Here is a 144,179-nt window from a genome sequence, read left to right as displayed (position 1 = left end):
ACCACTACCACTATTAAACCCACCACCTCATCTGGCACAACCACTACTACGACCAGCACGGTCGCAACTACCACCAAAACAGCCTGGAAGAAGGCAAGCTCACCTTCTAATCACAAGCCTGTTAAAACTAAATCAGATCCTGCAGCCACTAAGCCTCCAAAACCTCAGCCACCTCCTGGACGCCCCACATACACCCCTCAACCTAAAAAGACCTCCTCCACGTTGCCTCCATCAGGGAGAACAGTGGCATCACCGTCCATCAGGAAAACCACTACAACTTCTAGCCCAACTTCAGGCAAAACAGCTCCAGCACCTCTCTCTGGGAAGATCCCCACTCCCTCCCCTAATTCTCCCAAAACAGCCTCTGCTGCTCCTCGTAGGAGAATCTCCTCCTCTGTGCTGAACTCCCTAAAAACCGCCCCTCCACCAGCACCCAACAAATCCTCCACCCCAGAGCCTCATCTAATCAAAACAAACCCTCCCACCACAACAAGAACCTCCACTACACTCGGTGCATCCACTACAACAACACCACTCATCAGAACCGATCCCGTAACCCCGCCCGTGACAGTCCTCCCGCCCGTCAGAGTGACACTGCCCTCATCAGAGACAGAGAACAGCTCCATGTCTGTCACAGACGCTCCCCCACCAGACGTCACCGCCATGCCTCAGGTGTTACTGACCCCCCTGACGTCCCCCAGTCCGGCCCCAGCTCCAGCCTCGCAAGACAACAGTTCAGATTCAGACTTGGATATAGATATTACCATACTAGCCACATTGGTTTCTGGAACATTTGCACCAATGCCTGGTGCAACCGATGGACCAAAACTATGGGAGGCAGCAGGGCTTCTGGGTAGGTTGTCCGCTCTACTTTGCGTTATTGGTCAATGAGTCAAACTTATAATTATGCTCTTAGAAGTGCCGTGTTGAATAATGAAACAGTGCAGTCATCATTCTCTTTTCTTTTGCGGCCTGAGCACCTCTGGAATGCCCTGCCTGAAGATTTATGGCTAAGTCAGTGTCATCTTTTAAATCGCTTCTGAAAAGTTCTTTAGATGTAATAGGCTTTCTATGTTTAAAATAATTGATATAAGTATTTTTGTAAATCTCTATGGGGAAAAATGAATGACGTGGCATCAGAAAACCACGCCCACTGCTATGCTCTATACGGACGCATCGTAAGGTTTGTTTATGGTTATGTCTCTGAGTCATAGTGACGTGGCTGTGGTCTGCCGACCAACCAGACAAAAAATAATAATTATACATATCTCATTGCCATCGACAATGAAAGGAGAAATTAGGTCAAATGTCCGCCAAATATGACGTAAAATGTTCGCAACACAAACATTAAATGTCATTGACAATGAAGGGAAAATTCACGTCATCTTATCCCCACACGTCTCATATTTGCTATCGACAATGACAGGAGAAATTAGGTCAAATATGACATACATTTGTGGCAACAGGCAGTCTGGTTGGCCAGTATGAGATGATGTATGATGATGTACGATGATAAGAACGCCCCTCACTTCACACAGGTGTGATTTTTTACATGTGATTTTGAATTGACTTTTGTTGTTTATGCCTATGGATGGTTGGCATTGTAAAGGCCTTTATAAATAAAGTATATTATTATTATTTTTATCATTAGTAGCACATTAGTAGCATGCATGCCTAATGCAGAATTTAAATGTTGTCATGTTCTGTATTTCTCCACTAGATGTCTCTACCTCCATTCAGATCCAGAGAAAAGGTGAATAGATATTCTTTACTTGTATTGACTCACTGCTTTCACATGTTTATTACATTTTAAATGACTGTTCCATTATAATCAGTTGCAATTGAGTTTGAAATGTAAATCTTATTTTCTCTCCTATATCGATTTATCATATAGATATTGACCTTGTGAAAGGTGAGTGTTATTAATATTTCACAAACTGTAGTTGCAATGCTGATATAAATCTGGACTAATCTTCCCTAGCATGGTACTGAATGTACTGTAGTACACTGAGTTTTATTTCCTCCCAACATTTGAATTTCTTCCTTCTATTTATCAGACTTTGACGCAACTTATGATTATGACTACGATCTCAACTATCATTCCTGTAAGTTTAAAATCCTCCTCTGCAAGAGTAAATTCAGTTAAATTTCAAAAGATTCTGATATGATTCAATGTATTATTTTTTATTTTCAGGGGATGATACCGCTGATGCAGAATCATTTGGTAGGTAATGGGTGGTGTTTACAGCAATGGTATTTATCACTTTAAGATATCACTAATTATCTTAATAATATGCAGCTTGCTTGCAAACCTTATTTAGACCTGTCATTGATTCCAGTGCTTGGGCTGGAGGAGGACTGTCCTTTAGTTGAATGTCTTGTCCTTTTAGACCCCCCGGCGAGACTGAGCTCTGTCAGAGTCTTCTCTTCTTCAGGTAGGCGTACAATCTTCTATTAACCACACATGCATGGTCATTCGTAAACCCACTGAGCAATAGTCGTCTATTAGACCAGGGGTTCTCAACCCGTGGGTCGCGACTCCTCTGGGGGTTGCCAAATTATTTTGGGGGGTCCCCAAATTATTGAAAAAAAAGAAAAAAAAAATATATATATATTTTTTTGCAACTGAATGGCTGGGAAATGGAAATGAAGAGTTTACATATAGTACACATATACACCTTCCCTAATGATTATCTGGTTTCAGTATTTATTGTCTCCACCAGGCCGAAGGCATGGGGAGAGAGTATGTTTTGCACTCCGTCCGTCCGTCCGTGTGTCCGTCCGTGTGTCCGTCCGTCCGTGTGTCCGTCCGTGAACAGCTAATCTCTGGCACCGTTGGCTTGATCGCAGCCATACTCTGCACACACACTCCCTGAATGCCAGAGCTGAACCTCTGCCCCAAAGTTTTAACATTGGCCTGTTATAGCGCCACCAGGAGGCCGCTTTGTGCAAAACAAATGTTTTGACAGTACACCTACAGATTTTGTCCAAACATTACGCAAATTGGTACACAGTCTCTCTAGAGCAATTCAACGAAACGGGTCTTTCAGATTTTTCAGACTTCATCCTGATTGGCTAAGATTGGCTTCCAAAGTTCGCAGGAGTGCTCCGTTTCAAACAAAATGCTGCAAATCATGAACACATGGTGTGATTTCCGTGAAATTTTGCACGCACATTCCCAGTAGGTCGAGGAAGAAATGCCACTTGAATATTTTCAACTCAGCCTCATGGTGGCGCTATAACTGGCCGATTTGTGTTTTTACCTATAACTGCACCGATCTGTGTAAAACCATGTATGCACACTCCCTAGAGGCCAAGGAAAAACCTTTGCCTGGAATTTTTCACATCTGCTCTTTATAGCGCCACCAGGAGGCCGACATAATGTAAAACACATTTTCTAATATTACTCCTTCAGATTTTATCCAAATTTCACGCAAATCGGTACACATGCTCTCCATAGTCATGTGATCATGTGATTTGTTTGATTTCTCATAATTATCCATCCTGATTGGCTACGATTGGCTTCTAAAGTTTTCAGGAGTAGCCCGTTTTGTACCCGTTTTGTACAAATCGCCACAACTCCTCAACGCAGCGTCCGATTGCGGTGAAACTGGGCATGCCTATTCCCACTAATGAGACGTAGCTTGCGAAGTTAGTTCATTCAGACAACCTCAAGGGGGTTCATGCCATGCTCAAGGCGCATACTATACTCAAGGGGTTAACATGCTGCATTACTATGTGGGTGTACAGTGTGTGCAGTCCCTCACGTCATTCGCCGATGCGGCAGTCAGCTGACCAATTGGGCGGGCTACTTAAGCTCACCAGTCTGCATGCTCTTCCTGCCTTCCTCTGCATATGGTCCCCGGTTGTATGCGATGTTTTTTGTTCCTCGTGGTTGTTGCTGCTGCTATTGCTGTCCGTGTGTGCAGCTACTTCTGCTTAAATCATGCTTCTCAGCTACTGTCCTTGCTGTGATAAGGGCCTGCAGGTTGTATGCAAATATTGAGTTTGATATGATTCTGCTAATGCTGCTGAGTTCTACTATGTGGCTTCAACAAGCTTCATAATAGCCCGTTTGGTAATTAAGCCGGATGCGCAGTCAGTGCTGCAGCTTCTATTGTAACATGGTATGTGTTCTATAGCCAAGTTCTCATTTTGCTAATGTTTTGCCAAGTCAGCCCAGGTGCAGTGTTTCTCCCATTCAGTGATGGGTCCTCAACTCATGTGCAGTGGTTGCCACGTCCGCTTTTATAAGCAATGTTGGGCTTGTTTTCTGTAGTCAATTGTTCGGTTCTGGTGTTCTGTCATGGATCCAAATGACCGTGTCCAATGAACTGTATTGTTTCAAAGTCGTCGTAGTCAGTAGGGTATATATTGTAAGTTAAGTTGTCACGTGGCGAGTCCTAGTCGGGTACAGGATGGTTCTACACCTGGTTGCTTTCTTTCTCAAGATCTGGCAACTCAGCTGCCTGTTTGTCTCCTAGCAGTTTCATTCATTTTGGAGCAAGACTTCAGTCACACTCTGCTTACCAAAGTATTCCTTAAAACACTTTCTATATGTGCTTTGGAAGTGTTGTCTGTGAGGTAACTACCTTAATTGCAATCTTGATATAGGTTGGTGCTTTTGTAGCCATGTGGTGTTGAGGTTTCCTCATTGCCATGAGGGTTTGTTCATGCTAAACTAATGCTAAAGCTAGCACCCTTTTGCCTGTGATTTATTATGCTTCAGTGTTATGCCTGGTTAACACTAATACATTTATGCAGCTCTAGAAGAGCTTTCTGACTGTCAAGTCATATGTGGCATAGTTATTAATCTTAAAGTCATTCCATGTTTCCAATTCATAAGGACAGTATCATACGTTATGGTTAATTCATCTCAATCCATTTCAGTTATGTGCAGCGTCATTCTAAAGTAGGTTAAAATTGCAAATGCATTTGCAGTAATCTCATGTCAAGTGACATAGCCTACTGTCTACTGCTGTAGATCTGTAGATTTGTTTCTAGCTGTTTATTTTCGGACGTATTTCTCAATGGGCATCATTTAATTAGTGCTTTCTTTTCGTTGTATCATGTCTCAGCTTCACTATCCGGGTTGAGCTGTCTTGGAGAAGAGTTAAAAGCCTTAACAAACTGCTGCCTCCGTCCGCCTCTTCAAGCATATCCAGCTGTCGGTCTAGTCACTCCAGTGTATACCCCCCTCACTCTCTTTGAGGTCAGAAGTTCAGATCAATATATATATATATATATATAGCGTCTTGTCACCGTGTGTCCCATTGCCCATTTGTCACCTTTAATGTTTCAGATTCATATTGTATGTTCTGTTGATCAGTCCTTGAGTAGGACTAGGTAATGGCAGTTGCTTTGTGGGACTGAAGATGTTTCAAAAGGTGGTAGGCTAGCAGCTTGCGTATTGCTTCATTTCTGCACAACTAACATCCACTGCCAGGAGCTCTAAAGTGAAACTCCTAAGCATTAATTCATCACTTATCCGTGAGGGGACCTGGGATGAAGGAAGGCAGCCATAGACGTATGTCTATGTTCGCAGCAAGCTTGGCTTCCGTGTCGCAGTGCTTGTGCGACCTATAGCGTGTGAAAACATGTACGTCACCAAGAGGGGGTGGCGTCTGAAAAGCTTGGGACGGCCCTCTCGTGGGCATTAAATTCTAGCCCACATCACTCAGAATAGAGTGACGGTGGTATGTATTTGTAAATATTAAGCTCGTTCTTGGCGACAACATAGTGAACCAACACCACGTCGGGCCCAAATACATTACAAGGACAAGTTAAATGTTGTGAACAAACACGGCTGTGCTTAGATACTTTGTTGAACATTATGTCTCTGCGCCCATGCGCCGATCCAAGCCATTCTACGTCTTTTGTAAACTCGTCAATCTGGGTTCCTTGATGCTGTCTCCATGCTGGAAAGCTGAACATCTAATTCCGTTTCTGGCTCATTTCCTCGACGTGACCTGCTGTGGCACTTATTTACTGAGCAAGTCTGCACCATTGTGAGGTCAGTTTTGTTTTTGTTTTTCTCAATGCAAACAAGCCAGCAAGTATGGCGGCCGCTACCATGTGACACATGTGTTGATGCCCCCTCCAGGAGATTTTGGTACACCCTATTGGTTGTGTTTTCCCCGGTGCAGCCGGGAAATGTAGTCTGCCAGTTTGTATTCAGACCAGTAATCGATTTGATGTCGCTCAGTACCACTATAGTATTGAGTAACAGCATCAGGCAAATATCACAGTGATGACGTTTAATGTCTATTTAATTCCGCAGTGGATATATCATAAGTTTGGGTTAGTTGCAACTTGCATAGGAGGCCTTTGCTTGTTTCTCCAGTTTCAATTGAAACGGGCCTCCACCCTCAGGGGGCCTCCGAGCGCTGGCTGACTGTCGGGTGTCCCCCGCCACCCTTGGCCTCTCGCTCACTCGCTCACTCATATCTTGTTGTTAATCTACTTAACGTTGCAGTTAGTAGGGATGGGGCCGATTTTCTTCGTGGCCGTTTGGTAGCTACTTGGTAGCTACTATCAGGTGAAATATGTTGTAAGCCTTCATTTTCTGGTACCAGCTCAGGGGCCTCGCTGCTAGTCGAGTCCGCCCAGGGTCTGGGAGGTTGTGGCTCGATCACCGGCTGGGTCATACCAAAGACTCCGGGAAAATGGGAACCCAGTGCTTCCTCCGATCCTCGGCACTCTGCATCAATGGTCGGACTGGAGTAAGTCCCTGCGTCATTCCAGTGTCACGTCCAGGGGCTGTACGTGTACATCAATCCGCCTCACACTTCTGAATCAAGAGTTGGGCTCCTGCCCCGGGCCTCATGACTCTGCAAGGCTTGTTTTTCTGCTCCTCTTAGTTATTGCTTCAAATGGCATTGGATGGCAATCTAAATGAATGCAGTATAAGTTCATAGGTAATGGCATCGATGTCGTCAATTATCTGTCATCGCTTCCTCATAGAAGCTGTTTAGTGTCATGTTAAATAAATTAATACATGTATTAACATTATTAATTATTATAATAAAAATCACACCCGTGTGAACTGAGTGGTGCAAGGTCTTATATAGTCTGATCAGCTATGTCAGTGACGTCACACACTAACCATAGTAACCATGCTCACCTTTGCACGGACACGTAGGTATACAGGTACACAAATACAGACAAAGCTGGTTGTTGGAGTGGTTTGCACCACTCAAAAAATAAGTGGCTATACAGGACAGGCATATATCTTGCTTTCTCTCAAAGCAGATCATGTTTTATCTATTATCTGTGGCTCATTTGTTCATCAGGTTCATGACCCTCAGATATTCTCTTGGTCCTAAGCTTTCTTTCAGCACAAGTCTCAGACGTCCTAAGGTCGCTCAGTCAGGAGATTCACCAATGCTTCTTCAGCTGGCGTTGGTCGGTTGGGGTTTCTTCGAAAGTGATGGTTCTAGTATCTTGCGAAGAAGTAAGTCCATCACCATCACCCTGACCCTGCAGCGCTGTTGATTCTGCAGCATGATTATAGATTGCTCGTATGGAACATAGTAGTGTATCTCATCCCAGTTCTGGACGAGGGTGGTCTTGAACAGTTCTCGGGTCTGCATGACATGAAGCTATTTTAACTTCTTTAAGCTCATATTCAATTGCTCAAAGGCCTCATGAAGAGCATATGCCGCTCATGTAAGTTAATTCATTAGGGGCATCTATCACGTGGGTGTCTAAATAGACTAGGATTAAGATCTAAGGCTTTTCTCTTTAAATATCGGTTTCTCTCTCTTTTAACGGCTTATCGGGCTCGTGTGGTGTGGGAAGTCTCTTCTGCTGATCTTGACCCTCAGCATGATCTCTGTTTCCGATCCGTGCTTAGGATCCCCTATTCACACTTTTAATCATTCAGCCAGGATGAAGTATAAGTAACTCTGTCTCTGCTTGTGTCTTTTAGTTCTGCATTGGGCAACCTGCTTTGGCTGCGTTCTGGACTCCGTAAGGTGGCGCGAGCCCTGCCTAAGCCAGGGCTATCGGTCTTCTCAGCTCATGCCCTCGCTACTCCTGATTCTACTGCCACGCTGATGCGCCAGTTGCCAACCAAACTCAGGCCATGGTCCTCAGCTGCCCATGAATCATTATGTGCATCTAATCAGAAGAGCTTCAGTTGTTTATGCAGGATGTAATGAATGCAAGTGCTGTATCCGATCAGGAATGGTAATCTTATTACCTTGCATATACGGTGGTCGCTGGGTGGAATGCTTACAGGTCGTTATCTCAAGCTTAAATGGCTATAGTAGCATACCGGTTCTCATCTCAAGCTTATGTTCATAGCGGCTCTGAAACAGCGGGCCGGTGGCGTTCCTCTTGCTGACAGAGGGCCGGTGGCGTTCCTCTTGCTGACAGAGGGCTGGTGGCGTTCCTCTTGCTGAGGACGTCGGCGTAACGGTGAATGGTTGCACTACACGCGTGTAGTGCAACAGCAGCAGCAGCAGCAGCAGCAGCAGCGTAGAATATTCCTCTATAGTGGCAATAGCTCAAGCTTAAATGGCTATAGCAGCATACCGCTTCTCTTCTCAAGCTTGAGAAACAGCGGGCCGGTGGCGTTCCTCTTGCTGACAGAGGGCCGGTGGCGTTCCTCTTGCTGAGGACGTCGGCATAACGGTGAATGGTTGCACTACACGCGCGCAGCAGCGTAGAATATTCCTCTATTGGCAATAGAGGAATGGCCTATCGGCGAGCGCAGCCAAGCAGGCCTTTTTCAGCTAAGCTTAAGGTTAGTATGCCCCAGCCGATCCCAGATGGTTGTCTCTCATGCTGGGAGAAGAAAAAAGAAAAAAGAAAAGAAAAAAGGGGATCGGCCGGGGCCCCACACATTATATTTTCTCAAGAGGTAAGCCTCACGGCTCGGCGTGCAGTCATGGCTACACATAGCTCACATAAAAGTTAAAATATCCGTGCAAAATCCAGAAATGCATAGCTTGCATTTCGTCACTATTCTCAGTGGGACATCTGCACGGATGTGTACCGGTTGAGTATTCCCGTAGGGCGTTCCGGTTCTGCTTTGTTGGGGGGGTTGGCATATCCGGCAGGTTCCAGAAATGCATATTTGCATTTCGTCACTGTGTATCCATAGTGGGTCACCTGCCCGGATCAACGGTGAGAGTTCACCGAAAGTATGTGTGTTGGGGGGGTTATTGTATATCTATCTCCCTGCTCTTTATATTCTGTGTTATTGCTTAACCATGCCGAGCAGGGAGAAATCCAGCAGAGCCGAACGCCAAATCTAATATCATATGCACACTTGTTACTCATTCTGCAATAAATATTGGTTTAACTATTCGTGAGTTGTCTGACTGAAATGAGACGTAGCTTGCGAAGTTAGTTCATTCAGACAACCTCAAGGGGGTTCATGCCATGCTCAAGGCGCATACTATACTCAAGGGGTTAACATGCTGCATTACTATGTGGGTGTACAGTGTGTGCAGTCCCTCACGTCATTCGCCGATGCGGCAGTCAGCTGACCAATTGGGCGGGCTACTTAAGCTCACCAGTCTGCATGCTCTTCCTGCCTTCCTCTGCATATGGTCCCCGGTTGTATGCGATGTTTTTTCCCACCTCCTCCCCAGCACCACCACGGCTCTGCTATTTATGTTCCCCATGGGGGGTTATTGTATATCTATCTCCCTGCTCTTTATATTCTGTGTTATTGCTTAACCATGCCGAGCAGGGAGAAATCCAGCAGAGCCGAACGCCAAATCTAATATCATATGCACACTTGTTACTCATTCTGCAATAAATATTGGTTTAACTATTCGTGAGTTGTCTGACTGAACTAGGCTGAGGAAGAAATGCCACTTGACAGTTTTCAAATCAGCCTCATGGTGGCGCTACAACAGGCCAAGTCGCGTCACACACACACACACACACACACACACACACACACACACACACACACACACGTTTATATTACTCCTAAACATTTTGCCAAACATCACACACACTCCTATCCTCCTGGTGGAGACCTGTGCCCAGAAGGGCACTTTTTCTAGTTTATGGTGTATTGTCTCTATTATTAAGGTTATTGTAGCAGTCAATTTATATTGGGGGCCGGGAGGGGGCGGAGCGGGGGTCCTGCACTGCCAAAGCATCTCTGGGGGTCCCCGGCCAAAAACGTTGAGAACCCCTGTATTAGACGTCCGTCTAAAAATGGGTTATAATTGGTCTAAAAATTAAAGTTGTTTAGCGGTCTAAGCTTAGCCTTGACGCTGAGTAGCAGTTTTTTAAACATCTACTGTATATATAGACCGTCTATAGATGTTGAAACGACGTTGTTTCAACGTCTAATCTAAGCCTAGACCACTAAAAAAACGTATATACGTCTATTAGACTATTAAAAAATGCTCAGTGGGAGATGATGATGATGTTACTTTCATGTTTAATGTTGTCTTTTGTAGTTGACGGAGATCCTCATTTTGTGGTTCAGCTGCCAAAGCTCCATCAGAACCTGTGTTTCACGATAGACGGCAGGGCCAATGATGTTCTGAGACTGTTAGAGGACCCAGAGAGAGGTGAGCCATATTCCACAGAGCCATGTTCCACAGAGCAGCATCCTCTCCTGCTAGACATTGAAGCCTATGAAGTTATGCTTCGGCACACAACAGTGTTGCTCACTGATCACACTTTCACTTAAAAGTCAGTTATTTTTGGCAAAGCGACACCATCATGTGAAGAACTATAAATTATGCATAAACATACACATTAAAAACCCCTAATTTATCCATTTGTAACTCAAATGTAACCAAGTGGACCCTAACACTGAGGATTTTTCTATAATTATAGATCCCAACTCAGTTTCCAGTAAAATGGACATTGGAAAGCTGTAAACAGTATTAAATCCACTTTCACATGCTGATATCTGTCTTGTCACATACATCGTTTTTAAAAACACATTTCTCTTTCTGTTGGCAATTAAGGAATCACTGTGGACGGTCACCTCATGGGCGCCCCCTCCAAGCACGGTGTAGAAGAACGCTCTCGAACCTACTTCGACAAAATCACCATCTCCTCCTCCATGGGCACGTCCGGGCATATTGTGATCACCCTCACGTTGGACGCTGTAGTAGTGGAGGGGGAGGGGCGGGACACCTTGCCCATCAATCAGCAAGGCTCCATGACACGCCAGGGTGTGAGGGTCGCCGTGGACAACCACCGGAGCTGTCGGATAGAGCTGGCTAAGGATGTGCGTTTTCTGGTTCTGTTCCACCAGTACAAGCACCCCAGTTATCTGCAAATGGCCCACCTGGGATTCTACATCACAGATGGACAGGGGCTCTCAGCCTCGACTCGAGGCCTTCTTGGTATGTGTTGTGTTGTGTTGTGTTGTGTTTGTATTTTTCTGCCCTCTTTTCTCTGTCAGCTCTTATTAAACCTGCAATCTGGAACTTACTGTATAGTTCAAAGCTGAACTATACAGCTTTGACTATACAGCTTTTCCCCCCATGCGGGAGCATAAACGCGGGAGCATAAACGTATGGATTTCAGCTCCAAATTGATTATCATCCGACCCCTTGTACTTTCCTTGTGTACAGGACAGTTCCAGCATGCCGACATGAGTGTCACTCCTGCGAGGGATCCTCTGGGGGCAGGTGTCCACCGACACAGCAAAGAGGGGATTCTGGCCAGGGGGACGCTAAAGTTGGGGTCAACCTACATGCCTGTCACCTTGCAAGACAAGACTCTCAAGGACACAGTGAGGAAACGCCACCTTGGAAGGTGTTGGGTGGTGCCCAAGGCCGAAGTGGAGAGACTGCTGGGTTATCCATACCAGAGCTATGTGGTGGATCACTTATAAATAACTCAAATTACAATGAATAAATTAACTCCTGGGACAGCCAAAGTCATAATAATCATCGTGGAATGATTATTTGATGAAGGATGAACAAACACTGGGACTCCTGACATGATGTCAGTGAGTCTTACTGAGTCATCCTCAACTCCTCTGAGAGCAAAGAGAGGGGGTGGGGTGGGGTGGAGGGGGGGTGGGGGGGTGTAGCTGGGAGGGGTCTGCTACAGTGCATACGACAGCTGCAAAGAAAAGAAATACCAACAAACGCAGTATTGAAGATATAGTCAGGGATGAAAATGATGTCATTGTACTCTCTGCTTCATATAATTTGAACTGGATCCATGTTCTGTGGTTGGTATGGAAGACAGTGTCAGACTGATCCTTTGCCTGTTCACATGGCAACTACAAAGACAGTTTCATTTGTGCTTCCAATAGTTTATAGCTAGTGCATAGCCAGCCTAAATGTCGCTAGCTATGTATAGGCTTATTTTCACAGGTTCAAATTATCTGTATGAATTTACATATTATTGGTATATTTCATTTTGGAATGATTACACAATACACACACAGACAAATTCTTATTGTATTTCTGGATATTATATTGGATATTTATATTACATATATATTTAAGCGTAGAATTTTATCATTTTAAATCAAGTTTTATTTTTAAGATCAAATGTATATAGAATATGAATGTATGTATTGTATTATGTATAGACAATCCAAAAGACTGTGCAGTTATTATACATTTTCATAAAACAAATAACTAGAGGAATCAGCTGTTTGGGATGTTCCAGGTTTGCCATGTGCTTTTTATTTTTCTATCATTTCATTCATGGTTTAATTCATTTTATTTGTTACACAAGACATTAGGCATTGTTCATATACTAGTGATCAAACAAAGACTGTAAGTTGTCTACTACTCAGCCTGAACTATTTTTGTCAATTTCAAGGGATATTGTCAATAGTCGTTGTCAAAGGCCAAACTGGATATAAATTAAAACAGTACAACCACACACAGTAGGCTTTTGTTTTAGATAAATAAAAAAAAAAGAGAAGAGACAGTATCTGATGGTGAGAAAAGGAGGGAAATTTCAAATATAACCACAGACAAAGAGTAAACAGTGTTCCAGTTATTTTCAAATAACATGGTTCCAGGATAAAGGGCATACTTTCAACTATGCACACAGTGTGAACTTGTTGTGAATAGACAGTTATATGTAGGTAAGTATGTTGATTATTTAGACTGGTAAAGAATTTTGAATTCAGCTTCATGACGGAGGCTGATGCTATTATCCTTCTGTCTAAATCAGTGTAAGAATTCTATGATCATATAAAACCATAAAGCAACACTGGAATGACCACTAAATATGGTAAATGTAACACATGACACAGCAAATAACAACAAACAAAAAAACAAATAGTGTCGGTGTGCATCACTTTTGAGTTCCATTTTATCAGTTATAACATAAACTAATAGCATAGCATATTCAGCATTTGACGTAAACCTTTCACCGGTACATCAGTGAAATTCAAATAAATAGAACAGCACAATAAGACACGTAAACACCCCAAACACGTATTAACTTAGTTCAGAGTTGTTAAGGGATTGGTAATGACAGGTAAACGCAACATGGAATTGCTCCAACCTTGCACTGTAAAATCCTCAAATTAACACTGAGGATTTTACTGTGCTTAGTGCTCTAAAGGTTTGAAGCAAAAAGTACATTTTCAAAAACGCAACAAGCCAAGCCACAGATCAATCTGGCTGTAAGTGTATAATAGTGCAGAGATACAGAGGGTTACCTTGACTCAGACATGTAATGAATGATAGGCCCAAAGTCGATGGAAGAGAATTTCCTTTCTATTGCTTTCAGTCAGCTCTGCTAAAGAACATAATGGTATACTTATGTATAATGGTCAGCACATTTGTTCCTGTGATTAGCCAGCAATAATTGTATTGGCACAGGACTGATCTGCAGCTAACGGTTTGTTAAAATAACTTTTGAGAAATCCCATACATATCAGATAAAACCCCAAATTAAGGCTAAAACCAAATAAAAGTATATTGGTTCATTCTTGTGGGGTGGCACTTTTAAAATGTAGCCTTAGGACTTCTGACATACTAAAAGTGTTTTGGGTTATTATGAGTGTCCAGCGTTTTCCCACAATGTATCTGTGATATTTGTTTAGGATTTATTCACAGGGCTTAGTTCTTCAAGGTATGACTATCTGCATGACGTTATACAAGGTTTGTTACACAAGGGTTGAAACAACCAAGACGCAATCTGGTGCTTTCACTATGAGCCAAAAATTCAGTCATTATCCTCTCTGTTTCCTTTCCTGATATAAAATCAAACAACATACATTCTTTAGCTCCTTGGCATCCTCCCTAACATCTCAACAAGCAAAATCTGTAATCATCTTTTTTGTTTGCCCATCCATCACACATTCCTAAATCTTCCAAAGAATACTCCCTTCACAAAGAACACAGTCACACAGACCAGCGACACTCAAGGCAGCCCCTCTCCATGCTTCTTTTGCCTGACATTCCCTTACTAATATTCAAGCAGAGTACCCAGACCACAGTTTCCACCTCAGATCTGTAAACTTCATAACTTCAGCAAGTGAAACATGCACCACATATATAGAAATAAAACTCTTCAATAATTTAAAATGTTAGAAAGTAAAAATATTCAAATGAGAAAGGTCAACATCACGCAACAGAGGAAAACAACAAAACCGTCTGGGGGGTGGGGTGGGGGGGGGGGTGGGGGGGTGACAGTTTTACAGTATTAGCCACCGGTTAGCAGGGAACGACAACAGCATTGCAAAGTGAGCACTATCAGATATCAGTTGACAGTTGACAGAACAGCCCATTTATATATAACTTCTCATCACATTTTTTTTTTTTTTGCCAAGAACTTTTTGCCAAAAAAGGAGCAGAGTCTATTGAAATAACACAGGTAAAAGATCAAGTAAGAGAAAGGTGAAAGCAGGGTTGAAAGGAATTATGCGTGGAATGGCCCAGCCTTCTTTCGCAGTGTCGTTATATCCTATGTACAATACTAATGTGTAAAAAGATGCATGCATGTCAAGTAGAGGTGATTTCTCCAGAAGATGGAGTTCCACACAATAAGCTATTAAAATTCTCTCATGTCAGAGTTCCTAATTCAGCCTTTTCCATGTCCTCGCTCATGTTCTGTCCTGCACACCCTCTGATATGAGGAGAAAGACATTATAGAAAGGATGAAAGGCTTTTTGTTTTACATTGCAACAACAATTAGTAGGTTCACCTCTATTAATGATAATAGCTAAGACATGATTATAGATCCTACAATGGAATGAAAGACCGTATCAACCCTGCTTTTCAGTGACGAGATAGGGAGCGTGAGTACTGGAACACTGTGTGTGTGTGTGTGTGTGCGTGCGTGTGTGCGTGTGTGCGTGCGTGCGTGCGTGCGTGTGTGTGCGTGTGTGTGTTGCAGTGTGTGTAAGGAGAGAGAGGGACATGAAGAAAAGGAGGCAGATGATTTAAGGCAGACAGAGCCAAATCCACACCCTTGACTTTCTCACACTGTCTCTGTTCTCTCACCCGCATTTATAATTACATATTCTTTAAATTTAGTACAATTTTTAAATCCACCTTTCGGTCGACACTGCCCCTCTTAACAGGCTCTGCTCCTTCTTTAACCTTTCCTACTCCCTCATCTCCCGGCCCCTTCCCTCTCATTGAGGCCCCTCAATTGACTCACTGCTCATCCTCCCCAAACACATCATTCTGTTTGCGTTTCATGTTCTCAAAGTCAAAGTCGCTCCCGGTCATGCGTTTGTAGATGTCCTTGATGTCATTGCAGGTGGTCTCAAAGTGAGTGGTGGCATCATAGGCCCGCGAGGCAAAAATCTGGACAAGACGGAAATGCAGGCATAGCATAGATTAATATTCTCGTCTTTGCATTCCCTTAAAAGGGTGATCAATGTTTTGATTTCTCCCTGTCAAACCCCACTTGTTTTAACAAGTGGGGTTTGACAAGTCTATGTAATGGGCAGTGGAAGCGGAGGTCAGGTGGAGGGACTATGGCGACCCAATATCCAACTTTAACTCATACTAAAGTAAGAGACGTCCCACAACTTATGATTTTCAACCACTGGGAAAGAGAACTGAGATTTAGCACCTGAAACATTGGCAGTTCAATATACCACCTATTTCTGCAGATAAAAAGTGCAAAGTATTATCTCAGACCACACCTACAGTACATATCAGTTAAAAAGCACATTTCTGCATTTCTCACCGCTTTACAACACGAGCTCTGAATGTAGCCTGCAAAGGCTATTAGATCAGTTTCACTCACCTGGCTCTCAGTGCCATCATCTGTGGGCTCATAAAGGTCACTAATGGCCACCATCCTGCCAAAAAAAGAAAACTGATTAATCAAAGTGACAGATTACCAGAATTCTCTGACTAAATCACATCATTTAAATGTCACCAGATTTTAACCACCTTTAACCCATTTTGGGCGGGAACCCCTTTTGGTGTTAGCATTATGTTATGCTTTAGCTATTGAAAAATAGCAGATCTACAAGCTCATAGCGCGCCACCGAGTGGCGCGCTACGAGCGTGTAGGTCTGCTATTTTTGAAAAATCGAAGAACGACTGACATAGAAACATAGCTTTTTCAGAAAACTGTCAGGATGTGGAAGACATTTTTAGAATCTGATCTCAGGTCAAAATGGGTTAATGATTTACGGTCAGTTTGTCTACTTAGATCTAGATTGAGCAAAGGGTGAACAGAGGTAGTGATAACAGAGACAGAACAGACTTCTGGTCGATGGGTTCCAGCAGCTCCAGCGCCGGCTCGACCTCAGTCTCTGGCTCACTGGTCTCCACTGTGGTGCTGACGATGGCGATGTATTTTCCTTGGGCCGCCACGTTGTGAGCATAGGAGATCATACACACATAGATGTCTGCAGTGTACCATGGACAACAGGGGAAGTGGGAAGAGAAAGTCATTTCAGAGGAATATTGCAAAGCTAACTACAGTACAATGACATATAAAACTTTGTAGTCCCATTTGCTCCTATTCCTTTTTTTCTTTTCTTTTTAATTAAACAAATTGTTCTTTCTTTCACTATTCTGTTTGTTGATTTGACAAACCCTAGCCCATGCTGCAGCCATATACAAATCTTCTCCAATCTGGGATTTTCTAAACAGATATTTGATGTGCAGAATAGATTGGTGCTCACCTGATTTGCGGTTGACCTGAACCTGAGGGATGATAATCTGGCAGGAGTTGGCGTCATTAGTGTTTTTGATGGGGTGGCTGAGGATACAGATCACACGGATCACCTGACCTGACTTGCGCACACGATCCTGAATGTAGCTGGGGTCACAGATGAGCTGCTTACAACGAGCCACCTGCACAGCGATGGGGGCAGAGAGCAATGTTAATCGCACCTGCAAAAATGTGTTGACCTTATTCCTTCTCAGTGCATAATATGTGGCTGTCTAGTCAGTTTGTGTGTTGATCGATGCAAACACTTTATACGTTTTTTCTGTCCCATCCTGAACATGACCCTTTGCAGTCTGATCCTCCAATTTCTGGTTGGTTGTCAAGTATTCCCCAAGGCCATAGGCCGTAACCACCTCAGTGGCATTGAGTTTAGAGTGCCCGCCTGATATTGGGAGGTCAGGGTTTGATCCCCTGGCTTGTCATACCAAAGACAATAAAGAATGGGACCCAATGCCTCCCTGCTTGTCCCTGCAACATACTAGCATCATGTCCAGGGGTTGTATCTGTACATCAAGCTGCCTCACGCTACAGAAACAGGAGATAGGCTACTGTCCTATGAGCTTGACAAGGTTTACTTACTTACTTACTTATTGTCCCTAGTGCTAAAATCACCATAAGGCCACGTACGTGTATGCCTACCAATAAAGACATAGAGATGAGGTTGAAAACTGTGGAGTATTATTTTAATTTGGGCAGCAGTGGCTCAGTGGCTCAGTGACCCATAGCCTAAACCTAAGTTGTTTGTTTTTTCATTTTCACACTTTCAACCTTGCTACTATTGCTGCTATGACACCTGAATTTCCATCCCGTATCAATAAAGGTTTATATTATTTTATCCTGTATTAACTACTCCCAACAAGCAGGTAAGTGCCTTGCTTGTTTGCCTCCACCATCGGTGAAAGTGTGTGAATGTGATGCCATGAAAGGTGCATTACCGTTAATCAAAAGCAAAGGACAAATTTCACATATGTGCAAATGTACTGTGAAAAAGTACCCCCTTTCCTTTTTTCAATAGCAATTGGATAATGAAAAAATGCTCACTACAAAATGAAACATATATTGAAGGAAAATAAAACTTTGTAATATACCTCGCCCTCGGATTTCACCCCCACCACATGGCCGTCTTCCATCACAATCTCTTCGACTGGCTTGTTCAGCATGTAAGTTCCACCGTAGATTGCACTTAACCTATAGGGCAAGTGTGTGGGGAAGAATATATTAAATCATACCATGGCATTTATTGAGATTTACAGAAGACAGGCTGTATGCTCTCTGTACTATAAAGTGCTGTTGTAGGAATCAATTTAAAAGACATGAACAAACCTGGCAAACCCTTGTGGCAGCTCCCCTAGACCATACAGAGGATAGAGGTATGGGCTCTTGCCATATCGTGCCAGGGATTCACTATACAGCTTAATACGATTGATCGTCTCCAAGCAGGGAACGTCAAGGTAGCTGTTGGAAGGTAGAGAACAGCAAGAGACAATGATCAATAAATATTACCGGTATTGAAGATAAAATAAAAAGTTAGCTATCATTATTTTATTGGACACAACAGCTAGAATAAAGTGAATAATTTAACCATGTCAACCATTGTCATCACTTGAGATCAACTCTCAAGTAAAAACAGTAATCTGATTAGTACTCTAAAGGACAATAAGCAATACCAGCAATAATAATAATATGAATAATATGAATAATAATGTAATCACATTAAAAAAATAGGTATTAAGTATAATTTCTTTATTGGTTATTAGGTATTCAAAACATGATTAGATTAGATTAAGAAAACATTAGATTATATTTGTTGCTCTTACTCGTCTGTCCTGTAGAGGGCGAGGGCGTGGCCGGTGAAGTCGATGACATCCTGCCCGAGGTCAAACTTCTTGTATACGTCCCTCATGTCGGTTGTTTTGGGGTCCACACCCTCAAAGGTTTTTGGGTCATTCTCATCAAAGTTGGCAACAAAGACTAAGAACTTCCGGAACCTTCGCTTCTCAAACATCCCCATGAGATCTGAGTTCAAAGAAAGGCAAGGTGGAATTATTTTTTATCTTTCTACAAATAATTTTTCCAATGATGAACTTTAAATACAATATCTGTAGCCTATCTAAGATCACAATTTGTAATGACATGTGTCCTGTTAGCTTACTTGAAGCTAGAGCCTCAGTCTCAGTTGATGGCACCTTGTAGATCTTCCCTCCTTTGTAGACAAAGCTACCCTCTACTACTTTGAAGTCCAGGTACCGCGTCACCTCTGTGTAGAGCAGCATCTTCACAAGCTGGCCTGAGTTTACACACGAATAATAGTTATGTTGGTTTTATTCGAATTTTGCTGCTTTGTCATAGCTTTTTTATCAACATCCATCAACGATATGTTTACATTTGTTTTAACTCAAATATAAAAAACAGAGAATAGTCACTCATATTTACATTTCTATACTTTTTACAACAATATTTTCATAGGGATATAGTGACCAAAGCCTGAGAACTTGATGACACTATTCTGAGGGCACGGTCACACCGCACTTTTATTTGACCTATTCTACTTTTATTCTACCCATTGGCAGACTCTGCCAATGTGGTTTGCTGACATTTGCGGATTCCCATTGAAATGTATTGACAGAATCCACCCTCATGAATAAAGGTGTGGTGTGCGGTGTGACCGTGCCCTAATTATCCTAATACACGTTTTCATGCGAGACTGACCATTGGCCATAAGAAACTTGGGGATGAGGTCAACGTTCCAGTCTCTCCCTCTGCCCATTGACTCAGGAGGGCTATCTGGAAGGTCAAAGCGCTTGTATAGCTATGGAACACAAAATATATTACAGAATCTTGTAAAACAACCTTTGTTCCATAAATGAGAGTTAGCAATAGAAACTCAAAGGAACAGGTATTTGATCAGTAGAATTCAAGACATAATATACATTGACTGTTTTTGTTTTTATAGATACCACAATATTGTAAACAGTGTCCTTACTTCCTCCAGAGGGGTGATGGAAGAGCTCTCTCCACCATAGTATGGGTTCCTGTCCATGTGCAGCACCTTCTTCCCATTGACCGACATGATCCCAGACAGAATACATTCCTTCACAATAAAGTCAATAATTAATGCAAACTCAGACACGGATTGGTAATAATAGATAGAATAGAAAAAGAGAAAGAAATGCACCAGGCACCATTTGGTAAAAACAACAACAAAAAAACAACAACGATATAGACATTTATAGGCAGACAGATAGTAGTGCAGAAGGGAGGACATGGGACAGGGTGTGCGCATGTGCAACTCGAACAGTCAAGCCATGCGATCTTCTATAATAATAATAATAATACTAATAATAATACTAATAATAATACTAATACTAATACTAATACTAATAATAATAATAATAATAATAATAATAATAATAATAATAATATAGCCATCTCTCTATTTTAAAAAGGTTGTGCCAATGAAATAAGCGCAATCAAATAATGCAATAATAAACAGCCTATACATTTATGCATTAACAAGTTATGATATGCATAACGGAAGTAGTACTGTAGTAGGCTATACATGACAAATGTTATTTTTTTTTATTTCATTTTTATAGGAATTACTATAAGGAATTACTATAATAAGGCTATGTCAACTTATTTTCCGGACATAATGCTCTGTAACCGACTTTGACCATTTAATAAAACCATGCATTCTCAGGCCTGCGCAAACGTTAGAATGGAGGCCTGTCTGTGCAGAAGGAACCATCACATTATGGGTTACGCCTAAGATGCTATTCAGCGTGTAGTGGAAGAGCAGTGCACGGTGTGATCGTCAACTTTAAACCATGACATCTTTAAATATATGAATACGAATGATCTATTCGAAATTATAACTGTTTTGACTTTGTATTATTAATATTATGTTTAAATGTCACAAACACACACAGGGATGCAGGAGCCATTCACTTGTGGACTACTATGGTAGCAGCATGCAGGCCCAGGCCACAAGTCATTCATTTGAAAGTAAAACAAAAATATATATATATTATATAGATCTGCAGCTTACAATGAATCTTTCGTACAGTGCAAAATAAATGTAGCATGATTACTTACTGTGAGTCCGGTGCCCAAAACGATCACATCATATTCCTCATCCATGTTGTATCACCGCCTCTCCTGTCTCGCCCTCTTTTGCCTTGCGAAATTGAAGGGTACAAGGGAAGAATACAAGTGAGTCCACAAAGCGAATTGTCTCCTTTTCTTTGCTCGGGTGTATTAAATGTCTCTCTTTAAGTTAAATGGTGTTCATTTATCATTAGGCATTAATGATCAGTGGAATATAGTCCACAGTCCACACACTGTCACCGGCGAGGACGACCAAAGATGGCCTTAAACGTGGAACACTCTGGAATAATATTCTGTCGCGTCGAGAAGTAGTGCGCATCCTCTCACTCTTCCCATGCCGAGCCCTGCCACACAATAGACCGAAACAACTGTGGCAAGTGGCGACACAAGCCTCATGATACTTTATCATGTGATTTTGCACATATTCAATTCCAATCTAAAATGTTTCTGTGATCTTTACAATCTGCAACTATATGACGATCCTTTGTCTAGTCCAAAGTATTCTCTATTTTCTTCTTCCTTCTATCCTTTCCAGTGGAGATACGTAGGTGCAGCATTGGTGGATGCAGGGTATCCCTCCGCCAGCACAGCTGTGTGGATGGATGGATGCTGAATGGGAGCTGTTTCAACTGAACGCAGGCCTGTTCAGCACAGTCTATGGATAAGTTACTATTATTTATTTCACAAGAGGTCATAATTCAAAATAAATAAAATAGATCCGATTTGTTTCGAGTGCAAGTTTGGTTATTTTAATATGTTTATTAGGAATATGAAGAGTTGGTATATATGGCGACATATAGGCTACATGTTCCTAAATAGTGAAAGAAGAAGGCGTTGGACCAACTATCAGCACCATGGACAGCGGCCAGGTTAGCTTGCCCCGTCATTAAACGTCACGTAGCCGTAGGCGACATTTGGCGCATTTGTGACACCTATAGTGAGAACAGAACAGACTGTCGGCCTCCGAGTCAAACGCTTTGATAATCATATTCATAACACTGACTGTACTGTAGTGTTATAATTATAGTATCAAAACACGGCATTCTGCTGAAATGTATTGTTTTGTCGTAGGCATTATTGCTACATGATCCCATGGCTACAGCGAGCCAGTACGCGAGTACAGGTACAGGTCTCAGGCTTGAGTGACAGGGTGAGGGTGTATATTCAAGTTGTACTTTGAACCAACAGGTTACATGGGGTAAGCTTTATTACACACGAAACTTTGAACTAGTTTGGATGAGATTAGGGGGTAAAAAGCGATGTGAATTACAGTAGAGAGCTCCAAACTACTTTAGAAGATGAATGGTAGAAAGAAGCAGCCAGGAAGCGCCTGCAGGGTGCATGAAACACCCATGGACACATGACGATCAGCTGATTGCGTCACATGACTTTAGCTTTGCGGAAAAACCAAAATGGCAGGAACAGAGTATCAGAGGGAAGTGCGAGCAATGGCTTCTGTTGTTGCACTTTTATTTGCATTATTCGCCATCGGAAGCTGTACGAGTCAAGTGCCATTCCTAATGTGGTCCAAGGGCGGGTAAATATTGTACTTTGTTAATTTAAATTGCGAGATAGTTTGACTCCACTCCATAGTTCGAAACATATGTCATAGTTGCCAATGAAAGCCACGCAAGCTAATGCTATCTGATAAGTGAAGCTTAGATGTTGTTGTACTCAGTTGGAGTCATAAATACCATAGGAAGAGTATAGTCATTTATTTGACAGGCAACGCTATTGATCACTTTATTTGTTGTGCATGCACAGTTTACCACCGATGGCCTCGCCACCAGCCGGTCACATCACGACTACTGATCAATTGGTTGTGTACATCAAAACTGCCTTTATCTCAGCCCCATGCACTGTGCTGCTGTTTCTACAGGACAAGGTAAAGACTGGACCAGAATATGTGATATTGCACAAGATATTATGATTTATTTTTTCCAGTTTGAAGGGGTATTTATAACCATACAAATGTACTTAAAATTAGTAATGGTTGGTGAGTCAAGATCATGGTGGCTACTTGCTAGTGTGGTTACTGAGAAGTCACTCGTGACTCTGGTATTCTCACTCTGGTGTGACAGGGAGCTTTAGCTCCACTTCCCATTCTACAGTTCCCTTTCTCATGGGGCCTTGGCTCTTCGCAATTTGCAACACTACACTTTTATAATGGGTTGAATCTAGAGTTGCAACACCCTCCATTGACAGCCCATTCATCCAAATAGAAAAGTCTGATCTGCTTGTATTAAACACGTTAACACTTTTTCAGATTGAAAGTGGATCATTCAAGCATTCGGTCCATGTGTCGAAGTGTCCTTGAGCGAGACATTTAACTACTCCCCGGGCACTGTATTAATTGCATTGCACCAACTACCCCTAATAATTAGGAGGGGAAATATAGTGGACAAATTTCACTTATGTGCAAATGTACTACTGTGACAAAAAATACCCCCTTTCCGTGCCCATGTTTTGTGTGTATGTGTATTTGTTGTGTCGACAATCCAATGTTTTGTTGTCCTTTTTTCATGCAGTTAAGCAAAGATGACTTTACAGTGTTTGGTGGAGTGTTTGGAAACAAGCTGGATAGTGTTTTTCAAAATCTTGAGGTACGGTGTGTTTTCATTATGACTTGTGCCATTGTACTTGCATATATTCAAACTGGTACACATATGCAACACATTTAAGATCATATTGGAGTTCAGCAGTTAATCTAACTAATCGATTTAATAGATAATATAAAATAATAATCTGTTAATAATCATTCCCTATTTTGTGCATGTCTTTTTAGGAAATACATTTCTAATAGTTTCAAACGATGTAACGTGTTGTGAGCTTGTAGATCGGCTATTTTCAATGTTTAAGCATAATCGGTTCATTGATATGAAGGAAAACAAACTCTTCATATCTTATTTTGTGATGATCTTTTCCCCACGTTGTCCAACCATTTTTCTTCTAGGCTGCACTGCATTCCTCCTCTTCATTGGTGCTTCCGTCCGTGGAATGGTCTAGTTCCAGCACTGTGCCTGCTCTGCTGCAGCAGCAGCTTGGTGTCTCACCTCTCCTGGTTGACGCAGACACTCTGTCAGATATTCCTCTCAATGCGTCTGCCTGCACTTTCCTGATCATCAACCTTCCTTATAATACTGAGTGAGACTTCATGCTTTCTGCAGTGCACCAGTTGTTATGGAAATTATTAATATGTTGTTAATACTGTCATGTGGATTATTATCATATGTTCTCATATATTATCTTATTTAACTTGTAAGTGTGTGTGTTGTTTTACAGCTCTAAATTACCCAAAGAGGTCCTTCGCAACAATGGTAAGTTATGTGAATGTAATATTAAAGGACCATACCAGCGTCTATCATCATCTATTCACCACTTCAGTCATATAGGACTGCAAATATCATCTTATGTATATGATACTTTAGCTGCTTGTACCTGTATGAGTGAGTGGCAAATAAAACCTTCTTGATATGTGTTCTTTTAATCAGGCCAATTCTTTTTGAAATGTTGCCACTACAGTGACATACTTGAATGAACATCTAGTTTCTGCTCTTTTTGTTTTTCATTACTTTGTTAATTTCCATTGTTGATTTGAATTGCCTGTTTATGTATTGTATGTGAAGCACTTTGTGAACTTGTTTTTGAAAAGTGCTATACAAATAAAGTTATTATTAAAGTTATTATACACGGCAGGGAACTTATAACTTTGTCTGTCCACAGATGAGATTATTGGGAAAGTTCAGAGCATCATGGAAGCCAAAAATATCCCCTACACTGCTATCTACACAGGACTGCAGCCTTCACGAGTAATATATTCCCCTGTGCAGTTTACAGTATATAAACACACATTATTCAATTTGATGTTGGATGAGAGAGAGAAATCCTTTTGTCTCCCCAGGTCATCGCGCAGACCTCCATGTCTATGCAGCCTGTGGGTCGGTCCTTGCTTCAAGCCGCCGAAACTTCTGTGAAACCCCCCATTATGTTCAATGTGACCGATGTTCCTTGTATTATGCTGTGGGCACGGAATCTCACTGTCAGCTTCACAGGCACATGGATTGACCTTCGTACAGAGACCCCGACTCTAGATGGATCCCTGTGTAACGACACCATCTCATTGTGAGAACACTTAACACTGTTACTTATCCTAGCTGTATCATGTTGGTTGGCCAGAGGACTGAGAAAACTATTTTTATTGCTGTTCAAAAGAATGTGTAAAATTATTTATATTTTCTTTATTTCTCAGGCTAGTCCTCACTTACGCATCATTAGGGATCACTCTAAGGTAAGAAAAAAAGCAATTTGATCTATAGCAATTTAGCATCATTGTGTGTTCTATGATAAAGGCTATATCATTCTCCAAAGATAGCCTCGAGGCTGTCCGAGTTTGCAAGCTGTGGTGGACGGAACAGGTTATCTACGGAGCCCCAGTCCGGGTGCCATTGAGAGAGAGAAAAATGTAATGCTAACTTGTGTGCTGAAGTTGGTTAACTAATAAATCTCAATTTACGCTACTCTCAGCCACAGGTATGGTGACATAATTATGTCCTGAGTGCATCCATGTGGTTAGAAGCAGCTTAGGAAAAGATTAAAGCTTTTTTTGTAGTCTCAGAGATTTTCAATTCAAATGGTAACATTTTACTTGTATCCATCTTTATGATGGCAGCAGTTGTCTTTGATGCTTTGTCTTCAAATGAGCATGTGCATTGTTTTTTGTGGCAGCTTTTGGTCATGGTGCATTCTACAATACTGTTTTTGTCAAACAGTCCAAAACGACAATTAACGGGTCTATATACTATACGGTATGTACAGTATAAACCTAGGTTGATATGTTGTAACTAACATGACACTTGACAAGTTTTTCTTATTTTCTCTACTGTAGGTTTTCCATGACTAAGAAGTTTTATCCAGTGTCTGCACGGAACTGGGCCAGCCTGGACACAGTGCTGCTGCAGAACACTAATGGGCAGAACGCATCCTTTTCTAGCAGACATATGTATACTCCTGCAGAGTACTCCTTCAGCTGTACGTCTGTGAAGAGCTATGGAGATGGTTTGCTGGTGCAAAATGGGACAACTTCTTTGAGGGTCAATTTCACTGAATTCCAGGTACAAATATGCCAAATCTGTTGTATATCTGAATCTGTGACCCATATGTGAGCTCGCTGTGATGTTTGACGGAATGGCTGTCATGTTTGTTTTACAATACAGATTCAGGGCTTTGGGTTGACGGATGGAAATTTCGCCTATGCAAGCGACTGTGCAGGATTCTTCACTCCAGGCATTTGGATGGGGCTGCTGACCTCACTGATCATGTTGTGGATCTTTTTCTACGGCCTGCACATGATTATGCAGCTAAACACCATGGACCGCTTTGATGACCCTAAAGGTCCCTCCATCGCTGTGCCTCAGACAGAGTAATGCATACTGTAGTATGCACATACAAGTCACTCAGTGCCTCTCAGCAGACCATGGACCCAGGAAGTCCCGCCTTGTCCGTCACCTACCTTGGAACTTTCCTCAGGTCACGTTATGTGTCAGATGAAATTGACACATTCACTTGTGAATAGGCCATCCATCTAATGTGTCAAATGTGTTCAGGAAAGATCATTTTTAATTGACTCATTTTGCCATATTTAGTCTTAGCCAGGTATATTCCATTCCATCGTCCCTTACCTTAAGTGCCAAAATAGGGGGGTATCTGTTTGCCTTCATTCACTTTATATGCCACTGTTTTCCAATTGAAGGGGATACATGAAATGTATAAATGCAAGAGGATGACTTTTGTGCCATGAATGTGGCCACTTGCATGTTGTGAGACATGTTTTGTTATAGCTCTGTAATTTAAAGACTACTGATATTGTCAGAATTGCCTGTATATAAGAAGTTATGATTGCTGATTGTATTTTTGAAACATGTTTGTGACAAATTGCAAAAATGTTGCATTTTGAAAATACCTTGCGTAACACAATCCATTTTGTTTTCATCTTTCTCATACAGTTTAAAACATAGGACAGTGCAATTGTAACTTTGATATATATAACTTATTGTGTTTTGCCTGTCCAGTAGTTAGGTTACCAGTAGCACTGGTTGAGTTCAACACATTTCATAAGGGTACTTTAAATGATTCTTCAGTTCAGCCATTACTCTTTTTTCTTTCTTATTACCACCAACGGTTCTGTTTGTGCCAATAAATCTAAATGTGATTAATGACATTTTTACAAGTTTCTCTGGACAAGATTTACCCCTGTGATTAGAACGAACCAGTGGATGAAAAAGTACTCATATTTTTTTTTTAATGATAAAGTGAGAAATAAGTGTTTAGTGCGTAGTTTAGCCACAAGAGGGTGCACCAGAGCAACAAACTACTTGTATAATTCGAGCAGCCACCTACCTGGTTACCATCGTTACCGTAATCTATTCTAAACAAGAAGTCATGGCGGTTCGGGGCGCAGGTATGGTACATGCAAGCAACTAAAGCAAGTGTAACATTCTAGATTTAATCTGTTTCCAAAATGGATGGATAATTCTTTATTACATCACTAGTTTTTGGCAGCCGTCAGGAGAGAAAACTGTTCCCCATGTTTCATGAGCCAAGTCGTCTGGGCATTGAGATGCCGTGCCTTGATGCGACACATCGTGGTCCTGGCTGCTATGACAATCATGAGGTTTGTCACTAAACGTTTTCACATTATCACCACCTCCACGTAGTCAGCACTGCTGCATGCCAGACATTTCAGTAATCAAATGGTCTTTTTCCAAATGCTTCTTTTCCTTATACAGTTCCGTACCATAATGTATGACATACTAAAGAAACCTGAAAGTAAGAAAGGATATGTTTTTTCTGCGAGGACTGCTGCGCGTTTCCCCCCCTGCCACAAGGTAAAAACAAATTCCAACTAGAAAAAGTGCCCTTCTGGGCACAGGTCTCCACCAGGAGGATAGGAGTGTGTGTGTGATGTTTGGCAAAATGTTTAGGAGCAATATAAACGTGTGTGTGTGTGTGTGTGTGTGTGTGTGTGTCGCGGCTTGGCCTGTTGTAGCACCACCATGAGGCTGATTTTAAAACGGTCAAGTGGCATTTCTTCCAAAGCCTAGTGGGAATATGCATTGATTGATTGATTGATTGAAGAATTTATTAACAGTTTGCAGAATTACAGTACATTTCAAGCACAAACTCAATACAAAGGCTGTTAACTGTGAGTGGACGACCCAATTAAGCATTACACTTGTTTCCAATAGGGTCCACCATGTTCAAATCATCAAAACATTTAGAGACGTACAAATAGACACTTCTATAGACAGAACAGGAATTCATCATAAAGGAGGTAAAAAGGGAAAAGAGGGAAAAGAAACATATACAGTGAGGGGAAAAAAAAGGGGTGGGCGGTGGGGGGGATTCACGTTCAGCTCCGTTAATTCGTTTGTTTTCCTTGGAGGAGCTGCGTTGGGTCCCCAAGTCGGCTCTGTGGCCGTACCTTGAGTTGGCTGTGTGGCCGTGACCGTCTCTTGTGTTGTCCTTGCGTTGGGTCCCCAAGTTGGCTCAGTGGCCATACCTTGAGTTGGCTGTGTGGCCGCGACCGTCTCTTGTGTTGTCCTTGCGTTCGTGTTTGAGGGATTCCGATTTTACAGGGGCCAGTTTCGAATTGCAGCCGTCCGTAGGTGCCCTTTGAGAGCGGTTTTGAAAGAGTCAAGGGATTCGCATGTCTTAATGACAGTTGGTAGGGCGTTCCACATTTTGGTGGCATAGGAGCGAAAAGAATTTAGTCCCTTGTTTGTGCCGAATCTGGGTTGTACATGGTTCGTTGCACTCCCTCTGGTGTTGTGGGTGTGGACTTCGTTAACATTAAGGAAGTATCTAGACAGGTACATGGGTATCTTGGTGGAGTATCGAATCTTGTGGACCAGACCCATTGCAAGATGCTGTACTCTGTCGTCGACCCTAAGCCATTCCAGTCTGTCGAAGTGGGCAGGGGTTCGGGGGGCTAGGTCAAGTAGGAGCCTGACCAGTTTGTTTTGGGAAGTCTGGAGCCTGGTTTTAAGGGCCTTTGAGGTGCTGTGGTACCAGGAGGTGCATGCATAGTCAAAGAAACCCTGTACAAGGGCTCCTGTTAAGGTCTTCAAGGTGTTTTTGTTGACCAGTGAGGAGATCCTGTAAATAAATCTTGTTAAGATTAGCCTCCAGGATGGAACCTAGGTAGGTAATTTCATCTTTACGTGTGATAACATTGTCACCCACTCTAACCAAGAAGCCATTTGCCTTGCAGAGATTACTAATAGAGCCAAAGAGAATGGATTCAGTTTTTCCCAGGTGTAAAGATAGTTTGTTATCAGCAAGCCAGGTGCAGATTCTACCAAGTTCAGAGCTGAGGGCATTTTCAACCTGCAGTTTGTCCCTGTCCGAGACCAGCAGTGCTGAGTCATCTGCGAACAGGAACAAGTTGCAGTCACAAGCTGAAGTCATGTCGTTTACATATATTAGGAACAGTAGAGGCCCTAGTATGCTTCCTTGTGGAATGCCACAGCTCACTGGGAGGGGGGGGGGGACAGTGTTCCGTTCACTTCCACCATCTGTTCTCTCCCCTCCAGGTAGGATTGCATCCAGCTCACTGATGTGCTATCGAAACCACAGTTTCACCACAATCGGACGCTGCGTTGAGTAGTTGTGGCGATTTGTACAAAACGGGTACAAAGCGGGCTACTCCTGAAAAGTTTAGAAGCCAATCGTAGCCAATGAGGGTGGATTATGAGAAATCAAACAAACCTGTCTTGATCACATGACTATGGAGAGCATGTGTACCGATTTGCGTGAAATTTGGATAAAATCTGAAGGAGTAATATTAGAAAATGTGTTTTACATATGTCGGCCTCCTGGTGGCGCTATAAAGAGCAGATGTGAAAAATTCCAGGCAAAGGTTTTTCCTTGGCCTCTAGGGAGTTGGCATACAAAGTTATCCACAGATCCGTGCAGTTAGAGGTAAAAACACTTTTCGGCCAGTTATATTGAAAATGTTCATGTGGCATTTCTTCCTCGGCCTAGTGGGAATGTGCGTGCACAATTTCACGGAAATCACACGATGTGTTCATGATTTGCAGCATTGTGTTTGAAACTGAGCACTCTTGCAAACTTTGGAAGCCAATCTTAGCCAATCAGGATGGAGTCTGAGAAATCTGAAAGACCCATTTCGTTGAATGGCTCTAGAGAGACTGTGTACCAATTTGCGTGATGTTTGGACAAAATCTGTAGGTGTACTGTTCAAAAACTTGTTTTGCACAAAGCGGCATCCTGGTGGCGCTATAACAGGCCGTTCTGGAAATTTTGGGGCAGAGGTTCATCGTTGGCATCCAGGGAGTGTGTGTGCAAAAGTTGGCATCGACCGGGTTAACGGTGCCGGAGATTAGCTGTTCACAGACGGACGGACACACGGACGGACACACGGACGGACGGACAGACACACGGACGGACGGACGGAGTGCAAAACATACTCTCTCCCCATGCCTTCGGCCTGGTGGAGACAAAACATACTCTCTCCCCATGCCTTCGGCCTGGTGGAGACAATAAGTGGGCACCTACAAATTATATGAAAAATATGAAATAACATATTTGCCAATGTATGGCAAATATAGCCTATGCTGAATTATGCCATATTCAGGTTCACATGTGCATATGGATTTATATAGCTCATATACAAATATAAGTTCATATATTTTAGGATGGGAGGGTGAGATGTCTGTATTCCTCTAAATCGATGTAAAAAGAAAAAGGCCCCCCAAAAAGTGGCGCAGCCCAAACGCATCATGATGCTAAAGTCTCTCCTGCTTTTCCTGAAAGTTGGCAGCCCTGATGATACATTGGCTATTTTAACCAACTGTGTGTGTCACCCCATTTATAAATGCAAATATAAAGTAAATACGAATAAATAGTGCCCAGAGTTGAGTTCTCACATGTCCACTATACTATAGCCAATTCAGACTATAGACCAGTCAACTGACATGATCAAACACAATTTGCTATGAGGTCACTGAAGGAGTCAAGTAAGATGACTAATGTCAAGTTGTTTTTGACACCATTACCAGACAGCAACTCCCTCACCACAGAAGTACCAGCAGGATCAAACTTTGTCCAAAGTTCTCCCTCCAAGTAAAACACCATTCAACTCAACCACACAAAGGTTCAAATCTAAGGCTGAAGCAGTTTACAGCCCAGGGTGAGTGAGTGAGTGGTAAGAGGATGATGATATTGTTGCTGTCAGGCAGAAACCTCTTATCTCCATATTCTATCTAACTTTTTGTTTTTGAGTGGTGCAAACCACTCCAACAACCAGCTTTGTCTGTACCTGTGTACCTGTACGTGTACCCGTGTACGTGGCCCCACGCACAGGTGAGCATGGTTGCTATGGTTAGTGTGTGACGTCACTGCACCACTCAGTTCACACAGGTGTGATTTTTTATAAATGAATGCCCTACCTCAGGCATGGATTGGCACAGAAAATCGGCCCTGGCATTTGTGATCTACACCGGCTCAAAAACGCTACCATGTATTTTGTATTACTTTTTATTTTGGCCCAGCCCTTCTGGCATTTGCCAGAATGTCCAATCCGGGCCTGCCCTACCTAATTTGATCATACTACACACTACAGTGCCACACAACAGTATTAAAAGTAACTGATTTTGAGCTTGTAGATGCTACTTTTACAAAAAAAAAATCACACCTGTGTGAAGTGAGTGGTGCAACTCCGTGTGGGGGTCCCCGGGGGGGGAGGGGGTCCCCGGAAGTTCCAGACCCACATGAACGCACCCAGGGTTCCGGTAGAGAAATGATAGTTACCATGTCACTGTACTGTACTGGCACACCCAAAATCATCATATATACAGTTAATATGTGCGTGTGTGTGTTAGGTTGCGCACAGGTGGTGAAAAACCATGCTGTTTTTGTGCTCAGACCCACCCAGCCACACACATAGCTCCCGGAGTGGTTGCACCACTCAAAAATATCCTGAAAAGTCAGTTTTTCCCACCCAACAGAGATGATATGAGACAGACGTACAGTATGAAATGCTCAAATGTGCCAAAATTTAAATGTGTTTGAATTTTCACAAATGCAGCCCTGGGGCATACTCTCATGATACAATCAGCAACAGGAAAGTGAGCTGGCCGATGTGTTTCGGATCCCCGGATTGGGCTAGACTGCCCCAGTTGGAGAAGAGAGCAGTGAGGATGCAGGCAAGTTGCAGACCTTAATGGAGAAAGAATAATGCACAGCTGATGCACAATGCACCGGGCTGTCATGACTTGACATTGATCAAATTAAATGTGTGCTTCCATGTTTTCTATGTCTTGTTACGTCTCTTATTAATACTAGATAAAGCAAAAACTTGTTTAAATTGCTTTTTCCCTACAAAGTTATTTGTTAAAAAAAAAAAGTACAAACATCTGGTGCTTCTTACTATAATTTAAGATTTTTTTTATTGTATTATAAAGGCAACAATAGGCTACATGTCACTGTATAGTATAATCTCATGCACTGAAAAATGAAGCAATATCCTTCCCCCCCCCCCCCCCCCCTCTTCCTTTTCTTCAGCTAAATTGTGACAAGGAGTTCCTGAAACACAGGAATCGTATGGCATACCTGAGTTTGTTCTACTCCTAATTCAGCTTTTTGACAAGAGGACAGTGCGTTACAAACGGCTTCAATGAAATAAATGGGACAATGCAAACTCATCAGGGAAAATAAAAAGTTGCACTTTTTTTTCCTCACAAAATGACTGTATTGCTGTGTTGTTTGAATACTAACTAATGAAACAAACTGAATACAAATGTCAAAGAAAATAATCCTCAGTGGAAGCAATTGAAATCAACTGCAGCATTGACCAGTGTCATTTTGCGTCTACATCACACCAAATCTAAAGTCAATATGGTCCACTATCCCCAGAAATCAGATACAAAGAACTGCTTGGTTTCTTAGACCAGGCTTCCGTAAAGGGCAACTTCTCTCTGAGGAGTGAATCGATAACTGGACTGCTGAATCTGCCAATGACTGAGGCAGATATGAGTCTTATTTGTTCCAGTTCAGTATAACTTACTCCCCTCACTTCTTCCTCCTCACTTTCGGTTTCTTGACCGGCCTGAGATATGGGTTGTCTATCACATTCTCCTCACTGGCCTTTGCTGAGGGAACAGCACCCGTTGGGGGAAGCATGGAATTCTCCTTGTCTGCTCCTGGTTCATCCTGAGAAGAGGTTAGAAAGAGTAGAATAAAATCAATTTTATTTGAAAAGACAAACAACTGGATGCATTAGCCTTAGAGATTCATCTAATGAAATAACATGAAATAATCCTATGGGTTTCAAATTTGACTTGGCATTAGAGGAAATGTCTTCTTTTTTTAAGCTCTATTAACACAATCGGTGCCGGGATTCCTACAAAATAGGAGCTCTGGGGTGCCGGAAAGACATGGCCGCTTTTACTCTGAAACAATCCAGAAGAAAACTGGAGAGACATTTTGTTAGCTTACCTTGGTCTCGAGTCTATTATATCGCTAGAAGCTCCAAAGCATTCATATTTTGAACGAGAGGCATGTTGAAGTCAGAAATGAAGCGTGTAGTATATCCATCAGATCAAAACCACGGAGAGCGCCCTGGATTAGGAGAGACGAAGCATTCTTTCTGCCGCGCTAACAGCTAATCGAACGGTAAGCCAATATGAAGGCAGAGCGAAGCTACGGGTGCCTTAGAGTCTCAGTCAAAAAATAATAATAAAGGAAAAAATTCAGAATATTCTTCTCTCGCTTGATATCATTGAGGATGCGCTAGGACGTATACACACGTCCTATGAACACGTCGATTGGGTTCCCTAGGACGTGTGGAGCCGTCCTACGGATGGAAACGGTTAAGGGGGCTAGCAAGCTAAACAAATGGATGATAGAAATGTATGAATAGTATTTCATGAAGACTCACACTGATGTTGTTTCCTGCTGCGTTCTCACTGTCTGTCTGGTCATCCTGCTCAGAGGAGTCCGTCTCCTCCAAGGACTGCAGCTCCAGTTCAGATGGCAGGAGGGCGCTTAAATATGGAATGCTTGTTGGTCGTGCTGCAATCACTGGCAAAACAAGCAAATGCAAATGCTGTAACAAGGTGGTATCCAAATAACTAGTCAATTACCTTTCTTAGTGGGTATATACTGTAATTCCACAAGAGGGAGCTCCACAGACTTTGTATCTCCTATAGACAGCTATGTGTGTGACTGTGTCCCTGGGTCTGTCCCTGTGTTATAGCATTAGTTCACCACCAAGTGTCACTGTTGCACAGCCTAACACACAGACACACAGGCCAGGGAGGGCTTGTACAGTACAGTACAGCACAGTACAGCACCACTCACTTCAGACGATTTTTATACTCTGCAATTATATGGAGTGGGTTACGTGCAAGTGTCACATTTTTTGTATTTTTCCAGTTTTTCATGTGTCTGAGGTGACAGTACTTCATTAGACACCCTGGAGTCAATTACAGTAATCACGCTCTTTTCCATTTTACTTGAAATAGTATAAATGTATCTATTATTGATTTTCTTTTCCCATGTCTCTGCTATCTGTGTTTCATCCTTTGACATAAATGAGCAAATGTACTATAATTGTTATCATATATTATCATTTTCTTTCAATAACAACAACAATCAATGAAATGTTTCAGAATTCATGCAAACTCAATGTCAGCATTAAAAAGTCAGTAAAACTGGACATTGAACACATGTTATTTGTAAAACTTGGAGTCACTCACATGGGAAGGCAGTAATATCATCTTTAAAGAGGCTCTGTGTTTCTCCGGTTTTAGCCATGAAACGTGTGAGTGCCCGTTCTACATCTCTCCTCTGAGATGCTGCCTTCTCTCTCACCACTTGGTAATCTGAAACTGGCTCTCTGAAAGTCTGAAAGAACAGATGATGGTACCATGAAAGTATTGCGAGATTAAAGGCACAATGCAGTGTCCTACAGAAGTACCTCTACATTGTATATGCCATTATCTACATGGGTGCAAACTGCATGCCTTTAATTATGTGTGTGTGTGTGTGTGTGTGTGTGTGTGTGTGTGTGTGTGTGTGTGTGTGTGTGTGTGTGTGTGTGTGTGTGAAATCCCACGTAACCGTTACTATTAATTTAAGGAACCTCTGTCAGTCCATTTGATCTGCATTTTTCTCCTCAGTGGGCTGGAGCAATAGATCTGAACATTGACCATAACCAAGACAGTGAGGAAGCCCGTTTTTCACTTTCCCCAAATTTAATCACATTTTTGTGAATTCAGTGTAGGTAAGGGCCGCTTTTGATATCATGTCCATAGCACTTGTTCGCACAATGACACACTCCCGAGTTGTTACACAAAGCCATGATAAATGAGCAGCTTCCCTCTCCAAAAGTTTAACTAAGCATACGGCTTACGGCATACATAACGCATAACCCAAAGTTTGCAAATACTTTGTGTGTAGCTTACAGGGGTTTTGATGTAGGTGTGGGGGTCAGGGAACTCTGGGAAGTGGCTGGGGATGTAAGGAGGATGTGTGCGTTTCAGTCCAGCCACCAAAGCTTTGGGTGTCACAGGTGGGTTAGTCACTGGAGCTGAAATTCATTACAAAAAATATATAGTTATTAAATGTCAGCCCTTTCATAGTATTTTTTTATCTCACATATGCACTGTGCAAACTTAGCCTAAAAGGCATAATAATAATATACATGTTCCAATGCTCAATGCTAAAAACACCATTAAATCGTTAATCACAATTATTTGTGTGACATTTAATCATCAAGTAAACAGCTAGCCAATGTCTTACTTACGAGCAGTTATGACCATCCTCTGAGATCTCTTTGCATACACAGATAGTGTATGAACATTGAAACCTGCAGCAACAAATACAAGTTAAATGGTGCTGTTGATTTGTTCTTTTAATAGTCTAGTGCTACAGTGTTAATAGAACTTATTGATATAAATCTATTATATTTTTTTTTTTTTAAAGAAAGGAACCGATAGTTACTGTCCGATGTACAGTATTGTGCTCACGCTACTCACCCATTTCAACGAGTGCAGCAACGGTATCCGAGAGTGTAGGAACGCTTCTGGCAGTATGTTCACAGTAAGCTTTAGCACAGCGGCCTATTTCAGTGATATCTGAAAAGGTGACAGTATATTATGATTTTATGATTACTTACATCTCAGCATACCAGGCATCATCAAAGTAGTGGACAAAGTAGTCAACCCCAGCCAATAGACTGAAAGTATAGATACTGCTTGTCAAATATTACTTAACTACAAGTCTACAACTGAAGGTTGCTCATTCAAATTTGTACCGAGCACTATACATTTAAAATATATATATCAATAATTGTGAAAATAGCAGACCTACAAGCTCACAATGTATTGCAATGTGTGCCTGTAGGTCAGCTATTTGCACAATATCTGAAATAGGGTGTAAGTGGTCAATTCATAATGTACCTTTTTACCGTAGTTCCTACCAATGTAGTGAGTCAAAAGTACAATAGAGAAAAGAGAAGTACACTATTCAAAGTAGAACCTATTTCTCAATGGATATGACGGGCATGTCCATTGAGAAATAGAGCCATGTTATGTTCGGTTCCATTTGTCTTTGAAATGTAGTGGAGTAGTATTCAATTACGATAATCAAACATTTAAAAAACATTTATAAACATATAAATGAGGAGGCAGCCTGAAATTGCAACCCCAAAACACAGTGAAATGATTCAGACATACAGCTTTGCATCATCTCTGTGAGGGACTCCACTGCTGCTTTCTCTGCACTTTCAAAACCACATTCTGTCAGCAGAGCGCTAACCACCACCTGCAGAGTCCTTCGGCGGGCCAGTTGATAATTTTCTGCTGGACTGGTAGCTGCTTTACTGCTACTCGAACGCTGGAACACAAAGGCATATTAGGGAACATAATGAACGACACTGCTACATCACAATTAGAAAGCCTGCTGCATACGTGAGTCCGCTTTAATTAAAATAGTGTGACAGAAACTGCATCATGTATTGTTGCCGCAATTTGCAACACTAGATTATTGGTGAGTTTAACGTTGATACAAACAGAGATTGGAAATCTATTTGGATCAATGGCTGTCAATGGAGGTTATTGCAACTCTAGATTCAACCCATTATAAAACTAGGTCGTCTACATTTCATGAGCTTTCTTTGGTCGTTTCACCTGACAAAACAACTCTAGTGTTGCAAATAGCGACTTGCAGCTAGCTGTGGACCAGAGCTACATTTGTATGTGCCTCTACGTAGCCTTTAGCCTAGCCCAAACATTTAGACTCTCGTAGAGGTTTTTTTCGATTCTGACGAGAGTCTAAATGTTTGGGCTACCTTTAGCCCTGCTATAGCTCCGTTTGGAACCTCTATATCTGCTGCTGCGCTTAGCTCCTAAAGCGTAGCAGCAGCGTAGATATTTTATAGAGGTTCCAAACGGAGCTTAGCCCTGAAACATGACTGTCATAATGGCTAGCGTACCCTATGTATAATCATGTCAGTTTAGTGACGTGGAGATATATGAAATGTTTGGATCTCGTATGGTTCATTAATCTAATCCGAGTCCGTGTTGATGGCTTTATAAATAGTTTCTTACCCCTCCTATGAAACCACTGGATACCACCGCGGGATCCGCCATCGGTAAACTGAATGGTGGACTTTCTTTTAAACCAAGAAATATATTACCATGAAACTAATTCTCCTTTTAGTTAGTAAAATCATTTGTGTTGTGTTGTTGCACGCTACAAAACAAATACGCCATCTCCGGTTGTTGGGCGGATGTCAGATTGCAGAATTATTTTTCTACCGCCCTCTAGCGACGGTATTTCGTTACGCAAAACACAGTAGTGTACTGTGTTTTTTTTTGATTGATTGATTGAAATATGTATTAACAGTTTGCAGAATTACAGTACATTTCAAGCACAACTCAATACAAAGACTGTTAACTGTGAGTGGACGACCCAATAAATGGCATTACATTACACATTTAGAGACGTACAAATACACTTCTATATAGCCAAAGAACAGAACAGGAATTCATCATAAAGGAGGTAAAAAGGGAAAAGAAACATACAGTGAGGGGGAAAAGGGGTGGGTGGGTGGGATGGGATTCAGATTTTACGGGGCCAGTTTCGAATTGCAGCCGTCCGTAGGTGCCCTTTGATAGCAGTTTTGAAGGAGTCCTTCAAAACTGTCCTCCTGCCTACCAGTTTTTGATTGATTGATTGATTGATTGAAATATTTATTAACAGTTTGCAGAATTACAGTACATTTCAAGCACAAACTCAATACAAAGACTGTATTGAGTACAAGAACATGTAACCTTTTATAGAACCTTTTCTTAGTTATGTGGGGAACATAGAACCTTTTTTGAGTGGGGAACATAGAACCTCTTTTTGGTTGAGCGGGGAACATAGAACCTTTTTTGGGGGACCGGGTGAGTGGGGAACATAGAACCTGGGGAACATAGGGATGACCCCTCTTCGACTAGTGTGCTCCTGAGCTCATCGGAGCTCTGCGTGCGTGCGTGCGTGCGTGCAGCCGTGCGTGCGTGCGTGCGTGCATGCAGCCGTGCGTGCGGCCGTGCGGGCAAGACAGCCACTCCTGAAGAAAAGCTTACTGGTTGATCATTGGTCTCGTTCTGCATATTGCTGAGGCCATTACGAAATAATGTAAGTAATAAATAATACATTTAGTATCATAAATAATGAACAACTAACAAGTAGCCTACGCCTACAGTACAGTAGGCCTCAACTGTAGTCCTACTGTATGGAAGAGGGATAAAGGTTAGTGGAAGGAATGCACAAGAGCAGTCTCGGGACAGTTAACGGGTGCAGGTAAAACAACAATAACCTGACAAAGATGTTATATAGTGACATCGAAACGTCGTTTTTACAAAAAATAACTACTAGAGATTTTGATCAGTCACCATAATAAACCATTCACCTCCATTTAACTTGCACAACCTTTTCAAATAATAAAATTGCAAACTAAACCTTCCTTGATAAATAAATATAAAAACACAATGGGAAAGTTTGAGCTCTGCAGTATTGTTAGCTCTGCAGTCGTGCCACAGTGTCTACATACTGGTGCACTTCTTTCCTCTCCCTTGCCTTGGGTTGGCACTTAGCACCCACAGTGTCAGTTTGTTCGCTGCTAGTTCTGGGTGCCTGTGACACAGTGCCCTGCTGGCCTCATCATTCTCTCTCTGACCTTGTCCGTGACCCGAGGGATAGACTAATCACATAATTTGCGGTGCTGGACTCTGTCTGCTGAGATGACGCCGGGGCCCGGGCTAAAACAAATAAAGTTACTGACTTATTTTCCTGTAACTATTACTCTGTTTGCTCTTCTGTGCTGGAGGCAGGCCGCTGGGGGCTAATCTGAGAGGCTAATTGACAACCCTTCCATGGCATCATGCAGAGTCGTTCCTTCCCCTCTCCACCCTGCCCCCTTCTGCCCAGCTGCTTCTGCCACTTAAGAAGCTGCAGGCACTATTTAACAACTCACAGACATACTCACATCGATCCTGGTGTTGGCCTCTATAGTCACCTCAGAGCTGCAGTGGTCCCCATAGGACGGAGGCGCAGGCTCATGTGTAAAGGACATGCCCTGGCAACTGACCAACTACCGTCTGACTGCCTTGTCTGGGAAGAAAAAAGGCTATTGGAGAACACCCTAACAGAAAAGACGGATGAGAGGACCAGCAACCTTCGTCTGTATTTAGCCTTGAAAGGAATCCGGCCCAGTCCGACATCATGCACCTTCATATTTGGAAATGACTGACATGGACTTCATATTTGGGCATGGCTGACACAATAGTGACATCATAGTGATGACGCAAACTTTGGGTAAGCTCGGCATAAAGGCTCTGGTTAATAGTTTATTTTGATCAAACGATAGGAAAAGGACGTACTATCTTTGTCTTTTCGGTTTTTATGGCATGATATCAACCCACGGGTCAACAACCGCTGAAGATGTGTTCTAGAGATGACAAATATGACTACCTGTTCAAAGTGGTTCTGATCGGCGACTCGGGTGTGGGGAAAAGCAACCTGTTGTCTCGCTATACCCGCAACGAGTTCAACTCGGAGAGCAAGAGCACCATTGGAGTGGAGTTTGCCACTCGCAGCATCCAGGTTGACAGCAGGACTGTGAAAGCTCAGATATGGGATACTGCCGGACAGGAGCGTTACAGAGCCATCACCTCTGCATATTACCGTGGGGCGGTGGGTGCACTGCTTGTGTATGACATCGCCAAGCACCGGACATATGAGAATGTGGTGCGCTGGCTTAATGAACTGAGAGATCATACTGACAGTAGCATTGTCATCATGCTGGTGGGGAATAAGAGTGACCTGCAACATCTCAGGGTTGTTTCCACTGATGAGGCAGGTGCATTTGCAGAGAAAAATGGTCTGTCATTAGTAGAGACATCAGCCTTGGATTCCACTAATGTGGTAACAGCCTTCCATAGCCTGCTCACTGAGATTCATTGCGTTGTCTCTCAGAAGACAATGTCTGACAGACGGGGCAATGAAGTGTCACCTAACAACAATGTGGTAAAAATCCAGGTGCAGCCCACGGAGAACACGCCAAAGACGCAGTGTTGTAAGTGAGTCTAGTGTCTGATTGTTTACCGGAAATAGCAGTTTGCACGAGGGCTTGCAGATCTACTATTTTTAATGTGCAACACTGGCACACAGTATAAATTAGGCATAACAGTATGAAGGTGTCATGATCTTCCGGTTCCAATTTGCTGCTGAGCCAATCAAATAAAGCTATGGGAAAATGAACAGGAAATGGGTATGCCACCTTATGGAAGCTATTTATACAGAATTAATTAATCATGGGTTCATGGGTTAGACCACAAACAATTTTGTGGTCTAATGTCTCTTTATATGACATCTTGATCACCTTATCAACATGCTCATTCTCAGTTAGATACTTTTTTTAAATGCATATTAAAGGTGCAGGAAGTGTTTTTTTTCTGTTAATTGTTAAATAATAATAATATATTCTGATTTCTACAGAGTGCATTTTCAGATCGGTACACCAATTTTTTCCATTCAGGAGAGAGACTTAAGGATAACAGGATACAATAAACAAGTGAAATTGGGAGTAATGGGTGAAAAAGAGCAGGCAATCAAGTAGCCGCAATTTGCAACTCTAGATTTGTTTACAATGGGATGAATCTAGAGTTGCAATACCCTCCATTGACTCCCCACTCATCCAATTTGGTTTGTGATATGCTTGTCTTAAACAACGTTAAACTCACCAACATTGCAGCTGTAGTCCAAGCTTGAATTATCCTCTTTCAATCTGCCGAGCTTGTTTTTCATAAAAATCCCCCGTAGACATGTTATGAGCTATTTTCTGTCAAGAAATTCTGTTCAGGTGATTCATTTTCTAAGTGCTGGAGTTTGGAAGCACTCGTCAAGTCACTGAACGGCCCAGCGTACCACCGGTTTCGAATTTGCACATAATGCAGGAGGCAGCAGCGCGACCCGTTAACAAAAACGAGTGCTTCCAAACTGCAACACTTAGAAAAAGAATCACCTGCAGAGGATGTCTTGACAGAAAGTAGCTCATAACATGTCTACGGGGGATTTTTATAAAAACAAGCTCGGCAGATTAAAAGAGGATAATTCAAGCTTGGGCTACAGCTGAAATGTTTGTGAGTTTAACGTTGTTTAAGACAAGCAGATCACAAACCAAATTGGATGAGTGGGAAGTCAATGGAGGGTATTGCAACTCTAGATTAATCCCATTGTAAAAAAAAAAAAAATCTTGCAGCTAGCAATCAAGGCTCACAACAAAACATGCTGTTAAAATGATGTCTTTCCCTGGAAAAAAATGCATTGAATTTTACACAAACACATATAAATCTCCGTCCAGAGTATATTTTGTCATGTCACATGTGACGTGTCATGTTCTCCAAAACAGGATGGAGTGCTGGTTCATTTCATGGAGGACCACTCCCACTCCCATCTTGAGCTCCCCCATCCTCGACGCTCTTTCCTCTCAGTGCTCAGCTGTCCAGGCCACTCCCCCTCCCTGACTCACAGGAGGAGTGGGCGTGGAGATAATTTGTTCTCCGAAGAACGCTCGGCATGGAGCCATTGTGGCTTCCCAAGTTCCCGTTCTGATCTTTCATCCCATGCAGTTCAAGAGTGGAGCAGCGCTCACAATATGTCCCGTATTTTTCAGTGAATAAATTGTGCTGCTGGAATCAACAGCATAAATAAAGTGTACACTGCAGCGAGGACTTTGTTCAGGCTACTCAAAATGTTCCCAGTCCTAGCCTGAGAACGGACAGACCATTCAAGCGTCTCATGTACGTTGCAAGTTGCAACCCCAGAGACTATTCTGTTAAGCAGGTGCAATCTTGGTCAGGTCACTGATTTTGCATCTTGTTCTCCCACATACACTAGCTGTCTAGCTCCGTAACCAACTAACCATCATGGGAAAAAGGCAAATCATGCAAAGATCCCAGATTCCCAGGGCAAGACGAGGCAAATTAATGAATGAAATGGGAGCATCTCAAACACAGTCCAGCAAAACAACAAGGAGGTTGTAGAGAGGGAGACGACAGACAGGTCATGTGATCAGACCACTGCGATGACATCACTGCAGAGAATCTAGGACAAAGAGGGTGGCGTGATGGATGGAGAGCTGGCAATGCCCTGGGCAGATACCGTAGCACTAGCAGGCCTCACTCTGGCTGGCAGCTGAGTGTGGTGGAGGCATATTGTTTCTATTTTGCATAAACAAAATACCTGGATTTGCATACACAATCTCGAGTGTTGATGGAGCATTTTCAGTATCAAAGGGCAAGGAAGGAGCATTGCTCTGTAGACCTTGACATGCTCTGAATTTTGAGGCCACATTCTTGGACCTTCATATGAGGTATAGCTTACATGCAAACATGCATGGATAAGGACTGCATATTGTATGAAATGCCACGCCTTACACAATAACATTGTGTACGTCAAAATGGTAGGCCTAGACCAATAAGCAAAGATGTTATGTAGCCTGGGAGGCATACTATGGTCCGACGGAGCATTGGTTCGATATGCGTCCGCACCTCGGCTACATTATAATATGTAGGCTATTATGAAATATTAAGAGCCTAAACAAAAGCAGAGATATAAATTAGGCTATGATTATTAGCCTACAATGATGCGGGGTATGCGATGGGACCATAGTAGAGCTATATTAAGCTAGTAGTATAGGCTTTCCTCACGGGTGAAACCCCCAACCCTGCATGTATAAAACCGGTAGCACCGCCCTCCCATTCAGCAGTTGTTGCATCGACCCCGGTTGGGTAGAACACGCAACGAAATACAGACATAAAAAGGCTCTTTCTTCACTTTTCGGTCTCCCACTTCTACAGACAACATGGTAAGTCGAGTTGTTTTTTCAGCTATATGACTGAAATAACAATAAGATGGATGCTGCACCAGTCAAAGCATTAATTGCTTCCACTTTTCTCGCCGATTCAGTATTTTGACCATCTACGCGTTAATATAGCCTATTCCTTATATACGTATCTCGTTAATTTTCTTGCCAACGGTTTTGCAGCACAAAAAGGAAAAGGAAAAAAAGAGTGATGTTAAAGTACCCACACTGAGATTCACAATGTCGAGATAGAACAATGCGCACTGATGGATATGCTAATGAACGGAGTTCTCCAATCTCCAGCAATTAGAAGGTGCCCTACGTGCTCCGTGCTTTCATGGAGCGAATTTCATTTAGAAAACACCAGGGACCTCTTCCGATATTAATTATGATATTGTCAATCTTCTACCCTGAAATGTTGAATGAAAAAATAAATCGAATACCTTTACACTACACATTTCAGATATGACAGCTGGGTGTGTACTTGCAGGGTGGGGATTCATATAGCGACAACACAGATCCTTCTGTCCATTATTGTTAACTCAGAATAGACTCTCAGTCTCAACATCTAAATACCTTATTTTCTCCACAACTGATCAGATTTGTGTAGGGGTCATCCACACTCCCAATAAAATACAAATGAAAAAATAATCAGGGCTAATCTCTGCTCTTATTTCCAGTTGATTTATATGCATGGGCCTGTGTATATTATATAAGACAGTTATAGTCATTACAGTGCATTTAATATGTATTTATTTATACCATGCAATTATTTAATCTCCGTTCTTATTTTAATTTTTTAGATAAGATTGTTCTAGTCATTAAATTGCATACTGTGTTTAGGCTATTCTATGGGATTCTGTTCCCTCTTGTGTGTGCACTGCACAGGCCTGCCTGCCCTACAGTATATTGGCTATGACCTATATAGCTAACTGCATGCATGCATGCAGATGCACATTGGAATAAGCTGTTGAAACCATGTGTAGGCCTACTCAGACAGGGGAGACGAAAAGTGCCCTCCATTTGCAGAGGTTCCAGTCATGTCATTTTCTCTGTCCCTGCTGATTGCTATGCATTGTGGAGGCACTTATATGTGTAATGACAATCACTCTCAGCTAGAGGGAGCAACTGAATGTGGAAATTGAATTGATCCTTGATTTTCTATTTGAATAGTAGCAGTGATTCAGTGAATGTACACATAGGCCTAATATGAAATTAATCCTCATATTCCTAACCCCCACAGCGTGAGTGCATCTCCATCCACGTGGGCCAGGCAGGTGTCCAGATTGGTAATGCCTGCTGGGAGCTCTACTGTCTGGAGCATGGGATCCAGCCGGACGGACAGATGCCCAGTGACAAGACCATTGGAGGAGGAGATGATTCTTACAACACCTTTTTCAGTGAGACTGGGGCTGGAAAGCATGTTCCCAGGGCTGTCTTTGTAGATCTGGAGCCCACTGTCATTGGTAAGCCTAATTAATTCCGTCAGAATATCAAATTGAGCAAATAATGCAATGTAATACTTGGTCTAAAATTGAGTATCCTATACCTTATTCAATCACTTTTGTGTCTTTAGATGAGGTACGCAGTGGCATCTACCGCCAATTGTTCCATCCTGAGCAGCTGATCACTGGCAAAGAGGATGCTGCCAACAACTATGCCCGTGGACACTACACCATTGGCAAGGAGATCATTGACATGGTGTTGGACAGGGTCCGCAAACTGGTACGCACTACATACTGTACAGTAGGTGTATAGAATGTATATTCTAAATGTTGAATTAATTGATTTTTATTGACCATATCCTTCTCTTTCTCAGTCTGATCAGTGCACTGGTCTTCAGGGGTTCCTGGTCTTCCACAGCTTTGGAGGTGGAACTGGTTCTGGTTTCACCTCCCTGCTGATGGAGCGTCTGTCTGTTGACTACGGCAAGAAGTCCAAGCTGGAGTTCTCCATCTACCCAGCTCCTCAGGTGTCCACTGCTGTGGTGGAACCTTACAACTCTATTCTGACCACCCACACCACCCTAGAGCACTCTGACTGTGCCTTCATGGTGGATAATGAAGCCATCTATGATATCTGCCGTAGGAACCTTGATATTGATCGTCCTTCCTACACCAACCTCAACAGGCTCATTAGTCAGATTGTGTCCTCCATCACAGCCTCCCTTCGTTTTGATGGTGCTCTTAATGTTGATCTGACAGAGTTCCAGACCAACTTGGTGCCATATCCCCGTATCCATTTCCCTCTGGCTACCTATGCCCCTGTCATTTCTACAGAGAAGGCTTATCATGAGCAGCTCTCAGTCTCTGAAATCACCAATGCCTGCTTTGAGCCATGCAATCAGATGGTTAAATGTGACCCTCGCCACGGCAAGTACATGGCCTGCTGCCTTCTTTATCGTGGAGATGTGGTGCCCAAAGATGTCAATGCTGCCATCGCAGCCATCAAGACAAAGCGTACCATCCAGTTTGTGGACTGGTGCCCAACTGGTTTCAAAGTTGGCATCAACTACCAGCCCCCCACTGTAGTACCTGGTGGAGATCTGGCCAAGGTCCAGAGGGCTGTGTGCATGTTGAGCAACACCACTGCTATTGCAGAGGCCTGGGCTCGCCTTGACCACAAGTTCGATCTGATGTATGCCAAGCGTGCTTTTGTTCACTGGTACGTAGGTGAGGGTATGGAGGAGGGAGAGTTCTCCGAGGCCAGAGAGGACATGGCAGCTCTGGAGAAGGATTATGAAGAAGTTGGAGTTGATTCAATTGAGGGTGAGGGAGAGGAGGAGGGAGAGGAGTATTAAAAAGTAATGGAAAAGATTGCAAACACTTCTGCATGTTTACATCTAAAATAAAAAATGATCTTAATTGGCATCTTGTGTGCATTTGTTTTCTTTAATTTCTAAATATAGTGGTTAAATATAAATGTACATTGGTGGTAAGGTGTCTACTTTCCTTATTTTATTATTCTTTAGATCAGTGGTTCTCAACCTTATCAGGCCGTGCCCCCCAAAATAATCATATTTAAGCACTTGGAATTGTAAGAGTTGAGGCATTAAATTTAGTTTGACGGTTCCACATATAAATATTGTGATAATAGCTGATCTACAAGCTCACATCACAACACGAATTTGGCCAATGTTTGACAAGTTTATATTGTAGGCTATAGTTTGTTAATTACTTTTGATGCAATAATGGTCTTTTTCATTTCATGTCTTTCTTTCTTTAATTGTTTTAGGTAGTGGTCCAGACCCACAGGTTGAGAACCACAGCTTTAGATTATCAACCAAACATTCACATAATTAATTGACTTTGATCAAGCCAATGCCTCATTCAGATAATCCCTCTATCATTTTGTTAAATTTAATATTTTACTCCACTAATTTATTAGTGGAGTTAATTACTATTAATTACTATTTTGCAAACATGTTGTATAATCGGCACAAGTCAGCACCACAAAAGTACAACTCAGACAAATGTATTGGAAATAGAGAAAATGTCCCAAATTGAAATACACACCAACTTCACAAAGGCATAAAAATGAACTCTGCAGTGCAGTCCATGTGAGACCATATCAATTATCCCTTGAATAAAGGTTATTGAAAGTTAAAACAAAAAAGGCATACATATTTATGAAGGTTTAGTTAAACAAATGTAAACATGACATGAGCACAGCACTTAAGATGAGACTTATGGTTGTGCTGTGCTCCAGTATGTTGTGTCCTGTTGTGTTACGCACTGGTGGCATCCAATTCCAGGCTGACATCATTGGTCAGGTACTCAGGTCATAGACACTTTGATGCCTTATAGACACCAGAGCTATTGAGAAAGTGACACAGCACCAGCCACTCTAAGAGTTTTACCATGTTGCACTCTGTGTGGATGGGCCTCACACACACATGGTGTCCAGGCAGAATCACACACATGTTTTCCATGAAGCTTCATTCAGTAGTTGAGGCAAGGTGATATCTCCCTACTCTGCCTCTCATTTGTGGGTAAGCCAATCAGAGGCAGAGTGACATGTGACAAGTGACATCTCACAGTGTTTTTTAAAATGTGTTTCTTCCACAGTATAAAACTTTGTAAATGTTTAAAATGTGTCCATTTGAGAATAAAATTACATTTTAGGGTAAGGACTTATAGTCCCCCCCCCCCCCCCCCCCCTGCATTAAGTAACCTCTGGGTGCCATGGCCACCGCTTGATTGGATACATTGACGTAGTCTATACTCGTATTAAACCAATAAATGATATTACAATGACTAAATAAATCCTTTGTCATGTTGTGGGTGTCAGAATAGCCGAAGATTATTTTTCTACCGCCCTCTAGTGACAATGTTTGGGACAGATCTATTTTCTGGAAAGTTGCAGAAAAATCTATTCTCAAATTGTTAAATTAAATATTTAAAGTGCATGTTAGTGGGGAAAAAACATTTTATTCAACGTTCTTACTGGCTGTGTCATGTACTTGAATCCTTCATTGATTAAAATTAATTTAGGAATTTCATTTGGAATTAGTGGAAGTGATCTTGAGGAATAAAGTGCAGCACACAGGTAATAGACAATCATCTAAAGATAATGTCAATTCGTTCATATAAGTAGGGTAAATTTATAAACTACGAAATGGAAGAGGAACAAAAAACGTATTCACAGAGAAGTTGCTGCCCAGCAGCTGGACATCACTGTAGCCTACAGTCATATCAACCAGTCTTGTAAAACATTAGAATTCACAAAGTCTATCATAACATAATCAATACACTTAATGTCACTATTTTTCCACATGTTAATTTAATTCACCACTTTGTCAGAGTTTACAGTGTAACATTGAAACTTCATGTAACTAATGGAGGAGAGTTGTTGTTGTTGTTGTTGTTGTTGTTGTTTTCTTTTAAGAAGCATGCATCCGGTTGGCTGTGCTCCTCTGCCCAGTAGTCAGCAGCTTCTTAGCTTTGATTCCAGTATCAGTTGTTTCTACAATTTCCACAACCTCTGAGTTAACATGCGTAGTCTGTGACTGCAGTCTTTCTTTATTCCTCATCTTCTCCATTATCAACAGCACATCTCCATCCTCATTGGTCTCCTGGTCGGAAAATGTCATGCAAACTGTTTCCACCAGCCCACCAACCACTCCAAACAGGGCCAGAGTGGTGCCAAGCATGTATATCTTCACCATTCCCCGACTGGGCCACTGGTTCAGCATTTCCTTGGCAAATGGGATGATTTCATCAAAGGTATCCATGTTGTCTTAGTCAAGTCTGTTAAGGACAAACAGAAGGTATAAAACAATTTCATGGATAGAACAATCATGTATATATTATAGTCTACTATACAATACAAAGAAAATAAATATAGGCATATGTATAAATATAGGCTACTGTATATTACACATACCGGTCGGTAGTCGTAGGACCCTGGATGCAGATTCTTGAATCAGTCTTGAATCAGTAGGCTATCCAAAGGCAGAGAGAGGAGGACAGATCCTGGATTATAAACACATGAAGATCCATGTTGACGCCCACAGACTAGACAAGAAATGCATATTCATGAGGTATTTGTACATACCGGTAGTTTGTTTTGTGGGGAGAGAGCTTTCCTTAGACATTGTGCAATCTCGCTGATGCAGTCAGTGTTGCTGGTGGGAGTATTGCCACGGGCTTTTGGAGATTGGACTTTGTGGGTAAGAGGTGTAGAGTAGACAGTGTTCCTTCAAGAGTATGTGTGTCACCACATGGGGTCATATTAAGCAATAAAACACATATAGTGTAATGAGGTAACCAAAAGACAGGTAAACGTAATAATGTTGACTTTGCTGCTGCATTATCACATGTGAGAAATGGGAGGTGTCACAGTACACAAAAGAGAAACCAATTGACTTTTTCTGATAGGTTGCATCCAAAATTTAGTCCAACGTTCAGTGACGTGTCTCTGATCCCCCAAAACAAAACAAACAGAATAAAACAATTATCTCAAAGGTGATGGGACTTGATTTAATACATTTTCTTACTTCCCTCCTCAATGAAAGACATTTAAGTAGCCTACCATACTGTTTATTTACTGTACTTTGTCATTATGACTAAAAATTAATTGAAAATTCACTGCAAATCTAAAGAGTGTATGAACTACTGTACACATGCTGTTGAATTTTGAACTACATGAGTGCATTTTGTCAACTTTGATCTCAATGAGGAGAGGTGGATGAGTATCCAATCGTAGTCTTGAAGACTTAAGTCTCAACCCCTTTATTGATTGATGTGCATTGTTCATAGGCTGTCTGCAGTGATCATTCCACACATAACCAACAGATAAGGTTATTTGAATTCATGATGTCTAGAAGTGCTCTGACCTTCAGCTGCCCTCTGCTCTGACAGGCGGATGTGATCTAAATTCTTTCCAAAATAGCGGAATAGGGAATCGTTGCACAAACACAGGCACAACCAGATGGAAAACTCAAAAAGAAAGCTACCTGGCATACTGGAAAGAAACAACCCAAAACCAAAGCAAAATGGAATGCTATCCAGCACTAAAAAGACAATACACATTGGCTGAATACTTGAGCATGGTAAACAACCCAAAACAAAAGCCTTGACTAGGTACAGACTTTCAGTGAACACAGCCTTGCAATAGAGAAAGGCCGCCACAGACAGACCTCGCTCCCAAGGAAAGACAGGCTATGCAACAACCCACAAAATGTGGTTGAAACAGATACATTTTCTAACCACCTGCCCACTATACCAAGATATCAGGCACATTTCCCACAGATTAAACACACCCAAAGTGAGTTGAAAACATTGAAAACATGACCAATGTAAAAAAAAAAAAAAAAAAAACTCCCATACATATTGGGAGAAATACAACAATGTGCGAAGTTTGTGAACATCAGCAAGATTTGTGAACTGCTGTGATAAAAGGTTAGCCAATGGAATGCAACCACCCTAAGGACTACCTGTATCGAGTAGACATCTAGTAAACAGAGCTGCAACTTTTACGCACATTTAAAATTTGAGGCTTTTTTCTTTTGTATACTATTTAACTAGTTTTGAGGAAAATGCTGCTATTTGTCTCAAAATGACATGCAAAAGATTGGTGCTATTTGTTTCAAAAGCTTTATACCCTGTTGCTCTGGTCCATAGCTCTAATAACGCATTAGAGCTACCCTGTATATAACATAACAATGCAATGTGACATAGCTCTGTACTCATTGCTGTACCCCCTCCAACTGTATATACTTTCCCCATTTTCAACTGTTTTATTATAGACTATTTTGACACTTTGGCATGATTAAACATATGTTTAATCATGCCAATAAAGTGTGTGTGTGTGTGTGTGTGTGTGTGTGTGTGTGTGTGTGTGTGTGTGTGTGTGTGTGTGTGTGTGTGTGTGTGTGTGTGTGTGTGAAATTATCTGCACTTTCACCCTGTTGTGTTGCCTACTGCAAATGTCAGTCAAATGAGTTGTGAAATTTGTCTGATCTTTGTCCCAGCTTGCCTTTCACAACATTGTCATTTTGGCAAAAATGACAGTGAGTTCAATTTACCAAACGTGTAGGCCAGGGCAGGCGACCAACTTGGCTGAAGCAGTGCTATTGACTCTTTAAAGCGATTGGCAAATAGTGTAAATTTAAAAACATGCTTTCATAAAATTGACTGTTCTTTGCCAGTGACACTGAACAGAATATAAAAATCACACCCGTGTGAACTGAGTGGTGCAACTCCCCTCTCCCCCCCCCCCCCCCCCCTCTCTCTCTCTCTCTCTCATTAGCAGGCAACAGTGCAGCACTATCTCTCTCTCTGTTTCTGGCACAACAGCGCCACTTTTGCCCCTACTGGTACTCTAAACATATTAACATAGTAACATAGTCACATACTGTAGTCGTCACATAGGTTAGGACGGACATTGCTGTTCCTTGGAGTGGTTGCACCACTCAAAAAATATATTATGATGATACATATTTTTATTCTGTATAAACTCTTGAAAACATTCAAATCCAGCTAGGAAAGAAAGAAAAAAATGTATATTTGCAAAATCAGACTACATTTTCTTACTCATGGACACACATCATCATACCTGGGACAACCAGGAGCTCTTGGTCCCCAGGCAGCCTCACTATACTTAAATTAACACTTTGCATGCTGATGCTATCAGGTGAATGTGAGATCTTCAGTTTCAGCTTCACCCAGCTGGTGGCTGCTCGGTCATGATGATAGGGGAGGGACAAGTTAGAGGTGTGTCTTTCTCAGTGACACTTTGACAAATAGACACAGGCAGGCATGTCAGGCGGGCCAGGAGGGGAACAAGATGACCACCCAAAAAGTAGACATTATGCGTAAAAAGGGAGAATAGCAATACTCGTCTTTCTTTTTTTTTCAATTTACGTTTTATTGAATTTTAATCAAACATACACGAAAACGAAACGACTGACAATTGACAAATACATACAACCGAAAACAAAACAAGACAATATACGTACAATACCCACAAGGGGAGATGTCTGCCTCTCTTCTCTATTGATGATCATTCATAATACATAAGTACCTCAAACAGGTGCATATACAGGTTAAACAGGTTTAACTGAAACTATACAAAATCAGGTCTTATGGTAGAAACATGAGCAATCCATCTAAACCAGTTATCTGTGAAGACTTCAACTTGACCTCTGAAGCTGAATGTAATTCTCTCCATAATAAATATACTATAGATTAAATCAATCCATTCATTCATAGTTGGTATAAGATTTGTAAGCCACTTTTTTTCCAGCTGAATTCTCTCCATGTGGGGGAACTACTCATTTTCCACTGATGTTTACATATTCTTTCCCATTCTTCTGCTGATATAGTAAGGTTGCCCTCTGTTTCCCATCTTGCTTTAATATTCAGAGTATTATCTCCTTTCATGTTTTGAAGCACTACATATAAATTTAAAACTATCTTTTGATAAGTAGAGTCTGCATACGCATTTTGGAAAATCTTAATGATCTCTACTCCCGTTGCATCTTCTCTTCTTAATATCTTTCTATTTATAAAGTCTCTGATTTGTAGGTACCTAAAAAGGTCCTGATTCTGTAAATTAAATTTGTCTTTCAGGTCCTGGAAGCTCATCACATTACCCTGTTTTAAAAGAGTACAATATGCAGAGAGGCCATTCCCAATCCAACCTCTAAACCTCATGTCATGTGTACTAGGTCTGAAGTCTGGATCATATGCAAACCATTTGAGAATTCCAATTTTGTCCTTCAGTTTATATCTCCTAATTATTTCACACCACACCTTCCAATACTCGTCTTTCACTCACACACATGCAGGCACACACAGGAAGTGCTTTGGAACTAGAAATGTACCCCCCCCCCCTCCTTCTTGGGGACCGTTGCCCCATATTGCTGGGTTCTCTGGGACAAATTTTGCTTGAATGGCCAGTATTGTTGTTGTTGGAAGTGTTGTTGTTGGAAGATGAAGTGGGAGAGAGAGGGGGAAAACCCGCAGAAAAACCCTGCCCAAGAGGCAATAACTGGTGATATTGTGCTTATTGAGACCATAGGTCGCATTTACTATGAAAACATACATTTTACGTCAGTCCGTTAGTCCGTAACGTCTGGTCACCCACGCCTCCATGGTCATGCCTCGTGACATCACGTGACATCATGTGACATCATCAGGGATCTCCATATATGGGCATATATGTAGTCGCGACGTAGACGACATCGCCAGGGCGCTTCCCCATATATGGGAATGGATATGGCCATATCATTTCCTGTTGGTTTGTTGGCTCGTTCATCACCTAGACCATAGATCTCCATAGATGGAGCTGACCTGTTCTGACATTCCATATGTTGATCCCTCCACACCCGTCCTTCCTGTTCAGACATTCTATATGTTGATCTGACCTCATCAAACCCTGTACACTCAAGACACGCTCCATATATGGCCAGTACAGAATTCATTCCATATGTTGTTCTGACCCCCATGCCAAAGCGCCAGTACTCGCCCAGAAGTCTGCCGTTCTCGCCCTCAGGGCGTCTTACTGGTATTAACACACAATTTTTACCATCAGGTCAAAATTCGTGTCAGATCCTGTGTCTAGGTGATACACAATCTGAGAGCGGCAAAAAAAAAAAAAAAAAGAGCAGTGCTGCTCTATCAATGGGTAGACACACAGATCTGCGACTTAAAAGGAGTAGGGAATGAGTTATGTAAGACAGTGGTCCTCAAACTTGGCAGATTGTGAGCTTGTATATTGGCTATTTTCAAATAACCGATGTATAGGGTTAAAGTGGTTAAACTGATTTGATACTATATTGACTGCGATATGGCATTGTAGCTCTCTTCATCTTAAACTGAAGACCATACAATGTTATCTCATTATCAAAATCTTCCTTTTTGAATATTTGTATATGATTACTATAGATATAATTAGGCGATGTTCATGCTTTGGGTAGCCTAATCCTGTGTGGTGCTTATACAGTATAACCGACGGGTCATCTAATCAGGCCAGATTAGTTAGGCATAGCAGCTAGATAGTCACAGAATCAGATAAACATCAGAAGAAACATGTCACATTGGAGAGAAAGGGTCATGGTTAATAAAACCAATGGTACCAAAAGTGGGGACTACACACAGGCTTTATTGATGCACATACAGGAAAAACAACTTATGATACTGTAGAGAACACAAATCCACAAAACAGCTCAGGACAAAAAGAAAAAACAGAAAAAAAGGTGAAGGAACATTCCCAGCATTACTATTAAAATAGCTTGTACATTGAGGATATATGCCTGGTATTTATAATGACATTCTCACAGTTGGTAGTTTGTAAGTGCCTTTGGTTGTCAAGGCCTAGATGTATTTGTGGTATTTACCTGTGTGCAATTTACAATTTACAATTTAGGCATTTAGCAGACGCTCTTAATCCAGAGCGATTTACATTAGTCGTGTGTATTTGTGTGTGTATTTGTTTTCATTCAAACTCCTGTGTGCGTTGTTTTCTTTCTCTCTTTTTTTGTAGAAAAGTAGTGAATGTTTTAGAAAAATTAAATATAAAAGAGCCAAGAAAACACAATCAGTACAGACAGAAAAAAAAAAGACAGCAATAGGCAATTTGACCAGAATCTGTTATATAGTATACACGGTAATAACAGAATTTTAGAAGCACACATGCAGTTTTGCCATCATGCATTCAATTTGCAGGTGGACTAAATAAATGAACAATAAATAAAGCTAGCTTTATTGTACCTCTCTATAGCTGTGCATTTACTTAAATATAATAACATTTAACACATGGGCGGCGGTGGCTCAGGGGTAGAGTGGCTGGATGGTAACCGTGAGGTTGCAAGTTCGAACCCGGGCTCCCCCAGAGTTACTGTCGAAGTGTCCTTGAGCAAGACACTGAACCCCAAATTGCTCCCGATGTGCTAGTTGGTGCCTTGCATGGTTTCCGCTGCCATCGGTGTATGAATGAAAGTGTGTGTGAATGGGTGAATGTAATGCACAATCTCTGTAAAGCGCCTTGGATAAAGGTGCTATATAAATGCACCATTTACCATTTTATATTTACCATATAAACAGTATATGTGCAAATTTCAGAAATCTATAATAAAAACTTTAGATTGTATCGAATATCTTCGATAGTTCAAGTGCAGTACAACATCAAGGGAGATTATATTCCCCTCTGAAGGAAACTGAGATTCTTTAATACTATGTGGAACAGTGGAAATCAATCTTTCCCATGAAACCCTTCTGTCTTCAACAGTGTCTTTTGGTGTGCTTTCTCACTTTCCTTATGGTGTGTTGTGTTTGTTTTGATTTTCTATTGGCTTGGTATTAGACTATACAGTAGGTATTTAGGTTGTTAGTTGGGTTTAAATTGTGTATGGTATTTTTATTCTTAATCTAGGCAGTTGTATGTTTTGTTTTTTTCTCTATGTGTTATGTTGTCACACTGTGGTGTATTTGTATGTGGGACTAAGGATAGAAATGAGCTCTAGCTACATCCGGCATATTGTTGCATATATTGATTGAAATGTTCATTAATAATATGCACTGTCCTGGAAATAAATAAAGTATAAAGTAACGTAAAATTCAGGGAGAAGACTCATAGGCACACTCTCAAAAATATACACACAACATCACAGCAGATTTATACACTTTCAGAGTTAAACCAACACTCTGAACTGTGTCTTGTGAATTCAGGAACTTGCTGACCGCTTGGGCCATTCTCAGAGCCTGCTTTCCACTCTCATGGGTCGGCTGATATCAGTCAGCCACATTCTGAGTCCATTCAGCGACACTGACCTGAGGTGGGCAAAGATACACATGAAACATTGTTTTTAACCAATAACAAAAAATAGATTGTCGCTGTCAGGCATAATCTTGTCTATGTCCAGATTTATCTTTTTCCTTTTTTCCTTTTTATAAATTAATGTCAGTGTCGCACAAAAGAAGCACTAACAGCTGATCAACAAGCTCACAACACGTTTTTTGTTTTTTGTTATGTTCACCTATAATGGCATGTCCAAAATAGGCCTATCTCACAGCCCGTTTTTCACGCCCACTTCCGGTAAATAGTGGTGACTTTAACATGAGCATTTACACGTTTTTTTCTCTGGAGAATCTAAGTACATTTTCTAATGTAAAAATGAGACAGACCAATATTATTATGAAGCAAACAATATGGTAAATCAGCTCGAACAGATAGAACAAACCTTACCTTGAGAAAACAAAAGTTGTAGACTTCTTAAATTACCTCTGTTAACATGAAGCGTCTATGGAGTGACGTCACGCTATCACCACTAACCCCGAAAGGGGGCGTATTAAGGGGGGCGGGGAAATTCTGTGAGATAGGCTTATAGGGATGCCAGGTTGAAGTGGTTATGTCTCTCTGTGGTTTTATAACTATTTAAGCAATGAAAAGTATTAACAAGAGCTTGTGACTAAATAATAACTTCAATGGCTGGGTTTCCCAAATGACATTATGCATAGGGAGTATGTGTGTGGACGGTTCTTCTCAACAACACCCCCTTTCACTGTGAACATAGATATTCCGTGCATAGATGTGTCACGCAATGGTAGGCCTGAGGCCTGACCGATCAATAAAAGAATGCTGAATTAACTAGCTTGTATTGGTAACTTTGACTGCACAATAGCCTCCCATTTAACCTCCTATATTTATTAACCCACAAGCTAGTTAATTCAGCATTATTTTATTGATCGGTCAGGCCGGTATTGTGCGTGGCACATCTATGCACGGAACATCTATGTTCACAGTGAAAGGGGGTGTTGTTGAGAAGAACCACATGCATACTGCCTACGCATAATGTCATTTGGGAAACCCAGCCATTGGAACACAGGATATTTTTTCAATTTCCTGAAAAGTTGCGGTTTGGACATACAACAAGGTTTCCGCACGACTGTGACGATGTAGTCATTATGTGCGATCCTTTACTGCATGTGGAAGGAGAAATTCACACTGTACCTAGTAAAACGATTCATTCCATGTGAGCTGTGTCAAGCTTTCACATAACAGCACACACACCAGCTTTGCTCTCCATCTTTTTGCCATAGCTGCAAACAACAGACAGAAAGATTATGTCTTCCATCACTCGTACTGTAGTGGTGAGGACAAACGTTAGAAGAACCTGCAAATTAATACAAACCCATTGAGGTTAGCTGGCTCAGAGTGGTAGTTGTGCTTGGCTTGCTCAGTTATAGTAGGCACATGGTGTACTGGCTCAAACTGACTGTGGGTGTGACTGGGCTTCAGGGGATGGAAGTGGCTCTTCAGGTCAGGAGAGCGAAGGGGCAGGGATACATGATTTGTCTCTGGAACGTTGCCATTGATTTCCTCTGCCTCTGTGTCGAAAATGGGTTTGGAAGGGCCTACTGAATGGGCCAGCTGCAGTTTCTTCATGTGGTTAATGGCCACAGTGGCATGGAAGGCTTGCTGGAAACACACAGAGACAATAAGGTGTTAGAGTGTGACTTAAAAGCCATATAAATGGCCAAGAAATCTGAATTATTGTTTCATTTTCACATTTAGTCTTTGGTGACAGGAGCATTGGAAGCAGTACCACCAGACTACTTCTGAACAGTTTCTATCTAGCAGCAATTAAGACTGCTGAATAAGAGCTAAGCCTGTTGCCACTTCACTAGCCTGAAAGAATGCTCGCTTTTCTTGGAATAGAGGGGTGGATCAAACTAGCGTTGGAAACGGAAGCCGGCTCCAGGACATAAAAAGTGCGGGGACATTATTTTAGACTCACATCTGACACCTTGATCGAGTTGAGAGGTGCGTTCACAGGGCAGATGAAACGCGCACATTTGGAGCAGCTACATGCATCATTCCGTCTTTGCAAGGTCATGTCCCTGGTTTCCATTGATTGTCGTTGGACATTGGACATTCAGACCCAAATGACCCCCCTCCGGCTCCCTATTGGTTCACTAACCTATTGTACCGCCTGTGTTTTAAAGGGTCTCTCTGCACACATACATGACTCTTATTTTACTATGCACTAGTTATTATGCAGATTAGTTACACATCGTGCACTTTATGCATGTCCTTTCCTCGCTCTCCTCTTTACCTCTTATTACCTATCTTTTTCAACTGCAATGATGGGTCTGCAGTGCACAATCAAGAATTTCACTCATATTACCTGTATGTGATGTGACAATAAAGATTGATTGACATGATGAGGGGGTGATTTACGTCTGTCGAATCGAACGCAAACCAATATAATTGTGCATTCTGTACATATATCCTCCTATTTGACATGTCATCAGAGACCTTGATGAAGTAATTATGTCCATTAAATGGTGCTTAATCAGGAAAGATTTGGGCAGTCATCCAATTATTCTGCAGGGGCAGGACCTCAAAAGAGCTCACCAAGTCAGTGGCAATAAAAACAACCAGGGCACAGCATTTAAGACTTACCTTCCACTTTGACTTTGCAAAATTCTTCTGGATCTGAACACTGACAGAATAATAAATATCCTGGCTCCTTGCGGTCTTTCCCATGATCCTGAAAAAGAAAGAGAGAGGCACATGGTATTTAGAATTCCAGGTAGATATACGGTATCACTAATCAGTCCTATGGGTTGTCTTAAGCATTTCTGGCATAACACAGAATAATTAAAAAAATATGAGACTCTCACCAAGGGTGCCTGAGTGCCTGTTCAGTGGTGTAGCGCATGTGGGGATTCTTCTGCATCATGTTCCGTATGAAATCTTTAGCTGCATGCAGGAAAAAAGAAACAGCCATCATGGTCAGGACAGTGCTCTGTAAAGAAGAACCCATTTGTCCAGTAGCATCTCCAGTGTCTGCTGTGTTTACCAGATTCTGAGATGTCATCCCAGAAGGGAGAATCAAACTCATACTGCGCCTTCATGATCCTCGCAAAGAGCTGAGACTCTGATTCCTCGTAGAAGGGAGGATATCCACAGAGCCTGCAAACAACATGGTGCTTGAGTGTCAAGTTTTGGATCAATAGTAGAAATCACCTAAGAGGTATACCGTATAACATACTGTATAACCTGGATTTAAATGGCTTAACCTATACACTGTATGCTAAATGCTCACTAGGTGGTGCTACAACTCAATCAAAACTTTATCATCACATTGAACAACACTTATTAGCCCAGGGGCCAGGGGTGCCCAAAAGGTAGATCGTGATCTACCTTGACGATACCAGTACCAGTGATACCAGTAGATCACAAAGGCACCACAAAGGTAGACCACATGACATGGGCCTAAAAATATATTATTCAAATGTAAAAAACTAAGGCATCTGCCACTTGTATTAAGGTGACTTCATTGATTGACATCAAAAAGGGTCTGCCAGCTCAAACAAACAAAACAATGCAGTACTTTGTTTTCAAGTATTGTATCACAAACATCAGTAGCATTACAAAGTTACCAAAAAACCCTACCAATTAAAAAAAATCCCCCTGTATTTCCCATTCCAAGTGTGTTTGTCCTATTATGTAACGCCATCTTCACTATTACAAAGCCCCCTCAGGTGCATTGTTTAACTATTTGACTATTTTTTTTGGTGGGTAGATCTTGTTGATCTGAAAGTAGCTCTCAAGTCAAAATTATTGTATTAGCCCATAATTTGACAACTTTACATCTGTATATAAAGACAAAGCATGGTTAACAGAAGAATACTCACAGAATATAGGTGATAACTCCAATAGACCAGCAGTCCACTGCCTTGCTGTAGGGTTTCTGTGCCAACACCTCAGGGGCTGGAAGTTAGAAGACACTCTTGTGAGCAGCAACATATTTGAAAATACAATTGAAATCGTTTCAACATCCACACTAGTCCTCTGATGTCAAAGCTACGGTGACATATTGGCAAGGTTATTATAGTTTGGCCTCACAAATGTAATTTCTATGCAGTCCAATGTCAAGGAATGTTGAAAATGTTGAAATGAAGTAAAAAGAAAAAAGAAAAGGAAAAGTTATTATAGTTAATGTAACTTTCCTCTTCTACTCCCAATTGAAACTGTATTGAAAACTAATAAACAAACTAAAATCATAGAGAAAATGTCCTTAGTTTTCGTCTTTGTCCTTTTATTTCATTTGTACGATTCATTTCATACTATTTTGGTCTAAATCTTGATCTAAATTATTATAAAATTATAAATCTAAATTAATGGCATGATGTTTTGTTGAGTTTTTATTACACAATACTTTTCATGACCTTTTTGAATCTTACAATTTAGGCATTTAGCAGACGCTCTAAATCCAGTGCAATTTACTGTAAGCAAGAAAAACACGGGGTAATCTAGTAATTTAGGATCATAGGTAAACCAAGAACCTAATATCATCAGTCTAAAGTAACAGTATAATAAAAAATAAAAAAACTATAATCTGTGCATTGAAACTATACACACTATAGGATGCTAGGTCTACAAATAACCATGTTATGTAGACATCTGTCTACATAACATGCTCACTAAATTTCATTTTAGCCTTTTCATAAGCTTAGGGCATGTGCTACAGGCTTACTGTACCCCTGACAAAAAATAAACTAATTTAAATGAATAAAAACTAACACTATAACTAATAAAAAGTAAACTTAACAAAAACAACTGAACAACTAAACTATAATAACCATGCACAGTGCACACCGGTCGAGTATCACAGAGCCCAATGCATAATAAATGATGTTTTCTGTGCTGTAGTCTGTATTATCTTACTGTCATCATCCCCCCCTGTCCTTGACCCATTTTCAAACACCAATATCCAACCATAGATCATTCATATTGACACTGGTCATATTCTCTTACCAACATATCCTGGAGTGCCGCAGGCTGTTGACATGGCATGATGTTCACCGTTGTGTACCATCTTGGACAGGCCAAAGTCACTGATCATGATCTTGGAGTTCTCGTCCCGGTTGTAGTAAAGGAGGTTCTCTGGCTGCATAGAGACAACGAGATAGTCAAGGTGTTGATTCGGCGACTTTCCGCACAATTCAATTTCAATTTAAAGGAGCTTTATTGGCATGATAAAACATACGTTTACATTGCCAAAGCAAGTGTCAAAATATAATAAAAACTGTTGAAAATGAGGAAAGTATATAGAGTTGAAAGAGGTACAGCATTGTGTAAACAGAGCTATGTCACATTGCGTCGTCAAGTTGCCAATGTGTGACTTCTTGGGTTAAACATGTGTTAAACCAAGTTTCCAAATGGAAGCACTGACATAAGGATTTAACTTTAAATTATATTGACTATGTCCTACCTTGAGGTCACGGTGCACTATTCCCATTTCGTGCAGGTAGTTGACAGCCTGCAGCACCTGTTGAATGACCCTGCTCGCATCCTTCTCTGAGTACATCCCACGTTCCAGAATACGATCAAACAGCTCACCACCCGTAACGCTGCCGGTATCCAACGCCGAACAACAAAAAATATCAAAACATGTCACTGACAAATTAGTAACATTAATAGTACAGGAAATCTATGGAAAATACAGGATCAACCTCAAACTAATTGCAAAAGAAACAAACTCAGCTTATTTTGTATCTTCAATATATCCTGAATAACAGAAGAAAGTTGCCTGGAATTGTCTGAGGGGAAAGTGTTGAAAATGGCCTGTACAGTATGGAAACTATAGACATCCTATATATATTTTTTCATGATGCTGAATCCATTCCAAACATTCGTTTTGCACAAAAAAACTCCTTGGGCTAATAACGGCTATGGCCAAATTTAGCCCAATGAGTGTTTTTATGCAAAACGAATGCTTGGAATGGATTCAGCAGAGGAAATCTTGAAAAAACAAGAATGTGGCCGCACACGCCAATAGCCAGAGTGCCAATATTTTATTAGGACGTAGCAGGTAAGACAAATGAATCCAACGTTTCGGCGGTTAAGCCTTCATCAGGGAATGGATTCAGCATCATGAAAACACCCTAGTTTGACAAGCAAAAGGAAAGAAAATAGAAAATATTTGCCTTATATAGGATGTCTATGGTGGCCATACTGTACAGGCCATTTTCAACACTTCCCTTGGACAATTCCAGGCATCTTTTTTTCTGTTATTCAGGATATATTGAAGATACAAAATCAGCTGAGTTTGTTTATTTTGCAATTAGTTTGAGGTCAAATTACATTATTACTGGACTATAATGCACTTCAACCACATTAACCCTGGCTAGTAGCTACCCTATTTTGGGCATGCAGGCGATTCAATGTTCTATCCCTGAGAGTGTGCTCTATTAGCTCAGTGGTAAAAATGTCCTCACTTGTACAAGAGACCCGGTTTGAATCTTGGGTAAGACATGAAAGTTATAGAGTGCAGCTTTAAGTAGTTAATCTGAGTTTATATATTATATGACATGCATTTATACATTTGGAACCTTCCCTTTGAGGGTTATGAAGGACTGCCATTTTACTTTAAAGGGACATAAAATGTGCAAACTCACAGCTGCATGACAAGGTAGTAATGAGTCCGACTTTCATAAAAATCCTCCAGTCCCACCACATTCTTGTGGTTGATCCTGTTGGAAAGAATAGTATTTTAGCTTTCATCTTTCACATAATGTAGGAAAATGGATTCTATGCAGGGCCAAAAATGACTCCTTGATCATTTTCTGTATACACAAAACAATGCTCTAAAATCTTAAGCCTTCAGAATGTGAAATGAAGCTGAATGATAGGCTCATCACAAATGGAGGATTCATTACTTTCTCAACACAGCAATCTCATTATCCAGATTGAAGTCCGTCTTCTGATTCTTCTTCATACATTTCATGGCAAACATCTTCCCTGTCTTCCTCTCCTTTGCCAGGTAAACATCAGAGAAGGCCCCCCTGTTAATTATAATACAGAATGAGTTATTGGCACCAGAGTGTTTAATGACTGAAATAAAAACATTTACAGGACCTAATAAATGTTTTTATTTGCAAATTAATAAAATAGTATGCAGAAGTTTTTTCTTCTGCATTAGTCAACCCATGGCCAACTCTGATGCACATAGTTGATCTGTAGATGTGCAAAAGTTCTGCTCTTTAATGAAGCGAATCAGAGTTCACAAGTCAAGTTCACTTGCTGCCATCATCAGCTCTGTCTGGGAATAGTTGTTCCACCAGGTGGATTAGGCCCTTAATCCCTTATGCAATGGAAAGCCAAGGGCTCCAGGTATATGAAGCTTAGGTCACGGTGCAGAGCAGGTGAAAGACCAAGCCCCTAATCTTTAGGCCTGGTCACAGACAAGAGTCAAGGACTCAGGAACTGTACTGTACTGTAGTCTGTCATACTGTGGACTGTGATTGTGAACTAGCCAAAAGAATGCAGAGGGAGAAATTAACAAAACAATTTAACATTGGCTGACTGATTCCAGTGCCACTGGAACACGTTTTAAGCTAGAAACAAAGGCAGTGTGAACTTGTTTGATCTGTTTTATTTCCCACTTGTCACAGTTATGCCTTCGTGCTAATGAGTAAAGGACTTAAGTGGATGCCTTTCAGGATGCTGAAAGTAACGTTAAAGCTTGAAGTTGTCACACGTTGCCAAGCATGTCCAAAATGAATTTGACGCGTAGATGAAGAAAAAGAAGGCACCCAAAATCAACATCCTTGCACAATTGATGTCTCCATGGTTACTAAAATGCATTTCCTTCAGAGGCTCTCCTTGACTTTAATTGTGATTCTCAAGAGAAATTCAAATGTTCATTCGAGCAATGACAGGGAACGCTAAGCACGACCCTCTTTGCTTTCAGATTGAGGGAGAGACGAGACCTCATAAATGCAGCATAGGCAATAACAAAGAAAGAGTATAGTGGATGGCATAAACCTACGGTACATCCATAACCACTTTCAATCTGGCGGTCCTATTTTGGTCAAGTCATAATAGGCTAAATTCTTCAAACATAAAATAAATAATATGTCAAGCAGCAATAAGACGGGGTCAAGCAATAAAGAAAAAATCACACCCATGTGAAGTGAGTGGTGCAACTCCGTGTGGGGGTCCCCGGGGGGTCTGCAGAAGATCCAGACCCACAGGAACGTGGCCAGGGTGCCGCCCCAGTTCCGACGAGCCGCCCCACGTCCGAAACGGTCGAGAAATGACAGTTACCATGTGGGGGTCCCCGGGGGGTCCCTGGGGTCCCCTGGGGATCCCCGGAACATCCAGACCACCAGGAATGGGCCCAGGGGGCTGGCCTGGTTCTGGCGAGCCGCCCCGCGTCCGAAACGGTCGAGAAATGACAGTTACTGTGTGGGGGTCCCCGGGGGTCCCTGGGGGGTCCCTGGAACATCCAGACCCCCAGAAATGCGGCCAGGATTCCGGGCTGTTTCCGACGAGCCGCCCCGCGTCCGAAACGGTCAAGAAATGACAGAGTTACCATGTGGGGGTCCACATGGTAACTCTGGCGAGCCGGTACCGGACAACGACAGCACAGAAATGCCAAAACAGTGAAAGATGGCGGAACCCCATCGGGCTTGACCCCTAATATTAATTTGTGTTCTCAAAATATCTGATCTACATGCTCATATTGCATCGCCTTGTTGCAGATTAGCTAATTTCACTATTATGACATATCGTATCACATACATGACTAGAGAATAGAGGGCTTAAATGGTTAACAGAGACGTCTTTAGGTCCTTTTTTAATGGTAACCGCTAAAATCCATTGTTTGACAGCAGCCATTGCTAGGCAACGTCTTGTTCAGTGCTCCCGGACATGTTTTGTGCATGCACACAGCCATTCACTTCCTTGTTTACGGGCCGACAAAACTTGGTATTATATCTGAATTTACGGTGCTGTCCATGGTTTTGATCAGAATGCAGATGTTAATTTCTGACTTAACCAAGCATCTCGTTTGGAATATTAACGCTATACAGAGAGATCACTTATTAGTGCGAGGTAGTAATGGAACATTATACCTCCCGGTTTTGGGGGGAAATGGAAGGCAGGTTTTTCAGAGTAAAATCTGTCTCATTTGCTGGGCACTCTAGCACCTTTATTTTTAAAGATTAAAAAGTGTTAAGAAGAAGAAGAAGAAGATCAGCTACTGCTGATATTTTTGAGGGGCCTCCTATATACAGCTTTTGACCCCACACATCTCAATATTTGCCATTGACAATGAAAGGAGAAATTAGGTCAAATGTCCGCCAAATATGACGTACATTTGTGGCAAGTTGGCAACAGGCATTCTGATTGGCCAGTATGAGATAATGCATGATGATGTACGATAAGAGTGCCCCTCACTTCACACGGGTGTGATTTTTGAGCTGTAATGCTTATCTTTCATCGATGCTTGTTTACGAAAACGCCATAGACAATAAAGAGAAGTTTAATGTTTGTTTTGAGGACTAAAACAAACATTAGCACCCGTTGCTTAAACAAACATTATGTTGTAAGATGATAAGAGCGCCCCTCACTTCACATGGGTGTGATTTTTTGAGAGCGATCAGCTTAAGCTGTCTGTCCCACCGGACACCATCAGAACAAATTAGACCGATCAGGGTATCTTGTGTCTTAAGGCTTCAGTAAAGTACGTCTCCACAGGTCAATCCAATCAAACCAATAATCTGTACTACTCAGCCATGTGTAACAGTACAATCAGGCCATGCCAATAGTTACTAGTGTACCACTGTATCACAGATTCCAAGCACAACGGTGGATGTGACAGTTCTTTGAGAAAGATGAGACTGAATACGTACGATCCCAACTCCTCCATGAAGTCAAATAGTTCCAGGATGTTCACAGTGTCCTTCCACACACAGTCAGCTTCCTTACGACCCATGTCTGCTTCAGCAGGGATTTCTGTCACGAGGAGAAAACAGATGACCCATCACAACATTGTGTGTCACACAACTAAGGTCTAATGGCACGTCAGATAGGAAACTGGCCTTGCTAACATGTATCTAATTCTAATAATAACCGTAAAGATAATCTAAACATGTAGTTGTAGAAGATAAAATGAAAAGAAATTAAAGTTCCTTTGTTTCCCCCTTACTAAGAGGATAATGTTCAGATTAGAAAATTAACAGTTATTAAAACTATAAGTCAAAATGTGCATCTTGAATATAGCAAACATACTGTAGAGCACTGTTCTGATTATTATAACCCTAACCATAAAAAATGTAATCTGTACCAAATGTGAAAACAAGAGCTGTTTCATATACTGTATCTGCAGCAATACATAGCCTACTGTAAAAAAACAAAAAAAACAAAAAAAAACGATTCTGGACAAAAATATTGAAAGTTCCAATCAGCTAAATGGATTTGAGGGATTAGAATTACACTCATTATGTGAACAGGTATAAGCCTATAGCTTCCTAACCAGTTGTGGCCTTATATAAGGGATTTGTTGTTCTGGAGACCTGATCTTGGAACAGGCACCCAAAGAGTAAATAGCCTAACTGATCAGATTAATACTGTCTGTTTAATGAGGTTCATTCCAAAGTTCCAAACATGTATGTGAGCAGATATGAGCAGCAAATATGAGCAGAAACATTCAGCGGAAAGATGCATAGCCAAGAGACACAAGCCAAACAATTCCAGCGATAGTGAGTAAAACCATGAGCAATTCAATTACTTGATGTGTGTAATTAAAAAAAATGCATCCCATCTCCAAATAAGTTTGCAAACACAAGATGTAGGTTATGCTTATACTGATATAATACTGTAGCTACAACCTGCACTCTCTGTACAGGCCAAAGTATGCACCCCATGTGAGGATGGATGTCCAGCATAGGATGACATGTAGCAGGTGTCAACAATGCATAGGCCTACTACAGTAATCATAAACAGACCCTTGAGAATAATTTACTTTGTCTGTGGAATTTGATTAGGCTAATACATTTAAACTAATTTAGAATGTTTATTGTCAAGAGGGGCTGACAGGTGCTGTGCATTTTTTTAGGGGCACTAGCTGGCGTGGCCAATATAAGCATCTTGTGACTGGTTTTGATTTATACAATAACACACTGCATTCATGTCTTGTACAGTATATAGTATATAGTGGCAGTGAATCTGCAATCGTGTGGCAGCCACAGTGGGTGCCCCTCATTTCACACAAGTGTGATTTATCTTTAAGGGGCGCTAGCCCCTTCTATAAACAGCTTTCAGTGTCTCAAGCTTTGCCATTGACAATGAAAGGGGAATTCCAGTCAAATGTCCGCAAAATCTTGTCCCCGCCCATCTCAATATTTGCCATTGACAATGAACGGAGAAATTACATCAGAATTCCGCTAAATATGACGTAAATTAACATCAAAACATTAAATGCCATTGACATTGAAGGGAAAATTTACATCATATGTAAACAAGCAAATCAGCCAACCAATCACAGGCATTCTGATTGGCCAGTATGAGATGATGCAAGATGATGTATGATGATAAGAGCTGATAATTCCGCTAAATATGACGTAAATTAAACATCAAAACATTAAACGCCATTGACATTGAAGGGAAAACTTACGTCATATGTAAACGAGCAAATCGGCTAATCAATCACATTGGTGGGAGCGCTTGGCCAATAAGGGAACACCTTATATACCTTATAGCAATGTCAAATGTCCGCTAACATAAATTGATGTACGATGACAAGAGCGCCCCTCATTTCACATGGGTGTGATTTTCTTACACCAGACACCACAGTATAGCCAGGACTGACAAGTCAGTTATCCATTAGTCTATTAAGTGGTAATAACGGCAGTGAACATGAAAATGTACACTGAGGCAAGCCAATCAATCAATCAATCAATCAATCAATCAATCAATCAATCAATCAATCAATCAACAAACAAATCAAATAGGCCTAAGTAAGTAATAATAAAAACAACTTCAGCATATTTCATACATACAATGTAGCCCAAGGTGCTTCACATTAAAGGACCACTTCACCACTTTTCAACTTATCTTCATATAATTGGTACTCACTAATGTTCATGATAAAATACCACATTTATTTCCTACTCAGTCTGTGTCTCATAGGAGGGCTGTGGGCAGTTCAGAAACCCGTCCACCAGTGACATCATCGTTAGGTAGATGTTTGAAACAATATTTAAAAAAATATATACCGGTATTCAGATTTTTATTATCGTGAGAACGATGGCTTCCATTATTGCATTGCAACTTTTCAGGAATAGAATGTCTGCAGTTTCTATTAGCTTGGATGCCCCGAATGAATGAATAGTTTATTTCGGTCTTAAAAACATGTACATGATTATTACAGCGAAACTTTACAGGAAATGTTTGGACCGAAAAGGTGTGCTGAAGCCGTAGCTTATATTGTGCCTACCCTACCCTTTGACTTACTTATATTACATTAATATAAATAATAACAAAAGGAACAACAAAGAATGGATACAACAGGCAAGCAAAGGAATACATTTGGTAGAATCATATGGAGATGGAAATGATGCATTATAAGATGTTTATTGGCAATGTTTTATAGTATTTTTCAACTATATCATTTTTAAACATTTTCTTAAATTTATAGATTGAATTGCAACTTTTGTGGTCATTATCACAACTATTCCATATTTCTGCTGCCATTACAGATGGACATAGTTTTTTGTATCTTTTTTTAGGGGCACTAGCCCCTCCTATATATACGTAGGCTACAGGTTTAATGTTTGTTTTTAGTTCAATGTTTGTTTTAAAAACGTCATTGACAATGAAGGGACAATTTACGTCATATTGTCCCTCATTACGTCATATTGTCTCTTTCTTCACCTAATCAACATGAGTTAGACTTTAATGTATAAAATTAGCGCCCTCACTTCACTTGATTCTTTTTACCAGTGACATCTGGACGGCTTTCTGAACTGCCCACAGCCCTCCCATGAGACACAGACTGAGTAGATAAAAATTGTGCTATTTTAAAAGTGGTCCTTTAAGATAATAAATAATAGGATGTCAGAAAAAAAAGAATTCTTAAACAGAAACATAACAGTGTAGTAAAAGATAAACGAATACAAATTAATAAAAATCACACCCGTGTGAAGTGAGGGACGCTCTCATCATCGTACTACATCATCATGACGTAACATGTCGATTTGCTCAGACACATATGATGCAAATTCTCCATTCATTGTGAATGGGAATTTAATCTTTGTGTAGGACAAAAATCTACACTAATAGCCTGAATATAGAGGGGCTAGTGCTCCTCAAAAATATAAATATAAATAAAGTCAAGTATCCTTGGAAAAACACTGCGGCAAGAATGCGAATGTTTACAGATAGCCTGCCATGCAGATCATTTTATAAAGCAATCTCAGAATTGAATAATATTAAAATGTAGAAAAACTGTGGGATGCTGAATGGAATTCCGACGATGCACCCACCCGGGCTATCCAAATAATCCGCGTAATTTGGACGCGCTTGTCTGCCTTGTCAACTCAACACACAGCGGTAGGTGATGAAAAAAAGTCTTATGTGTCCGAACAGCAGTTACCTAAGCTACTATATAGTATAGGCTATATACACTAAAAAAGTAAAATGTTTTAATCACAGCCTGTGTAGTTCTGAACGACTCCATAGGCTAGTTATCTTACCTATTGCGCGGTGAGGTCTGTGCTAACTCCTGTCAAACGCTTGGAGGTGTGGACCGTCTGGACTAGGGGCTATGCTGGACAGGCGAGGCTGCACCGTGTGAATGAAATGAGACGCAGGAACATGTATAGAGCGCCGACGGGAGGGGCTGACAACAGTGCTCTGAACAGGTGCTGCGCCTTTCTGGCCACCCAGTGGCCAGGATTGACAAATCACTTTTATCAAGATTAGGCTATGTAACTGCAGTAGCGAACATGAAAATGAACACAGAGAGACGAATCAGAATAGAAATACATAGGCTACATAAACAAGTAACATTTGAAATTGAAAGTCTGATTCACCAGTAAGACGCCTGAGGGCAAGAAGCGACCTCGCCCTTGTGCACACATCCACTTCGTTGACTTGAAGGCAGACGCTTTGGCATGGGGGGTCAGATCAACATGGAATGAATTTTGTACTGGACATAAGGAGCATGTCTTGAGTGCACAGGGTTTGATGAGGTCAGATTAACATAGCCTATGGAATGTCAGAACATATGGAGATCTAAGGGTGGTAGCGGGGACATTCTCTTCGAGTGTACAGGGTTTGATGAGGGCCCAGGTATAGGCCCGGGCCTTAATTTTCGGGCCTGTTGAGAACTCGGGGCGCGGGGCGCGGCTGCACTAATAACTTTGGGGCAGGCCCGTCTAGAGTTTGAATGGACAGGTGGGCCTGTTGAGAACTCTAGTTTTCGCCGGCTGCCGAATGCGATCTAAGGGTTTGAGGTCAGAGTTGCTGGCCAATGTTGATGACATCAGGGATCTCCATATATGGACTTAACTGGTCACATTTGCTATGACATCAGGGTCTCCACATCTCCATCCCTGATGATGTCACATGATGTCACGACTCACGAGACCCATGGTGACCGACCAACACACTGATGGTGCCCGACAGACTGACGGGAAATGCACGATTTATAGTTAACTGCCACTGTTAACTTCGGTCGCAATAAGCGATAAGCTAAGTGCCTATAGAGTCTTTAGACGAACGAGTGCGTGTATGGATAACATAGAACAAGATCATCAGAACGTAACGTTGCATATAGGCTTGGGAGGCTATTCTAGAGACTATAGTAGGCTAAATTATATAGGCTATAGCCTATAGTATAGGCCTATAGTAACTTTATAGCACTTCTCCAAAACAATGTTACAAAATGCTTATCCAACCATAGACTACAGAACCCATATAGGAGCAAAAATAGCCTAATAAATAGGTATACACATTCGCCAACACCATCACCAAGCTGCTTAAGTTCACACAGGCCAGAGGTAGGCTTGCATATGGTTTGCATTAATCAGCACAATCCGCATTATAGGTGCTCATTATTATTTATAATTATTGTCTCCACCAGGCCGAAGGCATGGGGAGAGAGTATGTTTTGCACTCCGTCCGTGTGTGTGTGTGTGTGTGTGTGTGTGTGTGTGTGTGTGTTACCAGCTAATCTCTGGCACCGTGTGTGCGTGCGTGTGTCCGTCTGTCCGTCTGTTACCAGCTAATCTCCGGCACCGTGTGTACGTGCGTGTGTCCGTCTGTTACCAGCTAATCTCCGGCACCGTTAACCCGGTCGATGCCAAATTTTGCACACACACTCCCTGGATGCCAACAATGAACCTCTGCCCCAAATTCGGGGCAAAAAAACGGCCTGTTATAGCACCACTAGGAGGCTGACTTTTGTAAAACACAATTTTTCATATTACTCCTCCAGATTCTGTCCAAATATCCCGCAAATCGTTACACAGTATCTCTATAGTCATGTGTTCAAAACGGATCTGTCCGATATTTCATATTCCATCCTAATTGGCTAACATTGGCTATCAAAGTTTGCAGGATTGGCCCGTTTTGAACAAAAAGCCTCAAATAATGAACGCAGCGTGCAATAAGGGCCTTTCTCGGCCCCACCTCTCTCCCTGTGTTTTAGGATCCAAGATGGCCGCAGCACCAGGCGGGGGTGGCCTTACTGGGCTGCGTTCACAAATTCAAGACACCTGTCTTGCGTTTGTCTTGTGTCTGTGTTTAATGGACACAAGGCAAGTGTCTTGAATGCAGCCTTGTAAGGTCATATGTCGACCCCGCCCGCTCACCTCTGCCCCACCCCCTCCTGGTGCTGCGGCCAGCTTGGATCCTAAAACACAGGGAGAGAGGTGGGGCCGAGAAGCCTCATTATGTGAGATCTTTCACTGACTTTCCTACTAGGCTGAGGAATATATCCCACCCTTTTTCACATTGGTCTGTTATAGCTCCAACAACAGGTGGATTTTTGCAAAACACATTTTTGGAACAAAATGCCTCAAATCATCCAATTGCCATCCAAGGCGTAAGAAGAAATGGCACCCTTTTCACATTGGCCTATTATAGCGCAGCCAGGAGGCCACAACCTGACCTGGCCTGAAGGTGGAGTCCTGTGCCCCATGGGGCACTTTATCTAGTTCAGTCAGATAACTCACGAATAGATTTAACCAATATTTATTATAGAATGAGAATACAAGTGTGCATATATTTTATCTTAGCGTTTGGCTCTGCTAAATTTGTTCTCCCTGCTCGGCACAATTAAACACGACCGTTAAACATTAAGAGCAGGGAGATAGATTATACAATAACAACCACCCATGGGGAACAGAAATAACAGAGCCCACCGGTGGTGCTGGGGTGGCGGTGGGAGCAAACATCACATAACAACCAGGAACCATATGCAGAAGGAAGGCAGGAAGAAGAATGCAGTCTAGGTGAGTTTAAATACCCCGCCTGCCACATGCATCAGCGAATGACATGTGGGTCTTGCACACTGAATACACCGACATAATGCAGCATATTAACCCCTTGAGTATATGTATGCACCCTTGAGCACAGCATGAAACCCCTCGACTAAACTAACTCAGCAAGCTATACGTATCATTTATTATTATTTAATTGCAGTCCTGCAGAAAGTGCAGATTATAGGCTAATAACTCCACAGGCAGTATACTAAAGTGAAATGTTCTACAGATAGTATGCTGCCTACAATCTGCAGTCTACCTGCAAGGATGCAGCGCATGAATATCAATAGCTGGACCAGTTCTTGATGTTGTCATGGATACTGCCGTTTCATAATATTGTCATAAAGGAGTGCGCTGCTAATTAACTATTTATGAACAGAAGCGAACAGCAACATGCAGGCACAATGAAATAAATGATTGCATAAATTAATCACCATGCTTTTAATAGCCAAATTGAGGGTAAATCCAGAATTGACTTACAGGATTTCTACAGGATGTTTTTGTGCTGAATATATTACAGTTTACATCAAAAAGAAAAAGGTGCTCTAAATCAGCATCTGAAACTCCACAGGTTCTCAGCTTGGTTGCAATGCCTTTGCTTAAAACAAAAAAGTCCTGGCCTTTAAAACACTCCAGTGGGTTAAACCCATTATTCTAGAATTATACAAATTGGGTATTTTCAAATTCTCACTATTCTATGTATTACATTTCTCAAATGAGAGAACTATTATACGCACATCACTTATGGTGCTGGGTTCAAAAGTGACATCAGAAAAGAACCCACACAATCATTGAAATTGACAACGAAGAGCCTTGGCTCGAAATGTCAATAAAGTACAACTTTTGGAGCAGACGAGTGCGGGTTCTTCTCTCCTTTTCTATAGTCTTCTTACAATTCTAGAATAATGGGTTTGTAAAGGTTCAAATTGTGAGTTTATTCATGTCTGTTAGGTCTACTAACTTTCCAGGCACTTTAGGGGCCGACGGCCGGCCCCATACATTATAGCTCCTTGTGATGTGATTTACATTTTACTATTTCTTTATTCGTGTTCACATGTGATATTTATCCTGTCTTGGTACCATAAATAGTCTCCATGTTGACATTTTGCAAGATGATAACAGTTGACGCCTGTAAACAGTTGACACCTGTATTCAATTGCATTTGATTGTATCTCATATATAAATACCTCACTTACTGTTGTCTTGTCACAACGCTGAGGAAGGCCGACCAGGCCGAAACGCGTACGTTGTCTGCTTGTCAGAGGTAAATAAATCATGTGAAAAGGACATATTGAGTGCTGGCATTTTCTTCATTTTATCATGTATCATCGAGCCTTGCACCTAGAAGCATTGCTTCTCTAACCTGGATTGTTGCCGGTTGTCTGCTTCGGCAGTACTCTCTTCTCACTTCAATATAAGAGCAAAATTCAAAACGCATACTGTGGAGAGATGTGTAGTGTTTTCTGTTGTGCATTGCAGGTCTGCCCCTGAGCTGTCTGAAAGCCACTGTCTGTGTATTCCAAATGCACTGAAAACACAATCTAAAAAGGATAAGTACGCACCCCAGTGGCAAGTATTGCAAATAGCAGGGTAAACAAGGACATTACATAACAGTTTGAATCAATACAGTACTGTACGTCAAATGATACAAGGTCTCACTGTCCTGAATCAACCAGAAAATACATTTCTAATTTACAGTATGATTAATAATTTCTGTTCACATAACAATAATAATTAAATATCAAACTGCATGATCTTTATTTGATAATTATATTGTGAAATGCTGTCCAAATTTGGACAAAATAGAAGCATTGGAACAATGAATGTACAGTATAAGGCTCATTTTTCTTACTTACAGTATATTTTTCTCACCTTGAACCTTCTACTTTGCCAACACCTGAGTGGTAAATCTGCAAAGGATAGATAATGGCTTCAATGTATACATTTCTGAATGTTTGCCATTCATTCTCCATGACCCCTGTCTATCTGTGTTCCTGTAGTGCAGCCATTCACTGAAGGCCGCAAGTGAAATAACTGAACACTTAATGTTGGAGGACCAAACAGTCAACCCCTGAGATCAACTATCAGACATGCAGTTAATTTACAAAAGCACATGGTGAATGTCTTGAAGAGCTACGGCAATGATATGGTGAGTAATAATCATAACAAATTATCAATAATAGTTGCTGCATTCAACTAATGTTAATTTAAATAACTTCTATTGTATATTTTATTTATTTATTTATAATCCACAACCATGTATTTTCTTTTACTTCTAATTCCTAGAACTTATTCAGTATACAAATATCAAACATCTATACTGTAAGTCTGCCATATGTACATTACATTTGTGTGTGCGAGTTATGGTGACACGAGACAAGTCACCATGAAAGTATTTTCAGAATACAACCTCCTTGCTTGTAACGCAGTAACATCGTCAGTGTTGTCCATTTATCAATTTACAAACTCTGAGAGGGTACAAATGACCTCTCAGAGTGAAATAAACAAAACCTCTGCTTTATGCAGTTCAATCTTGGCTCTATCCCTCATCATGTCATTCAATTCAATTCAAAGTGGTGGAAGTCTTTTGAGTCATCCCATATGGTGGCCAGTTTAAACCGGGTTCTGGGAGAGCAGCGCACAGCTGGGTTCCTCTTCCCTCTGTGGGCCAGGCAGAGCTTAAGAAGGAGAGCTTCCAGACCAAAAGTCTCAAACCTCAAAGTGAGTGTCTGTCTCCCCTTAGGGGATGGAAAATTCTCCCAGTCAGCATGGATGTCATGTCTCATGTGCACTGAGAAACGGCTGAGTGTTGAGTTAACAATTAAATGAACACTCTGGATTTTGCAATGTGCTTTATTCTATGCGCTCAGATACCGCTGAGCCCTCCTTTCACAATGCTGTATATAGCACTGGTTCTCAACAAACGGTACGGGGACCACCAGAGGTCCAAATTGACCTTTACAGGCCTGGGACCCTGAATCTACACCGTCAAATCCACAGTGTTAATTTAACTCAGCGTTATTGACCCGTAACTGTCCATTCGGAGCCCTGGTGGTCCCCGGACCCGACGCTGATAACCAGTGCTGTATAGGGTCTTTGGCTTTTGCAAATATAAAAAAAGAGAAATATTTACAGAACAGAACAGTATCTATGCACGCGCTCATTGACTGCACCTCTTGCATGTGCAACAAAGCCTTATGCCCAGTGAACCTGAGCTCCTGCTGATGTGGAGTGTCTTTTCGCCTCCATGATGGAAAAGATTGCTTGCTCCTCACTTATCTCTTTTAGTCTCTTCTCGTCCAAGAAGGCAACCAGAGCATCCCTCATGTCCACCACCTCGATCTTCTGCTGCAGGAAGTGCTCCTCCTCCGCTCGCTGCTCCGCCGTCTTCTCAGAGTCTGAAAAAACAAAACACACACACACATGCTATGTAAAAATTAGGGCGCGCGCACACACACACACACACACACACACACACACACACACACACACACACACACACACACACACACACACACACACACACACACACACACACACACACACACACACACACACACACACACACACACACACACACACACACACACACACACAACGTTATATACACACCACTCATTTCCATGTATTTCCTGAGCTCCAACTCCAGCATGCTCTGCTTGTCTTCAAGCTCAAGCTGGCGAGACCTGAGAGAAACAGAAACAGTGTGAATCACACCAGCACTAACCCACCTTGAATGTGGAGGTTATTGGCTACCAGCAGGAACAGTAACCACAGTGTTATGGGTGGAGGGTCTGCTGCTCTGGCCCTCCTGTGTCCTTTGTGTCATTTTCTCTCAGAACAGAATCTGTATTTGTTTTTATATCATTGCTGTCAGGCAGAAATCTTGTATCTCCATATATATATATATAAAAAAATTTTTAGAAACTATTACCCTATTTAATACTGCATCTAAACATATAGTATAGATGCATGTGAGACTCCATAGGTACATATAGTCATATTACTTACGCCACCATGAGGTCTGATTCCTCTGACACCAAGCCGTTTTTCTGGTGGACCAGCTCGATCCATTGGTCTATCATTACAGGGGAACCGCCATTGCCTGGGATAGGACAAGAACGGTTGACTTAAGTTGAAAGTATGTGGTCTTGTGTATGTGTTTCCTATGAGATACTGAAACATCATCGGACATTCAACCCAAGTTAAGTTGAATTCTTTGGATGGTGTAATTTTATGTAATGTATTAATCATCATGAAACAAACACCTAGCAGTTCTATGTTCTTACCGGTTTCCTGTCGGAGAGCTCTCTCCAGCCCCACCCCCTTCTCTTCCAACTCCTTGAATGTAACTTCAATCTCCTCCAGTCTCCTCTGGATGGACTGTGGATCACAGAGAGAAGCACTGGTGTTTAAGTCACAAGTTGGGCAATTAAAGCCCGACAACACATAGTTATTGTACTATAGCTATCGATTATGCACCTCCTAAACCCTATTTTATACTGTACTTAGGATATTGATGTAGTCGAGCAAAAACTACAATATTTATTCTGAAATATAATAAAGTAAAAGCATGAAATATCAAGAAGTTGAAATACTCAAGTAAAGTAATAGTACAGTGAACATGTACTGACCTGGGCTTTGCGGAAACGCTGCAGTTCACTCATCTTGGCTCGCCGCTCCAACGTCCTCATCTTCTTCAGCTCCATCTTCTCAGCCTCCACAGGGTCAGAGGGCATCGTCTGAAACTGATGGCCCAAGCATGCGTTTGTGAATGGCTGGTCAAACCTGACAGGAACGGTCTTTATGAAGACCTAATGTATCCTTAATTACCTTGTCATGGAATAAATCAATGTCGTCTCTTCCAAGCATCTCCTCGTCGTCGTCGTCATCGTCGTCGTCTCCATCAACACCATCTTCGGACGTGCTGTGGCCATGCATGAAGGATGTTTCTGTGGTAAAAGAGGAGAATACGGTCAATTAAATGTTTTAAATCCTGAGGGTTTCAGTCTTTGTAGTCATTAGCCTAGTGTTAAAGATTAGTATATATTTTATATTATAGACATCACCGGATTTCTCCTCCCATCCACTTGCATTGAGTTGCTAACCCAGCGCATGAGGCGATTTCACCCCTTCTTCCGGGAATAGAACGGAGTGCATTCTGGGATGGAATTGGGCCATACGTGAACGTGCCTGGCCAAAAACATGAACGAGTACCGTGTGTGTGTGTGAGCGAGTCATGAACGAGCCCCGCTGTTGTGTATTGGCGAGCCAGCGCGTTCACGTATGGCCCAGTGCCACTCGAAGCTGCAATACCACTTTCGGCCACCATGTCCATTGCACTTCAGCGTTTCCTCTCGGTGATGTCTCTATTAATATACACTCCAAGGCTCTTTTAGACGGTGACCATCTCCAGATAAAACGTCAAAGTCCCGTTGCGTTCTCATTTTTTATTTACCCTTTACACGAGAACGCACACTTTATGAAAACGCTATAATAATGTCGCTAGGTGGCGGTAACGGGCTGCCAAATAGACCAGTCACCCACGTTACGTACAAGAAGAAGAGCCAGCTCCCCCTTCACGCAACCCTATCAGGGTTTTGCTTCCAGAACACAACGTGGTTGTGGCCGTCGCTCGCTGCCTGCTTTCTATAACGCATCGAGGTGAAAGACAGGCTGACAGACAGCCCCAGAGCATGCAGGCAGAGTGCGCCACGGGATGGTTATATATATTTTATAATACATTAGGCTACATAAACGCTGCTGCCGCCTATCGCAAGGCATTTTATTTACATCATGGTTTTACATTCACCATCGCTGATGAGCAGCGCTTTGTAGGCGAGGAGGGAGGCTTGTTCAGGAACTCCATTATATCATATATGGCTCTGCATCAATGTAATAAATATGCGCTGTGAGCCAACGTGAGCCATGATGTCATAAGTTTTGCGGATTCACCGCTTTGCCTGTTTACATGGAGAAGGGATAAAACGGCATTCTCAAAGATTTCCGCTCTGGAAGGTGGTTTCACTTTGTTGCGTTTTCACCTCCTGAAAACACCGTTCTCGTCTAAAGGGACACCATCAAACGATACTTTATTACTTCGTTTTCTATGAACACCGTTCTCGTGTAAAGACCACCTAAGTCTAAGACAACAACAGCTGTGGGTGCGGCTTGACCACCCACCTGAAAAACAGGCATACTTGATGAACAGGTGGGTGTGGCCACATAAAATCATCATTTTAACACTTTCTGTACACCATTTTGAAAGAAACCTGTCTCCTAGCACAATCATAGTACCTGATCATGTTTTAGGGGGGGGATCACAGCATTCCATCTTAAAAAAAAATGAGCTAGACTAGGCTAATCTCACCATTCGACTCATCTTCAAAGAAGATTGGGAAAACACAACAAATTACACTAAGACCGAGCTATCCCTTTAAGGTTTCCTTACCGACTCTGCCTGGGTGGCTATTAAGAACACTGAGCCGGTGTTCTCTGCTGAGCCTGGGGGATGAGAGGTTCCAGGGGGAAAACTTTGATCGGACCTTGGTTTGCTGGCCGCCGGGGTCCTCTTTCCTCTTGAAGCCGGCGCGTCGGTTCTTCTGTTTCTTCTGGTTTACTGTGGTGCTGCCACTCCAGTAGCCCTCTTCTTCCTGCCTGTCTGTGCTGGTCGGCTTGGGAGGACTCAACCTGCCTGCCGTAGCTGAGGAAGAGGAGCAAGAGGAGGACCCGCCTGGGGTCTCCGAGTCAGAGTCTAGGCTGAGGCTCTGGAGGTTGACTAACTGGCTCTTCTCTGCGTCGCTTAGCTGGAGCTTCTGCTTCTGCTTTGGCCGTGAGTCAGGCCTGTTGTCCTGCAGAGGGACTGGCGGTGATGAGCCAGTCATCACCGCCCCCTCAGGGGGAGAGGGATTCACTAGGTGGACGGTGCGAGGTTTGGGTACAGGGGTAGAGGGTGTGGGTGTGTTCTGCCTCGAGAGGCGGGGCCTAGGGACTGGGGGAGTCATGGAGGGTGGGTTTTCCTCTGGCTCCTCATTAGCATTTGTTGGTGGTGGCTCAAGGGGCTCGTCTTTACAGTCAAGTCTGTTGTGGTCTTGATTGCCCTCAGGTTGATGTGGCTGAGTGTCTTTACATGGACCACAGTCGAGATAGTATTCATCATCATCACCCTCATCCTCATAATCATCATCATCTGAGGGAGACGGAGTGGGGTCGTTCTCTCCATTTGTCTCCTTGTGCTTTCTTGTGCTATCCTGAACAGAGAGAAAAGTCATGGCATGTCAAGTCATGGAAGCCACAGAATAAAATAAAAAATCACACCCGTGTGAACTGAGTGGTGCAAGGTCTTATATAGCCTGATCAGCTGTGGTCTGACGTAATGTCAGTGACCATGCTCATTCTTTTGGGCCCCATGTACAGGTACACACATACACAGACAAACACGTATACAAACACGTATACAGACAAAGCTGGTTATTGGAGTGGTTTGCACCACTCAAAAAGGTGTGATTTCTTTCCTCACTAAGGGCCTTTCTCGGCCCCACCCCTCTCCCATTGTTACTTGCGCAAGCAGAGCGTGCAAGTATTGTGGTCGTGCTGGTACGAATGTGCGTATGCTCGGAGGTATATATACTGATGTTAATGGAGACGTAATTAAGATATGTATCAATGCCGGGTTATAACTGGCTTTTGATGGTGACGTAATAAAGATAGGTTACAGATACATATATACATAGACATTACCTTTAAATCACTGAAACATATCCCAATTACGTCACCATCGACAGCCAGTTATAACCCGACATTGAAACATATCTAAATTACGTCACCATCAACATCAGTATATACCGCCGAGCATACGCATAAAAAAGCCAGCCGACCACAGTATAGTACTTTCAACTTTACCTAAACATTACCTGTTACCCAACCAATATTGAAACATATCGTAATTATGTCACCATTGACAGCCAGTTATAACCCGACTTTAGTATTTCATTTCAATGTTTTACAGAGAGGCTGAGATTTGAAACTTTTTTTCCTAACAATTGCTACTTTATATCTCTTTGGACGGCATATAGCTCAGTAGATGCAGTCAGGTTAATCATACGTTTTATACTGACCTGACGAAGATCTACTAACATCAAAATGTTGTCGTTTGTTCAATAAAGTAATTATTTACCAAAAGAATGGTGTACAGGCCCTACCTCCTTCCAGAATCAGAAGTTTTAGCTCACCTCCAGCCGTAGTGTTTAAGTGACCATGAGTAAGACACTGATCCCAACCACTGACTTATTATTAGCACCCACTGCTGCTAATAGTTAGGATGGGTAAATGCAAATGTAGTTGGAAAATACCAACAACAACTAAAGCGGACACAATTATTATCATTATATATTCTGTTCTTGCTTCTCACAATTGTGAAGAAAAAACAAATACATTATGAACTTGGAATTGTGAGAAAAAATGTCAGACCCGTTTATCTAACATTGGGCCGCAGAAACACAGAGCAAAGATGGGCCCTGAGTCACCGTCAGCAGAAGGCTGTGAGGTATCAGGTTTGTGTGCACAGTGAATCGCACCTTACTGGAGGATGTTCCTGTCCCATTCCCTGTTCCCTCATCCTCAGAGTGCAGCTCACAGTAGACTCTCCCTGGGGGGGGAAACATCACAGAGGGAACAATGGAATGCAGTTCATCGTCTTAGACAAGCATAATATTGTGATGCTGAAGAGAATAACAGCCCTCCAAGCCTTTTTTTCTCCTTCTTCAATGATTTCTTTTAACTTACTTTTTCTTGGCTGAACTACAAAGCTCTTTAAAAAGGGCCTTGACACAAATTATTCATAATACAAATGAATAAATCAAGATGTGTTCCATTTATCCTAGGAGAAAGCATGTTGTCTTCTTTACATTACATTTGACTACAGGTATGACAAGCTGTTGAACAGAAATGCAGGCAGCTATTTTACTACTGCACCAGAGGCTTTAGATTTGTTTAATCTAATAATACAAATAAACTAGAAAAAGTGCACAGGTCTCCACCAGGTCAGGTTGTGGCCTCCTGGTGGCGCTATAATAAGCCAATGTGAAATGGGTGCCATTTCTACTGAAGCCTTGAGGCATTTTGTTGCGGATAATATCGGTGGTGCTATAACAGGCCAATGTGAAAAGGGTGGGATATATTCCTCAGCCTAGTAGGAACGTCTGTGAAAGATTTCACGTAAATTCCACGCTGCGTTCATGATTTGAGGCGGTTTGTTCAAAACGGGCCAATCCTGCAAACTTTCAGGTTCATTTTCATCGTTGCATCTAGGGAGTGTGTGCGCAAAGTTTGGCATCGACCGGGTTAACGGTGCCGGAGATTAGCTGTACACAGACGGACGGACACACACACACACCCACATACACGGACGGAGTGCAAAACATACTATCTCCCCATGCCTTCGGCCTGGTGGAGACAATAAGCAGTTAAGTAGGTCAGAGTGGCTTATTGTCGGTATCAGATAAATGAGGACTTGACTGTGTATATTTAATATTCATTATAATTTTACATGATTGTCCCTAATGATAATTCAAGTACATCTCAAGGAAAATTCAGATACCTTTACATTATTGCCAAAGAAATATATCAGGCGTTAAAAGTGCTATATGCGGAAGTTGAACCCACCTGTACTCTGGTGAAAGGTGTAACCACCCAGTCGGAGTGTGATACCACAGTGATGGCAGGTGAAGCAACTCCGGTGGAAGAACTTGCCCTCAGCACTGATGCGTTCCAGCACGTATACCCTCTGGCCACAGAAGTAGCACTCTGAACTACTGCCTGCAGGCCTCCCCATGCCACAGTCACCATCAGATTGTAGCTGGGGTTCCTCAGGGGCTACTGGCAGGGCCACGATGGGGGCAACCGGCTATGGGATAGGAACAAACATTACATTTACTTACTTTGACAGTTGACACATGATGCAGATTTGACTGACACACACACACACACACACACACACACACACACACACACACACACACACACACACACACACACACACACACACACACACACACACACACACACACACACACACACACACACACACACACACACACACACACACACACACACACACACACACACACACACCTCTCGTTTGGAATATTAATGCTTCTAGAGAGACTTTAGCGTGACCAGTGCAAGGTAAGAATGGAAGATTATGCCTCCAGGTTTTGGGGGGGAACAGAAGGCAGGACTTCAGATATGGCAGAGTAAAATCTGCCATATCTGCTGGCACTCTAGCACCTATATTTTGAAATATGCTGGTGCATCCGTTGTGTTAAGTGGATTTGATTGAAGTCACACTGAACTCACATTGTCCTCGTCACCCATCCTGGTCTCCTTTTTTTTCGTTTGTTTTTCAGCTTCCAGTTTCGCCTGCACAAACACAAACAATGTATGTTATCCAATTACCGTATGTAAGCGGTCACTCATGGCCATACAACTGCCTCTCTATATCTTTATTGCTTAAAATATGATAATAATATGAAAAATAAGAAAACATTACATGAACTACCACCAGTGCCTCTGAGAAATGAAATGGAACAGAACAGTTTAGAGGCTTGAAAAATTAACTTGGTGACATGAGTAATGCCAACTCCAGCCAAACATTCAGTGTATTTGAAAATGCCTTTATCAAGCAAGCTACTGTGTCAACAATGGAGTCCAGTCAGAGTACCGAATTCTATGGGCTCACCTTGCGTCTCTGCAGAGAGTTGTGCTTCAGCTTGCTGATGAAAAAGACAGCCGACTGCCGGGAAAGAGTTAAGGGCCTGGATGGTGCCAATAGGTCTGTAGGTTCTACACACACACACATGCAGACACATACACACACACTTCAGTTCCCCTCTAATATAGCAAATTTGGATGTTTTAAATACAGATTTTCACAATAAATAAAGTGCATCCCTGCTAATTACTGCATTTACTCTGCCAGCGGAAATCTTAGCGATCCCATTTGTCTCATTATATCTGCCCCGCATCTGAAATTGAACTGAATTAGTCAACTCTTAACTTGTCAATCTTAATAAAAACTCCTATGCTCCAGCTGTCCCACTGTAACCAGTCAGATAAGGTAACTGGAGACTGACAGCTCCCCCCTGTCTGCTGCGCATCTGTCAGCGTATTCCTAGCAGAGCGGCACAGCATCACAGACCAGCAGAGTGTATGTCACACCCACTTCAGCACAGACTGTAGTATAGTACCTCCTAACACTGAACTCGCATCTACGCTGCAAGAATTCCCCTTTCTCCACAGAATGCCACAAGAATGCTCAAATACCTTGTTTAAAATAAATCCTTCTTCTGGTACAGGAATAGTTGATCTCTTTTAAGCGAGGCTAGTCCCACCCAACCCCCGATAAGCCATATGTCCTCACCCGTTGCTTTTTGCTCTGTCTGCCTTGGCTTAGTGCAGGAGATCTGGCTTTGAGCACAGCCCTAGCCACTCAAACCTGAGGAATTCTGGGTAACATGCTCTTAAAGGGACAGAGGCAGTGTGATGGCTTATCAACACCAAACACATTTCAGTGCGAGGAGAAACCAGCCTCACTCTTTTAGAAATAGATGATTAGAGCACGATGCAGTCAGTGTCTCAGCGAGTGACTTATGTAATAGTATTGATAGAGTTGTCTCTAAAGTTTTTACTGTAGGTGATGGCAATTATTTCAAAGACAACGCAACTATTGCGTTTAAAATCAAAGCACAAAACGTGGTAAATCTTAAGCCAAAGGCGAGCTTCACACAGCAGTAACAAGATTGTGGGTCATGTTTGAAGTAGGTTACCTTTGCTACTGCTAGGCACATTGAAGGCATCATGGACCTGTGTGAGGTACAGGAACATGGACAGCTTGTCTATTTGACCGCTGTTGGCCATATCGTTGGCAGACATGATGGGTGAGATCCCAAACTCCCTCTGCAGGATGCTGAATGCCAGTTGGTTGTTGTGGATGGCATTGGACTCATCCAAAGAGGACATGTCACTGTGGAGGCAGAATGAGAGCAGGGATTCATACTGTAGTAACCGAATGTAGGAGGCCTATTGATAGAATACAAATCATTTGCATCGTTCACAGATTGATTTCTTTGTCCATTGGGTAACACTGTGCGTCATATGTTAATTGCTGACTGTCAAGAACTGGGCCAAAACAACACAGTTAAAGAGGATTGGGCCACAGACACCTCATTATCTGTGTTGTTCATGGCACTGGTTCTCAACGTCAGAGTAATTGATGATAGTTAGGAACCAAATGGACCTCACCCTTAGTCCACAGACCCAAAAGGGTCTGTAACTCTGAGAGTGTACAAATGGAACCAAAATGTAATTTGGTCCATTTGGTCCATTTGGTTCCATTTGTACACTCTCCGAGTTAACACTGAGTACATTAGGGTACTAGAGATAAAAATCGTATCAAATGGTGGTCCTTGAAATGAAAGAGCTTGAGAATCACTGGTTTATGGTAGATGAAAGACAACAGAGAGCAAGCCGACAGGCGGACTCACATGAGCTGCGGTCTGAAGCGGTGGATGAGGGCACACAGAGCCAGACCGGACGTCCAGGACTGGGTGAGGTCTTGGACCTTTACCCTCTCGTAGCCTGCAGTGTTGTGCTGACACCACCTTAATAACTCATCAAAACCTCCAGACGAATCTGTGGAGGAAAACGTCAATGAAGATTTTCAGGTTATATTAGTGGATGTGATCGTGTGTGTGTGTGTGTGTGTGTGTGTGTGTGTGTGAGAGATCTCTTGTATGTTGCATATAGTCACTGTTGAGTGGAAACCTTGCATGTCCAAAACTGAACAGAAAAGTAAGCGATGTAGTTATTATTTAGTCACAGGCTCTTACTAATATTTTTCATTGGCTCAATATTTATGAAACTCACATAAGACAAGAGTTAATCACTTTCAAAATATAGCAAAAATAGCAGATCTACATGCTTGTAGATAAGTAAGTAACCTTCCGATTCAAACCTGTGTCTTCCACATGGGAAGCTAAACATCTACTATACTATACTATACTATACTATACTATACTATACTATACTATACTATACTATACTATACTATACTATACTATACTATACTGCTCCTTCTGATTCAAACCTGTGTCTTCCACATGGGAAGTAACCTTCTGATTCAAACCTGTGTCTTCCACATGGGAAGCTAAACATCTACTGCTCACACGGATTCTAGGCTAATATGTGTTAAGAACAACTACAATAGTGACCACCAAACTGATATGAAGGAACAGCTGACCTTGACGCATCCTGTTCTTCTGCATCTTGCTGGCCGTATTAGACTTCTCCGAGTCATATAGGTGCTGCACCTGTATGAGAGATGAAGAGAAAAGTTACATTCAAACTGTAGTCGAGTCGTGCATTATCCTTATATGAACTGGAAAAGAACAGAACAGAAAACAACACAAAGTTGTAATTCAAATACGTCTTTATGCAGTGCACTTTATGTGGTATTTTGTGAAAACTCTCTAAAGCCCAATAATCAATAAGCTCTCCTATATTAAAGCCAGTCCATCTGGCCTGGTCTGCCAATTCAATAGATCTTACATTGCAGTTTCCTGGCAACAAATCCACACTATGTGAAATACTGTACTGCTGGAATGATCCATGGAGCGCTGGAGGAATTGGATATAACTTTTAAATAGAGAAGTTAGATATATATTAATTATATTTAAATTATATAACAAGTAACCTTCTAGCTATTTAAAGCTATTTTTTCTGCTTTCTTTATTTTTAGCGACTTTTGCTATTTTTGACAAGTGGCTAAGTATGTATTCTTTGACAAAATGTTATGCCGATTTCTTTATTATTATTTACAATAGTCCTACTAGACCCGAGGAAATTACATCTGGCCACAAAAGATCACAGGATTTAATGAATGTGAAGGGAGAGGTGACAAACTGACATATTGAGCCTAACACATAGTATGGCAGGCCCCTAGTAGTCAGTGGTTCGTTCAGATGCACGGAAGACAACTACTGTGACCAGATGAATTCCCTGGGGTCTAGTACGACTATAGTAAATAATAATAAAGAAATCGGCATAACATTTTGTCAAAAGAATACATATTTAGCCACTTGCCCCCCCCCTGTCAAAAATAGCTAAAATCGTTAAAAACGAAAGAAAGCAGCAGATAATTTTTTTTGAACACTCATCTTTTACTTTCTCTAATAACAACCCAAAACATGAACCTTGGTTGAAAAAAACAAAGTTGTCCTTTAATCTGCAGGAGTGCAGTGCAGTGGGAGGTCATCAACGATCATTGCCTTAGTAGTAGTGGTAGTAATAATAATAATAATAATAATAATAATAACAACACAAAAGAAAAACAATCCCAACCTGGCTTGTCTTTTTGGATGAGAGGTTGACATGCTGATAGCGGGTTGAGGGGTCAATGCTGTAGTTGGGGTAGTTCTTGCTGGTGTTTTCTGGGGTGGTCTGAGACAGTAGCTGGTATAAACTCTCTCTGTCCATTGCATTCATAAAATGAGACACAGAGATGAAACACAAGTACAGGAACATTAGCAGGGAGATACAACCAGATCCAAATGATTCATGTCTGTGCTTTCAGTGCCAATGTTTACTTATGCACATTTATCCAAACATGTACTCTGTAATGTTCAAATTCAAAGTAAAAAGAACATGATATTTATTTATATGGGGAAGTTAATAAAATGGAGACTCTCATGAAACCTCTACTGGTCGGTTTTGTCAAATTAGGGAAAGTAAAGGTCCAATGATTCAAATGATCTCTTTGTGCTTCCAATATCGACCTGGCTCACCGTTCAGCCAGGACCTTGAGATGTGGAACCCCCATGCCCCAGCTCACCGTTCAGCCAGGACCTTGAGATGTGGAACCCCCATGCCCCAGCTCCTAACCATCCATGCTCACCGTTCAGCCAGGACCTTGAGATGTGGAACCCCCATGCCCCAGCTCACCGTTCAGCCAGGACCTTGAGATGTGGAACCCCCATGCCCCAGCTCCTAACCATCCTCACCGTTCAGCCAGGACCTTGAGATGTGGAACCCCCATGCCCCAGCTCCTAACCATCCATGCTCACCGTTCAGCCAGGACCTTGAGATGTGGAACCCCCATGCCCCAGCTCCTAACCATCCATCCTCACCGTTCAGCCAGGACCTTGAGATGTGGAACCCCCATTCCCCAGCTCCTAACCATCCATGCCACATCCACATGCTCACCGTTCAGCCAGGACCTTGAGATGTGGAACCCCCATGCCCCAGCTCCTAACCATCCATGCTCACCGTTCAGCCAGGACCTTGAGATGTGGAACCCCCATGCCCCAACTCCTAACCATCCATGCTCACCGTTCAGCCAGGACCTTGAGATGTGGAACCCCCATGCCCCAGCTCCTAACCATCCATGCTCACCGTTCAGCCAGGACCTTGAGATGTGGAACCCCCATGCCCCAGCTCCTAACCATCCATGCCACATCGAATGCGGCAAGGAACCCGCGGGCAATGCCGGTCCCAAGAGGCCAGAAAGGCTGCAAACAAAAGGCAAATGCCAGAGCATTAAAACAAGCAGAGTTTGATTAAGAGGGGGGGATTGTCTTAACCACGTAAGCCCTATATACTTTGTTGTGCAACAAATAAGAGAAAATAGCCAATCTACAAGTTCAAAATGCATCGCAATGCAACACGTCCCCTTGTAGATCATCCATTTAATATTTTTGAAACCAAAATATAATGCATATAATAGCAAGCAAGACTATAACATATCTCTGCGTTATTGTAGATTGCCATTTTCAAAAATGTAGAAAATTCTACAACCGTAGAATGCTAAATAGATAGACCTCAACAACTCTCGATAGACATACATGGAGAAGACTGGATCATCACCTAGATCTGCATATAGAGCCGGCCAGCAACTCTACATCTGACCTCAAACCCTTAGATCTCCATATATGGAGCTGATCTGTTCTGACATTCCATATGTTGATCTCCACCCGTCCTTCCTCTTCGATGTCTCCTTTTTGACTGATACATGTCCATTCAACAGGCCTGAAAATTAAGGCCCGGCCCTACCTGGGCCCTCATCAAACCCTGTACACTCAAGACACTGCCCCGCTGCCTTAGATCTCAATATATGGAGCTGACCTGTTCTGACATTCCATATGTTGATCTGACTTCATCAAACCCTGTACACTCAAGACACGCTCCATATATGGCCAGACCTCATCAAACCCTGTACACTCAAGACACTGCACTGCCCCCGCTGCCACCCTTAGATCTCCATATATGGAGCTGACCTGTTCTGACCTCTGACCTCATCAAACCCTGTACACTCAGACACACTCCATATATGGCCAGTACAGAATTTATTCCATATGTTGATCTGACCCCCCATGCCAAAGTGCAGGCCCAGCAGTCTGCCGTCACCCAGGCAGATGTGTGCACGCAACCTCGCCCTTTAGGACGAGGTTGCCCTCAGGGCGTCTGACTGGTATATGATAAAGTGTTTAGGAGAGCAGTGGACCTACAGTGTGTCACCTACCTCCACCAGGCAGTCTCCAACGAGGCCCATCAACAGTTTCTTGCCCTTCCGCTCCCTCACCAGCGAGGCGTGCTCAGCGCGGTACATGGAGGTGAAGTCAAACATCGCCACGTCTGGCTGTCCCTTATGGTTCAGAGCAAATTCCAGCCGGGGCAGTGTCGTGGAGAAGCGGGCGGCGTCTTGGGCGTAACAGTGCAGGGCGTCCTCATCCACGTTGGCAGCAGCCAGAAGCTCTACTGGGTCACTGCAGTCCTGGCGAGACCCAGAAAGAGTAGAAGGAAGGGTGAACTAAGGAAATCTCACCTGCTTGCACAAAAGCAAGTCAGAGTTTGGCAAGCCGTAGAGGACGGAACAGGTTATTACGTGAAGTAAAACCACCGCTCCACTCTCCACGTCTCAGCCAATCATAAGCCATCTCAGCTGAAGTCTTCCCCTGGTGTCCCCGGAAAAACAATATCGCTCACCTGTTTGATGACACCCTTGTTCAGCAGGCTCTTCTTTTTAGCAGTCATGACAAAGTAGTGGGTGTCATCTTTGTAGTAGACAATGTTCTCCAGATCAATACCTGAATTGGGAGAAAGGACAAGAGAGACTGAGAGAGAGCTGGGAGAGATGGTTCAAAGAGATTAAATTGAGGAGTAAACATATTTGTGAATATTAAATGAAAATGCTAAATGCAAAATCTGTTTTTGGAATTTGGAACATAATCAATAAAATAAGTGCTGTAACTTTGTCTATCGTTTGTTTATTTATGGTGGTGGGGCGACCAACTAATTGTGTGCTCAGCAATGGCTCAGGAGCTAGAGCCGCCGCTTGGAAATCAGAAGTTTTCAGGTTCAATTCCAGGCTCCCCATACCCATAACTTCTCCCGATGAATAGCTTGTTGCCTTCCTCTTCCGTCTGTGTGTGAATGTGTGTGAAATCGATTGCACCATTTACAGTATCAAGACACTTTGAATGACAAGTAGTATTTATTGACATGACTTATTTGTTTTCACACATGTAACTGTCCCCAGCTGAGGCGTGTGAACATTCATTTCACACCCTGGAGGTTCAGCTCGATGAGACGCAACAGAGGTAAACTGTAAAATCTTAAGTGTTCATTTACCTCTGAGAGTGTACAAATGGATAAATTAACACTCATTTTACTGTGTATGAGAACTATGTTAATGAACTATGTTAATGAGCGGGTGGGGTAAAATGGACTAAATGGTTTTATTTGTTCCTATTTTGAGCATCTTCTGCCTGAGACAAAACTCAAGCCCTACTATATCCATTTCGCTACACTAGACTGTTGCCCGTTGGTCACCGGCCGACTCGGGAACACTGCAAGTCGAGAACGAGGCAAGTTGGAAATGCATGCCCCACCCGGTTATAGGTGGGGCCGAGATACGTGAACTACAGACACGCATGCACGCACACGTACACGGACACACACAGACATATTTTTGTGCATTTATTGTAGGATATATTGAGGGCAGGCTGAAATTCAATTTCAATGATCAATTAAGGCATTATCTAATCCTGCAGGCATTATCTGATCCAGCTGGGGATTTTACAGTGTGGGGACGATATGTGGACCTCTACCTGTCTCAGTCAGCAAGTTTTGGAAGAACTTCTGGTTGTAGATACGAGCCACACCACTGATCTCAGGTACCCGGGCCTCGGCGGCTGTGTTCTTGTTGATGAAGTTGGCCGTGATCCCGATAGCCAGCTTGCCATTCGTCGCAATGTGCTTGAAGCCTGGAAAAGAAGAGGGAAAACGTTACAAAGAGGGGAGAAGTTACAGAAAATCATTCACATGTCACATTAGGGATAATAATAATAACTTTATTTATATATTATTTATATATTTTTTGTAGAACATGTACACTTGGTTATGTTGTTGGTTCTCTGTAGTTAACAGCAACATTGCAATGCATGCTCATGGGTCTTGGATACAGCGACTACACCGTACCACCGAGTTGTTACATGCATGTTGTTCAACTGAGTCTACAAGGAAAACAGTGTTCAAATTAGACATGAAACGTATTATGTCATGATAGCAAAATAATTGCCATTTATAATCTCCAAAATGTGCTTAAAACTCTTGCAATGGCACTAAAACATACTGGAATCACTTTACCTTACATTTAGTTAAGAAACAAATATTTGTCTGCACCCCATCCTTTTTTTGTCCCCATCCCTTTTATGTCAGATTCAGACTATCGCCAACACTCAGTAGATAATCACAATGAGAGAAACAAAATGCACAAATCAAAATTATATACTTATAAACCTGATATCCAAGCATTCACATGGCTCTATTAGTCATGTATTGTAAATGAATAACTTGTTTGGTTTTCAGATCAGATCACACATACAAATATACGCATACTTGCGCGTGTTTCTCACCGTCTGGGACAAACCTGCCTCCTCCAGCAGAGATGAAGACATCAAACTGGAAGGAGGCTGCGGGATGAGACGGAGGGTGCAGCTTGGCTGTCCAACCTGGCAATGGAACGCACAGATATATAAAACTACTATTCAAAATAATGGTTCACACAATTTTAAAGGTGTAATACTGTAAGTTATATTGATTTGTTAAAATAAGTGTTAAATAGCTCTATATTATTGCGTTGAGTGTTTGTTCTGTAGCAAGGGTCTCCCTGTCTCTCCAGCTTGTTTTGTAAACAGAAAATAGATTTTCAGGGCAGTTTTATCTAATCATCCTGCATATAAGTATACAGGATTACCAATAAGTGAAACTGGAATTGATAAAATAAACAAATTAGACAGAACTGGATCTGGAACACAATATAAGCTGATTGGATAAAAATGGTATTCAGACCTGAAAATATATTTTGTTTACTATCACTGCAATGATTACTATTTGGAATATAAGCTTTTTGGCTCCCTGTCCATCAAATAATTGATATCAAAATACTACTGTTGGTTTATAAACCAATGAATGGTTTACAGCCTAAACACATTTCTGATCTTTTGCTATATCATGAACTATGCAGACCTCTCAGGTCATATGAGGAAGGTCTGCTTTATGTCCCCAGTTCAGAACTAAATGTAGAGTAGTCTATAAGAACCTGATAGAGGGAATCTTGACTTTTAACATGGCAATGTGGTTTGGCAATCTTAATAGAAAAGGAAGAAGCAAGCTGCAGTGAATAGTGAACCTAGCCTCAAAAATCATTGGGAAGAGACAGAAATAATTAACTTGTATCTATCTACAAGGAAGTACTTCGGAAAAAAGCTGTCAAGATACAGTAGCAAATGACCCCACTCTGCAGGGAGTTCGAACTACTTCCCTCTGATAGACGGTACAAAGTACCTAAAGCTAACCGTAACATCTTTAATGTCCTTCATTTCTAATGCCATTAAGGCACAAATGATACCATGTCTCGTTAAATCAGTTTTTAATGTATTTGTCACTGTTCTGCTTTTTGCCATGTAGATAATTGTGTGTAAGTGTTGATGCTGTTATGTTGTTTATGAGACCAAAGACAAATGTCCGCATTGTGGACAATAAATGAAACTAACTAACTAACATTGTTCAGTTTTGACTGTATGCACCACAAACTCCCAGAAAACTGCAGGTCAGCTACAAGTCTTAGATCTTTTAAAACAAAGCAAAAAACATTTGTTTGCCACAGCCTATTATTGAGATATGTTTTAATCATTCTTCAGCACTGTGATTTTACTCCCTTATTCTTCTGTTGATGGGTCAGGGTGTTTTTTTTGTTTTGTTTTTAGGGGCGCTCTATGCCCAGCTATGTGTGTTTGCGTTTAGCGTGGATTTGATTGGCTCAGCACGGAATAGCGATGATGTGATTGGAAAAGTATGTATTTAGGATAAAACGTGAGGACAGAAAAGTGAAGACGGAACAGTGAGGATGCAACTTGTGATTGGCCGGAATGAGAAGATGTATGATGATAAGAGCACCCATCACACATTGTTTTCTTTATACTCAAATTTCCTTTCATAATGTGATTATTTGACTGTTTTAATTGTTCTGGCTTAATGTCTTAATAATGCACTTAATATTTTGTATGAACCACTTTGAATGGCCTGCCATGTTGAAATGTGCTGCTAATACAAATAAACTATATGAGAATATATGGGAAGCACCTTTGTTTTCTGATGGTTCAATCAAGCCCTGGAACTCCAGTCCGGTGTGCACCTCCACTCCGAGGAGAAGGCATATTTTCAGTAGGATCAACTGCAGCTGACGAATGCCTGGAAACAATAGTTGAACAGTATACTGTTTACATGTACAGTATCAGCACTATTCTCCTATTGTATAACATACTAGCCAATGCCACATTTTACTATGAAATCACTATGCAGTGCCACACAGACCGTTCCTAACCTTTTTCTGGATCAGGGCCTGAGTGTTCACAGCCTGAACCTACCCATCTGACCCCTTCAGATGGGTGGGCCGCATGCAGTTTCAGAGCATGTTTATTTTAGCAATCAATCAATCGATTGTGTTCCAGCTTGGATCAATGGAACCAACGTAGTATTATTTAAGTTATTATTTATTGGTATAACAATGAAAACATAAAAAAGGGGAGGGGGATATTGCATTATCCTCATGGCCTAAAACAGGTTGGGACTCTGACCTAGACTATATCAAGGGTGAATACATGATTTCAGTACACATTATGCTGAAAACTAAGGCAAGCTCCGGTATTGCATAACATGTGTTTAAGTGTGAGATGCAAGACGTTGCAGTTGCACACAGGAAGCGGGAGTATTGTGGTCGCACCACCACAACTACCTGATCAAGACTGACATGAACATATACACACTGCACATATACACAAACTGAATATATACCTACACTATATATAGTACACACATCTATCTATATATATATATCACACTAATGACTCACAGATGTGATCCAGAGTTCCAGTACAGAATTTGCCATAGAACTTCTTGGCCCCGAGCCCACGGAGGTCGTATATGGTGTAGGGCCAGAGGTGGAGGACGTTATTCCTGGAGAATGTCTCCCTCTTCTCCAATACCATCACCTGAGCACCCAGCAGGGACAGTTCTATAGCCGTCCTCAATCCACAAGGTCCAGCACCCAACACAAGACACTGGCGGAGAGGACAAATAATGAGGGTAATGACTGAACTAAAAAAACAATACACAATAGTTGTGCACATCCACACACATTTTAAAGCAGGTGCAAAGCACACACACAAAATACAGTAAATAAAACATAAAAGAATATTTGATTTGCTACTTTTGCAATTGCAAAAGCAGAAATTGTGCACAAATCATATGCACAGTACCAGTGTATGTACAGTACATATACTTAAGATGGTGTCTCTCTACGTTTATTTTAGTCTGATGCAGAGCATTTGCTCAAAACGTTACTGGTGTTGTGCCAATAAATTACTTTTGTTGTATTAATGACTGAAATAACAGACACAAACTGACTGTATTATTACATACGCTAGCAGTATCTAATCAGATATTGTTCTTCTATTCTCTAGATATACTTTCACTATATCCACAGGAAATGGATTTGCATCAAAGACTATTTCTTCTTTATCTGTTTCTACCTTGTTTTTGGAACAAGCTTTTCCTTGCTGGTAATCTTGGTGGGACACCCTCTTATCCAACTTGTCCAACAGTGCTTTGGCCTTCCAGTAGTTCAGCCTTTCTTTGAGCTTGGTGTAGAAGTTCCTGTAGTCTTTGGCATCCACATCCAGTTGCTTGCAGAGCTCAGCAAAGTGGCGTTGAACATCCTTACAGGTTGCAGCTTGGACGAAGAGGTCAAAGACAGCATGGGAAGCGTTGGTCGGGTCATGGCTTGCCATGATGCAGAATGAAGACCTGGGCCTGCTCAGCTTGGAGGGTTGACTGCAGAGGAAGGTTACACACTGTCAATTTAACTCTAAATGCATACAAAATGTAGTTACATTTTTACTCTTTCAGAGTTAGAAATTGATAAGTTACCTGAGGGTTTTACTATATATGGTAAAGCTTTAGAAAACATCGATAGAAGATAAAGTAGGTTTAAATGGTTAGATAATCCCAAACGGACTCTTAAATGTATGTCTGACATGGGATTGTCATTATATCTGCGGGGGAGATCCAAAAGTCTGACAACGCATAGATAATAGGGACACGGGAAATTCTCCCCCTCGTAATTATAGCACAGAGCTTTAAAAGTGGAAAGCTTCCTCATTACCTGGTTTCCTTCAAAGCCTTGAGTCATCGCTAACTTCCCCAGTTGTTCCTATGTCCTTCTATATATCTTTACTTTATTACCACTCAACACCACGCCTACGGATTATGTGTCATACTCACGCTGCGCCTCAGGACTTGTCTGGCATTATTTGCAGTAGGTGGTAGAGCATGTAGTGTAATGGAAACTTGAAAGCACACATGAAACACTGGTCTACGGTAGTTAGGAATGGACTAGGTTGAACAGTATTGGGGCCGGGAAATGACACTGCTATATTTTTGCAATATAACACATGCAGATCTGCATCTAAACTTCAGTAGCTTCATTTGGAAAGAATGTATCACTCTACAATGGTTAGGGAGATTTTAGAATGGTAAATAAATAAGGCAGTTGCTCAATACTGGTTTGACTCAACATGACACCTCTGTGAACGCAGAATGTGCGTGCAAGACCAGCTACCATGGTCCATACCAACCATTACGCATATTATCAGATTAACTGTACTGTTTTTCTGCCAGATTAGTCATGATTGAAATGCACAAACCGTGCTAGTTTTTGTTTTCTTTTAACAAACTGTTTTAGTACATTGAGACTGACTGACTCAATTTGCCTTAGCTACATTGCATGCTTTGCAATGTCACTATTGCAAAGGAGGCAGAGGACATGCACATCCAAATCCTGGGAGGCATACTTTGGTTAGACATAGCATTGGTTAGTCATAGCATTGGTCCGACTGGATTAAGGTTGGTGAGGGGTGCGTTAACACGACCGGATTAAGGTTGGTGAGGGGTGCATTAAAATCACCGGATTAAGGTTGGTGAGGGGTGCGTTAAGGGTTGGGAGAGGGTTCAAACAAAAAAATAATAATCTGTGCATCAATAAAATTTCTTTACAGGTAACGTTGTCAATTCTGAAACTATACATTGTGCAGGATGAACCATTTTAAATTATGGTTGTACGGCCACACGACCACACTCAAACTAAAGCAAACAAGCAAAACATAACCAACTAAAGTTCTTTGGCTGCTTGTGAAAGTATGATACATCGAATTATGGTCCATCGGATAAGGGGGACAAATAGTTGCTCGCACATGAGAACGTCCATTTGCAATATTATTTAGCATACAAAGGGTTAGCAATAACACTGAACATTTTCAGTCAATATTTGCAATAGGCGGGGTTTATAAAACAGTCAAAGGCAAAGTCAAAGGCAGAAATCTGTAGTGAAACATAATACTGTACACAATGAGGCAAGACAAGAACTATGAGAGAATTTACTTGAGTAAGGAATCAAAACTTACATGACCTGTCCCAATAGTGGCTAGCTGAATTACAGGGACTAAGTTACAGTTTATATAGTTTCCCAAAAGCTACTGCTTTGGCCAAAAGGAGATAGACATGACATTATGTTGATTGATTAGGTCAGATAAAGAGCTCAAGAAACAGTCCCTACTGTCTTAGAAAGAACAGTACTACTAGCCCCATCCATGATGCTCAAAAAAGAAAGAGGAAGTAGATCTAATCTGGCAAGCATGAAAAAGAACTGATCATAGTTCACACGGTGTTCACAAGTATAGTGTATCTGCTATTTCCAGATCTGCTATGTATTTAATTAATATCATTCAACACAAAAATTAAGAATTGGTGAAACGTTACTTATGCAAAAATGATACCCACCAGTTGTGTATTTTGATCAAACGGCATCAGCAAAAATATATTCCACCCATACAATTACTAGACTAATCGCACTGCAGATTCTGACACATTCTGAAACCACATCAGCAACAACTCACAGGCTCTAGTGTGCGTGAGTCTGTCATAGTGACTGTTCTAAAGTAGCATTTCCTATAACTTATGGCCAAACCTTCCTTCCTGATGCTAAAATTTAACTCACACCAACTCCCTGCTGCTGTGAGTTGTCCTGCATCCTCTGCCCTCAGCAACTGAGACACAGACCCTACAATTAACATAATAAAATGGTGTGTGTGTGTGTGTGTGTGTTTGTGTGTGTGTGTGTGTGTGCGTGCGTGCGTGCATGTCTGGGACCTTTTTAAATTCCGACCTGAAGGAAAGTTCAGCTACAATAGGCTCTTCTAACTAGTTCAAGCACAGTTTGCCATTCTCCTTTTTGGATCATAAGAAAAATAATATCCCCAGGACTGACTTAAATAAGAATCCCAGACATGAACTGACATGAAGGTGACAGAATTTCGGCTCTTTTATCATGTCATATGCGACAGCATTCATACTATTTCCTGCACTGTGCTGCACACATCACTGACATTTAACTGGCCTGAAGGTTAGCATTTCAGGAAACACCCTGAAGGTTACCAGCTTCACGTCTCTATTGTCTTTCACAACTAGAGAATAATCAGTTGAATGAGCTTCAGTCAGCTCAGAAATCACTCACTAATAATTCCAAGCAAGCAACATTAAGAAGGGCAATTCAGGTCACACAAACTAACATATGTGATAAAACGCTAAATGATTGTCAATACTACAGCCCAGCACCATTACCTCCAAAGTACATGCCAGAGTTATCTAAAATGATTAGCCCGGTCATATCAGGCTTGTATAAAGATGAAAGTCCAATACCATGCTGAAAGCGGTGCAACAAGCTGGGAGACTTGAAACTGTTAAATGTTAACGTAATTTAGTTTTCAGAAGACACACAGTTTGAATAAGTGGAAAGCCTGAAATTAGAGGCCGGGTACACGAGGACGTCGCGGGCTGTTCCCCGCCTAAGGGGCCGGGTACACGAGGACGTCGCGGGCTGTTCCCCGCCTAAGTTTGCGAACGATATAACACTTTACTGCGTCTACATTGCGGTTATGTTAATTATGTAAGACGTCCACTCGAGACCGGTAAACTGCTTCGTTTTCAAGATAAAGATGCAGTACACATGGCTGGCCTGTAGATGGCCACAAAAAAAAGAAAAAAGCTTATTCTAAAAGTAGGCTATATGAAAGCGTTGGTATTTCACACAGGTGTTGCCAAATAACTAATTATCTTGATCAGATGCGCATATGCGTCATATCAATTTAATGAGCAGAGCAGTGCTGCTTCTCTCTCTGAGTCTGCACAGTGCACACACTGACTGACCAGCTAAAGTGTATGCCTACTAAACCATAATATATGACAAACCTTGGATTAATTCTTCTGAAAACAGCAGCAAGCACAAAGTAAGTGTGAGAGAGAGAGAGTGTGAGAGAGAGAGAGCGGTCTCAATCTCAGCAACTGTTTGCGTGCGTGCGGGCTGCAGATCGGCTATTTTTGGAGAAGAGATTTATAGACATTATGTGCAAATATAAAATAGCTGTGATACTTATATGTAAGTGGTTATGGTGAAATAAACCATTAACACTGGTTAGTTTGGAGGGGGCGAGGGGACTATGACATCACCGTTTCAGCAAATTAGGCGGCATTCGCTGTACACACGGAGACGTGAAAGTCGCGTCTCCAAACTTTCCCACTCTGGAAGGTAGTTTCACAATTAGCCGTTAAAGTCCCCCAAAACGCCGTCTCCGTGTGACAAAAAGGGCAGATCGGCTAATTACTTGCCCGAGAAACACCGAAATCGTCCTCGTCTGGATTACCCCTAAATTTGCGAACGATATAAAACTTTACTGCGTCTACATTGCGGTTATGTTAATTATGTACGACGTCCACTCGAGACCGGTAAACTGCTTCGTTTTCAATAGAAAGATGCAGTACACATGGCTGGCCTGTAGATGGCCACAAAAAAAGAAAAAGCTTATTCTAAAACTAGGCTATATGAAAGCGTTGGTATTTCACACAGGTGTTGCCAAATAACTAATTATCTTGATCAGATGCGCATATGCGTCATATCAATTGAATGAGCAGAGCAGTGCTGCTTCTCTCTCTGAGTCTGCACACACTGACTGACCAGCTAAAGTGTATGCCTACTAAACCATAATATATGACAAACCTTGGATTAATTATTTTGAAAACAGCAGCAAGCACAAAGTAAGTGTGAGCGAGAGAGAGAGAGAGAGTGTGTGAGAGAGAGAGAGAGAGAGAGAGCGAGCGTGCGCACCCCTTCTATTTTTTAACACGCAGCATCTCTCTCTCTCTCTCTCTCTCTCTCTCTCTGTGACTGTGACTGCGTCTGACACAGACGCGGTCAATAATATATAGCATAAATAATAGGCCAAATATAACACTTTCCCTCTATCTGTGATCAGCTCCTCACACACAACTCCTCTCTCGTGCATGCCTGCTCAATTTCAGCAACTGTTTGCGTGCGTGCGGGCTGCAGATCGGCTATTTTTGGAGAAGAGATTTATAGACATTATGTGCAAATATAAAATAGCTGTGATACTTATATGTAAGTGGTTATGGTGAAATAAACCATTAACACTGGTTAGTTTGGAGGGGGCGAGGGGACTATGACATCACCGTTTCAGCAAATTAGGCGGCATTCGCTGTACACACGGAGACGTGAAAGTCGCGTCTCCAAACTTTCCCACTCTGGAAGGTAGTTTCACAATTAGCCGTTAAAGTCCCCCAAAACGCCGTCTCCGTGTGACAAAAAGGGCAGATCGGCTAATTACTTGCCCGAGAAACACCGAAATCTCTCACATGTCAATACATGCATCATCTGGTAGGAACCAGGAGGAGATAAACACACACAGTAGCTTTCATCAGACTGGCAAAATGTTAACCCATTGATGCCTGAGGCCGAATCTGGGAACGCCTTCTAGGACCTGACCTAAGGTTTCTGAAAACCTTCAAATTTTGATTCATTCTTTTTTTTAAATAGTTATGTTAACTTGCTACATGTATAGCATAGCTGATGAGACACAGAGAGCCGGCATCAAAGGTAGAACTAGAACAACATATAGGTTGCACCAGGCGTCAATAAGAATCAGCAGGATTCCTTAGAACATGTCCAGTCCTGCTCTGAGAGAGAAGAACTCACTTTAACTGCATGATTCTCACTAAATCTATTATTACTATTATACTGCTGTCGAACTGTAGTTTATTGTGCAATACCGTCATCCCTTTGGAGACATTGGTACAAATAGCTATAATGATTCTTATTTTGTGTGTAACCATTGTGTGTTGTGTGCTTTAGAATGAGCAATTCTGTAAATTCTGTGTACATAAACATACCTACCCCCACCATGTGAATAGATTAATTCACTTACCTAGTTGTTGCGTGTCTGAGTTGATAATGATGGTCCTGGTCCTGGAAAAGCTGTGTGTAATATCATTCGGGATACATCATACAGGTACAGGATGACATTGACATGTGGGCTGGTAGATCGAAGGGGGCGTGGGTTAACCAAAAGTTGAGAGAAAAATTAGAGACATTACAGGCAGCGAGTAATGAACATGTCATGTAATTTAACTTTATCACACTCCAGTAGAATTGTATGGGTCCTAATATTCCATAAGCGAAGACATTAGACGCTTACAATGACAGGAAGTGGATAAATGAACAAACAGGAAAAGTTTAATTTTAAGACCCATACAGTTTGACCTACGTGCCAGGGTTTGTACAGCAGTCACAACAGTGTTGTGTAGTCTATTACAAGCGTTACATCAACTGTAACATAAGAGATAAACTGTTAATGTGATTCACCCTGGGTGCACTCTGGCTGACAGGCTGAGCAACAGCCAATATTCGTTAAGAAAGTACAGCACAGCAGTCAGAGACAGAGTAGCAGGGTAGCCTACACGTATTTGCACAATAGACATACAGTAAGCATTCACTGCGATCAGTGCGATGTACAAACAATAACAATCTACATTTGGGTACTTATCTTTTGTAAATATTGTTACATTACCTTTTTTAAAGTGAGGATGAATCTGTGTCGCGTCCATCTCTTCTTTCTTTTGTTTACAGGGCTAAAGGGAATTCCGCCCAGATAACGCTCCCTCTCCCTCTCCCTCACCTGCGTCCATATGGCCAATATGCACAGCTCTTCCCTTCCGGGGGTTTCTGGTAACAGCGCAACAACAATTCACACGTGATGATAGGCAGCAGCCAGCAGGTTGATGAAGGCTAGCCGGCATACACACTACACAGTACACTGCACTTAACGTGATGAGCTAAGACAAGAGTCAGAGAGGGCGAAAGATACAGTACAGTACAGTACACACGGAAATTACTTCACATCCTGGATTCCTGGAATATAGTGTGGTGAACTGTTTATTTAAGATTATTCAAGCCCTGGCAACTTCTGCTCTTTGTAGCAGTAGCCTGCAGGTTTCAAAAGGACTTACAGAAACCTTATTCATTATCAGTAGGCCCATCTTAATTTGATGCAAGATATTTCATATTTATCCTAACATAAGTAAGCAATGTGATAACTTTCCATTTCCAGGAAGGCAGTTATTGTACACTCACACAGTACTAAATGAGCTGGCCAAACATGTATAATTAAAGTATATTCCAATCCTTTTATGCTGCTCTTAGATCAGTTTTATTCACTATATAGGGAGGCTCAAAAAGACAAAAAATGCTGGTAATTCAAAAGGAAAATTAAATGTGTCTTTATTAATTAAGACAAAAAAAACAAAACGTCAGGGTGTAGCAGAATACATTTGGCAATATACATATTTTATTCAAACATTATAATCTTATTTTTGAACAATATACAGTATGGTATAAACTAGATTTAATTGTCCGAAAGTTCCTTTTATTTCTATTGACGGCTGTATGAAATATATATTTAAGTATAGTATATTATACAGTTGCCTATAGTAATATCTGGAATCCCCCCAGCCCCCCCACCCCACCCCACATACATACATAAATGGTCAATGTGAACAAGACTAATACAGGCTGGTTAGAACCTCACATGAATCACATGGTCAGTGTGAACGAGACTGGTTAGAATATTAAACCCTTTTTCTTGCATCTGTTTCATGAAATCAGACCGGTTGGGTAAAAAAAAAAGATAAATGCAAGAAAATCTAAATAGGCTACAGGCTACACAGTCTCATCTGAAGAGGACGATAAGCTGAATCAATAGTGGTTCATGAAAAGGTGGTCATATCAGGATTAAAAAAATACAGCATTTACATCATGCAAGTTGATGATGACGTCGTCATCAACATAAACCATAATTCTTTCAACTGTACACAAGAAGGCAGCTCATTAGCTGTTTATTTATCAGCCTCTGAAAGTGCCCAAAAATCCCAGAAGATTTCCATATATAGGCTATGTAAACATTAGTGGTTTATAGGTTGTGGTGTGTAAAGATCTTTGTAGCAGAGTAATTAGTTCTAGCAAGAGTCTCAGTTCTTTTTGGCAAGCAACACCATGTCGTGCGATGGAGCATAAATTAAGCTTTTGTTAAAAGCTATGCGTTGAGTGGTTAGATGCACCACTCGTGTAAATTTCCCAGGCTACATTTCACTGAAATATGAACAAAAAACAGTTGTCTCAAGAAAATGATGCTCTCTTGTAATTATTATATACACATACAGTATGTTGTAGGCTACTTCAGTTACTCACAAAGGGTTTATCATAAACATTTTATCATAAACATTAAATGGATGGTAAAATGGTCCCAAAACGATAATCCATTGGGGGTGGGGTATTTTGCAAATCAATATATTATAATAGAGAGCATGTACAAAATATTTTCATTGAAGATATATTTACAATTTTGATAAGATGCCAATTTATTTCCTAAAGCCATACATAGACTTGGGGGGGCTTTTCAGTGCCCCATATAGGCTGTATTCAGTACCATCACTATCCATTAATGCCTAGAGTAAGATCATGCTCACTCAAATTTGTACTGAAAAGAGACACATTTTTATCTGAATGCCTGAAAGCAAACCATGATTCTAATCCATAGTACTGGACACAGGAGGATTCTCAAACCAGTGGATTATATATCATCATCAAGTTAGAAATGACAGGGCCCTTACTGTACTGTAAGAAAATGTCAGTCATAAAAATACATTTTGTACACAATAGAAGAGTAAAAAAAACTACATTGCAGATTTGTATTCTTCTCTGTCCTGAGAAGTATTAGTCATCAGTAGCCATTTCTTTTAGAGAAAGGTCCCCCCCACTGCCCCAACAAAAAAAACAACATTACATAAAGAGAAACAGTCCCTCTTTTTTCTCTCTTCATTGTGTTGTACTGTACACTGGTCACAGTGTTAAACCTATAGGCTGGCTAGTGAATGCTATCAGAGGTAAGCCAGAAGGACATACAGGGACATGGACACCTGAATGATTGTGATTCTCAACTTATTTAAGGACCCCCAGTTTGATATGCATTAGGCCACCGACCCCATTTCATATGATTTACATTTGTACCTCTGGGACTCTAATCTACACTGTAAAATGCTCAGCGTTAACTCTGAGCGTGTACAACTACAATCAGAGTTCCCATGTGGTTCCTATAAATCATCATTTTACTGGGGACCCCCTGGAACCCCCTCAAGGACCACGTTGAGAACCACCGTCATACTACACCTCACATCAGTCAGCAAACAGACCTAAATAATGACAATAATAAACCAACATACAAATATTCCAGTTGATCCAGGTTTGATAACATGATTAATCTCAAATAGAACATCCGAGACATCCTAAATAGAAAGGTTCCAAAGAGTCACTCTGTAGAAATAAACATACTGCAAAATCCTGATAATTTAACCTTTCGTACGCTCACAGGTATATTTAAATGAACACTCAGGACTTTACAGTGTAGGAAGACTAATACACAGTATACATTTGTTAAATGTCTGAAAAACAGGATATCCTGAAGTGCCGCTTTCAGTCAGGTGTTGCACAGCAAAACCTGGAGTGTTAATTTAAGTTACGAGTTTAGGATATGAAACTGTAAGCTAAATTTGTAGTTTGTTTTCCTGTACAGGCTAAAACCTACAGAAGGTTAAAGACATTGCACGGTAGTAAGCAATGTAATTGCAGCCAATCAAATGAATAATGGGTGTGTTAGATTTAGGCCAATGTGCAATCAAAGACAGTATTCTATTATATTATTGTGAACTTTGCACATTGCACACCTACATTCAACAACCCCATTACCATGTTATTATTTGCAGCAGCCTTGCTTACATCATGGTGTACTATAAAGTGAGCCTTATGCAGTCTGCCATATTTGCCCTGCTGTAGTTTAGACCAGAAAACAAACCAAATAATCAGCACCTTTAAAACAACACTCCATATTATTACGGTGTGCGTTGGGTTCACTGATCCCTCCCTTGTTCTACGCATCTGTAATGTTTCCATTTGGTTCAGCGTCACAGCCAGTGTTGAACCTGACTAACCACAAAAGTCAATCACATGAACCATCGCAGACTAAGAAGGCATGAGCAAGATGTGTCATGAGGAAACATTGCAAACACGAGGGAATGAGGCATGGTCTGTTGACAAAAACATGAGGAAAAAGTCCTCCTGTACGTCAAAGAATAATCTTGTCTTTTCTTTATTGTTCTCATAGTCCTCAGAACTGACACCATGCAGAGTGTGACAGTGATAATAGAAAGATGCAGGTACTGAAGGTGGTTGATTGCTTTGTTACGTCGCTGGCGGTCCCAGATGCCAGAGAGGTTGATGTCATTAATCGTACCCAACTCTTCTCCCCTTCTTAAGCTTGACTTGTACTTCGTTGAACGATGACATCGCATGCCGACGCTGAAGCTCACAAGGTGTCTTATCATGATGCCTTGTGACCTTGTAGATCAGCTATTTTCTAAATTTAGCTTTATACATACAGTACATGCCTGCACACGCATACCTTCATGACCATGTGCTCTAAAGCATTTTACATGCTCACGAGCACACACACACACACACACACACACACACACACACACACACACACACACACACACACACACACACACACACACACACACACACACACACACACACACACACACACACACACACACACACACACACACACACACACACACACACACACACACACACACACACACACACACATTGCCCATTTACAGGTTCTCTCCTGGCTGGTACTGGGGCTCTGTGGATGTGAAGTAATCTTCCAGGAAGCCCTGCAGGTACTCAAAAGTGGGTCGCTCCTCCGCTTCCTTCCTCCAGCAGGTCAGCATCAACTCATGAAGGGACTCGGGGCACTCTGCAGGGATCGGCATCCTGTAGCCACGCTCGACCTGGTCCAGAACCTCCCGGTTTACCATACCTGCACAAGAAAATAGACCCAATGATGCCATGTTGTATTTTAGGCAGCCATAGCTGAGATGGTAGAGAGGCTGCCTGGGAATCGGAAGGTCACTGGTTCAACCCTTGGCTCGCCCAGTATACAGTATGTGTTTACCCATTTTTAACCTGCAGCTCATAATTGGACCTCACTAATGCTCATGATAAAATGGTGCAATTGTTTTCTACTTGGTCTGTGTCTCATAGAAGAGCTGTGGACACTTCAGAAACCCCTCTACCAGAGTGACATCATCGTTTGACCTTTTGTATTAACGTGAGAACAAATACTTTCATTATAGCATGCTAACTGCAGTGTCCATTAGCTTGGATTTCCCATTGATGATGTCACTGGGTTTCTGAAATGTACACAGCCCTCCTCTGAGACACAGACCGAGTAGACAAAAAATGTACCATATTATAATGAGCATTAGTGAGGACCAAGTCACGCTTCACAACAGATGTCTTCTATAAAATATGGGACCCATATTCGCGTTTTATTGGCACTCAATTAGCTGCCACCTTGACCATAGGGTTCCTTGACAGAAGCGATACCACTAACCTTGATGTATAGGATCATCAATCCTTGTTTATTTACTTTATTTTAATTAACTTTTGACCTTCTGCTGTGGGTATTAAAGGGATATTTCACTCGTCATTTGATCATCTACTCAGGCTTACAGTATGTGAACACCACAGACAGTGATTATTTGTTTTATAACATCTCCGAGCTGAGCTGTCTGTTGGTTTTTAAAACCAATACAAATATTATTGATAATGGGTGAAGTCATCCTATAAGTGTCCCTGAGCAAGACACCCAACCATTAACAGCTCGTTAGGTGAAGTGAATACAGAAAAAACATTTCCCCTCCCCAGGGATCAGAATACAGACAAATTAATTTCCCCTCCGGGGGATCAGAAAACACTCAGTGATTAATATTTCACCCCCAAGTCTATAAACAAAACAGAGTTTAATGAAACTTTACTAGTGCTAGTATTCATACCCGGATATGGAACTCTGCCTTTGGTTGCTAGTTCAGTCAACAGAACACCAAACGACCAGACGTCAGACTTGATGGTGAAGCGTCCGTACAGTGCGGCCTCAGGAGCTGTCCACTTGATGGGAAACTTGGCCCCTACAATGGAAGACACAAGTTGAAACTCCGTCCTTCTGAGACAAACAAATTGTTTCTTTACATCATGCCAACTAACTTCATTGGGGAAAAGGCAGGGGCAGACAGGAAACAACAATCTACCTAGGCATTTCAATTACATATTTGGTGTTTTTATATAAAATAAATATATAGTAAAAAAAACATGCAGCCAAAGCACATCAAACAGATGATATTTCGGTCGATCAAATAAATACAAATTAGTACAATGTAGTCTATGGGGTCAGACCAAGGTTATTCGAGCTAACTAAAACTAAACTAAAACCTAAAACTGGGTGTGAAAACATTGCGTTAGTACTCAGCTTGCTTCACATTTTGGCATATAACTTTTGGACAGTAGATTCAAATGTACACCCCTTGGATTCCTTTGATCATGATGCAACTCCCCATATACTGCAGGCCCTCCCATTTGTGCATTACTCATATTTCATTCAAATTAATTCCAAAGGAACGAGGAGCGTTCTAATCTAGGTGAGAGTGGGATGTCTACATGACTGAGTCAAATGCCTTCACAAAGTGTGTGTGTGTGTGTGTGTGTGTGTGTGTGTGTGTGTGTGTGTGTGTGTGTGTGTGTGTGTGTGTGTGTGTGTGTGTGTGTGTGTGTGTGTGAAAACTCAGCTCCACTGGTTTATTTGAATCAACGTTTCGATCCCTTAGGATCTTCTTCAGGAATAAGAAGATCCTAAGGGATCGAAACGTTGATTCAAATAAACCAGTGGAGCTGAGTTTTCATACCAGTGTTGCGGACTCTATTTTTTCCTCTTGTACTGCCTTTTGTCCAGCACCTGGGCTAGAGTGGAGGTGCATGCTCTATTATCTTTGTGTGTTTGTATAACACAATACCTATTCTGAACTTGTTCATCTTGTTAAACTTGCCCCTGACAAACACACCCATATATATTGTAATCTTGGATTCTTTTCCCAGATTGCATTTTGGTCGAAACATAACCATAATATATTACTGCATAGGCTTATGAAACTATCTCATATTTTGACACTAGCATATTTTTACTCTATGGGAGGAAACTGATGATAAAAGATAAACAAGAGAGAAGTATGTGTGACACTAGCATTGTACAGTATGTGTAAGTTACAAAACCTGTCAATTGTATCATCACAAATGTGGCAACATAATCAAATCCAAAGTAACAACACAAAGGAATTAATCCAATGTAAAGTGCCTAAATCAAGGAACTGACTTGAGCCTAAAGTTGAGGAATAATTCTCAAAGTGCTCATTTTGCATAGTACACTGTAAGTGTACTATGCTGTTTAAGATTGTCTGTAGATTTTGTACATTTACAACCATTTACATATGGTATTGTTGCCAATGTAAGGGAAGGACTCATCTTAGGACGAGTTGTGAAAAGCGATGCATTGAAGCCGATCATACGGTTCAAGTTCAAATAATTTCAAACTGAAACACAACCTCCAGTCTCAGGGTGGACACAAACTGACCACTGTTATCTCGGTCACCAATATTTGTCACCAACATTTCCAGACAGTTCAAGGTGGGAATGTTATGCTGTAATTACGCCTCGCTGTTCTATATAAAAAGCTATGGGCCTGGAAAGGGGAGGCATTGTTGTTCTTCCGTGAACCTGACAAAACATCTCAATGGAATTTCTGCTACTAACGGCGTCTGAGTCATAGACTTAAGTAGGTCATCAATTACAGCGCAACTACAGTAGCAACCAATACAACACTGTAGTCCTTGACATCCTTCAGCTCTCTGCTTTCTTGTGCGATGTTTCCCTGATTTATCTCTGCATTTGCTGGATGCCATGTTGACCTCCTTGGAGTAATGGTAAATCCAAGCTTGGCCTCACACCCAACTATGGTTCTCTGCAGTGTGAAGTCAATGACATTAAGAACAGGAAGGGAGCTAGCTGGTGTATCTATCCCCTTGTAGAAGCCCAGCTGTGATCATAAATCTATTCGTTTCACCATTTGCGGTTATTAACTTAGCATGTGTGTTGTGTGCATAGCAGATGAAATGGTACTCCAGGCTCATCATCTCTTCTGTGATGATGAGCCTGAGAGACAGAATTTGAGCAATAGTCGGCTATTAGACGTCTGTCTAAAACTGGGCTATACTGTAACTGGTCTAAAAGTGAACGTTTTTTAGCGGTCTAGGCTTAGGTTTTTAAAACGTCTATATAATAATAATAATAATAATAATGGATTTTATTTATAATGCACTTTACATTCCTCAGAATCTCAAAGTGCTACAGTAGGCATAATTTATGAAACAATAGGTAAAAGCAGAAAAAAAAGAACATTACATGATTAAAAGCAGGAAACAAAAAACAACAGTTAATGAACATGAGGTCAGGGAATAAAATCAGTGGGTTTGGGGGAAGGCCTTATTAAAAAGGTAGGTATTTAGTCCTCTCTTGAAGCAGTCGATTGACTGTGGCACTCTCAAGTGTGCGGGGAGAGCATTCCACAGTTCAGGGGCAGCTGTGCAGAAGGCCCTGTCACCCATGGTGCGCAGGTTGGCCGTGACGGGGTTGAGGCAGTATGTGTTTGATGAGCGGAGGGTGCGGGTCGAGGGTTTCAGGGAGACTAATTCTTTGAGGTAGAGGGGGGCGTTTCCGTGGACGCATTGGTGGGTGAGCAGGGATATTTTGTATTGTGTTCGGAACGCGACGGGGAGCCAGTGAAGTGAGCGGAGGATGGGTGTGATGTGTTCTCGTTTGCGCACTCTCATCAGGATCCTATAGGAAACGCCGTTGTTTCAACATCTAATCTAAGCCTAATATCCTGAAAAATGCTCAGTGGGGAGCGTTTTGCTCGGCATCCGTTCTAGTTGCTAGGTGAGCATTGATGGCACCTTTCTAGTGGTTCATGTTCATCTTTCTTTGCAACAGTGCGATGATGACCCTGACCTCACACTAATCACAAAATTAAGTATGAAGAAAAAATGAAAGCTAACCAGCGCCCTCCGGTGGTCTTACCTTGCCTAGCAGTGTATTCGTTGTCCTCTATGAGGCGGGCCAGACCAAAGTCAGCCACCTTGCACACCAGATTGTCTCCCACCAGGATATTAGCAGCTCTCAGATCTCTGTGCACATAGTTCATTCTCTCCACATAAGCCATTCCCGAGGCAATCTAAGGGGTGGGACAAGTTGTGTATATGAGAGACAGAAAAACTAATTAAGTATGGTAAGAAACACTTTATATATCATGCAGTGTCGTACAAAATATTTTGTGCTGACCTGTGAGGCCATGTCTACCAGTTGAGGGAGGCGGAGCATTTTCCCCATGTCCCCTTTGAGGGAGTCCAGTAAGCTACCTGTTAGTGTACAGTAGATTTAAAAAACAGTAGATTTAAAAAACATCAGCCAAAATAGAGTCTTTGTGTAATAATACATATTTCATAATTAAATATACATATACATTACAATATACATTGCTTTTCCACCTGCTTGCATTAATGTCTGAAGGTTTGCTATTGTTATGATTTCCGCTCATGGTACACTTATTCTTTGTGGCATGCTGGGGTCATTGCTAGAAATAGCAGATCTACAAGTTCACAACACTGAGCACAACTTTATTATAATGACGTATATACCTTGGCCCATGTACTCCGTCACAATGTAGATGGGCTCCTCCGACACCACGGCATAGAGCTGAACCAGCTTCTCATGTCTCAGCTTCTTCATGACCTGGGCTTCCATGAGGAAGGCCTCAGGAGACATGGTGCCAGGCTTTAGTGTCTTGATAGCCACACGTGTTGTACCATTCCATGTTCCTGTTGAAACAGGCACAAACACTTTTGTTCACTAATCACTACATTTGATCAAGATCAATCTTCTGATTAAAATGATCAATAAGCCTGAAGGGTCATTAGGGTCAAATGCTCAATGTAAAAATCAAGTTCAGATGGGTCAGATTCTCATGAAAAGGACAAGGTCACACTCTAGAGCACGGTCAAAATGACAATCTTGACAATTGCATAGTGTTGGCAGTTAGTTAACACCCCAATCGCCCAGGACGAAGCTTTATCCAAAAGACGAAGTTTATTGATATGAAAACCGATCGCATCACTCCACAGCCTAGGAGTGTCTGTTGCGCAATACTCGATATTGCGTAACAGTGGGACGTCATCGAAAATGTTCCCCCCCTGTTTAGCCGACGAGAACGAAAATCTTAAAACGTAACTCGCGATCTAAATCATCCCGTCCAAATCTAAGAAAAGATCATGTGTTAGACGGCCCACCGCTGTCCAGTCGCTAGTCGCGGTAGATTTGAGTGTTTTGGCTACATTTAGCTGCTACATCCACATCCGGGATAACATCCGGTCCGTCTGTAAAAGTGCTCCGCTGCTATAAATCGCTTGGGCACTATGATTTCATGGATTAAATAACCCCGTAGTGTTAACAATGCTATTTCCAATGGTCTGGTTCCAGAGCTCAAGACTAAGAAAGCAAATTAGATAGTTTTCTACATGGTATCAAGACAGTAATATGTTACAGCACAAGATATGCCTTACCCATCCAGACCTCTCCGAAGCACCCCTGTCCAAGTTTGACGTCGAGGCGGAGAGACTCTCTGGGGATCTCCCAAGCGTCTCTGGCCAGACCCTGGGTCTGTGGTTTCAGGACGGGGCACACCTCCGTCAGACTGTGACACAACCCATCAGCATGCTCTGGGAGATGGCAGAAAGCAAGAATGTAAGGTCCCATTTTATTCTTTGCAGTAGTTCATTACTTGGTACATTAAATACCATCAAAAATACATTTGCTTTCTGAAATATCATCGTCTCTCATGCAATGTTGACCTTTTTTGGTATCATGGCTTCATAGGTTACAAGTTACAACACAATACAATAAGAGAAAAATCAATAAAAACAGTAGAATGGTAAGACAAGGTGGTGAGTAATTAGCTGGGGAAAGCGGTTTAGGAGGATGGGAGGCCTGTGACCTAAAAAGCATATTATGAAAGTGAAATTAAAAACATTTAGAATGACTAGACTGTAGACTTTGTGGTGTGAACTCACTGCGGTAGTGATTGACGAGCTGCTGCAGGTTGCTGAACTGTGTGCGTGAGGTGATGTAGAAGCCCCCGCTGTCCAGCTTCCTGATCTTGTAGTGTTTCACGTTCAACCCTTTGGTGTTGTCGTAGTCCAATACAGACAAACAGTAGGCACCTGGAACAGATTGACCCATTAAAACCTGAGACCAGTTTTCTGAAACAAAAACTATGTTTCTATATCAGTGGTTTTCAAACTATTTCATGTCAAGGACCCCCAAAAGTTATATGTATTTGGCCACCGACCCCCATCGGAACATATGTTGTTCCAGGGACATCCCAGAAGCAAAAATAGCAGATCTACAAGCTTGTAGATTTGCTATTTTTCAACAGCTAAAGTTTAAAAATAATGGTTAAACTGGTTAAATACGGCAGCATTCCCGGTCTTAATGGGTTAAAGTAACCATGACAACCACATTGACAGTCAGCCAATTTATTGAATAAAATATATTTGCTTCTAAAATGTGCGAAAGAAAATCTTCGTTTTCCTTTTCTTTAGATTTCACATTTGCTTTTTGCTGAAAAAATGTCAGACATGTCAAATTTGTGGCAACCCTATGGAACTAAATCAGATGATGTGTTTATGTTTGGCTTTTTCTTTTTTTTGTAACATAGGCCCCTCCCGTTGAAGCCAAATATATCCAATTGGTATGGATTATTACAACTCTGTATGACATCACATGACTCCAGAGCGATTTAGCGATTTATGTGAGTATTGAACTATTGGAATAGCAAAATGCGGAAAAATCTAGTTATGCAGAAATCTGCATGGCCTAAATGTTGAGTTGCATCATGATCCAAGGAATCCAAGGGAAAATAAGTAGACAGGCACACACACTGGGGAGAAAAACTCAGTGACTGAAAGCCACGAGTGAACAATGATCCCACCACCAGATGGCAGCCTCATTGTAGTGAACTGGCATGACAGTCTCCATCCAGTCTCTGAGCAGTCCCAGGGCCATGCCTCTTCCCTCTCTCAGTGTGTGAACAGGGGCGATATGGACCTGTGACTGTACACTGACCTACTTCCATTTGGCTCACCCCCTAACAAAGGCCTCCCCCACTGCTCCTACGCAGCCACCCACTCCCTCTGCAGCAGCAACCCCTTAAATCCTCTCCTCTCCACACATGCCACAGACATGTATTATCACGTGCAAACACACAAATATGAACTACTAGCATGGATCCTGTACTCAACTTATCACATGTGCATGCATTCATGCATGTGCAAATGCATGAAAAAGTGAGTGAAACACATGCGCACACATACACAGTCAGTCAGTCAGTCAGTCAGTCCTTGGGGAGTCGAGTGTGCCATAGTCAGCACAGCAGCTGTCTATATCACCTCCAGGCTGTGTGGCACATGCAGCACATCAAACCTTTTCTCCCATCTCCCTTGTGAACCCAAACAACCACACAGATGACAAGCAGCACAGTACACAATAATTACACAGCAGGGAACCACACAGCGGAATAAACCTTTTGTAGTGGTATGTTGTAGTTGCATAACATACATGAAAATGGTTGAGGTTTGAGAAGTCCCCTCAACAACACATACTGTACGTGTGAATGGAGAGTATGTGAACAATGCTTATGACTTACTGTAACAGCCATATAATCATTGATACTGATGTAGGATGGATGCTGGAGAGAGTGACCCGCCCCTCCACCTTCTCCCATTTTCCCAGACAGAGGCATCAAACTCACCTTTGGTGGTCTCGCTCTCTCTCACGAGGAAAGTCCCTCTCCTGTTCTCCAAACTCAGCAGCAGCCTCTCCGAGTCTCGGCGTGTAATCTTGCCAAAGTACCACCTAGGGAGGCAGGGAGAGGGACGTCAGGGAGGCAGGAGGGTTGGGCAGGGAGGGGAGGACGGAGAGGCAGGGTGGAGGAGGACAGGGAGGTCGGGGAAAAGGCAGGGTGAGGGAGGATGGGGGGGTAAAGGATTGGTAACAGGCCGCGTGCACGTGAAAGGGAAGGCGAGAGGAAAGTATAACGCTAGAGAAAGAGTCGTTGACAATGGCCTCTAAAAGTGCACGATTGAAAATAAATGCTATTGTCCCGTTCCAGATGCAATGTATTGTATACCGACAGCTAGAGCATTACAGCTGCTTACCTGTACTCCACAGTCAATCTGAGATGACTGGCGGTGCAGTAGACAAAGGCAAAGAGAAAATACAGCTGTTAAAAGGTTTAGTTTATGGTACCCTTCCGGCCCCAGCGATGCTTTTTGGGCTTTTGGGCATTTATATTTTATCAAAAACTTTGTTTTTTCCTGTTCTTTTTCCACCTAAACATCATCATTGATGTTCATTATTTAGTCTTACAATGCCATTGATTATGAGGCAGAAACTTCAAAATCTCTGGACTGAAAATTAACCTTTGACCTTTAACCTTAACCCTGAAAAAAGTAAGTAAAACGCCTGTAATATATATTTTTTGTGATCATTAGAATGTCTAGAACATGTTTTATATATTATTGTGAAAGATATTTCCCAAATGTAAATTATTAATTTATTATTATTATTTATTATGTTTTACATATTTTCCTCTGCAAAGTACTAGTAGTAGAAAGTAGTAGTACGGTTGAAATCTCTTTTTTGCAAGTAGAAATATATCCGGGCATTGAAGGGTTAATGCAGTGATTCTAAAACTTTTTAATAACCTTTTTAAAGGACCCCCACTTTGATATGCATTAGGCCACAGACTCCCATTTGACACAAGTTTTACCTCTAATCTACACTGTAAAATGTTCAGTGTTCATATAACTCTGAGGGCTATATCTTGCGCCACCCCTTAACCCTTATCCCTAAATTAATTTGCCATTTTTTACTATTTAAAAAAAACTTTCAAATAGCCGATCACAACGTCTCGACTAGTTGAATTATTTTAAAATGTTTTTTCAAAATAGTAAAAAATGGCAAATATGTTTAGGGATAAGGGATAAGGGTGGCGCAAGATGGAGCCCTGAGAATGTAAAACCACCGAAAGGACCTGTAACAGTCCATTTGGTTCCATTTGTACACTTTAAGTTACAAACTTGTAAGGGTTCATTTTTGGTTCCTAACTATCAGCATTTAGCTGGGGACCCCATGGAACCCCCCCAAGGACCCCTGGGGGTCCCCAGACCCCACTTTGAGAACCAGTGGTCTATTACATTCGCAAGTAATTAAGCATCATGTACACAAAAAGTGTGCATGCCTTCAGAGAATTAAGAAACACTGGAGCTATACACATTAAAACCCTGAGTGTTGATTTAACTCTTGAGGGTGTAAAAAATAAATATCTGTATCCATTAATATCTGTATTAATTATCTATATCCAATATCAATTTTGGTGCTGAGGCACAGGCATCGACTTCAAAGTCAAATTCAGATTATATACGGAAATTAATTCTCTGTAGAATCACGCATCAGGCTGCACATTTTTCGGCTCTCTTGATGAAAGGAGTAGATAAAAGAGATAGCAGAGAGTAGAGACAGAGAGAGAGAGAAAAAAAAAAGGAAAGATTTACTCTTCTGCTTGGATGGAGTCAGACGGAGCCACATAATTGCTGGGGATATACCCGCTCTCTCCAGTGGTCAGGGAGCGGGCCAGCCACCAGTCCCCCTCTCTGTGGAGAAGAGATGAGAACACACATCACACATCCAAATGACTAAAGCCCGAGTTACACTAGAGCGGGTATCGCTAGCCTAAAATAGCCAGTTGACAAGCTCACAAGAGCTTGTAGGTCTGCTATTTTGGGTGTGCAACACCTGCATTAAGCATTATTTATAGTACTACCACTGTAGTACGACTGTAACTTGCCGACAAGGACCGATCTACAGGTATCTAACCAATGTGCGATGGAGCATAAGTTAAGCTTTATGAAAACACAACGTATGACATTTAAAGGGGCCCAAAGTAAAAAAGAAAGAAGGAAAATAGAGTTAATGACCATTCATCATTGGATGCATGAATTAATGTTTACGGGTATTTCTTCATAAGTGATCCAACGGAGACTAGCAATGTTGATAGCTTGATAAATATAGGTGAAGGTTTGGGGGTTTTTTTCACAGGGGGTTATTGAACCGATGCCGTTAGTCCGGCATCCACATCTCTGCTCATACTTGTCTGTGACACATAATGGTACGTTTGAATCATGGTGTGTCCATGCTGAACTAGAACACATGAAGTAGCTACTGTAGTGGGTGAAGAATGTAATGATTATCTGAAAGTCTTCTAATGACATAGACAAACATACGTTCCTTGGGACATGGGCTCAGGATGAGACAAATGGTACCTACACATTAAAATGCAGAGGGTTCATTTAACTTTTTCAGAGTTAAAGGGACACTGTGTATGCGCTACAGCTTATCAGGGACACGCTGCCTGGGCTTTACAGCACTGGATTCAAGTTGAAGAATCATAACCATCAAGTAAAATGAATGTGTGTTTACAATTCCACTATTATCTGCTGTCGACTTGAGGTGATTACGGTGCTGCAAAGCCTTCAGCCAACATCCCTTGACTACTAAAGGAGCTTGAACAGAGTTATGGGGTCTTGTGTGGCTTTAACACAGTGTTGATTTAGTGCGCAGACACAACACAGAGAGAAACAAATGGAGGAACACAAGCATAGCATAGCCACATACAATTCAAGAGAAGCTTTACAAACCTGCAGTTCACCTTCCTCCTAAAATACAAATGTGATGACATGCGATTGGAGAGAAAAAGGCAGAGGAAGAGAAAGATTAAAAAGAGAAGGCAAAGAAGGCAGTGGTTGGAGATAGATACATGTTTTATAGCAGACGCAGAATGGCAGAATACACAATACACATTTGTAACACGAGTAGAAGCACTTTAATACTTGAGCTTAATGTAAATTTTCAACTCCCGAAGGGCCAGCCTGTTTTTATTATTCCAGGAGCAATTATTACATATGCTTCAGCTAATGTATGATGCCAATACTGAAATATTTAAATTGCTACATAAGTAGGCAGCAAGAGGCAGAAATCATAATGAGGCAAGGGGGGGGTTATTAAGGGGTACAGGGTGGGGACTGGGGGGCGGCATAACCATAACAACAGCCCGATATCACCCATTGTAAATGTGATACATTGTATTATTACCATCATGCATTGCATAGCAATCAGAAAGCCAAGACAAAGATGGACTAATTTGGACGCAGCGACCCGTAAAACATGGGTTCACTAATCGTATAGTCAGTTCACAGAGTCTGGGTGTATTTGACCTAATAACAAACCAGGCCTCTGCCTCCAGGGCCAGATGCACCAATAATCCACTATTGTCCTCAGCCTCATGCCTTCTAGGTCAGTGGTTTGTTTTCAGACACGTACAACTGGGGGTTCAGTGGTATAGCATGGTTGACTGAAGCTCCACTGATTATAGCAAGCCCCACCTTTCTTTCTTTTCAAAATCTTTTTATTTCCGTTTTCCCGTTTTTTTACAGTATGGGTGTCAAGTCACAGGTTCATAGAAAAAATAAAAATAAAATATCAGATTTAGTATCAGTGACTGAGGTAAACAAACGTAGCCTACTGTATGAATCCAAGAGATCGTGGGCAGACATAATGAAAAGACTTATTGTGCAAAACATGCCCCTTCAAGAAAAAAGAAAAACATTTTCTCCCCTTCAAGTCCCAATTTAGTATAGCCAATTCCCAATTCCCCAGCCTCTCTACAAGTACTCCATCTCTGCTAACCCCCACAATCAGTCATTGGGAGGGTGAAGAAAGCTTCGGGTAGCAAGCCCCACCTTTGAAAACAAATTAGGATTGCTGTATGGATTTCGGGGATATTGTTTTGGACACCATCTGCAGGAAAATAACAGCAGAACAGCAACATCCTTGCTGTGGTTGGTTATCTATCCAGTAAAATATCATCAGCCAGGTAGTGCTTTTGGGAATGGGAAAAAAGAAAGTATGCAGAAACTTGTCAGTTCGCACAAAACAACTCCCACTGAAACAATATCAGACGCGCAGATAGCCTCATCTGTAACCATAGGAACGGCGTAAATGTCTCTACATTTGCTGTCTACATTTAATTTCCTTACGTGTTGTTCACAATCTGTAGTCGTTCACTCTTCCTGAAAGACAGATCCGAGGCTGTTCGGGACTCATAGTCATATAATGCCACAAAGGTTGTCACGCCCCCTATTGGAAAAGAGAGGGATTACAAAAAGTAACATTTGTTATTTGTATTTGTCATTTTTCAATAAAATACAGAATAAAAAGGCACTTCACTGCAAAATACTTTGTTAAGATAAGATAAGATAATTTCCTTTCCTACCTCCTAGGGTGCTTCTGTTGGGTGAGGTAACAGCGTTATTGTCCACGCCCCCAAACAGGGTAAGCTCTGCACCGCTGCCTGTCGGCTGAGAGGTACGTAGTCCTCCGTCCACAGTAGGGCTCTTGGTGGGGGATAAGGGCTGCTGTTGGGTGGTGTTGGGCTGGTATCCCCCGGCCCCTCCTCCAGAGTTGAGGTTGCCATCGAGACTACGGGTGCGTGGGCCTACATCCTTGGGCTTGCTCTTGGATCCCCCCATGGCCTAGGCCTATAGGATAGTCACAAACAGGGCACAAAGTGGCATATAAGTCCTGATAAAGAATATAACATTATTGTAAGAAAACTAGAAAAAAAGAGAGGAACATCTTTTTTTCTAAAATGGGCTTGCTTCTACGTTTCATCATCGCCTAAGAATAGCAATCTCAACTCCGGAGAAAATTCCTCTCACTGTGTGAAGACCAGATGCAGAAACCAGAGATAGATTGGAGACCACAGCTCTGAACCAACAGAGATGCCGGGTCATGTGTGAACCACACAAACCAGCACTTCCCAAAGGATGGTCTGGCAGCTGCCACGCCCCATTTTCCACACGGACATCAGACCCCCCCACCACCACCACCACCAAACACACAAACACACACACACACACACCCCAACACAGAAAAGCATGTGACACACACGTGCGTGCCGACATACACAATACACATGTGCAATTTCCACGCACACAGATGACCAAATATGCACACACACAAATGCATATGACTCACAACTAAATTCCGTTGTCAAAGCATGACCCTAAAAGAAGGACCCATCGTCAAAAAATAAAGGAACAGTGCCCTCTTTTCCTTGAACAATCTGTCTTGAGAGACTACCGATAGACAAACACAGAGGTCTTTGTTAGGCGTAATGATGTTTCGTAGGAGTTGGTTTAAAATGGGGAAACCGGACATTCACAACATAGACCTTTATACAGTATCAGACTATCAGTGATTCTCAATCTTTTTTTGAGAACCAATGTGTGACCTTGTGGACTAAGTGCTGTAGCCCTGTTGGCAGCTATGCTCTAAATTAATACTCTACTTGACATGACTCTGCATTCTGCAAACTGTACACTACGGTAAGCCACACAAGAATTTTGTATTTTGTTGAGGTATAACTTAAACTATGTGGTAAAAGAATCTAAACCTTCTCAAGTCTCTCCGCCCTACTCGGGCACGTGAAGCATCTCAGACCTCTGTAATCACATCTCAGCACAGGGAAGTAGACTAAGCCAGGGGATAATTTAGGGACTGGAGCCCCTGCTATCATGGTCACATATAGCTACAGAGGGTTTCGCTAGGAAATCCTAATTTAGAGAAAACCCCAAGTTGCAGGGTTTTCACAGTCATTGTACAGCCTCGGCTCTGAAGCTCCGAAGGCAACAGGAGATGGCCATGTCGTTGTTTAGCTTGTTCACAGGCAGCCACTGTCATGCACCGACAACATCCCATTGCCATTTGGCTCCAGGTTTGGAGCCAGTTATTGCATGAGAGGCCAGTTTCATGAATGTGTCTTTAAGCTCAGACAAGCTACACTACAACACACACCAGTGCTGGCAGCCTAAAGCCTAGTTCAGTTCAGACCAAAGATTTGTGATGAGACAAAATCCTTTTAAGCCACTTTATACAATACTTCACATATGCGACACGTTATGAGCTTGTAGGTCTGCTCCTTTTGGTGTGCGATACCATTGTATAATGGAGCATAGTACAGCATTAATTTTCAAGCTTTAGAATGGTGCATGCAGAGAAATATCGCAGCAGTCTGAATCACCCATTATCAGGGACAGAGACATGCCCAGAGTCTATGGAACATAACCACTGTACAGTGGAAACCGTATACTGTACAGAAGAGGAAAAAGAACGCTCCAACAAGGGAAATGAGTGAGTGTTGTCAGGTGTTCCTGTCTGTCAGATATACCACCCTGCCACCTCAATCCTCCTCATCCGACGCACGACAGGCTGTCAGGAGGACGCCGGGGAGGAGGCGAGAAGGGAGACAGGAGGCTCTCTTGTGCCTTATCAGACAGCTGAGGGGATTCCTATGGATTAGATGTTCACAGCAGTCTACCACATTCTTTCAGGGGGGAAAGTAAGCAGCTTCTTTTCTTTTCATTTTTGCAGACATTAAGCACAGAATATCCAAGTCATTTGACTCACAGTTTTTAGACAGAAAAACAATCATAATAAAACATAACCCAAATAGACATGGTGTGAATTCCAGACAGTAATTCACGGACTATTTATTACATCCCACATTAGTCCTGATTATTTCCCTCTAATCAAGGAAGGCAGAGTTAACTTGCAATGCAATTTTGCTGTCCAGCTACTGTGTGTACAACTAGTTCATATTATAAGAGGAAGCCGTATCTATCTACAAAAATAAGACATACAGTAGAGACAGAGAGCGAGAGAGGAGGTAGTGAGGAGGGGTCAATGCGGGCAAAGGGTCGATATCTCCACCAGAGTACAATGGGGAAAGCATCACACTAAGTGTATCAGTCACAGTCACAGTTAACAGACACTCACTGACACCCGCAGCCAGGCTAAAAGACAACTGGTGGCACAGTGGGCTCATCTTCTCCCTGCAGACTGGTTGCATGGTTAATAAAGCTTTTCTTTTTTTTATCAATAAAGCTTTTCATCTCAGTCCCCAGCCCAGTGCCTTGCTAATTGATGTCCTTTACTTTAAAAAAAAAATAAAAACAAACAAAAACATCAACATTTTAAATTAAAATCACTTTTTTCTTTTAAATAATAATAAATGTAAATAACTAGAATTTCGCGGGCCTTCGGCCCGCTCATCCCAGAGTTGCGTTGCCCCGCGTTGCGATACAGAAGTCCACAGAGACAGAAGTGCACAGTGACACGCGTTGTATGCAGCTGTTTTGTGTTGCAGCGCGCGTGTAGTGTTGTTGTTGTTATCCATATATGCGCCTCGGTTCGTCCCGTTTGTTCCACGCCAGGTGTCGACGCAGTCGTTGGCGCAAGTTTCTTATTATTTTAACTGTGTATGTAATTGCGGCTAGTAGCACACTGTTTTTTTTAGGAGCACGATGAGAAGTTATCAAATAATGTGTTTGAGGGCCCTCCTATATACAGCTTTAGTCCCCACACGTCTCAATATTTGCCATTGACAAAGAACAGAGAATTTCGGTCGAAATGCCGCTAAATATGACGTGAATTAAAATGTATTATATATATATATGTTTTTAATTGAATGTAAATACTTTACTTATAAAAAAACCTGGCAACCCGCACCCCGCGGTCATTTTCCGCTAACCGGAGCGGTGCTCCCTAGCCTGCTGGAGGGGTTCACATCATCCCATGCAGCCTCGAGAGGAAAAAGAAGGGAAATAAATGCAGCCTTGAGCCTACCTACCAATGTGGTGTTGTGGAGCTTGATCACGTCCTCCTCCTCCTTTTCTCCCCAAATTGCCAATCCCAAGAAATGCAAAAGTTGCCTAGTGTGAATACTTCCACAGCCTAATTACTAAAGGATAAACTATCAGTCTTCTCCGAAATCGGTCAATGTTTGTCAACTCAGCACGTGTTGACAACGCATAGTAAACAGAAGCCGTGTGTGTGTCACACCAAAAGTGGTGACCTATAGAATCCTGTACATAGAAGCATCACGCAATCGTCTCCCTCCCTGTGTGGGTCACGTGGTGGGCTTTGAGCAAATGGGAGAGGGACTGTAGTGTTGCCAGGTCCGCGTATTGTAAGCGAGTGGTAGTGTGTGTAAGTAGCGTGTTGAATGGCATTTTTTCTGTGCTTGTTTTCATAGACGTGGCAACAAATTAGGCGGGGGTGTCGGTGCTTGTGGCGTGTTTGTGTTTATTATTGATATTGATGTTGTTTGTGAGTGTGGACGGGAGGCGGCTGTAGTGGCAGTGCAATGACAGTTTTTACGCGGATGGTGTTGAGTGTGGGCGTGCGGCGCGACATGAGGAGATAGCCGTGGATCGACGCGGAGGGTAAGGCTGTGTCGTCTTAGTGTGTTGTTGCAGTGTGTGTTGCAGCGTGTTGCAGCGTGTCAGTGACGTAGTAGCTGGTGACTTTATTTTCCTGGTGTGGGCACACGTTTTGGGCACACCTTTTCAAATGTATAATAGATTGATGCGACGAGTCGTGAGCCTGTCGATATGCTATTTTCAGATTTTCGCCTATAATGACAAGCATAGAAAAAGTATGCCAGGCCAGGGTTTAAGACAATGATTAAACGAACGTCACCTTAATGATGATGCTATTAAACATGTCACACAGACAATGACAATCAAATGGAAAATGAAGGTTGGTGGGGGAATCATACATAAAAATGAATTCCTTTGATAAATCAGACCAGGAAAAACAAAATTAGCAGCTACTCATGACAGGATGAACGAACAGAAAAATTGTAAACTAGTAGAGCTTTGAGGAATGAGGGTCTTTCTTCACATTCGGCTTCAAATAAAGACCTCCATTGTGAGCTCTCAGCAGGCGGCGTCCGCAAGACACAGAGGTGGCCTGTGGTTGTGGACTGCAAGGCCTTAGCGTTTCCATTCCTCCTTCCTCTAGCAGTCACTGGGAAATATAGAAATAAAGGAAGTCACAGAGTCGGAAACTGACATGCCTCATGTGTGTGTCTGGGGGGATTTTTATATGCTGCATTTATGCCAATATAACCCATGTGTACTGTCAGCAATCACCTAGCAAGGCTGGGGCACACTAGCTTAGGTCCTATTCAAATCAAATCAACCTTTATTTATATAGCACATTTTAACACAACCAGAGTTGACCAAAGTGCCTCACAACAAAAGTTGTGAATTAAAGCTGTGTTGTGAAGTTGTGAATTAAAGCAAAATACATCAATCAGAATAGGCCTAATAGGCCCAAGATACAGTAAGCAATGAGCACCTGCTCTCTGTGAGGCAGAGTTACATGAAAATCCATCAGGGGGGGGGGGGGGGGGGGGATTTGCTTAATTATGCACGAGATCTGGCAACGGATTTCAAATCCTTCAAGTCTCACAGGATTTGGTTGAATGTGAAATTGTGAGAAGTCTTTTAATGTTGTCTTGTTTTTTTCTTTATCCTACCCTTCTTCCCATTTTTAAATAATCTTTTAACATGACAACTGAACAAAACCTCCATTATTGAGAGAGGAAGTAATAGAATTCAATGGTTAATCAGACCACATCATGTCGGATGTGAGAGACTTTCACACCATGAGCGTTTTAGCAAACCCAGAATAGGTAGAGATAGTGAAACTGCTTTCGTGAGGAGGCAAGTTGCAGCTTGAATTCTGACTTGACAGCTACTGTGGCGCCCATCCCTTAGTGCTTGTTACTATTGGTTGCGTAGTCTAACAAGAGGATTGGCATGTTCAGACAGTTTCACCTCCACTAGATGCCTGCTTGTTACTATTGGTCTCTGGTAGTCCAACAAGAGGATTGGCATGTTCAGACAGTTCCACCTCCACTAGATGCCTGCTTGTTACTATTGGTCTCTGGTAGTCCAACAAGAGGATTGGCATGTTCAGACAGTTCCACCTCCACTAGATGACCATTCACTTTTTATGCCTCTGGCAACAGGTTAAAGGTCACACATTTTCACAATAACACTATAATTGCTGGAATTGCACGTTGCGTTAAAATGTTGTTGCATTGTAATTTAGTAATTGCAATGTCATAACAGGTTTGTCTGTGTAATAACAGACCGTATTCCCCCTTTCACACCTATGATGAAAGATCACTGAGGCCATGTGAAAGGGGATTATATAACAGCACTCATACTATTCCTCTGACATTCACCCTGTTTTACACCCTAAGCTGAAATACCACAAGAATTATGCAATACTGTGAATGTAAGAGGGAAAGAAAATATCTCTGCTTCTCTGGGATACATATGTGATCTAAATGATCCTGAATATCATTGCAATGCTACAGGTCTATATAACATTGTTTCCTACTGGTTCTCATCATAGGGTCTGGACCTAGGGGCCTGCAAGGGTCCTTGAACGGTCTCCAGCTGTATGGTTGATAATTAGGAACCATTTGGTTCAATTTGTACATCCTCTAGGTAAAGTAATACAAGATTGCATCACAAGGTGGTCTGTGGCCTAATGCATATCAAACTGCGGTTCCCTGAAATTAAAAAGGTGACATCAATGAGACCAGTAGGCCTTTCAAAATAAATAGTTTAATAAATAGTTTTTGCTTTTGCTTTTTGTTTTGCTGTACATACTGTAAAACAGTGGTTCTCAATCTTTTCAGGCTGTGACCCCCAAAATAATCATATTTGAACTGGGGACCCCTCAACCTGATAAGCACTTGGAATGCATGAATTGCTAAATAGCAAACTGCTACTAAATGGCCACAAAGCCAAGGCCATGCTATTTTCTCCAAATAGCCTAGTCAATGTCCCCTCAAACATCACCACTCTGGATGGAGTATCCATTGAATGGGTTAATTTGTATTGGGATCTGGTTGGACAACAAGTTAAACTTCAAACACCACATTGATGCCTTGGCAAAAAAGCTTAAGTTTCTTCTACAGAATGAAGTCCTGCTTTTGTAATGCTTCTCGCAAAAAGCTGGTAACAGGCCTCTTCCTGTCACAGCTCGATTATGGCGATACCGTCTACCGTTTTGCTAGTACCTCAACTCTGAGCAAACTTGACCCCTTGTTTCATGCTGAATTGAGGTTCATAACCAACTCCCCTATAGGACTCATCACTGTACTCTGTACGCCCTAGTTGGTTTGGTACTCCTTAACGTCTCGCAGGTTGCTACATTGGTATTCTCACATATAAAGCCATTCTTGGTAATCTCCCACTTTACATTTGCTCTAAATTTGAACTTGTCCAAAACACAAGGTGGTCTGTGGCCTAATGCATATCAAACTGCGGTTCCCTGAAATTAAAAAGGTGACATCAATGAGACCAGTAGGCCTTTCAAAATAAATAGTTTAATAAATAGTTTTTGCTTTTGCTTTTTGTTTTGCTGTACATACTGTAAAACAGTGGTTCTCAATCTTTTCAGGCTGTGACCCCCAAAATAATCATATTTGAACTGGGGACCCCTCAACCTGATAAGCACTTGGAATGCATGAATTGCTAAATAGCAAACTGCTACTAAATGGCCACAAAGCCAAGGCCATGCTATTTTCTCCAAATAGCCTAGTCAATGTCCCCTCAAACATTACCACTCTGGATGGAGTATCCATTGAATGGGTTAATTTGTATTGGGATCTGGTTGGACAACAAGTTAAACTTCAAACACCACATTGATGCCTTGGCAAAAAAGCTTAAGTTTCTTCTACAGAATGAAGTCCTGCTTTTGTAATGCTTCTCGCAAAAAGCTGGTAACAGGCCTCTTCCTGTCACAGCTCGATTATGGCGATACCGTCTACCGCTTTGCTAGTACCTCAACTCTGAGCAAACTTGACCCCTTGTTTCATGCTGAATTGAGGTTCATAACCAACTCCCCTATAGGACTCATCACTGTACTCTGTACGCCCTAGTTGGTTTGGTACTCCTTAACGTCTCGCAGGTTGCTACATTGGTATTCTCACATATAAAGCCATTCTTGGTAATCTCCCACTTTTCTAAACAATTCTAAATTTGAACTTGTCCAAAACTCTCTCAAGCTCAGTTCAAATGCTTGGCTGCGCTATGTCGTGCCCCCAACAAAATCTGAGGCTGGGAAAAAAAGCCTTGCTTTTTTGGACACTGGTCTTGGAATGACCTACAGACCAGAATCAAACTGGCTTCTGTGATTCCCCTAGTGAGCTTTAAAAGGATTGCCATGGGCACACTTCCCAAACATTGCTCCTGCTTTCACGTATAGCAAATGTTGGTTCTCTCAGTGCTTCGTTTTTATATATTTAGCTTTTATTGGTTGCGTTATTAGACGTTCCTGTTCTCCCTTTGATCTTCTTCGGTAGTAGGTACCGTATTTATGAGCGTTGCATGTTTGTCCTGTTATTGTCTTGTATTTATTGTTACTGGCAGAGCTGTGTCACTTATTTTGCCTCTTCTCTTGGCCAGTTCACACTTGTAAAAGAGACTTCAGTCTCAATGTGGTTTTTACTGGTTAAATAAAGGTTACATAAAAAAAGTAGGAGTTGAGGCATTCCATTTGCGGCTCCACAGATCTACAAGCTCACAACGCCTCTCTTAGCAAATTATAGTTTATTGATTACTTTTGATGCAGTAATGGTCTTTTTCAGGTATTAAAAAGGTGTTCAAAGTCCTAAAATTGTCACTTCACTGTCACTTCACGTCCCCAAAATCACAACCCACTAGGTTGAGAACCACTGCTTTAAAGAGTAACATTACAATTAAAAGTGAACAACAAAAGAATAACAGTGTGTGTGTGTGTGTGTGTGTGTGTGTGTGTGTGTGTATGTGTGTGTGTGTGTGTGTGTGTGTGTGTGTGTGTGTGTGTGTATGTATGTATGTGTGTGTGTGTGTGTGTGTGTGTGTGTGTGTGTGTGTATGCTAGACCTAAAAAGGCCCGGAGGATAGATGGACAGGTGATACATCACTCTAAAATACAAGAGAAAGTTTACCCACTGTCCACAATCCACTGCCCAAGTCACCGTCCCTCACGTGTGCTCGCCAAGCGGAAGACCCATTTACCACTGCTACACTGCCTCTGGCGTCACTCCTTACACCTCTGCATTTCTCCGCTGGCCCCCATATAACTCTATGGCCGGCCCACTGTCCACAATCCACTGCTCAAGTCACCGTCCTCACCGTCCTCGACATGTGTGCGGTCATAGACCCGCCCGCCCCTATGGGCACATTGGGCAGTATGCGGAAGTACCGTCTATTTCCATGCTCTGACGTCAGTCACTCCACCTCTGGGTTTCCAACACCAGGGACAAGCATTCCATTCATTCATTCCTGCCTGCCAGCTGCAACAACGCAGGAATGCTCTAGTGCTCTCCCTGCTGTAGGGCAGGACAGTCAAAGCCAAAAAGGGGCGTGACCCAAAATAAATTGCAAAAGTAATCGTTCCAAGGTTTTTTATGATCCTTAGGGTCATCCAAATATCATATTAAAAATGGATTATTATATACATTTTGGATCATTGTAAATTCAGGGGTTGAACGTTGGGGTATACCATTGAAAACCTATATAAAAAAAGGCAAAAAATTCAAGCATTCGTTTTTCACGAAAAACACTCTTTGGGCTAAAAACGGCCATAGCCACTTAGCCCGTAATGTGATGACCTCATCACATTTGTGAAAACACAATTTTCTTCATTACACACCACATTGTCTCTTGTTTTCACTGTTTAACATCTTATAATCAGTCGTCTTACATTTGCCACAATACAGTATTATACATACACATACATATACATACAGTCAGAGTGTACAGTACACAAGTACAGTACGAGTACAGACTACAGTACGAGTAGTGTACAGTACAAGTACAGCACGAGTACAAAGTACAGGCCATGTACAGTACGAGTACATTACAGAGTACAGTACCAGTACATTACGAGTGCAGTAGGATTACAGTGTACACTACGCGCACAGTACCACTACACAGTACAGTACGAGTACAGTACAGCACGCGTACTGCACAACTACAGCAGACATACAGTACAGTATGCATACAGTACGAGTAGTGCCGTACAGTACCAGTGTACATTACGAGTGCAGAACAAGTACAGCGTACACTACGTGCACAGTACACATACAGTACGAGTACAGTACAGTACAGCACGTGTACTGCACGACTACAGCAGGCGTACAGTACAGTGTGCATTACAGTTAGTACAGTACAGATACAAATACACTCTGACATTTCCTCCATAAAATAAAACTGATAACCACATTTTGGACTGTTGTGACTTTGTCTACCTTTGCTCCCGTGATTTTGTCTGTCTTTGCACAAAGGCCTTCATTGGCCATTAACGGTCACTTACGGTTTTCAAGTATATGGAATACACATCAACATACTACAGTACAGTAGAAGTAGTACAGTACTGTACACTCAATACTTACTGTATGTATATGTACTGTAACTATTAATGGTGATCTTCGAGCACTTCACAATTTATGACATATTATTTCCCCTGGGTGTGGGTGTGTCTACGTTGTGCAGACATCCGCTACTACATGTGCAAGACAGAATAAAGGGTTCTAAAACTGAGCTAAAAAAGGAAGTGGGCGGTTGTCAAATCCCGCAATTTCCTTCGTCCGAATGGCGACGCGTGGCACTAAAAGTGAGCGACCGAAGGCCAGAGAATTCCTAGTGTAATGTAATACAAGACAAGAGAAAGTCAGGAGGACAGTTCAAACAAATATCTCATATGCCGCATTTACTTTGCAGCACGCAACATAAGCACCGCGTTTCGTTACCGCAGTAATCCCAAAGGTTGAACAGCAAAGACAGCTGCATAAGGCTCTGACCGATTACATCACAAAACGACCTGCTTCCCAAGGCTAGACCCCAATTAATGGACAAATTATCGTCCATTATTTTGCAGCCAATGTGTCCCAATTTTTATTTAAGTATAATAATAAATAAATAAAACTTTGATTATGTGACTAATCAAAGTTAAATATTATTTTCATATACTGAAGTTTAATATAGGCTATTTAATTAACCACTTATGCCGTGTACTTTGTCATATAACATACTGTAGTGAAGATAGCCAATTCAATCTAGTTCACAACATGTCATGATGCATGTGTTGTGAGCAGGTAGATCTGCATTTTTTGGGTCTGTCTGTCCGAGCACGAAATAGCTTTTGGTTGGTTTTCACAAGGAAGTGTCACTGTTGCGCAGCCTAACACACACATACATATTAACTGTATATGTGATGATTTGGGGTGTTACAGTACAGTACAGTGACAGTACAGTACAGGGACCCCTACACGGTAACTGTCATTTCTTTTTTTGTATGATAATTTTTATCCCACAATTTTGTAACCCAGTTTTTTCACCCAGTGCCAATTATCTAATGTAATCCTGGGCGCTACACTTCCTCTGCCAACCTGGGGGGGGGGCACCGGACTGACCTCATGCCTCCTTCTATGCATGAGGAGTCCAAGCTGCTTCTTTTCACCTGACAGGGGGGAATTTCCCTGGCCGGACGTAGCATTATTATTTTCGATAAAAAAGCGCTAGGATGTGTGTACACTGGATCCATCAGACGTCCATTAGACGTTTGTACACGTCCTACGGTCTGAATGTGTTTTAATGACAAGCTGATATATATATTTTTTAAATCACAGTTAAAGGATATTTCTCTGTTTATGTCAATTGATTTATTTGCTTATAAGATAAATGGTCTCGAGTTCAGCAAATTATAAAGTAATCGAAATAGATAGTAAATAGTCATTGTGGTAGGACAGTGGCTCTAAAAATCAGACGAAAAACTCTGGCATAGGTCAAACTACCCAAGAGCCCTGTGTGTCACTATGCTTTAGACATCAGAAGGCAGATTTAACCGACTCTATCACAGGACTGGCAGGAATTCAGTCCTCTGGTTCTTTCAGCATTTCTCTGCAAAAGCTGGAACGTGTCAGCATTCAGCCAAAAGAGGGAAGGGTGGGAAGACATTACGTAGTCGTGGGCCATGTTTGGGTGTACCTGCATGAGTGTGTGTGTGCATGCATGTACAGTATGTGTGTGCATTTACAGCATATATGTGTACTGTGCATGTGTCTATGCCACCTGTATCTGCATGTGCATGTGATCCTGATGTCGGCCCACTGGCTATAGTATTCCTTCTATACTGTCTCAATGTAATTACTACATATAGGAAAACGTTGTGGGGCTTGGTCTCCTGCGTCACCAGCCTCCAATCGCAGCGTAATCCAGGCCTGCTTTTTCCACACACAGATTATCAACATCAATTCCTCAATCTTGCTCACCAAACGGCAAGATGACGTGGTTAGTGAAACGACAAGACTGGATATACCAGTCAAACTGCTGCTGCACCCCCTGCAACCGCATCTCTCATCCTGTCTCAACAAATCCGTTAAAAGGGGCACAGTCAACTGAACACGCAAGCAGCAGATCAAGTCGCCAGCCACCTGTACACAAAGTGAATGAAGGAAGTAGCTCAAAGGTTTGAGTTCCTCCTGGTTGCCTGTCTATCTATATGGTACTGTACTGTAATGAAAGCTCATATAGTGGAGTTGAGCTTGTTTCTCTTCTCCTTCTACAAACAAGAGCATGAGGAAATGGCTGACGGGATATGTTTACACACCCCTTCCCCCGCGACGGTTTCACAAACTGCCTCGCGGTGACATGACATATATCCGTCCGCACTCCGCAGTTCCCGTAGAATGCAGTTACTCATTTTGTTAATAATTACAAAGAGGCTGAGGCCAACATCTCGGTGCATCGGCCACGTCCTGAACGCACTGTGATTTACTGATGCGCAACCTCTTGTGTGCTGTAACTTACTGTACTGTCCACACTGGGCTGTGTGAGTCGTGCTGTAACTTACTGTACTGTCCACACTGGGCTGTGTGAGTCGTGCTTATCACCCCATGAAATCACTCCTCTGAGCCACTGAGCTCCTCCACTTTTGGAGGTCTGAGAGTAAACATAAGCCCTCAGCGGTGGTACACAGTAAAATTCTCGTGTTAATTTATCTAGTTAGGTCCAGCTTATCTTTTATTTACAATTGTAACCAAATGGACCCATACAGGTCTATTTGTTTACATTTGTACACATTGTTACAAATGGCTATATTTGTACACGCAGAGGATTTTACTGTGCAAGACATTTGCTTAATTCAGGATTAAAAAGCGTGTGTCTCACCCCCCACCCCATGTGCTCCTCCTGTCACGGACAGACACGGGGTTAGAAACAGGGAGGTGCTGGAGTCAATATTTACCACTCCACACACACATACATATACACCTCGCCGTTGCTATGGAGGTGATTCTAAGCATTCCAAAAGCAACAAACTCCGAGACACACAGGGTACTTGTTGTTCCAGGGGGGAAAAAAGGAAAAAATAAAATAGCACAAAGCAGCAATTTTATCTGGGAAATTGAAACAAGATTAGAAGAGCTAGGCTCCGTCTCTGGAAATGGTGTGGGATTTCTGACACTTCCTGAAATCACTTAATTGGGGGGAGGGACATGCATGGAGGGACATGCATGAAAGAGAAAGAGGAGAAAAGGGAGAGACAGAGAACACCTGGGGAAATTATTTCCATCATGTTGTCTTTCAGTGATTCCCTTTTATATATTTTATATAGGAGCAGAAGGTGCGATCCCTTATCCCTTTGTGTGTGTGTGTGTGTGTGTGTGTGTGTGTGTGTGTGTGTGTGTGTGTGTGCGCGTGGCTGCACGCGCGTGCGTGTGTGTGTGTGAGTGAAAGAGGCAGAGAAAGACAGACAGAGACAGACTGTTTAACTCTGATACTTGATTAAAAGCAATCTGATGCTCTCAGATCACCTTCTGTTTACCATAACTACCCTGATCCAATTTTATTATTTTGGTACTGGGCTCAGCAAGAAAATATTTGGGCCATTTTAGATGAGTTGAAGTTACGTATATTGTGAACTATGCACAGACAAATATGTTTTATTCCATTTACTTTTTACATTTGACCAAATAGCCAATCGACAGCTATTTCCTATTTTCCTTTTCGAAATAGGGCTTAAGTGGTTAACTTAACTGTAATCAACTCCACTCTCTTTATGACACTAAGGGGGCAGTATTATGCGTGTCTTAAGTACCAGGTCTTATGACTTAACTTAAGACCTGGAGGCGTGGTCAATGCCATTTGGCTATTCTGAGTGGCCAAATGGCATTGATACTGCCCTAAATCTCAAACACCACACACCAACACTTCTCCATTTCCCCACTGGTAGCACTACGTGGGACATTGTGGGACAAAATATTGAAATATGAGCGAGAGACAGAATCTTACGACTGCACACAACTGCAGACATGGCATCCTCATCTTCATCCTCAGTCCAGCACGGGCTGGACTGCCCGTGCCCGTCCAAACCTCTCCGAGTCACACACATAGAAACATCCCCATGCTTCCATGTTCTGGGTTCTGGCTGGATGAATCATCCCTCCACAGACTGGGTTTCCATGGCAAGTCCCATGCCAGTCAGAATAATTTCCCACACCATGGTGGGGGAGCAATCTAGAGCATCACACGGGTGAATGCTGCAAGATTACAAGTAAATGTGTATCTGTGCCTCACAGCTTGTCCTAAACTATTTGGCTTTGTGAAGATCACCATGGCCAGTGGAGACTTCTTAAGACAAAACATGAAAGAACACGACTGGCTGAATCCCTCAACCATTCCCTAGACTGGGTGTGACAAGTGAGGCTTAAAGAGACAGACAGAGGCATTACAGTCATTTCCTCCAGTTACCTCATCAGGCTCGTTGTTACAAAACAGGTAAGAAACACCTGGACAATATAAAATGACACAGCAAAATAGAGTATAAACGCAGAGCCATTTTGGTGTGATTTCAACATAAAAATGGATGCATAAGAAAGAAAATGCCAACTGTTGGAAAGGTGTGAGGGCAAATTAAACTTTGCAGAAAAGCGTGCCTTGTTTTATGACCCGAGGCCCATGCTGCTGATGATAAATATAGGACATAAACAAGCACAACTGCAGCATGTGTCGCTGCTCCTGAAAGCTGGGGGAGATCAGGAGCATCTCTGGCTTCCATATAGCATCAGGACTGCAGTGAAAGGACCTCCGGGTTTGCAGTGTATTGTGCTTGTGATGAGAGAAGCCCCATATTGTTCCTCTGGGGTGTATTAAACACAGAGAATAGACTGACTGGTTTACTGCTGTACTGTTGCTCACACGCATGCAGTACTTCTATGTTGCTTCTAGATTTTTACTCTTGAGTTGACGCTCAGGTCTTAGGCCTACAGTATATATATATATATACTGTATATATCAATATCATTGGCTTCCTTTCCCCCTCTTGCCACTGTCTAGCACCGCTCCTGTGCTCCATCCTCTCATCTAAATATGGTCATTATGTGCAGCGAGACCGATGATCTGTGGTCATGTGTTCAAAGTAACAGGGAGTCTCGAGGAGAGCTGGATGGAGGAAGGGAAGGGAAGGGGAAAAAGATAATCCTCAAGGGGTTTAGCTTTCTTCTCCCTTCCCTAGTTCTTATACTCAATCTCACTCGCTTGCACTCAATCCATCTTCTATGTCCCTCTCCTACTCTCGAATCCCGAATCCTTTCTCAAGAGCTTTCCAGAGGGAAATGATGAAAATAAAGGAAATCAATTCCTCCAGCAGCCAGGGATCTATCAGCCATGTGTCATCTGAAGAGGAAAATCACACCTGTGTGAAGTAAGTGGTGCAACTCCGCGTGGGGGTCCCCGGGGGTCCCCAGAACTTCCAGACCCGCATGAACGCGCCCAGGGTGCCGGCCCGGTTCCGGCAAGCCGCCCCTCGTCCAAAACGGTCGAGAAATGACAGAGTTACCGTGTGGGGGTCCCTGGGGGGTCCCTCTACTGTACTGTACTGATACACCTGAAATCATCATATATACAGTTAATATGTATGTGTGTGTGTGTGTTAGGCTGCACAACAGTGACACTTGGTTTTGAAAACCAACCAAATGCTATTTTCGTGCTCAGACCCAGCCAGGCAGCCAGCTAGGCAGCCACACACAAAGCTACTTAATGAAGTGGTTGCACCACTTAAAAATATCCTCTTTCTCCGCTACCCAAATATTATTGATCTGGTAGTAGTAGAGGGGTGGGGGAACAACTATGACAACTGAAAAGATAAATAGAAATGCTATACACTCTTCTATGACATATCTGTGTTAAACACAGCCGTGCAAGTGTGTTAATTTACAATTTACAATTTAGGCATTTAGCAGACGCTCTTAATCCAGAGCGACTTACATTAAGCAATAACAAAAAGCATGGCATACATCACATGTATAAAAAGTTTAACTATGTTAAACTATGAGCGAGTGCATTTTCACCTTAAACTCCATCACAGAGAGAATCTAACAGATCTACAAGCTCAGTTCTGAGAGTGGCTATTTTTGGCATGTTTTCGAGAGAATATACTGTAAATCAGGTTATGATGACACAATAAAAAGGAATGAGCCAGGTGAGTACAATCATGCATAGGTGAGTGTGTGTGTGTGTGTGTGTGTGTGTGTGTGTGTGTGTGTGTGTGTGTGTGTGTGTGTGTGTGTGTGTGTGTGTGTGTGTGTGTCATTCCCAGGTTTGTTAGAGCTCAGTCATGGCTGAGGAATGCAGAGTGGAGGACAAGGCGAGTTCCAACTCCTCTCCTTGGAATGCACAGGGGGGCAGGTAGAGACAGCGTCCTTCCACCCAGGATGTGCAGACTGTATTGCTGCCTTGGGACATGGATGCCGAGCGAGGAACATTCCCAACATCTCTCACTGACAGTGGAATAGAATGCAATGTCAAACAGCCACGTTCACACTAACTAGATAAAAACACATCAACAAAACAAAAAGCAAGAATGTTCAGAAAAATAGCAGATACTGTATACAAGCTCACAGCGCATCACTACATGCCACGCTGCGAGCTTATACATCCGCTATTTTCTTTTTTACATTTTGGAAGAATCTCGAAAGTGTGAGAACGTAATAATTTAAAAGGCATTTGTGGAATCGGCCTCAGGTCTTAATGGGTTAAGATACCATATCTATGCTTGACCTTACACTTGAATGCGGAGGAAGCAGTCCGTAAAGTAAACCATGCTATACATTGCTATATCCAGCTACTCCTGTAGTAAACTCAAACTGTAAACAGTGCACAGATCCTGTTCAGGCATAGATACTTGCAGCAACAGCAGCAACAGAACTATAGTATGCAACCAACTACATCAGAACAGCTTGTGGCAGATACACTAGCACCCTTTTTCCTTAGAGACAGACAAATAAGAGCAAAGAGCAGAAACAACCACCTTCATTAAACTTTTAAAACGTGCTCTTGTCACGCACAATCACCAATTATAAGGTGGCCCTGCACAGTAAAATCCTCAGTGTTGATGTATCCATTTGTAACTCAGACTGTGTACACAGTTAAGCCTAAATTACATAAGTATACTCTCAGTACAAACTCTGCCAGATTACAGATTGGTGAAAAATGTTTTATTTACACAAAAAGGTTCTGTGATTTCAGCTTTAAAACTGAGGATTTTACAATGTGGCATGCAATTTCTCAGATTCTCAATCATAGGTGAGGGTGGCCCTGACACTGGAGTCACCCCTCCACAGTACAGAATCAGCTCTCCTGAAGGTACACAACTACCTGCTCCTCTCTTGCTAACGCTGGGGACTGCGCCGTCCTACTGCTGCTGGACCTCAGCGCAGCATTCGACACCGTGGACCACACCATTTTACTGCACCACCTCCAGTCCCATGCTGGAGTCCAAAACACAGCCTTGAGCTGGTTTGAATCTTACCTTAAGGACAGAAGTTTCTCTGTCAATATGGGTACCTTCTCCTCTCCCCCTGCCCACCTCTCCTGCGGAGTCCCCCAAGGATCCATCCTAGGCCACATCTTGTTTTCCCTCTATATGCTTCTCCTTGGCCAAATTATCAGACAATATAACATCTCATTCCACTGTTACGCAGATGACACCCAACTATATCTCCCCTGAAACCCAACGACCACTCCACACTAATCAACCTAAATAAATGCCTCACTGACTCATCAAAAGCTGGATGGCACAAAACTTCCTACAACTGAATGACAGTAAATTTGAGATAGTATTATTTGGTCCACCTGACTACATTACACAAATAAAAAATGATCTTGGAAACCTCTCCACCCTTGTCAAACCCCATGCTAAAAACCTTGGGGTGCTTTTTGATTCCGCCTTTAAATTCAACAAACAAATTAACACCATAGTCAAAACAGGTTTTTTCCACCTCCGCTCCATCGCCAAAATTAAAACATTTCTTTCCACACAACCTTGAAATAGTCATCCATGGCATGCACTAATATCATCACGTCTAGATTATTGTAATTCCCTCTACACTGGAATTAGCCAGTCATCCTCATCCAGTCTCCAACTGGTGCAAAACGCGGCTGCCAGACTCCTGACTGGCACTAGGAGGAGAGATCATATCACCCCTGTCCTGGCCTCTCTCCACTGTCTGCTGGTCCGGTTCAGAATTCAATTCAAAACCCTTCTTTTTGCATACAAATCACTAAACGGACTGGCCTCCTCCTACATCTCTGACCTCCTATCATATACCTCCTCCATTAGGACCCTCAGGTCAGCGGCTCAGGGGCGACCATGCCTTTGCTGTCGCAAGTCCTACATTATGGAACAGCATTCCTGTTGCTGTCAGATCTGCCCCCTCCGTTGAGAGCTTTAAGTCCAGACTCAAAACATTTTTATATTCACAAGCCTTTCAGTCCCCTGATGCTGTTGCACTTTTATACACGTTTGCCTTGTTGCTTTTAAACTGCTCTTAATGCTTTTCTTTTCTACTGTACCATAACTATGCATTGTTTTTATTGCTTTATTTTACAGTGGTGTATTGTAGTGCACTGTATTGTATTGTTTTCTCTGACCTGTGAAGCACTTTGGTACGATGAGTCGTTTTTAAATGTGCTATAGGCCTACAAATAAAATCGATTTGATTAGATTTTCGCAGTCTTTTTTTAACAACTCCTTTGTTCACCAGGCCCTTATTGTCTCCACCAGGCCGAAGGCATGGGGAGAGAGTATGTTTTGTTGTCTCCACCAGGCCGAAGGCATGGGGAGAGAGTATGTTTTGCACTCCGTCCGTGTGTGTGTGTGTCCGTCCGTGTGTCCTTCCGTCCGTCCGTTACCAGCTAATCTCCGGCACCGTTAACCCGGTCGATGCCAAACTTTGCACACACACTCCCTGGATGCCAACGATGAACCTCTGCCCCACATTTTCCAGAACGGCCTGTTATAGCGCCACCATGAGGCAGCTTTTCACATGTTTTACCTAAAACTGCACCGATCTGCGTGAAACGTTGCATGCACACTCCCTAGAGGCCACGGACAAACCGTTGACCTGCATTTTCCGCATCTGCCTTTTAGAGCGCCACCAGGAGGCCGACTTTTGTAAAACACATTTTTGGATATTACTCCTCCAGATTCTGTCCAGAAATCTCACAAATCGTTACACACTATCTCTATGGTCATGTGCTCAAGTCGAATCTGTCCCATATTTCATATTCCATCCTAATTGGCTATAATTAGCTTTCACAGTTTGCAAGATTGCCCCGTTTTGAACAAAAGCCTCAAATCATGAACGCAGCATGCAATTTACGTGAAATCTTTCACACATTTTCTTACTAGGCTGAGGAATATATACCACCCTTTTCACATTGACCTGTTATAGCGCCACCAACAGGTTGATTTTTGCAAAACACATTTTTGGAACAAAATGCCTCAAAAACATGTTTATATTAATCCTAAACATTTTGCCAAACATCTCACACAGTCCTATCCTCCTGGTGGAGACCTGTGCCCAGAAGGGCACTTTTTCTAGTTTCAATATTAAATTAGGGCTTCACTTGGGCAGCCAGGCGGGGGCGGGGGCTAAAGCTGCCTCAGAGTAGGTCTGGCTGGGTGGCTGCTGCTGCCGTCGGATGACAGGTGTGGCATTAGTGCCACCCTTTGCGTACAATGCATCAGACTGCTAAGGGGGCAGGGAGGAGGAAGCACCCAGAGAGCCACCACTACAACACATACAGAAGCATCAGGACAAACAGGGATGACTGGAGGTCACAGCCCAGGAGAAGCCATCCAATTCTGCTGCTGGTGTTCAGAGAATAAGCAACACCCTAGTGAAAGCATGATTGATTTAACTCCATGCTCCCTGGTTGAATTATTCACCTGTTGAATTATTCACCCATTTTTCTATTACAGGGCAAGGTGTTTTAGGTGGTTGCATCGCTTACTTCTCCTAAATTCGTCTCCCGAAGTATAATGAGAAATCTGTCTCCACGGCCATTAAGGTCCATTGCTATATTCCGCAAAATAATCACAAAATACTTTCATGTTAATATCATGTAGCCGAGATGTGAAGCATTGATGCACAACCTAGTACAGTGCTGCATGCATCAAATATATTTCCAGTACAGTAAGACTATTAGGTTTTTGAGTGATGCCAAGAAAAAAAACATACAGTATGCCATTTAAAAAGCTTTTTATAGCACACTGCACTACAACAGTGTTTAAAATACAAGCCGAACCTAAAAATCACATTCATCAAATAGGCTTTATAATCTATAACTGTATCTATACAAATCCCTGTATACACTGAATGTACTTTTTGTTTTACTTTTCAGCTGTGGTGCTTCACATTTTTGCTATGGTTTCAATACCTCAAAAGGTCCAAAACGTGAAAGTGGAGCCCAACCGATACCAGATTGTTGGGTCCATGGCAGCCGATCCAGTGTACTAGACATCGATTACCGATGTCTAAAAAGCCAATCTACTGTTTAAAAAATATATATACTTTTGAAAACCATCAACTATGTATAATGAGTCGTGACATATTATAAAATAAAATAGCACATATATTGGCCACAACGATATATCGGTCAGGGTTGTACATGAAAGGATCTGAGATGACAATGTTTGCTCACATCCTCGTGAGCCAAGAATAAGGCATGTTTCATTTGGGGAATTCTTCTCAAAAAATGGTTCCTGTTATCTTGGTTTCACTGAACATTATAAGTTCTGCCAAAATAAGGTAATGATGAGCCTTGCTGGCACATCATGTTCTATTAATACCGAACTGACACAGAACTCCTCGTCAACAACGAGATCATCAAAAGGAGGAAAGAACTCATGCTACTAGTACGCAGTGTCAACTTATCCACTTGAAACACTCATGGTTAAAGGTGGTGTCTAATGTCTATGTTGTTAAAATAACTGTTAAATAGTGTGTAACTTGTTCAGTAACAGGGGTTTCTCCAGCTCTTTATTAAAGGAATAGAAATTCGACCAGTTTTACCCACTCAGGAATAGGTTAAAGTAAGGTTAAAGTTCTCTCTGCTGATTGGATAAAATTGGTATCTCGAACGAATCATATATTTTATGTTTACTAAAGAGCTGGACAGGTGGGGAGACGGTTACTGAACAAACACTAGCAATCGGAATATAGAGCTTTAACTTTTTAACAAAAAATAAATACAAATAAATGGTTTTACTATTGTTACACCCCTTTAAATGAACACTGATTATTTTACTGTGCATGAGGCAGAATAATAATAATAGAATAATAGAATAAGAATAGACCAATCGGGTCAGGGTAGAGACTAGAGCAAGTGGCATGTATTTTCCCAGCATCTCCTCACCCAGGCTGCTCTCCCACAGCTGTGGCTACACAAAAGACACAGAGATGTATCTTTCTGCATGCCAAAGACCCTTTTCCTGTCACCAGAAAAACATGCAGCAGGGGGCTTGTTTGTGTGTGTGTGTGTGTGTGTGTGTGTGTGTGTGTGTGTGTGTGTGTGTGTGTGTGTGTGTGTGTGTGTGTGTGTGTGTGTGTGTGTGTGTGTGTGTGTGTGTGTGTGTGTGTGTGTGTGTGTGTGTGTGTGTGTGTGTGTGTGTGTGTGTGTGTGTGGGAGAGACGAGGGAGTGAGACTGATAGCCCTTCCACACCGCCAACAGTGGAGGAATTGAGTTGAGATGCATGGCTTGTGTCACCCTGGCTTGTTTCCAGCGCAAAAGGACAGGAAGTGGTCAGGGATCCTAGGAGGACACACACAAGCCCGCTTCTGTCCCTCTCTATCAAGCCAGTATCTGATACTCTATTCAAATGGACTCCTCTGATAGAGAACTGGAGGGAGATTGATAAATCAGAGCTCTACAGGCCTGGATTCTTATTATTATTCAACTGCTAAGTCTAACGGGTGCAATTGATGCAGCTTTGTAGCTGCATGTTTATGCATACATAAAGCCCCATGTTGAACGTTTCCACTGTGGTCACTAATTCAGGATGTTAATTCAGTAGAATTAACTTGAACTTTATGAGCAATATAGCCAGAGAGAGAGAGAGAGAGAGAGAAGAGAGAGAGAGAGAGAGAGAGAGAGAGAGAGAGAGAGAAAACAGGTGGCACTGGCATTCCCTTGCCCTTGAACATAGCTGGATGCAAATTACCGTATTACCAAAACTGGGCCAGACCAACAGAAGTTTGGTGCCACATGAAAAATGTAATAGATCGGTCAGTGTGAGGTCATCACAAATCCCATGCCTGCCTTCCCAAATCTAGCCTATATATGATTCTCTCTGGAATCAATTACTCATCTCGTTTCCAAATATAGAATAAGGGTAGATGCTTGTAAGTACTCTGCAGCCATAGGGTAATATGTTGTTTCAACAACATACAATAAGTTACTCATTACTTTTTTCCAGTCCACCAATCCAAAAACAATCCAAAAAAAAGAAAAAACATTATAGGGCCACAAATATACACTACTATTCAAATGGGTGAAATGGGTGAGAAATTGAAACTGTATAGGTGACCTCTAAATGCTCCCCTTCACCCTCCCTCTAGCTTTGAGTATGTGTGCACAAAGGCCATTTTGAAAGTGGAAGCAACTCATCTTAAAAGAGGCTGATTCTCTGGCCATGGAAACAAGCAGTTCATTGAAGCCAGGCCCAGTGTGTCACCCTGACAGACAGACTGTTCCAGTAGAAGCGGGAACAAAAGGGGCCAGGCCACAACCACGTTACCAATTAACAGGAATTTCAGCCTCAAGAGCCACTTTCCAGCAATCCTCATTGGAGCTGACACAACCTTCTACGGCTTTCATGGGAGGGCATTCACAGGATTCCAAGGGGCATTAAGGTCCCCTCTGTGAAGACTGAAACTGGCAGCTACAAGTACAATGGACCATCTACGTGCCACTCTAGAAACACTTCTAATGTCAATGCAAGTTAAGTTAGGTGCATATTCCTGTTCAGGATGCGTGCTTTCAGACTAGTACAACTGTTAATCTTCATATGATATTATATATAACACACACACACACACACACACACACACACACACACACACACACACACACACACACACACACACACACACACACACACACACACACACACACACACACACACACACACACACACACACACACACACAGTGTTTTTGTTTTGTGGAACTGTGAATTGAAATTGTGAGGATATGGAAAAAAACGCAGACTGCAATCATCATGCATGCACTGACATGTTTACCCACAACAGTGATTAATCTCCAGCACCAGCAAGCATAGTGCATCATGTCATTGGCTCAATATTGTACTGTTCTACTGCCATGGAATATGGTGCTTTCCTGTTGCCGAACACTAGTATAATTCCTCCAGGAAAATACTAAAAATATCAACAAGGTCAAAGCCTGCACAGGATTAGTCTAATGCTCCAGTGATAATCAACATAAGCAATTCATGTTTTATTAAGAAAAAATAAATTGCATTGCATTTCATAAATAAATAAAACCAGCCTATGGTAGAACATTTTGGATTTAAGAGAAGATTTTTGGACTACAGCCAACAAGAAAATGGATCTTGCTGCTTTTGTTTAGAGGAGAGCTTTCAGTATTGCAACGACACATGCCAAAGAGGAACAGTGGGCATAAAAGTGGGCATGCCATGTGTGTGTTCAGCATTATCGCTTGACAGCATGTGATTTACTTACTATGATGTCAGTCACATAGCCTACTGTCACTCTGGAGTCTTGTACACCTTGCATTGCAATACTGACATTTAACTGTCTCCGACAGAAGATATTTAGGCTATGTATGATCAGTGTATATCATAGTATATGAGATATGAGATGTGTCACGTGATCCGTTCAGTGTCAGTGATCTTCTCAGACAGTCAACTTTTACACCCCCAACTGGCTGAGAACATTTTGGTTGTGGTTATACTTAACAGCAGTGCTATGAACGACCATGATGTTAATATGTATAGATTAAATTATAGGCTATATCTGCCATGTAGGCTACATATGACATGGCTCATTACTGGGTTGAATGATAGCAGCACTGGAATTATGGAAGCATACAGAGATTTGCTCAAACTCAATTACTATTAAACAATCTCCATCTCTCTTTGCGCGCACGCGCTTGCGCGCGCGCACACACACACACACACACACACACACACACACACACACACAATTGTTTTCACAACTCCCCTAAATGCCAATCTAACATTTTAAAACCAACTTCCTATGGACTATATATATTTCGGTTTCAATTGGGAATGTGCGCAACACATCATGTCGAGACACACTTTAGAAACGAAAACGCTAGGAATGTATTTGAGTCCAACAAGTCTATCTTGAATTAATTAAATCCCGCAGGTAATAGTTTAAAATGCTAAGATGTACACATCATTAAGCTGTATAGGTACATGACAAGACAGTGCGGCATTGTTGAGATATCCACGTGTGACGTTCACGAATCACGTTACCCTCCTCATTCATGTTAAAACAGCTCAGAATCTCGGTAACTGACAGTGTCTGTAGAAAAATAGCAAGACAAGTTACTCACCTAACGCGTAGGCAGCAGATGTGGCGTTGCTCTTCTGCTGATCAGTTTGTTTTTTAGCTTTGATCATCAAGTATAATATATTCGTGAAAGAGGGGTTCTAAAGACGAGACGAAACGCTCTCAGATGATCAGATCCCAATCGCGATGTTCGGATGATGATGATGCGTACAGCAGACAGTCGATGTCAAGAGTGATGAGGGATCCCATTCAACTGGAGGGGCGGGCTGTAAGGTCATGATGATGGGGAATGCCTCCCAAACGAAACTGCATTATAGAAAACCCTGCTGAGTGCAGCGGACATTTTCATCAGAAAACTCTGACCTGCTATGAATGAGTCTGTCCAGAGGCCCACCCAGCCGCCAGATAGGAGCCGGAGGACCTAATATCGCAGCAGCGATACCTGCTGCGCCTGGCTGCCTGCGTGGGGGAAATCACGACCAAAACATTGGGGAGTGCAGACTGGGGGTGGGAGCCTAAACCTCGTCGTAGAGCAGTGTCGAGTGTCGCGTGCCGAAAGTAGCAGATATACAAGCTCACAACGTGCCGCATCCGCGACGGGCTGTGAGCTTGAAGATTTGCTATATTCGGGACAGCGGATTGAAGAGATGTGATAGGTCGTAAATGTTTGCATAATTGATAACTGACTGGCGTATCGTTGAAGCCCCACCTTCAAGGGAATCGTCAATCGAGGTCATATTATTTGGTCTTTGCTCAAATTCAAGTTCAATTCTCATTTTTTGAAAGTAGAATGGCCAAAGTGACTAAAATTGAACATGAACAGAAAGACTTTTAAAATAAAGAAGAAACACACAAGAGGTCGTATTTAGTTCATTTGAAGTCAATCCGTTGAATTATTATTATTATTATTACTGTGTTGACCATATCCCCTATACATATCCGTGTAAATATAATCAAATGATTGTTATCTGATTAAACTACATTTTTGTTCAGCTATATTGAACAAAACAAACAACAACCATACTTGCATTTACAAGGCACCTTGCCTGTATTGTACTATATTAGTATGTTAGTCGCGTGGTGTCTTCCAAACCAATACATCTATCAGTTTGCCTGTTTGTATACAGAAAAGACTCTGACCAACATAGAGTAGACTGATGTGGATGTGGACCATCTTTCTGTGACAAAGTGCTGCCACCTGGTGCTTGAATGTGACATGACATGGAAACCAAATGTGCTGTGAACAAACCATGCTGTATAATTATGTAACTAACAATCCAAGCTCTGATTAAGAAAAGCAATGTTAAATTCCAAGTAGTTATGGTTATCACATACAAAAATATGGTCAATGGTAAATCATAAATGTGTTCATTGAAATCTATTATATAAGATACTCAGTGGTGGAAAGTAACTAAGTACATTTACTATACAGCCTATTAAGTACAATTGTGAAGTATTTGTACTTTACTTGAGTATTTCTAATTTCCAATACTTTTACTTCTACTCCACTACATTTCAGAGGCAAATATTGTACTTTTACTTGAAATGGGACATTCTGTATAATGAGTACTTTCTACTTTTGGTACTTGACGTACATTTTGATGCCAATACTTTTAATCAAGTACATTTTGAATTCCGAACTTTTGCTTGTAACAAAGTAGTTCTACATTGCAGTATCGATACTTTTACTTAAGTAAAACAATTGAGTACTTTTCCCACCACTGAAGATACTGTAGGTAGCATTACTTTAAATGCAGCACCACATCAA

At 41.9% G+C, this 144,179-nt stretch overlaps 10 protein-coding genes across 14 annotated transcripts in view; 5 read left to right on the top strand and 5 right to left on the bottom strand.

Annotated features, from left to right (window-relative positions):
- Positions 1-11,993, top strand: part of itih6 (inter-alpha-trypsin inhibitor heavy chain family member 6) — a 19,483-nt gene extending 7,490 nt beyond the window's left edge. Inside the window, exons 9-17 of the mRNA XM_079492597.1 lie at positions 1-853; positions 1,721-1,753; positions 1,895-1,912; positions 2,058-2,105; positions 2,195-2,224; positions 2,340-2,435; positions 10,431-10,544; positions 10,950-11,333; positions 11,565-11,993. The exon at positions 1-853 is cut by the window's left edge and continues 803 nt beyond it. Of these exons, the coding sequence (XP_079348723.1) occupies positions 1-853; positions 1,721-1,753; positions 1,895-1,912; positions 2,058-2,105; positions 2,195-2,224; positions 2,340-2,435; positions 10,431-10,544; positions 10,950-11,333; positions 11,565-11,827 (1,839 nt within the window). The 3' untranslated portion in view covers positions 11,828-11,993. The remainder of the gene's footprint in view (positions 854-1,720; positions 1,754-1,894; positions 1,913-2,057; positions 2,106-2,194; positions 2,225-2,339; positions 2,436-10,430; positions 10,545-10,949; positions 11,334-11,564) is intronic.
- A 2-nt stretch (positions 11,994-11,995) lies between these two features.
- gdi1 (GDP dissociation inhibitor 1) lies at positions 11,996-21,455 on the bottom strand. Its single transcript, XM_079492607.1, has 11 exons — positions 21,208-21,455; positions 20,096-20,203; positions 19,822-19,921; positions 19,265-19,399; positions 18,930-19,128; positions 18,436-18,567; positions 18,201-18,300; positions 17,066-17,237; positions 16,642-16,786; positions 16,174-16,228; positions 11,996-15,725 (listed from the first exon to the last, which is right to left on the bottom strand). The coding sequence occupies exons 1-11, from the start codon at positions 21,250-21,252 to the stop codon at positions 15,573-15,575; spliced, it is 1,344 nt and encodes a 447-aa protein (XP_079348733.1). The 5' UTR covers positions 21,253-21,455; the 3' UTR covers positions 11,996-15,572.
- A 1,090-nt stretch (positions 21,456-22,545) lies between these two features.
- atp6ap1b (ATPase H+ transporting accessory protein 1b) lies at positions 22,546-27,436 on the top strand. Its single transcript, XM_079522008.1, has 10 exons — positions 22,546-22,756; positions 22,984-23,104; positions 23,748-23,822; positions 24,173-24,363; positions 24,502-24,536; positions 24,943-25,028; positions 25,121-25,341; positions 25,469-25,507; positions 26,105-26,330; positions 26,433-27,436. The coding sequence occupies exons 1-10, from the start codon at positions 22,632-22,634 to the stop codon at positions 26,640-26,642; spliced, it is 1,329 nt and encodes a 442-aa protein (XP_079378134.1). The 5' UTR covers positions 22,546-22,631; the 3' UTR covers positions 26,643-27,436.
- A 221-nt stretch (positions 27,437-27,657) lies between these two features.
- On the top strand, positions 27,658-32,505 carry LOC306932437 (ciliary microtubule-associated protein 3; the record flags this gene model as incomplete). The annotated part of the gene is made up of 5 exons (XM_079514255.1): positions 27,658-27,676; positions 27,768-27,889; positions 28,005-28,103; positions 31,299-31,429; positions 32,327-32,505. 5 exons carry the CDS (start codon positions 27,658-27,660, stop codon positions 32,460-32,462), a joined length of 507 nt encoding a protein of 168 aa, XP_079370381.1. The 3' UTR covers positions 32,463-32,505.
- Positions 32,506-32,780: 275 nt separating this feature from the next.
- Positions 32,781-38,035, bottom strand: taf8 (TAF8 RNA polymerase II, TATA box binding protein (TBP)-associated factor). The gene is made up of 8 exons (XM_079495756.1): positions 37,851-38,035; positions 36,978-37,137; positions 36,279-36,377; positions 36,047-36,109; positions 35,706-35,830; positions 34,998-35,145; positions 34,178-34,320; positions 32,781-33,450 (listed from the first exon to the last, which is right to left on the bottom strand). The coding sequence occupies exons 1-8, from the start codon at positions 37,890-37,892 to the stop codon at positions 33,310-33,312; spliced, it is 921 nt and encodes a 306-aa protein (XP_079351882.1). The 5' UTR covers positions 37,893-38,035; the 3' UTR covers positions 32,781-33,309.
- On the top strand, positions 37,076-46,524 carry LOC306917487 (tubulin alpha chain-like). Of its 2 annotated transcripts, none has more exons than XM_079495734.1 (4): positions 37,076-37,211; positions 44,898-45,120; positions 45,231-45,379; positions 45,474-46,524. In XM_079495734.1, exons 2-4 carry the CDS (start codon positions 45,000-45,002, stop codon positions 46,452-46,454), a joined length of 1,251 nt encoding a protein of 416 aa, XP_079351860.1. In that variant the 5' UTR covers positions 37,076-37,211; positions 44,898-44,999; the 3' UTR covers positions 46,455-46,524. The 2 variants fall into 2 exon arrangements, with proteins under 2 accessions (XP_079351860.1, XP_079351859.1); XM_079495733.1 differs by lacking the exon at positions 37,076-37,211 and adding an exon at positions 41,910-41,930.
- Positions 40,231-40,872, top strand: LOC306932428 (ras-related protein Rab-11A-like; the record flags this gene model as incomplete). The annotated part of the gene is made up of 1 exon (XM_079514244.1): positions 40,231-40,872. The coding sequence occupies one exon, from the start codon at positions 40,231-40,233 to the stop codon at positions 40,870-40,872; it is 642 nt and encodes a 213-aa protein (XP_079370370.1).
- Positions 46,525-55,267: 8,743 nt separating the features above from the next.
- On the bottom strand, positions 55,268-65,906 carry camk1gb (calcium/calmodulin-dependent protein kinase IGb). Its single transcript, XM_079520612.1, has 12 exons — positions 65,809-65,906; positions 62,830-62,955; positions 62,569-62,643; positions 61,383-61,521; positions 60,926-61,058; positions 59,803-59,878; positions 58,965-59,077; positions 58,786-58,864; positions 58,565-58,652; positions 57,291-57,577; positions 57,110-57,198; positions 55,268-55,929 (listed from the first exon to the last, which is right to left on the bottom strand). Exons 1-11 carry the CDS (start codon positions 65,889-65,891, stop codon positions 57,150-57,152), a joined length of 1,248 nt encoding a protein of 415 aa, XP_079376738.1. The 5' UTR covers positions 65,892-65,906; the 3' UTR covers positions 55,268-55,929; positions 57,110-57,149.
- An 8,272-nt stretch (positions 65,907-74,178) lies between these two features.
- Positions 74,179-101,186, bottom strand: mical1 (microtubule associated monooxygenase, calponin and LIM domain containing 1). 3 transcript variants are annotated; one of them, XR_013791586.1, is made up of 26 exons: positions 101,030-101,186; positions 100,388-100,496; positions 94,589-94,889; positions 93,910-94,117; positions 93,141-93,248; positions 91,412-91,507; positions 90,605-90,760; positions 89,481-89,581; positions 89,017-89,268; positions 87,891-88,006; positions 86,841-86,967; positions 85,741-85,810; positions 84,986-85,133; positions 84,269-84,465; positions 83,183-83,286; positions 82,801-82,863; positions 82,108-82,348; positions 81,021-81,091; positions 78,896-79,694; positions 77,278-77,396; positions 77,079-77,192; positions 76,734-76,827; positions 76,456-76,549; positions 76,057-76,130; positions 75,064-75,842; positions 74,179-74,989 (listed from the first exon to the last, which is right to left on the bottom strand). XR_013791586.1 is itself a non-coding variant. In XM_079520787.1 (25 exons), the coding sequence occupies exons 3-25, from the start codon at positions 94,844-94,846 to the stop codon at positions 75,640-75,642; spliced, it is 3,813 nt and encodes a 1,270-aa protein (XP_079376913.1). In that variant the 5' UTR covers positions 94,847-94,889; positions 100,388-100,496; positions 101,030-101,186; the 3' UTR covers positions 74,179-75,639. The 3 variants fall into 3 exon arrangements, 2 of the variants coding, with proteins under 2 accessions (XP_079376913.1, XP_079376914.1); XM_079520787.1 differs by having other exon boundaries at positions 74,179-75,842; XM_079520788.1 differs by lacking the exons at positions 100,388-100,496; positions 101,030-101,186 and adding an exon at positions 96,894-96,912 and having other exon boundaries at positions 74,179-75,842.
- Positions 101,187-101,722: 536 nt separating this feature from the next.
- src (v-src avian sarcoma (Schmidt-Ruppin A-2) viral oncogene homolog) lies at positions 101,723-142,919 on the bottom strand. Of its 2 annotated transcripts, XM_079517659.1 has the most exons (13): positions 142,455-142,919; positions 117,911-118,175; positions 117,675-117,774; positions 116,277-116,294; positions 115,134-115,232; positions 113,330-113,433; positions 111,591-111,740; positions 111,084-111,239; positions 110,163-110,342; positions 109,807-109,883; positions 109,546-109,699; positions 106,419-106,550; positions 101,723-105,400 (listed from the first exon to the last, which is right to left on the bottom strand). In XM_079517659.1, the coding sequence occupies exons 2-13, from the start codon at positions 118,164-118,166 to the stop codon at positions 105,192-105,194; spliced, it is 1,635 nt and encodes a 544-aa protein (XP_079373785.1). In that variant the 5' UTR covers positions 118,167-118,175; positions 142,455-142,919; the 3' UTR covers positions 101,723-105,191. The 2 variants fall into 2 exon arrangements, with proteins under 2 accessions (XP_079373785.1, XP_079373786.1); XM_079517660.1 differs by lacking the exon at positions 116,277-116,294.
- Between the last annotated feature and the right edge of the window lie 1,260 nt (positions 142,920-144,179).

Source organism: Electrona antarctica (genome assembly GCF_951216825.1).
Source record: "Electrona antarctica genome assembly, chromosome: 2".
In the NCBI taxonomy this organism is placed as follows: domain Eukaryota; kingdom Metazoa; phylum Chordata; class Actinopteri; order Myctophiformes; family Myctophidae; genus Electrona; species Electrona antarctica.
Note: the sequence above shows the minus strand (reverse complement) of the source record. Positions and strands in the feature narration are given on the sequence as shown.

Bases quoted from the DNA above. Each gene is read 5' to 3' on its own strand.
- gdi1 (XM_079492607.1), bottom strand. From the start codon at position 21,252: ATGGATGAGGAATATGATGTGATCGTTTTGGGCACCGGACTCACA. The intron at 16,229-16,641 runs GTCTGTTCTGTC...TTTTTTTGGCAG, and splicing joins CTGGAACCCATCGACCAGAA to GATGGTGGCCATTAGTGACC. The intron at 15,726-16,173 runs GTGAGTGAAACT...CGTCTTGTCCAG, and splicing joins ATGATGGCACTGAGAGCCAG to ATTTTTGCCTCGCGGGCCTA.
- atp6ap1b (XM_079522008.1), top strand. From the start codon at position 22,632: ATGGCAGGAACAGAGTATCAGAGGGAAGTGCGAGCAATGGCTTCTGTT. The intron at 25,508-26,104 runs GTAAGAAAAAAA...TCTCTACTGTAG, and splicing joins TCATTAGGGATCACTCTAAG to GTTTTCCATGACTAAGAAGT. The intron at 26,331-26,432 runs GTACAAATATGC...TTTACAATACAG, and splicing joins TCAATTTCACTGAATTCCAG to ATTCAGGGCTTTGGGTTGAC.
- taf8 (XM_079495756.1), bottom strand. From the start codon at position 37,892: ATGGCGGATCCCGCGGTGGTATCCAGTGGTTTCATAGGAGGG. The intron at 35,831-36,046 runs GTAAGTAAGACA...AATGAATTTCAG, and splicing joins GAGGATGGTCATAACTGCTC to CTCCAGTGACTAACCCACCT. The intron at 34,321-34,997 runs GTGAGTGACTCC...TTGTTTTGCCAG, and splicing joins TGATATTACTGCCTTCCCAT to TGATTGCAGCACGACCAACA.
- LOC306917487 (XM_079495733.1), top strand. The intron at 45,121-45,230 runs GTAAGCCTAATT...TTGTGTCTTTAG, and splicing joins TCTGGAGCCCACTGTCATTG to ATGAGGTACGCAGTGGCATC. The intron at 45,380-45,473 runs GTACGCACTACA...TCTCTTTCTCAG, and splicing joins TGGACAGGGTCCGCAAACTG to TCTGATCAGTGCACTGGTCT.
- camk1gb (XM_079520612.1), bottom strand. From the start codon at position 65,891: ATGGGTCGTAAGGAAGCTGACTGTGTGTGGAAGGACACTGTGAACATC. The intron at 62,956-65,808 runs GTACGTATTCAG...TATAATTAACAG, and splicing joins TTCATGGAGGAGTTGGGATC to GGGGGCCTTCTCTGATGTTT. The intron at 57,199-57,290 runs GTTTGTATTAAT...TGTTGTTTGCAG, and splicing joins GAGCCAGCTAACCTCAATGG to CTATGGCAAAAAGATGGAGA.
- mical1 (XM_079520787.1), bottom strand. From the start codon at position 94,846: ATGGCAAGCCATGACCCGACCAACGCTTCCCATGCTGTCTTTGACCTC. The intron at 94,118-94,588 runs GTAGAAACAGAT...CCTCTCCGCCAG, and splicing joins AAGCTTGTTCCAAAAACAAG to TGTCTTGTGTTGGGTGCTGG. The intron at 90,761-91,411 runs GTGAGAAACACG...CTTCTTTTCCAG, and splicing joins AGGCAGGTTTGTCCCAGACG to GCTTCAAGCACATTGCGACG.
- src (XM_079517659.1), bottom strand. From the start codon at position 118,166: ATGGGGGGATCCAAGAGCAAGCCCAAGGATGTAGGCCCACGCACCCGT. The intron at 117,775-117,910 runs GTAGGAAAGGAA...CTTTTCCAATAG, and splicing joins CAACAGAAGCACCCTAGGAG to GGGGCGTGACAACCTTTGTG. The intron at 111,240-111,590 runs GTGAGTTCACAC...GCCATCTCCCAG, and splicing joins GCTCGTCAATCACTACCGCA to AGCATGCTGATGGGTTGTGT.